The following is a 144179-nucleotide window of genomic DNA, read 5'->3' on the forward strand; positions in this document are numbered from 1 at the left end:
CTCTTTGGATTGCTATGAGATGTCTTTTAAAAATTCTTGCCGTCTTGCTGAGTAATCTGTGCTCTAAAGCTGAAACAAAAAGTGTTTTTAAGAAATATGTTAACATAAAAAAGAAGGTGTGGTTAGGTTATGTTAATTATAGAATTTATAATGATGCAACAAGAATAATTGGCAACACAAGGTATTTATAGAAAGTTTATGTGTATGTGTACATATATATGTATCATGAAGCTTAATATTTTGAAAGAACTGAGAAAAGATAAATATTTTTGGAAGGACTTATGAATAGGACATTTTAAAGCTAGTCTCTTAAGGGGAAATGATACTAGATATATACGTGTGTGTGTGTGTGTGTGTGTGTGTGTGTATCAATATAAAGGGACAGAATGAGAGAGAACATCTAGTTCTTGTTTGACATTTGAAAAAAAATTAGCTAATATGAATAATCTCTTTAAGAATGCCTTCTAAATCACTGTCTTGCAGCAATGTAATTTTTTAGGCATGGAAAAATTTAGAATTGTTTAATAGTAATATTATAATATAGTAAGAACTTGATTTTCTAGAATCCTTAGTACATGTCATTATGTACTAAGTAACTGTTATTCAGTAATTAAATATTTATCCTTTTGTTAGAATAGTATAGTCATAGGCAAGAACACAGAACACATAAACCTAAACTTATTGGTCCAAGTAAGCTGAGTATAACATATATCCTTGTTGCTTTGTAAGTGCTAGCTTTACTAGTTAGCTCTTCCTGAGATGTTCTTCTGAGTACCATTCCTCCTACTTTCTTTCCTGCCCATCAATAATCCCCAATATACATACACACACATTTACACAGTTTAGTTTGAATGTGGAACACATGTTTTTGTAACAAAAAAATGTTGCAATATTTTCCCTGGGTCAGTACTGTAATTTTCCTGGAGAGTTTTTGTGGCTTCTGATCTGTTTTCTGATATTCTCCTTGACTTCCTGTCCACTCTGGCTAATTCTTTTTTTGTCTTTTTTTTGGAATCAGACTTAAGTCTCTTGTCCAAATGCTGTTTTGTGTAATGGTTTTCTTGGTGCTTCACATATCATTTTTGGAGGAGTTCAGTTGGCCTTCCTGGTCTCTTGATCCGGTGACCATTGATATTCTGTCCTGGACATATGGTATGAAGTAAATCTTTTTATTAACTTAGGTTAATAATATAAAACCCCAAGAGACAGAGAGACAAATAGATAGATAGATAGATAGATAGATAGACAGACAGACAGACAGATGGAAAGAGAGATAACAAAGGGAGAAGAAGATTGGGGAGGGAGAAGAAAAGAGGGAAGGACACACAGAGAGAACACTTAAGATTGCACATAGAGAGTCAAAAAGTGAGAGAGTATGCAATTAAAACTGAGTGGCTGAATCCTGAGACACTGGGAAACATATAAAGAATAGTTTGTCCAAAGGAGACAAGTGCAAGATCCCATCTTCCTTCCATTTGATCCTCATCAAGATCACTGCTATGTATTACTATTCAACTAGCATTTACTTTCCACATTCCTAATAACAATGTATCTTTGTACTTATTCACTATGACTCTGTTCCCTAAAACTTTCTCCTTTCTTCCTATGGGAGAAACCACCAGAAAAAAAGGACTTTGTTCATTCCCTTCTAATAGTCACCGCTTAATTCCATCAACCAAGGATTTTTTCCCATCTACTATTCTCAAGTAGATTTTATTTTTTTATACCAGAACTTTAAGAAAATTATCTCTTTTTAGTGAAAATCTTTTAAAATGTATTAAGTATGCCACCTTCTACAAAGTAGACTAAACATAGTTTTTTTTTTTTCCTTGATGATGTAGGGGGGCAGTACCATAAAGCATAATTGTTATGATATACATCACATATGACTATAAACAATCTCTCTTTCTCTCTAATCATATATATGTATAATTTAAATTCAGTTAAGTTTTTAAAAAATTATTAATTTCCATTATTTTTACATCATTGTTATTTCTGAATATGCCTTCCTTCATCACCCTCTTACTTGGTGAAAGACTTTTGTTTTTTAAATTGTAAAACTTACTTAAAAAGAAAATAAAAATAGGTCCGACTTTAAACACTACCCTAATGGTAATATTCTTTTTTTATTCCTATGACATCTCCTATTCAAAAAAGGAAATATAGCCAGTCTGGAAGCACAAGACCATTGCATGTTATGAAGTTGGTTGTTTAAAAACGTTGTTTGTTATTAGTTGGAATGCTGGGTGTAGGCTGGTGTGCTTCATATTTGCATATAGCCTGAAAGTCATGTTTTTTATTCTCAACAAATATCATCTTTGTTGGAATATCTCTAGTCAGTATAGCTACAGTGAGAGCCTTTTTACTTAGCAAAAGACGTATTCTATCTAAGACTGTTTTCTTTCTTCCCCCTTCTTCCTTTTTCAGATAGCTTTAAGTTAAGGTGCCTCAAACTATTATTGGGGATCACCAGTTGACTTATTTTGTATACTCTTGGTGCTCATTAACTACTAAAAATAATAATCATCATTAGACCTAATGATGATGATAGATTAGGAATAACTAATTTACTACATGAAGGCTAATGCTATTAAATTTCAGTTCCAGGAAGAAAACTTGACAAAAGGTAAAGTAATTTTGTATGTAAGTTTTATACACACACACACACACACACACACACACACACACACACACAATTTTTATTGTTTTTTTTTTTTTTATGTTAAGAAAAAAATCATGATAAGCTGCCAGAGTGTGGTATAATGTTGCATAGAATTTAAAAATTTAAGTTCTGTAACATTGAATGCACATTGTATGTTATTGTTTTAGTTTTGTAATGATGTTAACATGCAATTCCTTTTAAGTACTAAGGTTTGGGAAATTATTTACTCAATAGGCAGTTTCATTTTCATCAAATTTCTTTTAAACTATCATCCCAAGTTATTATATTATGTAGTTTTTTAAACTGAGTTGGTCATAGAAATATTGTCTTCTGTGTAGAAAGCAGTATCTGTATTAGCATTTCAAAATGTTTTTCAACATTCACTGAATCAAATGTTAGCTTAAGTTGAATCTTTACATGGTTTTATACTGGATTTATATATTAAAAAAAGATTTTTGGCCAGAGTTCCTTATGAAGTAAGGTGAAAAAGATTACAAAGAAAGAAATGTTTCTTTGTCACTTTTTACTATCTCAGAGCTAATTTTTTATTCTAGTAAAACAACATTTTTTCCCATTTCTATACTTGCAAAGTGCTTTATAAGTGTTTCAGATGTTTGGTGAATATCAGCCATTAATATCATCATTATACCTTTTCCCCTTTTATTGTTTTATTTTTTCTGATTATATATGTATATTAGCTTTTTAAAATACACATTTCTTTATGAATTATGTTGGGAGATCATTAGTATATCTTAACAGTTTAATTGTTTCTCTTTGATCATTATATTATTTTTTAGAACAAACATATCTTTATGCACACATTTCCAAAATAATCTTATTTTTGTAATAGCATTCTTTGAGTGGTTTTAGAATTTTTCAGGGTTCTATGGAGTAATTTTGGTGATATTTTAATCATTACTCCAAATAAAAGTGTCTTATCTTAGTGATCTCTTATCTAGTCATACTATCTTTTTCTTGATAAGTGTTTAGACTAGTTTATAGATAGAGAACAACAATTGATGCTATTTCTTATCAGTAGGTTATTCTAGATCTAATTCTTTAAAATAGAACGTGTAAATAAGCAAATATCTTTCTGAAATGTCAAAGGTGGCAATAATTTACTTCCTCATTATTAAATATAAGCAAATACTATGGGAATTTGACATTATTTTAAGATTTTGATGAAAAACTGGCCATAAGAATGAATTATATATTAAAAATTCATTTTTAAAAGTAGCATATTGATTTCTTAATTATCTAAAAATAATTGCAAGTAAATATATACTATTTCCATAACACTTATGGAGCAGAAATTTCAGGATTCAGTTTTTCTATTTTATTATTTTTATTATTTTTTATTTTTACTTTTTTATTATTTTATTTATTTTTATTATTTATTTTCTACATCATTAGGATATAATTCTCATTAGATTTTTTTATGATGTCATTTTTATGGGATCCTTTTTATTTTGAAAAAATTGTAGCAACACACTGAGGTCTTTAGAAGTGTTTAAGGATCTATTAAATGAGGTTAGACTATATGGCCTCTGGATCCATTACTACTTTAGATTACTTTAGAGCCCCTTTGGGAACATATAATCCATTTTAGCCAAGATAGATTACTAGATGGAACAGGAAAAGATTTATATTGAAGGGAAGTTTGTTTTTTATGGAATAGGAATTCCAGAGGACACAGTGGAATGATTGTGTATAATTAGCTTGAACTTTGAGAGGGGAGGATTGAAAGGAATATAATTGATGAATTTGTTAATGATGGTGTGGGGTTTGGAATGAGGTTTGGATTCCTCTTTAAAAGACAAGTGTAGTAGGAGATAGAAGATCTTCAGTTAAAGGGACGTTGTTCTTCTTTGCCCTGGAGGTTTTCCACAATCTCAGTCTGACCTGGTAGCAGAGTGTGGAAGTTGCCTTCTGCTGGTACAGATGGAAATGGTTGCTTTGGGGCAAATGATAGATGCCTTATCTTGTCCCTTATTAGGGCGACATGTTTCATACAACAAGAGATGGAAGACATTTGGAACTAATGCAGGGCCTGAGGTTTTCTTACCTGAGGAAGACTGGCTCCAAAGCAGCAGCAGGGATGGTGGTGAACTCCCTCTTCAGGGAGAAGTCTTTTGGGGTAGGTGGAGGACGCAAATCTGCTCCCTCACAGCCTTTCCTCAGGGGGCACAGGTTGTACTCAGCAGGAAGGAGATGGAAGGTGGTAGGGCGGCAATATACTGAATGGATAATTAATAATAATTGTTATTATTATTGGTTAAAGATATACCTGTGTAGGTTCCAGGAAAACAGCATTAATTTGTAAATAGTGTTTCATTAAGTTATTTTGGTGCCAACTGAAAATCAGACCTCAAACTGAGAGACTTCTAATGTTGAAACAAAGTTGCTTCCCTTTGTGATCTAAACAACATGATCAAAAATTCAAAATATATTTCTGTTAAGGAATGTACAAGATGCTGTGGATACAAAGATAGAAATGGTAGAGCTCTTGCTTTTCCATAGCCACACACTTTCCGTAACCTATTTCTCTACCCCAACTCAGCTATATACAGAGTGGTCATATCCTTGTCCTTGCCATTACTCCCAAAAAATGTACCACATATGAGAGTTCTGAAATCTCCTAATCTAACCATAATCAATTGGCTTTCCACTTTTTCCTTTTTCTCTCCATATAAACCCTATTCTACATCCATACCATGATCTCTATCCTCTTAGCTCCTCAGTACCCTTCCAGGCCATTTCTTTTTCCAAATTTTAGCTCCTTGTTGAATTTATTCAACTTCACATTGTCCTTTTCTCTTGAAACTTTACTCATCTTATCATTTCTCCAATTGAGTCCTTCTGAACCTTACCCTTGGATCACTTCCATCATTCTCTGTCTCTACTATTGCATGCATACTGATGATTGAAGGTAGAGAAAATCACAAAATCATTCTGACAAGATCCACTACAAATTTATGACCTCTACTGGGCCCTCAACTACTGCCTAGCAATTCTACTATACCTTCTTTCTTAGCTCCTTATTCCATTCTCCACAGTGGGTCTTCCAGATCTTTTCATCCTTTCCAAAACTCCAAATATGGAAGTAGGGAATCTGATTAGAAAGCTGTTCTAATTATAAAAATGAGAAATAATGCATTCCTGAACCATGGTGATAGAAGTGAAAATACAAAGGGAGAAAGGAAAGAAAGACCAGCTGAGGAATTTAAATATGTAGAATTTGGCAAGTGTTTTGAGAGAATAAGTGACTTTAGAGATAAAGTAATTCAATCTCTTCATTTTGCAGATGAGGAAACTGAGACCCAGGGGGTGTGAAAGTTCTTATCCAAGATCACACAGATTGTAAATTACAGAGACTGATTTCAAACTTAGTTCCTCTGACTCTAGATCATATGAGTTTGGTCCTATATATTTTAAATTTGTCTCGTTGCCAGAAGAGCTTTCACAGCTATATATACTTATTTGAGAGGCATCTACTAAAGGGAATGATTGAAGTAATAGGAATAGATGAAAGTTCCAAAAAAGAAATTGGAGGGAAAAAAACTCAATAGAGAAACATTTTCTTTGGAACATTTAATTTTAAGAGATAAAAGGTAAAAGAAAAATCTGGACTGTGGAGAGAGGAGTATATATAGACAGAGAAGTGAATGAGTAGTTGAAAAAAGAAGTAGATAGGAGGATGGACGCCAGAGTAAAAAGTTTAAAACAGTTTAAAAAGTAATAGGAAATTCAAGAAAAATTAAAACCGATAAGGAGAAATTGGATTTTTTTTTTTTTTAAATCTTCTGTGGTTCTAGAGAACAACGTTCAGCTATATTGTTGATCTTTCTAAACAACATGGCTTAGCTAAGAAATTCTTGACTTGTTTTAATGATATTCCTTAACTGGAGAAAATGAGAACTACTATTCTCAATATGATTCTAGTCATTGAGAAGGAATGGAATAAAATTGATGGAACTTTAGAGGGAAGTACTCATATATCTTAAAATATTTAATAGAGGAGGAAAAAAAAGCTGTTTGTAGACTGATAAGTGTGTTCAAGGAATTTATTAACTGATTTAGATTTTCAAGATATATAAAAAGTGGAAACAAGAATAGCTAAAAAAAAGATGACTAAAAAGAAAAGTATAACATGGTCTTCTAATTACAAGGTTCAGAGCATTAAATATCAGAATATATTACTTCTAGAAAGCAATGCTAAGGACAAGAAAAAAGGATATTTTTTTAAAAAGTTATTTTGGGGAAAAGAGTATCAAAGAATTAATAGAACCAATTAGGATAGATTGGACAAAGATAATGGACATTGAAGAGAAAATAGAAATACTTAATTCTAATATTGCTTCTCTTTATTGTGTTAAGTAAAGTGATAATTTTGCACTGGAAAATAACCAAAAGGGAATATATCTAAGATAAGCAAGGAGATAAGATAAATATTTTTTATCCCAAAATATTGAAAGAAATGATGAAGTCTCTTTGAGTTGTACATCTATAATTCTGTGAGTGTTTTTAGTGAACATGGCTTTTATTGCTTAAAAAAAAAGACTTCTTTACATTTCAGCTAAAATCATTTTTTAAAAAACAACTTTTAACTATTTCTCTTGCTTTATTCTTCTGAGATCAGATATATATCCTATATAATATCTTTTCCACATGAAAATTCTTCATAAAAATTTCAAGGTCATATAACTCAACCTATTCTTAAAATCCCCTTTATGATATAACTGAAAGGCTGTATAGTATATTAGATGGGACACAACACTTAAAGCCAAAATGTGGGTTCCATACCTACCTCATTTTACTTTTATACATTAACTTCCTTATCTATAATTGAGGGTACTGAATTCAGTGATCTCTAAAGTTTTTTTCCACCTCTAAGTCTATGATTATCTATTACAAAATCTGTCATAAGTAGTCATTAAGTATTCATTTAAAAAGTTCAAGTGAAGATTAAATCATTATTTCCCCAAACAGCCCCTTAAATTTAAAAGCCTGAATTTCCTGGAAGTTTTTCCTTAACATTAAACCTAAAATCCACCTCTTTTGAATTTTTACCCATTGTTTCTTCCATATAGGATTACTTCAGTTATTACAAGAGAATTGTTATGTCTTTTCCAACTAATATGCCTAATCTTTGCTTCTTTCTGTTTAGCGTTTTCAGTTTATTTTTTCAGCTGATTCTCATATGGCATGATTTTAAGATCCTTTAGCAAAGTCCTAAGAATTCAGTTCAACTTATTAATATCTTTAAGTAGCATTTAGAAGTAAAAACAGCATTCTAGGTAATCTAACAGAGTAAAGCAGAACAAGTATATTCCTACTCCCTCTCAGTGCAACTCCAATATCATATTAGAGATAGATATTGCTTTATTTTTGGCTTTGCTTATATATTACATTATTGACTTTATTGTACGTGTAGTTCATTAAAACCAAAAACCTTTCCCCTCAAACTGTGTAGATATTTCTCGTCCCCATTTTGTACTTAGATTAAAAAAAAATTTCACAAATGTAAGACTTTATATTTCTCCATATTAAATTTAATCATGTTCTAATATTCTAGCTTAAGGTTTTTTTGGAACCAAATTTTGCTATTCAGTCTATTACCCATCTCTTCCAGCTTTATGTTACCTGCAATTTTTATAATCATGTCACTTGTGTTTTTCTCCAAGTATTGATAAATATGTGAAACAACAGAGGGTATGTAGAAATATGTAAGGCATTCTATTAGAGACTTCTTTCTAAGTTGGCATCACAATTATTGATTGCTCAGTATTATCACCTAGAACAAATTTCTTCAACTTGCTACCAAAAATAGCATGAGAAACTTCCATGAAATGATTTGCTAAAATTAAACTGTTCCCCAGTAGACACAGGGTCAAAGAACATGAGAACTTTTCAAAAAAGAGAAAAATGATCAATAATTATTTTAATTCAAAATCATTAATAGCCAGAGAAAGACAAATTAAAATAACTGTATGTTGGCAAAGATGGGAAAATTCATTGTTAGAGGGTCTTTGAGAAGAATATTTTTTTTCCATTCAACCATTCCCCTTCATACCCTAAGTACATTAATTTTCAGTAAGTTTTTTAACCTCAAGAAATGGAGGCAATTACAAAAGATAAAATAGATAACTATCTCTTGTTTAATAATCTATCAACAACTTATGTCTATGAAAGGTATATGATTGATTTCTCTTCTAATTTTCATATAGTATGATTTTTAATGTGGAAATCTTTTAGTATGGTGTAAGCGTCTTCTAGACTGCTTTTTTTTTTTTAATGAAATTAAGAGGTTTTTGCTAGATAATTTATGGTTTCTCCTTTATCAAACACTGGATTATTGAGTTCTATTGTGATTCTTCATTGTCTAGTCTATTTTTTAAACCAAAACCAAATGGTTTTGATGACTGCTGCTTTATGATATAGTTTGAGTTTTGCATATGCTCTTCTCTCCTTGTCTTTTGTTGCTTCTTGGGTTTTGTTTTATATGTAAATGTTTATTTATTTATTTTTTTGGGGGGGAGGCAATTTTATAGCCTTCAACTTTGCTGAAGCTATTGTTTCAATTAGTATTTTTGCTGATTCCTAGAATTTTCCAGTAATCATACAATCAGCAAATGTGGAATAGCTCTTCAATCGGACTTCTTTTGGGGGGTTTCCTCAGAAATATAGATAATTTTATCTCTTCATCTCTCTTTATGCTTTTACTTTCTTTCTCTTGTCTAACTGCTGTCACCAGCATTTCCAAAACTATATTAAATAATAGAATGGGTAAATTTCTTCCCACTGGTATATACTGGGAAAGGTTCAGTCGTGCGCTGGTTGCCATGGCATTTGAGCAGCCAGCTTAGGGCATCATGGGGCCTTTGGTGGTGGGGCGGCCCTAGCTGCGTCCTGGCATCTGGTGAGGGTAAGGGTTGCTCCTTAACAGCAACCACCTGGGGAGGTTGAAAGCACATACTCATCAGCTGAAGTACCGAATGTTGAGGAGGAGGGAACTGCATTATGCCTGCGGGCAGCACTGTAAGCGCAATTGGGGCCGGTACTGTGGGCGTGGTTGGGGCCGGTACTCTGACTGTGGTTGGGGCCGGTACTCTGACCATGGTTGGGGCTGCCTTCGCTGGGCTGCCCCTCTACCGCCTCTACTGCCAGACCGCAGAATCGGGTAGGTTACATGTAGCTGGTCATGCTTTAGGACACATTGAGACTATGGGTTAAGGATTGAATCCTTAAAGTGATCTTCAATGCAGATATGAGTGCAAATCACACTAGAATTTTTTTGCTTCAACAAACAGAAATATTTCTGAGTTTAAGTTGATCAGGAAAAATTGCATTGCTGTCTTACAAAGCTAACATTCCTACCGACAAATCAGTCATTGGTAATTATAGGAACCATTGAAGTATATTAATAAAATCAAGTGCTTCTCTTTTGAAGATTAAAGACCTAATCTTTAAGAAATAGATATGCTAGTATTTTTCTTTATTGATACTGAATTTGCTGAAGATCTAAAAATGGGAAAGATCACTTCCATTTAGACATTTTTAAAAGCAAAAAACATAAATTGCTAGCCCCAATTGAAATATTTCTTCTTTGCCTTTTTAAAATTTTTCTATCACAGTTTTATGACTTTGAAAAATCATGTTCTTAGGTCTATTTGAAAGAATAATATTAGTAGAAAAAATTTGTTTTAAACTGGAATCAAATATATTCTCACAGACTACTTATGTTATCCTTTTAGTTTGTATGAAAACATAAGTATAGAGGTATTGCTGAAGAAAAGTCTTGTAATTTTCAGCTTCAAATCACACTATCAAATTGTAAAATAACTTTCAAATTATACTCTTAGGGGAGTATATCAAAAAAGAAAATCAACTCAGTTCCTTAAGATTGCAAGTATGGAGCTGATGGTGATTTGCTAATATCACAATAAATACCAAAGCTACTTTTAATCTTAAATACTATGCTAAGTTATTTGTGATATTTCTTTTACATGTACCTTTATATAGCATATAAGATTGAATTTATCACAGTGATTTAATGTGGCGGTTCTACAGCTTTGGAGATAGAATGTATTTTATGTAGCTCATTTTATTTAATTCTTCTATTAAAGTTAAAGGTGCTGAAGCCCTAAGACATTGGGTGACTTGTCTAATATACATAGATATGTATACAGTTAATGCCTTGAAAATTGAGAACTTAAATTTTTAACTAGGCTTTTCTTTTCATTCTGCCATCATGGCTATCTTGAAATACACTTTGTTGCTATTTTTAAAAAATCTATAGGTATATATCATTATTCAAGTTGAGTAAAAAAGAAGCCTGGTTAATTAGTTCCAAAAGTGTTGTTCCCAAATATTTTCCTTAAAACTGCTGCAGCTGAGAATTGAGAAATATTTTTGTACTTTATTTGGATTTTTATTTCAGGCTCCAGATCTAATGGTCTATGTTAATTTATAGGCCAAGTTACTGACCCCAAGTTACTGTTGAAATTGGCCACTGGTCATATCTGTGCACAGAAGCAAAAGAGTTCCAAATCTACTATGAGTAAAGAACAAATATGAGATTTGAATGATAAATTTCTTTTTTCTTTCTTTTTTTTTTTTAATTTGCAAGTTATATGCATGGGTAATTTTACAGCATTGACAATTGCCAAACCTTTTGTTCCAGTTTTTCCCCTCCTTACCCCCATCTCTTCCCCCTGATGATAGGTTGACCAATACATGTTAAATATGTTAAAGTATAAATTAAATACAATATAAGTATACATGTCCTAACAGTTATTTTGCCGTACAAAAAGAATCGGACTTTGAAATAGTGTACTATTAGCCTGTGAAGGAAATCAAAAATGCAGGTGGACAAAAATAGAGGGATTGGGAATTCTATATAATGGTTCATAGTCATCTCCCAGAGTTCTTTTGCTCAGTATAGCTGGTTCAATTCATTACTGCTCTATTGGAACTGATTTGGTTCATCTCATTGCTGGAGATGGCCACGTCCATCAGAATTGATCATCATATAGTGTTGTTATTGAAGTATATAATGATTTCCTGGTCCTGCTCATTTCACTCAGCATCAGTTCATGTAAGGTATGATAAATTTCTTTAAATTATTTTTCTATTACTATACAATTGCTATTTTATGTTTGAATACTTGTGTATTTGATTTTGAAGTAATTGGCGTAAAAAATACTCTGTAAATTAAAAATAAAACATATTAGTATTTCTACCAGATTATATTTACAAGTGTTCCAAATGCTTGGATATTAATATTTCACTGTATATATAGTAGTGTGTGCTTTTTCTTGCTCTCAAATATTCTTGTGACAGGAAAGGTTCTAGTATATTTCTCACTGCAAATGATACTTAGCTTTGTTTTTAGATCAATCCTTTTGATGATATTAGAAAAAGGTTTTTCTTTGCCTGCACTTTGTGTGGTTTTTTTTTTTTTTTTTAGCATAAAAGAGTGTTATATATTGTCAAAGATTTTTTCTTTATTAAGATGATCCCATGGGTTTGAATGTTTCTTAGTGATGAATTTCCTTGCAACACTGTTATAGTTTCTGCTTGGTCATAATGAATAATTTCCTAGATAAATTACTGTTAGTTTGTTAGGATATTTTTTAAAAATTGAGTCAATGTTCATTAATGTTCTTAAACAATAGTTTTCTTTCCACATTTTATGTTTCCCTATTTTATTTATTTATTTATTTAGGCCTCATAAAAGGATTCTGGTAACATGTTTTGTTAGTTTTTGAGGATATTTTATTTGGTATGGATATAATCCATTTTCTTACAAGCTTGACAAAGATTAGGACTGGAAATTTTCTTTTTCTTTGGTAGTTCCTTTACAAGCAGATCTGTGTTAATACATTATTATCCTTAATATCTTGTTACTCTGCATTTTTTCTGATTTTACTGTAATTTCACCTTGTCCATTTGATATTTTTATTTTATTTTTTGTTTTTATCTTTTTAATCTTTTCAGGGAAACAGTTTTCAGCTTTATCATTTCTGTATTTTTTGTTCCAATTTATACATATTTTCTAATTTTTAATATCTCCTCTTGTATTTACTTTAGGATTATTGGCTTTCTAATTTTTAATGCCTATTTTGTTCATAATGTATATTTCTTCTATTTGGTTAATGTATATTTGTGAGGAGATGATGTTTCTTGATAATTGCTTTTGCTGAATCCCAGAAATTTTGTCATTCTGTTTTATTATTATCACTTTTTATGTAGTTATGAATAATAATTCATTGTTAAGTGTTCTTTTGTCAACCTTGAACCAATGACTATTTTTTTATTGTGTAAAGAATGGATTTACTCTTTCTGCTTTTACACATTTATTTACACATCTCTGTGCCCTAGTACATGGTTAGTCTTTGTAAAAGTTCCATGTAGTGCTTAGAAATATTTATATATTTTTGTTGTCCCATTTAGAAGACATCATAAGTTTTAACTATACTTTCTCCAGGCATTTGTTTAGTTCCTTATTTCCCCTTTGGTTATCTTGTTGTTAGACATATCCAACACTTCAAGATGATTATGGAAGTCTTCTGTCCTTATTGTATTCCTGGCTGTGTCTTCTTATAACTCACTTGTTTCCTTTATGAATCTTGATACTAAGGCATTTGGGACACAGGCTTGCTTACTTGCTCATTTATTTATTAGCAATTTAAGGTTTTTTTGCAGATAGCAAGTATTTTACATATATCATCTTACTTCTGTTCTTCCCCCCCTTTAATAGTATTTTATTTTTCCAAATACATGCAAAGATAGTTTTCAACATTTGTTTGCAAAACCTTGTGTTCCAACTTTTTCTCCGCTTGATGTCAATTAAACATATGCAATTTTTCTAAGCATATTTCCATATTCATCATGCTATACAAGAAAAATCGATTAAAAAGGGGAAAATGAAAGCAAAAAAACCAAGCAAATAATAGCAACAACAATGACAAAAAGAGTTATACTTTGATCCATATTCAGTTTCCATAGTTCTTTCTAAATGTCGATGGCTCTTTCCAACACAAGTCTATTGGAATTGCCTTATTGTTGAGAAAAGGGGCATATGTTTATTAATGATATCTGTTTATTTATTTTCTATGCTCCATTCAGCATAGTGTAGTTTTCATGTTTGGCTCCCTCCTTCCCCCTTTTAATGTTTGTTTTTCTTTTGTCAAATAGCATGATGGCAACTCCTGTTTTTTTTTATTTTTGGATTTATTAGATTCATAGCAAACTTTTTGGCCTCTTTTGTTTACGACTTTGTTTCTTAGATGTGTTTCATACATATTGTAGGGTTTTGCTTTCTTATCCAACATTTGACTCTTTTTCATTTTGGGGGATTGTTTAATCTATTTAAAGTTATGAGGGTCAAACTATGCATACCCTTTGACCCAGTAGTGTTATATCCCAAAGAGATCTCCAAAGAAGGGAAAGGGACCCAAATGTGCAAAAATGTTTGTGGCAACCCTTTTCGTAGTGGAAACTGGAAAGTGAGTGGCTGCCCATCAATTGGAGAATGGCTGGATAAATTGTGGTACATGAATGTTATGGAATATTATTGTTCTGTAAGAAATGACCAGCAGGATGATTTCAGAGAGGCCTGGAAAGACTTACATGAACTGATGTTGTGAAATGAGCAGAATCAGGAGATCATTATGCATTTTAACAACAATAATATATGCTGATCAATTCTGATGGACATGGCTCTCTTCAACACTGAGATGATTCAAACCAGTTCCAACTGTTCTGTAATGAAGAGAACCAGTTACACCCAGAGAGAGAACTATGGGAAATGAGTGTGGACCACAACATAGCATTTGTACTCTTTCTGTTGTTTGCTTCCATTTTTGTTTTCCCTCTCAGGTTTTTTTTACTTTCTTTCTAGATCCTATTTTTCTTGTGCAGTAAGATAACTATAAATATGTATATATATATATATTGTATCTAACATATACTTTAACATATTTAACGTGTATAGGACTACCTGCCATGGAGGGGGTAGGGGGAAGAAGGAGGAAAGTTGGAACAGAAGGTTTTGCAAGGGTCAATGTTGAAAAATTACCCATGCATATGTTTTTTTTTTAATTTTATTTTATTTAATAATAACTTTATATTGACAGAATCCATGCCAGGGTAATTTTTTACAACATTATCTCTTGCACTCGCTTCTGTTTCGAATTTTCCCCTCCCTCCCTCCCTCCACCCCCTCCCCTAGATGGCAAGCAGTCCTATATATGTTAGATATGTCCATGTATATGTTTTGTAAATAAAAAGCTATAATTTAAAAAAAAAAATAAAGACTGGGAGAGAAATCCAGAAAAAAATAAAGTTATGAGGGTTAGGTTTATAATTTTTTTTTTATTTGTCTCCAATATTTTTTTTTTTAAGATATGATTCTCCCCAAATTTTTGCTATAAACACAGTTCTATGCTTTTTCCTTTGCTTTATTTAATCTTTTAAAAAAAAGTGGCTGTGCTCCAGTTGACTTTCTTCCCCTCAGTTTTCATTCCCTACTCTCATCTACCCTCTTTCCTTTGGGATTTAGTTTATTAGTTCTTTTTTTCTTTCCTGTTTGTTTCTAGTTATATAATTCTTCTCTCTTCTCCTTTAAGTAGATTCACCCTTCTTCTTTCCTTTCAATTTGTTCTGTTCATTAGGGTTTATTTCATTTTTTTTGTACCCCTTTGCAAAAAGTTTTTCTTTTACCCTTCATTATTCATGCTTTCTTTCTGTGTGCTGTAGACCCTCATTATCTGATTCATGACCCCTATAGGGGTCTTTCTTTTCTCTGTATTCTTAGGGCAATCAAAATTTTCTAATCATTCTAAGTTCTTCTGGTTTCTGCCATTGTCTTATAAAGAAATTTACTGAATATTTCTCTTTCATTGTGCTTTAGTCTTTTTTGATAATAGCCTTTTCTTTTCTTTTTGTTGTGGGTGGTGGGTTTTTTTGTTTGTTTTTGTTTTTTGCTGAGGCAATTGGGGTCACAAAGCTAGGAAGTGTTGAGTGTCCACGGCCATATTTGAACCTTAGGTCCTCTTGACTTCAGGGCTGGTGTTCTATCCATTGGACCAATTAGCTGCCCCAGCTTTTTATTTTCAAAATACATTCAAAGGTAATTTTCAAAACTCACTTTTGCAAAACTTTGTGTTCCAAATTTTTTTCCCTCCCTTAACCCACCACCACCTTCCCTAGACAGTAGGTAATCCAAAATAGGTTAAACTTGTGAAGTTCTTCTAAACATATTTCCATATTTATTTCCATGTTTATCATGCTATGCAAGAAAAATCAGATCAAAAAGGAAAAAAAATTGAGAAAGAAACACATAATTTTGGTGCTATGTACAATGTTCTCTTGATATTCTACTCATTTCACTTACCATCAATTAATGTAAGAGTTAAGTGCCTTACTCTTAAGTGCCAATTATTGCAGATATTAGAAAGGATACTGCTCCAAGTTAAGGCCCTTACCCTCTATGTCCTTGATTATATACTCCATCACTGTTTCCTTCCCTTCTATTTGCTTCAAAATTTCCCCTATTTTCTTCTGCTTTCCTAGGTGATAATTGCTTCTAGGAGTTCATTCTGCCTCCCTCTTAAAATTGGATATCTTGATTTTTCAAATACTAAATCATCTCCACTATACTCATTGTAAATTCTCTATCTCCCCTCATAAGCCATTTTTATTTCTCCATAGGAACCTTCATCAATTGAATTCTCTCTTCCATCTCAAAGCTAGACATTTTTACTTTTCCTCTTTTTTCAAACCAACTTCATTCCTCTTCCACCCATCCCCCTCTATGAATGTCTTTCTTTTTATGGGATCCTCCTTTCTTTGTAAGCCCTAGATTTGACATTGGTATATCACATATTTCTTTCTATTTCCCTGCTCTGCTCATTTACCTTTTATATATACTCTTATATAGTAATGTAGTTCCATATGAAGATGTTGATTCATCTCTGGGCAATGTCATTGGGTTCTGTCCATTACACCACAAATATTCCTCTTCCCTTTTATCTCAACAGGACTTAGACTTTCACTACTGTTTCCTTGTGTTTATTTAGAAAGCATTTTCTAATTGGTCTCTTTGCTGTCACTGTCTTGCTTCATTTTTGTTGGGGTGTTTGAGAAGCAAGTCATATCTTCAGCAATAAATTTTTATTGTTGAACATCCATATTTTTTCATTTATAATTAAACTTGCATTTGCAGGGTAGATTACCCTGTGCTATTTACTGAACTCCATTGCTCTTAAGAACACATTCTACTCCCTCCTTATGTTTTCTGATAGGAAAAAATAGTCTTGTATTACTCATATTTCCTTTCCTTTGTATTTTAAAGTTTCTTATAATCTTCCCAGCATTAGAATATATATATTTTAAATGAACTGCTAAGTATAACCACTCTGTGTCTTGTCGTTTTCCCAGTCTTGGTTTTGTGTGTGTGTGTTGTGTGTGTGTGTGTGTGTGTGTTTTTAGGTGACTTGTGAATTTTTTCAATTGGAATTTCATTTTCTCTGTTGAGAAGTTCTGGGGTCATTCTCTTCCATAAATTCCCGCATTATGATATTGAAAGTTTTTTTTTATTTATCCTTTCTTGTTTTTCTGGGAGACCCTTGATCCTTTGTTTTTCCACAGTGATATCATTATATTTTACTTGTGCAAGTGAGTGTGTTATCTTTTAATGTGTGCTTATTTTGTCCTTTGCTTCTCTGTATTTGTATTATCTATTTATTTTTGCCTTTCTGTTTCTTGAATACTCTTACACTCATATATTCCATTGTCTATTTTGCCCATTATTTTTGTTGGGGTCATGACTTTTGCTCTCAATAATTCTCATTTCTCATTTGAACCAGTCAGAAACAGTGTTTCCATTACATATTCTCATATTCCATAGGGTCCTTTATCAGATGATGCATCATTTTGTTTTGTTTTACAGAATTCATTCATAGATTTTAAAACTTGTTAGATTTAGTATTTCCTTCTATTGCCAATATTTTCTCAGTTGATTTATCTAATTATGTTCAATTCTTTCAGTTTTCTCCTTCCTGGGATATTTGGCATTTTTAGTTCCCCTCCTTCCCCCACCCTAATTTTTTTTTTTTTCTCTTGTAGACTCTTTCCCTTCTGTAATGATGGTTTCCTTGGAGGCTATGTTTCAAAACATCTTAACTTTCTCCTGTGTTTAGCAGATTACCGTTGGCTGGTCTAGGTCTCTTCCCCAGATGTCTTTGAGGTGATCAGAACTATCCTTAGCTGGACTATTTTTTTTTCCCAGACTTAGTGAAGTATTATATAATTCCCCTTCCTCTCTCCTTAATCATGTCCTATCCCACTCCCTCTGTTTCTCATTTGTCTTGCCTGGAGCCAGCAATTCAGAGATCTGGCATGCTATTGCTTTGGGGTTGTGCTAATTCTACTGTCTGCCCTGTAACTGACAAGTATGCCATGCTTGTGCTCTAGCTCCGGAAGAACTGCTACATCTGTGATACTGGTAGTTGAGAGTTTTGTAGCACTGGTCATCAGTGCTTGTGGCCTCCAAAAAGTTTTGTTCTTAAAGATCTGCCTCCTGCCATCTGACTCATTGGCACTATCAAAGCAAACTTAGCCTTGAGCCAAGGTCCCTACAACACTAGGAAGGAAGAGCAGGTTTGAAGTCCTTGCGTCTACTAGGTTTTTTTTTTTTTTTTTTTTTTTTTTTGGTTTTGTGTGTTTTCCCCCCAATTAAACTGTTTATTAAATGACTGTCATAGATGAGGCACTGTACCAGGCATTTAGAGATATATAGATTAAAAATGTTACTCCCTACCCTCCAAGAATTTATAATCTAATATAAGAGACATGATATGCATAAACAATTACAATACAAAGTACAATGTGTTGAAGGCAAAATAAATCTAAAATATTAGAAAATAAGGCTAAGACATATTTGTATATGTGTATATATATATATATATATATTTAATAGGAGAAATAAATAACTGATGTTCATATAGTGCTTTTAGGTTTGCAAAGCACTTTATACCCATTTTATTCTATCAAAATTCTATGGTAGATACTGTCAGTCAACCAGTAATGGAATGAAATGGCCAGTGAAATTTCAAACTCCATTTTTCCTTATTCCAAGTTCATCACCTGTTTCTACCATGCTACATTATCCCCTTTACTAAGGATAAGGCTTAAGGAATAAATTGCCCCTGAACTAATAATTTTATTGGGCAGATATTAAGAAAGATTTCATATATATGAGGTAAATGACTGTGAAAATGCCACAGAATAAGATCAGACAACTGGTTATTCAGGTCAGGTGGAATGTAGATCCAATGTTTGGGGGGAAGGTCAAAGATGTGTTATTTGTTCTTTATCTTAGAAACAATAGAGAGCCACCATAGTTTTAGACATGAAAATATCATTAGTCCTGGATATTAGCCCGATTATTTGGGAACTCTGCAAAGGGTATTTTAGAGACCAAGGTACAAAATACATTATTTCCCCCCTTACCCCAATACAAAAAGAAAGATGCTATGCCATTTTTTTTTTTTTTTTGTCTCCAGTTTCAATTCTGTTGATCAAGTGAGAAGGGAACTCCCCTGCTTTTTCCTTTGATTTTTACAGAACACATAGCAGCCCACAAAGGCAAAGAAATCAGCCCTCTTCTTGGGTAGATCTGCCTACAAGCTGAGGCAGGAGTCAGAGGTTGGCATATTCTTGGCAATGGTTTCAGGGAGTAAGTAGCCATTTACTGCACAAGCCATAGTAAATGATAGATCTGTCTGAAGTCTCACTGGATCTTATCATGTTCACTATCTATCCTGACCTTATTCCAAAATAATGTGCTATTAGGTCTCTTGGCAGGATTCTGGGCAGCTGGTTTTCTTGAAGTTAAATTGCTTCAATAGCTCAGTGACTTCTTTTTTTTTGCAATGACAACATACTCTGTATGTTGTACAACCTTGACTGTAGTGTATAGGAGGTAGGTGAGAGGTTCTGAGCGAACTCAGGGTCAATGAATGTCAGTTCATGACTTTTTTTGTGTTTGTTTCTTTTGGATTCTAGATGTTTTAGAGCATAAAGACAGTTGTAATTACTTTCGTTTTGGCAAAAGGATGGAAGATGCATTTTCTAAACTGTTTCTGCAAATTTCTTTTGTTTTCTTTTTGTTTATGTTGTAATTTTTTTGTTTGTTTTCCTTCCTTTTTAAGTAATCTTAGTTTATGTAAGTCTTGTCCTGTTTCTCTGAATTTGTATCTTATGGTACAGTATTATTCCATTATATTCATAGAGCAAATTTTATTTAGACATTCTTCAATTTATGGGCAGCTATTCTTTTTTAGTTCTTTAGTAACAAAAAGTCTTGCTATAAATTTTTGTTGCATAAAAGATCTTTCCATTTTTAAACTCCTTTGGAGTATACGTTTAGCACTGGAAACATTGGGTTAAAGGGAATGGATATTTCAGTTATTAGTCTAGCATAGCTTCTTTTCATTTACTATGATTAAGTTGAAATTTTTATTAAAGACTTTCTCACTCAGCTAGGTATAATGCTGGGCACTGGGGATATAAAGACAAAAATTAAGTTTTTCCTATCATTAGGGAGCTTAATTCTAGCTATCTGGCTGCAGTCAGAATAGAATGGCTGTTTACATAGCACTTTACTTGTAGTATCTCATTTTGAGCCTAATAATCAACCTAAGGAGATAGGAAAGGTATCCTCCTCAAACTACAAATGAAAAAATAGTATCTGAGAGAGGATTCTGATTCTTGCCCCTAACTGTAAGAGATTGGTAACTATTGGAATAGAATTTAGAAACTGAGTCTTCCTGATTATGAGGAACATAGTTTTCATGATTTATTTATCCATTAGAAGTGAATGAAGCAAAATTGGAAACTTAATATGTTATAACGTGTGGTGTTTTCTTCTTTTTGAAAATATAATCGTTCTCTCAGGAGCAGATTTCTTGGGGAGATTTTCTGGAGGCAGCCTTAGTTTCAGTTCAAAGTAATAATCACCTCAAATGCAGCCAGCTGATAAAAGTTCAAATCTTTTATTGTCTCTTCCAAAATAGCCCTGTTAGTTTTCTCAGAGGCCTATCTCCTTCCTTGGTTCCAAGAGAGCTCTTGCAGCTTGTCTGCCAGCTTCAGCCTCCAGTTCTCTCTGAATTTTGGTTCTCTTCTGAACTGACTTCTGCTCTGTCAATCTTCTGAACTGAACTCACTTCACTAACTCAGCTTCTTTTATGCTCTTTTAGAGGTGTAAACTCAAAGGTTGACTGCTCCTCCGAGAGTGGGATTATGGGAGGTGTGAATTTATTCTTGTGAATGTCATATTAAATTCTGACTTGTGAATCTCCCAAACTTGTGAACTAATGTGTGTGAGCTAATGGTTGAACTCTCAAAGGTGCAATACCTAAGCACACAAGCATTGCTTCCATCAATTCCATTGAGTTATCACCTTGTTTCAAGTTCTGGCCCATAACAATAATGGATGTAATTTCCAGCTCTTTTTTATATACATACCAATTGTTAAATTGTTTGTACTTGGCTTTTATGCTGGCTCTATCCTTTTTATTCATAGGATACTCATGGTAAATATATTTATGTACATTCATGTCTTTTTCTTTTCTTACCTATATCAACTAGTCTTTTAAAATCTTATGTCAGTAGTATATGTGCACATAATATGTATGTATGTGTCTATACATATACACCCATTCTTGAAATCTTTATCTTGTTTTTCCATTCTATTTTGTTTGAAATATTCTGGACACACATCATTGCTGGAATATCTGTGCAAAAATTTGGGAAGTTATTAATTAGAAAGCAATTAGAATGGTGAAGGACTTTTGAGGTCCATGACATGAAGATTGATCTGGGATGCAGAAAAAACTTGAGAGGGATTTGATAGTTTTTTTTGTTTGTTTGTTTTTTGTAATGTTGTAGAAGAGAGATTTGCTTTGTTCTTGTTATTCAGTGGTCTGTGGGGCAGTGAATAGCAGTTTAAAAGAAGAGAGTTTAGATTTGACAGACAGTAAAATTTTTTCCTAAAAAAATAGAGCTGAGTAAGAATAAAATGGGCTATTTCTAGAAGTGATCATTTATCCTTTAGTGGAGATCTTCATGCAAGACCAGATGAATACTTTTGTTGAGTGTGTTGTAATGAGGGTTCTTTTTCCAGCATGGTTTGGACTAGACAGTTCCTGAGTATTTTACCAACTCTAAAACTTTTTTTTTTTTTTATGATTGTCTTAATTTGTAAAGATCATTTTGGATTTTATTCTCATCTTCCTCAATTCGATTCAAAAGCAAAGTTGAATTCTATTTTTAATTGCTTAACTTATATGTATTTGCATACATATATTTTACATATATTTTTATAACTGTGTCTGTTTATGTATACTCACATGTTTATGTATACTCACAGAACCTTTGTTTTGTGAGCCTTTAAATAAAGAAACTTCATAGCCCTGGATGAGGGGGATAATTGTCCTCAGCTGCTGCATCTGGCCTATGGGCCGTAGTTTGAGGACCCCTGGTATATATGTTTACATGTGTAACACAGTGAAACTGGACCTCTAATTGACCCTTCTGGATACTGTTTACCATGCTCTGTTTTTTTCCTCTAGTAAATGACTTATATGTCATAAGTAATTTGGAAACCAAAAATATTACATTATCCCTATGGAACTGATTTTAACCACAAGCTGTTTTATACTATTTAGCATTTGTTAGGACATAAACTGCTGATGTTCTCTTTTGTTGTTTAGATTATATTCTTTTCTTTATTATTTTAATATAATATCACTAATTCTTCAAGGGAATATTTGTTTTCTGTGTAATAACTACAACATTTCAACTCTACAGATTCGGAGCAAGATGCAGCACTTAAACTTGCTCAAGAACGGGCTGAAATAGTTGCTAAATATGATCGAGTAAGTATTTATATTTGCTTTTTTGTTTGTTTAATTTTATCAGAAGGTTAAAAATAGAAATACATTGATCTAGAGAGCTTAAGTTACGAGAACAGTTTATTTCTTTCAAGTAAACAATGAGATTATTTATCTTTTTTCTTTATTGTTTCTGTAATTCATTTTTATAGGCATTAAAAAAAAATCTTAATTGGTATGTAGTTCTTCTGTTAAGGAAACTTTCTTCATCAGTGCAGATTGGCACTTATTTTGCAGCTATTTCTGAAAAAGCTGTCTGGTGATACTGAGAGCTAAAGTGAACTTGCTCAGGATAACAGTCAGTAATGTCATAGGCAAAACTTGAATTTAGGTATTGACTCAGGACTCCAGTTTTCTATTTTCTGTGCTATAGTTGTCTTTCATATATTGCATTGTATACATTTTTTAAAAAGAACTTTTAAGTGAAAAATTTTGCCTTTTTAAAAATCAGAATTTTTCCCTAATACATATTCTATTCAACTGTATATAATATGTTATGTATAATTATGTTATCACACATAATTTTATAGGATATATGTATATTTATGATTAATAATTGTGTATACAATAAGATTTTTCACTAATGTATAATTTTCATTAATATTTTATCCTCTTATAATCATTACATATATGCCCTAAAATTCATGATTATTCATATATTCCCTTTTTTCTTTCTGTTTGTTATTCTGTTTGGTCCAAACCTGTGTTTTCATTGCTGTAGCGAAGCTGTTGATTTCACTCTTCAAGTCAGTTCATCAGCAAGCATTTCTTAAAGCCAGGTACTGAGTCACATTACTGTTGAAGATACAGATAGAAAGACTGAAATAGTTCCTACTTAACAAGGAGCTTACCCCCTAATGATACAGCTGTGCACCTTCTCATTTTGGAGACTTACCTCTGGGGCACCAAAACATTAAGTAACTTTATAATATTGGAGAGGAGAACAGTGGTTGCAGGTATGAGTGGTAGTGCTCCAACAACTTGAGAAGCTAGTATTTGTCCTTTGCTAGTAGCAGTTCTCACAACATAAGTGGAGATGATGGTAAAGAAAATGAGGTTTGAGGGCCAACATTAAAATATACTAGTTGACCAAAAATTGGGGGTTTATAAGTTGGAATAGCTCCCTTGGGAAAGAATTCAATATCTTCTTCTTTGAAAGGAGAATTCTCTTACTTGTGGCAGTGTACTACAATGGAAAAAGCACCGGCTTTGAAGTCAGAGGATCTGTGTTTACTTCCTAGATCAGTTGCTTATCATTAACATAGACATGATCCTTGAATCAATGGGAACTGATGAAATCCCCAAGTAAAATAGAATAAACAGAGATTTAAAGAGTTCCCAAGACAGTGCCCTGTGAGATACCCACAGTATAGTGGATATGACTAGGAGAGAGAGAGAAGTAGTAGTCAGGTAGAAGAACCAGTCATGAATTGTCATGAAGCGTACTGTCATGAAAATCTAGAGAAAAGAGAGTATTAGGGAAAAGATGGTCAATATTGTTAAGCCTTTGACAGGGTCAAAGTCTGTCAAAAAGGATAAGGACTGAAAAAAGGCCATTAGATTTAAAAATTATTTTGAAGACATTGTTGAATCTGTTGAATGAGGAGGTTGGAGCCATACTTTAGAAAGTAAGATAAAGGAGAAGTCAAGGTACTTATTGTAGATTGACTTTTCTATGACTTTAGCTACAAATGAGAGGAGAAATATGGATTAATGATTATCGAGGATGGGTGGATCAACTTAAGGATTTTTGAAAGTGGGGAAAAAAAAGGCATGTTTTTTAGAGATAACCAGGGAAATTCAAGCTAAAAGCAAGGTAGTGGAGATGATATAGAAAACAATCTAGACAGTACTGGATGGAATGAAATCACTTGTGCATATAAAGGTTTTTGCCATGGCAAGAAAGGCCACTTTATTATGAGAGATAAGAGGCATCTGGGAAATGTGAGTTGGGGAGGGAAGAAAAGAGGAAGCTCTCTACTGCTACTATTATTTACTAATAAAAGTGGTGTTTGATTAAGTGACAGATGACAAGTTCTTGTTTCCCTTACCCTACATAATTATTTTTTCAAGGAAAAGGAATTTTTATGTTCTTTTTTCTAGTATGTGACATACCTGAAGAATAATGAAAGTCCTTTGTAATTTAACCTATGCTACTGTCTCTAGAGCCATTTGAATTCTTCTTCGTGTCTTACATAGGTTTTTCTTATTTTAATTTAAAGTTAGCTAATTATTATATATTAAATGTTTCGATCTTTAAACCTGGTTAACTATAAACATTCCATTTCTTATTATAGACTAAAACTATTTCTCCTCTCCTTGTTTAGTTTTTTTTCCTACAAGCTCTTCATAGATCCAAAACATGTTTTTCATGTTGCTTAATAGCAATAGCTTAATAATTGTTTAATAGTTGCTTAAATCTTAGAAAAAGTTATTAGGTAAAAGATATTTATAGAGAAGATATAGATATACATACATATATGTGTGCATATGTATGTATTCATATGTACATATGCATATATGATAGAGTACCAGGCCTGGAGTTAGGAAGACTCATCTTGATTTTAAATCTGGCCTTAGACACTAGCTAAATGACCCCAAGAAGTTACCTAATCCTGTATCTCAGTTTCCTTATCTGTAATATGAGCTGGAGAAGAAAATGGCAAACCTCTTTAGTATTTTTGCCAAGAAAACCCCAAATGGGGTCACAGTATGGCATGACTGAAATGACGGAATATCATCAATGATATGAAAAGAATTCATAATAATTCTGGACTTCCTTATATTCTACATATTAGAGACTACAAAAGAACAAGTTTAGACTGTGGCAGATTAAGAATCAGTTTTTCACAGTTATTCTATTAAAATTCACCAGGAGGCATTACAGCAGTAATATTGAGTCATTATAGTAGTAATATTACTAGTTATTGTTGTTTTTTCTTCATTATAGTAGTAATGTCTCATGGTGATGGGGAAGTAATTTTGGAGTGGAGTGCAAATTTTGACAGGCCTACCAAAGTGGAGTAGATTTTAAGAACTGGATCAGAAACTGTACCTGTGTGTTGTTTGAAGACCAGCCTACCTAGCAATGCAAATTCTTGACCTCCTCACCTCTGCCTCTTAGCCTTCCGGAAGACCCAGTTCCAATCCTGCCTTCTACAGGATGTCTTTCTCAGTATACCCAGCTTCTAGTGCCTTCCCTATATAGATTACCTTTCTTCTACTTTCCATATAACTTCTGTGTGCCTACTTATAATGTTTAGAAGCATCCTCAGCAATTAGCCCCGTGCCTAGATTGTAGTAAGTATTTGATAGATGCTTGTTCAATCAATGAAGACTGTCCTCTGAGGCACAGAAGGATTGTTATCTTGGTTGATGGATAGAATGTTCCAATACCTGTGAAATTACAGGTGACTAGTATATTGCAGTAACAGTATTGAAGCACATTGTATTGCATATAGTAGTCAGTTAATGCACAGAAATACTTAAGATAAATTATTAAGATTTTTACATTTTAAATCCATATTCCTCATCTATAATCCTACTTATAAACCATATACCATGTGAAACAGTAGAAAGAGCTCTAAATTTTTTGAGTCAGGTCACATGGGCTACCTGCTCTGATATTTACTCTCTGTAATCTTGAATGAATCCTTTATGCTCTCAGTCTCATTTTCCTCATCTATAAAATAGGGCTAAGCAATATATAAACTCAAAGGTTAAGAGGAAAGTGCTTTATTTACCTTAAAGCATTATATGAAAGTGAATTGTTATGAACAATAGTTTTAACAGTGGCCAAAGAGATCTCATTTTAAGTTTTTCAAGATCCTTTTAACATAAAAATTTTTTCCTCTATATTTTTAAAAATTATTTTTACTTTTTGTTATTCTGAATTTGACAAATATAAACAAACAAGAGCATGTCCATATACCCAACAGCAACAACCCCAATTTGAAATTTAGGTTAAAATTTTTAATTTTAGAAATTAATTTGGATGGCTACATTTTGTCACCAACTTCCATAGTTGTCTAATATAGCAAAACCTTTATAAAAACTACTCTGAATATCTTGTATATTTGACAAAATTTATATTTGAGAAAGTTCTATTATGTTAGATCTCCCAATAATACACTGGATTTTCTTGTTTCTTAATGTACTTCTGAGTAAAGGGTGGATTGGCAAAGTTGTTTACATTTACTGATCCTTGTTATCTTGGTTCAAGAGCCATAGAAATAAAGATTTTTTTTTTAAGTTTAGAAAACCATTTTTATAAAACAAGTTCTTATGAATAAAGCAGGTTATCTTTTTTTTTCTAGCTGTCACTGTTGTCATTAGGAATATCCCCCATCTAAAATAACAAAGGACATAGATTTATAGTTTCTTGAATGAGTATTACTGTATAATGAAAAGACAATTAAAAATGGAGTCAGAAAGACCCAGGCTATAACACTGTAGCCGAGAGTTATTTAATTCTGAGGCATCTTATCTGTAAAGTGAATATCTATTTTACAAAATATTTGGTATTGCATATCTGGGAGGGCTGTTGTAAGGAAGGCATTTATAAAATGAAACATTATGGAAAATATATGCTATTAAAATGTAGTTAATCATCACATAAACATTTACTCTTTTCCCTTTTCTTACCTTAGGGTCGTGAAGGTGCAGAAATTGAACCTTGGGAAGATGCTGATTACCTTGTTTACAAAGTTACTGACAGATTTGGCTTTTTACAGTAAGTTACATAACTATAGATTTAATATAGTTATTTAGTAAGAATATTTTATGCAATTATTGCTAATATTCATTTGGTTTAATTTTTTTAGATAATTTTTAAAGATGACTTGTGAAAATAATAATATACTGAATAACTTCTAAATTGCTCTTTATTGTAATATTGTTCAATCATATAGTTTCTAGGGGGTTTTATCCTTTCTAAATTAACTGCGATTGGGAGTAACAATTTTATGTGGCTTTTTTGTTGGAAAAAAAAACCCTTAAATTCAACTAATGAATATTACTAATATCTCAAAATGAAATAAAATCAGGAACATTATTTTTTAAAGTTGTTAATGAAAATTTACTGTATAAATTGTAAAAATAATTAGCATTTAGAAGTTTTGCTATTAGGCATATGAAAAGTGAGTGATTGAATCTTGTAAAGAACTGCTTTCAGCCATATTACATTTATTATATGTAGTGGTAGTTCTAGTACTTAGTACTTTTATTATTTTTAAGATTTTACCAATTATAGGTAAATGTGTCATTGGAGTCTTTTTGAGAGAAAGTAAGGAGAGACTTTAGTGGAATTCAGATTTGATAGCAACATTTTCCTGTCTTGTTAATTTTAGCTTTTTTTGGTATTTGTTTTGCTTTATTTCTAGTAAATATTTTGAACATTTGAGGAATATGTGCTTTTAAAATTGGACATCTTAAAAGATACTTTTTCTGTATGTATTTTTCTTTTGGTGTACAAAAGAAGCCTATTAGTATTGAATTATATGTGTTTCAGATCATCTTGCTAAATGCTAGAGATTGTTGCTTTGCCTTAGGCACACTTCAGACTAGACTTTGAAACTCTTATTGGAATGAGACAGTTGCTAACCAGCTTTCACTTTCTCCCATTGTAGTCTTTAAATGTATTGAATTTTCATTAACTTCCTAATGTATTCCTTCAGTAGGCAACAAAAATTAAAGCAAAGAAATAGATTTCAGTCTAGAAATGTTAGGTATTTCATTAAATTTCTTTAAATGAAACTATTGATTTTTGTTATAATTGCTAATTTCAACTAAAAAAACTTTCTCTGGAGGTGATCTCATAGGATTATAGCTTATATTTCCCTCCTCCCCCATCACGTGGTACTTAGAGGTGTAGAATTTAGTTACTTTTTCTGAGGAATGTAGATGTTGTGTCTGGTCATTTCTTGGCTATAAAGACTATATATAGTCTCTTGGCTGTGTTGGTTTATTACTCTTCCAGATTCCTAAACTGCTATTTGTTATGGATTAGATTAGAGGGGTAATTAGAGAAGAATGGATATCTCATATGTAGGTATCAATAAAATACCAAGCTTTTTCTAAATTTTGCATTTAGAAATGTTCTTCCCTTCAACCTTAAGTAGTTCTCCCTACATATATACATTTTCTGTTAACTAATCTTGTTCTGTTTGGATTATCGTTATTTGTATACATATATTTGTGTTTTTATATAATATAAATGTACATATGTCTAAATATATATGATATATCCAGCTTCTATTTATATCTGTCATAAATTGTACACTTTGTGAGGTTAGAGATTAAATTTGGTATTTTCTTTGATGCTTAGAGCAGTGTTCCACAGGAAAGAACTATTTAATAAATAAATGGTTGTTGAGTGGAATTAATCAAGGTACTGTAATGTTGCTTATTTAGCAATGCTGAGGAGACATTATTTGTCTGTTATAATGTTGTTTATTTCAGTTTTTGAGTCTTTCTTTCATAGGTACATCCCGAATTTAAATTATTCCATAATATAGACCAGGGTTTCTTAAACTTTTTCTACTTGTGATCCCTTTTCATCTGAGAAATTTTTATGTGACCCTGGATGTATAAGTATCTAAAATAGGCGTGCAAATCAAACATTTACTGATAATAAATCATAATTTCACAACCCCCATATTCAGTTAATATAACCCAGTATGGGGTCACATGTAAGAAGCTTTGGTATAGACCAACATATGACAGTACACAACTAATTTGCTTCTCCAACAAACTACAGAGTGAATATTGAGGAAATAAAGCCAGATTGGCCTATTGTAAAACAGAAGTAACTTTGTATAGTACTCAGGAATGAGGAGGTTTGTTATAGATTTATGCACTGATGAAGGGACTATATACTTAGGGAATGGAGAGATATTGTGTTTAAGTATCTAGAATATTTGTTTGTAGAATATAGTTACTCTGTATTCATTCTGCTGAACAAAAGATGCTTAGTCTTTATTTAATGTTAGATGTGCTTTCAGCTTTAAAACATTATGAGTTAAAAGAGGAGAAAAAAAGAGAAATTTTGCCTAAGTGGCAAAACTTATCATATTAAATTTAAATTTAAAATTTCCAGCAAACAATTTTTTTAAAGCAATTTAGTAGTATATGTTTATATAATTGTGATAGCCAACTTGAATAGATCACCTAGAGTGTGCAATAAACATTTGGCAAATCTGTGAAAAGCTGAGATGAAACTTTATGATTCTAAGTCTTTGGAACCTTTTCTTTTGAAATTATTAGTTTGGATTTCTGCAGAGCATTGTTGATATGCTAAATCTTGTTAATTTTAAGATTCTTAGTTGAATGAATGATCTTGTGTTACCTAAGTTACAGAAATATATCACATGAATTAATTAGAAATTAAAGGTACTAAAATAAAACACTTCTCTTGTTTACTACCCAGTTTAGGAGATTCAGATCATTGAACAATATTTGAACTTTTCAACTCATATAACATTTGTCCTCTCTTAATGTAACCCTTAATTGCTTGACCTGAAGCAGAGGTTCTTAACTTTTTGTGTATCATGAACTCCTTTCATATGGTTGCAAAACCTGTGGCCATTCTTATCAGAATAATATTTTTAAATACAGAATATAAGATATATAATATTACAAAGGAAACAAGTTCTCTAGAACTTGTTATAAAATTTTTTTTTAATTTAAAAATTACTTCACAACCTGTGAAGGAGTAGTCACTTTTTAAATGTGATCTTTACCCCTTAACCTTGCTTTTCAACTTTTTTCCACCTATCTCTGCTAGAGAAGAATAAAAATGAATAAAGCATTTAGGTAGAACCATTATTTTAAAAGTTCATGGGCCCCGATTAAGAGTGAAGAAAAAAGATAATTTCAGTTATGGAGTAAAATTATCATCTCTACTAAATCCGTCAATCAACAAACATTTATTCTGTACCTTTTTTTTTTGTGCCAGGCATATAAAATATAATGGATATGTATATTATTCCAGGTTTTGATGCCTGATAGCCATGAATCACTCGTATATTTATAGTTGTATAATTAAAAGAAATAAAATGATATTCTTTGAACATAAAATTGTGTCTCATTAATGCTTTCCCTCCCACAGTGAGGAGGAGCTTCCTTACCACAATGCAGCAGTAGAAAGGGTAAGTTATATTCTATATTTATTTGTAGCTTTTATTCTTCCCCTTTTGTTAGGAAACCTTTCCTTATAATGCATAAAATAATATAATCCATCCTACAGAATTTAAAGACATCTTTGCTTTTGGAAGTTTCAAAGATCATAATCACCTATGAATTAAATTTGAGGTGAACAGTGATTAAAAACTGTTAAGAATTGGAGTAGGAAAATTCTCATCTTAGCAGAAAACAGTAAAGTTTTTTTTCCCTAAAAGCAGAAGTTTTAATGAGACCTATAGTATACCTAAAGATTTAATTTAAAATTGGAAGTAAAAGTTTTAATGAGATCTATAGTGTACCTTAAAGCTTAGCTTAAAAGTTAATTTTGTACTTATATATGTTGATTCTTACACATGTGTAGATATATTTAAATAGTGTATATGTAGATACATATGCATTATATACCTGTTCATTGTTCATCATATCATGATTTGTTCACTGATTCCAAGAAATGCTTATTAAACTATAATGAGAAGAACATTATGGTTTTCAACTAGTTCTAAATGTAGGAACTCTCCTGAATGATGAGGATACAGAAACAAAAATATAGAGCTTACAGACTAGTGGGGATAAAAACAACAACAACAAAAAAACCCACCACCCTGTAAAATAGAATATTACCTAAGTATATTAGGGTCATATAAAACAAAGTAATATATGAAACCTAAGGCGAAAAGTCAGTAGCAACTGGGATAAATTAAGAAGGCAAAAACAGGATATCTGCCATTTTAGGAGCAGCTTTGAAGACTATATATATATATATATATATATATATGTGTATATATATATATTTTTTTTTTTTTTCATTCATTCAGAGGTGAAGAGATAGAATTAAAAACACATAGCTTTGCATATTTGTGGTTAGTTTAGCAGAACATTGTTTCTGTAATTTTTAACCCTTATAGTTATTTCTGTTGTTTTTTCAGAAAGATTATTTCCTTAGATTGCTTTACATTCGATATTTTAGACAGATGGTATGGATAGTTTAATTTTTCTTTGTCTAAGACAGATCATGAGTCCATAGTGGGATAGTTCTTTTATTTAGTTGAGCATATAAAATTTATTTGTGGGAAATGTGGGAAATCTTCGAGTCTACCCAAATTTGGTCCAGTAACTTCTTGATCTATCTCTTAGAAGAGTAGCTTGAGAAATAGCAACATATTAAAATTCTATGTTCATGAAGCACTTTCAAGATTTAGCTTTCATAGCTAAATGACTTTGATTTCTAAAGACTTTAAATTAAATGCCAATTGGTTCCCCACGCTGGATATTGGTATATTGCATGGAACAATATACTTGAGAGTCACATGCCCTAAATTCCAGGCTTAGCAGTATTACTCATTAGTCATATGACCTTGGTCCTTTTGAGGATTCATTCATAAAATAAGTGGCCTGGAGAAAAAGATTGCTAAATCCTTCTAGCTTCATCACATATTGAATAAAAATATGTTTTTAATTTAAAAAAAAATTATGTTTTTGCTGAGGCAATTAGGGTTAAGTGATATGCCCAGGATCATACAGCTATGAAGTGTTAAGTGTCTAAGACCAGATTGGAACTCAAGTCCTCCTGACTTCAGTGAATAAATATGTCTTAAGCACTTAATTTGTCCAAAACATTATTCAAAATGCTCAGTTACATAGCTCTCACATTCTACTTTGTGTGTATACTTGTGTTTGTGTTACATTTTGTAAATTACTTTTAAGAGTTTCCCATTAAATATTTAATATGAAATTTGCATGAGTTCTCCTGTGTTCTGTTTATCTTTGAGTCTTAAGAAATAGAATGTACTGTACTATTTAAAAAAAAATTCCTGACATTTTATTCAAATAACTGCATTGACATAAATTTTTAAAAGAGAAAACGTGATATGGGAAAGGAGGAAGTTATTCTTTATAGTGATAAACAATATGTGTGTGTGTGTGTGTGTGTGCTTGTGTGTGTGTGTGTAGATACACACTCACACATGCTGCAATGACTTGTAACAATAATACTATTTTTCTCCCATGGATTGGACTAAGCATATTTTTCATATTGTGAATGATTATCAAAAAAGTCTCTATGACTCCTGAAAGTTCCTGAAAAGTTAGCATACAGATTTGAAATATTTTCTCAATTTAATTTGAATGTGGTGAGACTGTTTATTTGGACAGTCTTAAGTACCTTGAACAACTAGAAGTAATTTTGTGATCAGGGGAAGTAATATAAATGCATTATTAAAGGAGTGTAGATTATATTATCAAATGACTTTGATAAGATATGAGGTATAGAAAGATTTCCCTACTCATTCTCTTTTCTCTTATTTGTACCACAGTCTTGCCTCATTTTCTTCTTTTTCTTTATTCTAATTACTGTCTATCACCTATTCTTTCCCTTTGAGAGAGAATTTCTCTTTGTTGCTGAAATGAGTTCTTGTTCATTTAGTTTTTGATGGACAGCTCTTTTGGTGAATGTTTTTAAACTGATTTTCTTTGTTGACTCTGGTGCCCTGAGTAGTGGAAAGTATTTAATTAAGGGTAAGAGCAGAACCTCTACAAATTGACAGATGGAAACTTAATAAGAGTGTGATGATAGAAGAGTGGGCTGTTAAATTTAGTTTTGTTGCTGAGCATCAGCCTGTCATTAGTTTTATACAAAGTTCTACATTTAATAATTAGGTAAAATGAGATTCTCTCCAAGCAGTTAATATGGAGAAAGGGACTTGTCTTAGAGACTGTTATCAGACAGGCTAGCAAATGAAAAAAAATCTATTATTTTCATCTTCTTGACTTTCTCCTGGCTGATCTGGGTTGTTATAGCAGTTAGAGGAGCATCACTGTAATTTGGTTCAAAGATAGTGTCTCATTCCTAGAAAGGGGGAAAAATCAAAATGGTTACTAGAGTTAATCAGTTAAACAAATTTTGCATAATTTATTCATGGAAATCAAGTATTTGAAAATTGCAGATCAGTTTTGAAAAATGGATATTGTGTGTATATTTATATCTCTTTATATATACAAATACACACATGCATAGAAACTCCTCAAATTTGTGTACAAGTTAAACTTGCTTCAACAACAGCTATCCAGAATATTGCTGTGATAGAATGAATGAATGAATGAAAAGCAGGGTGCCAAGTGCCAAAGCACATAAAAGCCTATAATCAGCCAGTATAGCCTTCATAAAGCCAGTATACTAAAAAATCACATGCTTTAATTTTGTGAGAAAATCTTTTTGGACTTCATTAGAAATCTTACTTTGTCTACAATTCTAATGCATTTGATTAGCTGTTTATTTATAAGAGATTGGAAGTAACAAGTCAAAAGAAGAGGAAGTTTAAGTTTGTATGTTTAAAAATAGGCTCAGAAATACAGTGAAGTAGTGATAAAACTACCAGACCTAAAGTATAAGAATAAGTACGTTGAATTTAAGGCAGTGAAGTGAATTATTTTTTTGGGCTTTTCTAACCCCTGTGATTTTAGGCCTATGATTTAATTATTTAGGGAACTTGCTTTCTGATAAATTAATTATATCTCAATGATAAAAATCAATAGAAATTGTAGTCTTTCTATATATTACTAATATGTATTAACTTTCTAAAATGTGTTTGAGGTAGAACATGTTAGAATGGAAGAAGTAGTGTATTTAGAGTCACAAAACCTGCGCTTGAATCCTGGCCTATTTCTTTAGGAAAAGTGTGATCTTATTAAGTCATAGTCTCTCTGAGTCTTAATTTCCTCCTTCATATGAAGGGATATGATTTGCTCTAGACTCATCATATGCCTTTATATACACTGTGCTAAATGCCATGGATAAAAATAAGAAAAGTACAATTCCTACTCTCAAGGAATTTACAATCTAATGGGAAAGATAGCACTTAAAAAGAAATTGGAAAGGAGGGCAGATAAGGTCATTCATTATCTTGTTCTGTACTGTTCAGACAAAGCACAGCTGTAGGTGTAAAGTTGAGTAAGCTGCAAAGTCCAAGTTCTTTCCTCTATAAAGAAAAACTTTGGGTAAAGTTCTGCCTTCCAGCCCTCTAATCAGAAGAGAAAGGGGGATGAAAGTGTTGGAAAGTTCTATATATCCAATATTGAGTTAAACATCATGTTAAGATTTCTGATATCCACTTACCTTGGGAAGAGTATCTTAATCTGTGGAGTTCAGTCTAATCAGATTTTCAAATGGAAATAGAGTAGCATGAATTTAAGGCCCTTCAGTACTTCCTACTTTCCAGTCATTTATCAGCTTCCTTGACACCTAGACTTGAGACCGTACCTCCATACCAGACTTTCCATTTCTGGGATTACAATCAAATCAACTGTACCATTGGTCTTGGAAAGGGTATGTAAATTTCTTCTCTTGTGGCACCACTTTTCTTTTAATCTTCTCTAAGTGTTCTGGTTTGATCCCCACTCCTCTATGCATGTTGTCATCTCCTTTTAGAAGTTAACCTTCAAGTAAATACATATAATAACCTTGGCCTTTATTTTAAGTCCAGGGGCATGGGTTCAAATCTCAGTTTGGCTATACTTTAACTGTTTAAGATTTACAAGTCCAAGGATCTCATTCTCTTTGGGTTTCAGCTTTCTCCTTTCAGAATGTTTTGATTATTGTTATCATTATCATAATTGAGTCGGAAAAGATGATTGTGTCATCTAACTCTAAGGAAGGGAATATAAAGAAATTTGAAATGCCTATGTGAAAAATACTTGAGTGAAATTAAACTTGCAACCTACTACAATCTTTGGAGATATTTAGGAAAAACTGCTGTCTAGCCATGTCTCTGCTGTTATTCTTGTTATTTTTTTCATCTTTGAAATGTGATCATTCAAAATTTAGGATGTGTATTAGGCTTTTCCCAGATTGCCTCTTCTTTTCTTTCACAAGTTCTCACTTTACCCAAAGTCACATTACACAAATTTGACCTTACATAAAGAATAATTAAAGAAATACATATTCTAGAAATATCTATGTTAACTTTGTTGTATAGTACTTATATAAAGGACATATATAGCATTTTATAAAATTCACTTTACATAGAGGTCTGTAGAAGGTTCCACTTAGATGAAGTGAGAACTGTACCTACTATTACATCGGTACTGTACTCATCATCCTCAGCCACCAGTTTCTCTCTATTGGTGATAATCAAATCCAGAAGAGAATTTTTCCTACTGAGTTTCTTGAATTTTTGAAGGATGAAATTAACATAAATGCAAGTCAAGAAATTATTTCTTTTGTCAGGGAAAGATCTGGCCTATATCTGTATGATTAGTATCCTCCATCATTAACATTTTTTCTCTCAAATTTGTTATCTTTTAAATGAACTTCTTTCTCATTGATTTCCTATTTTTGTATCTGTTGTATACTCAGCTGAAACTTTCACTTTCTTCCTCTGTTTTCCTTCTCTGTAATCCTTTGTATCATTTAGTAGTGTGGAAGATGTTTTGGAGAAGGGAGAGACTGGAAGGAAAGTCATCAGTCATAGTAGTTGGTCAGTTGAAAGGTAATAATAATTTGACATAGGTAAGAGGATATGAAAGATATTGTGCAGTTATAATTAAGATCTGGTAGTGGATTGGATGGGTAAAGGAATAGTGTGTAAGAGATACAATATGAAAGTGATTCTGAGGTCATGGGTCTGGATGACTGCAGAGATGGTGCAATAAAAATATTGGAAGACAAAAAGGTTTGTGGGAAAGATGAATTCAGTTTTTGGCATTTTTAGCAGAAGGTGCCTCTTAGACTTGCTGATAAAGACATTAATCAGACTGTTGGTGATGTGGGACTGGAGCTCAAGAGAAAGATAATAACTAGATAAATAGATTTGGAATTCATGTATATAGAAATTAAAATTGTTCCTGTATGAGGTTGAGATAACCAAGAATGAAAATGAAGAGAGGAAAGTGAAGAAGACTCCCCAAGACAGAACCTTAGTGTTCTGGTGGCTATATCACATGATAGTCCTGAACAGAAAACTAAGAAGGAGCTTGTAAAAGCTACTAGATAAAGTAAAAAAAAAAAAAAAAAAAAAAAGAGAACTAGGAGAAAATATTTAGAAGGACATGGAGTAGTTAATATAATCAAAAACTGCTGAAAAATCAAGTAAGAGAATTGGGAAAAGGCCCATGTGATTAAGTGATTGATATCACTGATATTCCCCAGGAGAATAGTAAAATAAAGTGCTTGGGTTATTGCTCCTTGCAGAATGTTGTATGTAATTTTAAACCAAAGAAGGTAGAACTTTGTGTCTATTTCAGTCTTTTTAACTTTGCATCTTCTTTGTATCTACTTTAACATTTGTAACTCTAAACCAATGTCCACAGGGAAGGACAAGAAAAACTTTTGGAAGCTATACTTATGATCTAAAATCATTACAATTGGGAAAAGATGGGAAACTTATTTGAGTTAAAATTTTTTTAATCAAATATCTCCAATAATGGTTATAAATCCATGATATCTTGGTATGTAACTCATATAAATATGTAAGATTAAAAGCCATTCTGCAGTGATGACAAAAGATAAGGAGAGTTCATTTTGGAAATAAGAGAACACTGATACAACGTGGATATTGCTATGCATGAATCAGTCAGTCAGCAAACATATATTAAGAACTTACTGTATTCTGGGCACTGTGGCAAATTCTGGGGATACAAAAAAAGGCAAAAATAAAATATCTGCCTCCAAGAAGCTTATATTTTAATAGGGGAAAGAACATACAAATGTCTGTATACATATAAGATACACACACACACACACACACACACTCTCTCTCTCTCTCTCTCTCTCTCTCTCTCTCTCTCTCTCTCTCTCTCTCTCTCTCTCTCTCTCTCTCTCCCTCCTTCCCTTACTCTATAACTAGGTGATAATACCGAAGGGAAAGCTCTAGTAGGAAAGAGTTAGCATTTATATAGTGCCCTCTATATGCTAGGCACAGTACTAAGTACTATTTACAAATATTGTCTCATTTGATCCTCAGAACAACCCATGTGAGGTAAATGCTATTTATTATACCCCCATTTTATAATTAAGAAAAAAACCCAATCAGACAGAGGTTAAGTGATCTGCCTAGAGTCACTTAGTATCTATGACTAGATTTGAACTTAGATCTTCCTGACTATAGGCCTGGTGCTTTGTTTATTGTACTACCAGCTGCTTCTGGTAGTGGGTAAAGAGAAGATCAGGAAAGTCCTTTTGAGCTGAGTCTTGAATGATGCCAAAAAATAGAGGTGAGGAATGGAGAACATTCTAAGCATAGGGAATAGTCATTAAAAAGACATCATGTCAGGAGTTCGAGGGTCTTATGTAAGGTGGCTTTTTGGGATTGAAAAGGATAGAGAATGTATTATGAATTAAACTGGTATGAAAATTAAATGACATCAATAAAAATAAAATAATGTATAGTTAAGGATCAAGAACTAAAAGAGACTTGTAGCCTACCAAAATCAGATAATTGTATACATCATGCATACTTTCTTCAAAAAGAATATTTAAAAGTTATAGATATGATGAAAATGGAATGACATTTAATTTTTAAAATAGTATTTTATTAGTTCCAATTATATATAAAGACAATTTTTGACTCATCTTTTAAATAAAATTTTGAGTTCCAAATTCCCTCTCCCCCCGATGGTAAGCAATATCAGATAAGTTACATACATGCAATCATCCATATGAGCCATTTTATGGAAGAAGAAACAAAACAAAAGGAAAATTCTACAAAAAAGTTTAAATAGCATGCTTCAATTTGCATTTAGACTCTTATAATTAATCTTTTGTCATTGTCTTAGACCATTGTATTATTGAGAAGAGCTAAATTAATCATAGTTGTTTATTACCCAATGTTGATATTAATGTTCTCCTGATTCTGCTCACTTCGCTTTTTATCAGTTCATGTAAGTTTTTCTGGATTTTCTGAAATCAGCCTATTTATCATTTATTACAGTATGATACTATTCCATTGTATTCATATACCACAATTTGCTCAGCCAGAATAAATTTTTTTAAAAAATGAATTCACTATATTTTAGTCAATAGGAAAAGACTACTTATAGATCTAAGAACCATTTTGTAATCTTATGAGTAATTAAAATAAATTGTCAGTTGAAGTAAACATACACCTGCAAATAAATACTATAGTTAGAGAGTGCTCAGGATGAAAATGTAATACAAGCCATTCCTGGAGCTCTAATTGAACCTGTAAATGAACTATTGTTGTTTTTTTTTTAAATAAATGGGGAAAGGACAAATGTAGATAAGCTTATTCTTACTGTTACCATTTCTTATAGAAGTTTAATTAATAAAATATAATTACCATAATGAAAAGGTAAAAGGAAAGAAGAAAACATCTCAGCCAAAAAATACTTACTTTGCCAAGTCAGAAGATATAGTAGCCTAAGTTACTGTAAAATGCTATAGGGGAGATATGATCAGATGAGTAGTAGTTGTTCTGTTGTTCCAGTTGTATACAACTCTTGATGAACCCATTTGGGATTTTCTTGGCAAGAATATTGAAGTGGTTTGCCATTTCCTTCTCCAGTTCATTTTATAGATGAGGAAACTGAGGCAAACAGGTAAGTGACTTGCTCAGGCTCATGAATCGCATAAGTTTTGAGGTCAGATTTGAAGAAGATAAGCCTTGCTGATTCCATACCTAGGCATTCTATCCACTGTGCCACATAGCTAATTGTAGTAGTACAACTTCATGTGGTAATGAAAAGAAGTTGACCAAAGAGTTAGCTTACAAACTCATATCCAGTTAGCTTTATATAAGATTTGGTAAGCTAGAACTGCATTTTGGAGATGCACTTAAAAGGCAGAGGTTAGACATAAAATACAACAAATCTCTCAGCATTTTTATAAGGCTCTTTTGTTATCAACAGTAATCGTGGAACCATCACATTTGGCTTTGTCATCTCTGTTCAGATGAGGAAGTGCTGATGGCATTTAAAATCATGTTGAGAAAAGTGGTTAGTTAATAAGAATATGACTAGAAGAACTCCATGCTGGATGTTATTCAGCTTCACAGTCTCTTTAGGACTGGTCTTCAGTTATTTCAGAAATAATGAATTGGTAAAAAATGGAAGAGATTGTGGATGATGTTTTTACTAGATTTACTCCTTCCTACCCCTTCAAAAGAAACTGGAAAAGACAGTAGTGAACTTTGTAGTATGTTACTATTCTGTGCTTGTATTTATGTAAACATGAAAAGGAATATTTTAAGTTTTTGCATGATTTTCTGTAGCAGAACATCTTCATAATCACACAGCTGAATAAAATATATTGTAAAATAGAACATTGTTGTGTTTATTCTTCTTTGTTTTTAGGAAAATATTTGCCTTGGTATAACATAATGCAGCCTTAATGCTAGTGTATTACTCTCTGCATATATTAAAGTCATAAAAGATACATACAAGTTTGTTAAATAATCAGCTTAGTATTGTCAAATGAAGTTCAAAAAGAAAAAATTTGCTAACTTAAGATGTGTTTGTAAATGGGAATGTCCAGTATAAATTTCAATGAAATCATGGATTCCCTTTCATTGGAAGGCTCCCCAGATATTCTTTCTGACATTTTGGGGAACCCCAAAGAACAAATGGCCTATGTCAAAATCTACAGTTGACCATGCATATTGGAAAAACCAAGTAAATGAAAAACACATTCTGCCAAGATGATGAAATGAAACTAGATGGGCAGTATAAGAAATGTATTTAGACAATGGGCCAAATTAGAAATTGAATATATTGAGCAGAAATAACTTGGAAATTGTATAGTGTCTTTCATAGTTATCCTAAGCTATAGCAAAAATCCAACTTTAAAACAACAAAGTTCTCTGATTATGTTTTGTGACATGAATAATATCAGAAAAGTTAAAATGACAAAAGGGCAATGATATATATGGTAGAAGTATTTTTATTGTATATCTATAATGAAAGACATAAATGGACAGCTGGAATAATACATTGTTATTTCTAAGAAAACAGAAGCATAAGAGGAAGGCCTTCAGTTCTTTGGTTAGAGCTTTTGAGGACTTTTAAGACTTCCATTAGGCAAAGATTACATCTTACCTAAAATTCTTTGCCCTTAGTGGTTGCTTAATAAATATTTGTTGAACATATGAATGGGGAAACATGATAAAAAATTTATAGAGGATGTAGTAGAAGACCAAAGTGTACTGGTCGAAATTAATACTGCATTGATACACTCAAAGATGAACCAAAACATTTTGTTCAATATATTTTCACTGGAATGCTGTACATTTTCAAGGATTAAACCATTCCAAATTTTATATAGAAATATTTAAATGATTTTGGAATAGTATATGCTATTTGTTCTTTAAAAAAAGAAAACTTCATCTTATAACTAGACTTTTCAGTCAAAAATCGAGTTCCTTTTAGATGATCAAGGAACACAGTTATGGTTCTCTTAATACTTGCTTTTTCTTCCTTGAACTTTGTGTTCTACTGACCTCTACTGGTAAGGTTTAAATTTGTGCAAGCTCTTTAATTTCATCCAGTCATGGTGAGAACTTACATATCTTAATTTTCTAAAAATAATTTTAAATATAAGAGGTTTGAGAATAGGCCATTTTAAACATGAAAGCAGAACATTATTTTAAAACAATAGTGGAATAATGACTTGATAATATAATAATAATTTTAACCTAATATGTCTTAGACAAAACTTCTAGAAGCAGTAGGAACTATACTGGAAAATTAGGTGTGAGACCAGAACCAGAGCACGTTGCTCCCATGACACTACATGGAAAGTGTCTTTGGTAATTCAGTTTCCAACTTCTGTTTCTCCTGTGTTCTCAAACTACCACTGGCCTCTTTTTCCTGTTCTTTTAAACAAACATAGGGACAGTGATCAGCAATATCAACATCTGCAGAGAGGTCAAGGTGGATGTAGATTGAGAAAAAGTCCTTAGATAAGAAATTATGAAGTTGTTAATACTTTTGGAGAGAACATTTTCTGTTGAATGGTGAGATTGGAAGACAAACAGTACAGAGTTTTAAAAGATGGATCAAAATTCACCTTTTGCCAGTTCCAGGCTCCCTCCCTAACCTCCCAGTGAAAATGAAGAGGAAGCCTGTATAGTCAATTTAAATAACTTTCCACATTGGTCAAGCCCAGAAAATAATTGTCTTATTCTATATTCATTTACATTTCTACTAGGGGAAGAATAGTATGTTTCATTTTTAGCCCTCTGTATTCTAGTTGGCTAATTACACTGATGTGAATTCAGCACAAAGATAATTCTACCACATTTCTATGTCATGTTATTTATTCTTCAATTTTTGGATAAGCTCTTTGTGGGAATCTTTGTCATCTCAAAAAAAAAGCTATAAATATTTTTATATATCTTTAAAAGTCCTTTGATCTTTCCTCTTCCAATTTCTCCTTCTCTTTTCTCTTCTGTTTCTATACTCAACTGTGTATATGTGTGTGTATACATACATATATATACATATACACACACATACATACATACACACATCCCTTCTTTAAGCAGTTCAAATCAGAGTGGGATTTTAGTGTTAGTTGTTCACACCCCACCCATAAATTTCTGATTGAGATATTGACATCTGAGTTAATTATCTCTTAACTTTTGTTACTTCCCTCCTCAACCCATATATTCCTTTTCCTCTCTTTTTACATTTTTTTCTTAAGATTATAAAAATGTAACAACCACTCCCAGACTTTATCTGAATGGACTTTTTCTATGACCCCTGAAAATGTTAGAGTCCAGTGGGAACGTGTGTGTCATTTCTCAAATTTTAGTGTAAGCATTTTACTTATTGCTAATTCATAGTTCTCTTTACTTCTATGTTTAAACTTCATTGTTTCTTTGAAGTTCTGGTCTTTTTGTATGGAATGCTTTGAGGTTCTCTATTTCATTAAAAATCTATTTCCCTCATAGTATTATATTTAGTTTTTCTGGGTAAGTTATTCTTGGCCATATCCTTTGTCTTCTAAACTCTCATAATCCAAGTTTTTTTTCTTTGCTATGGTGATTGCTAAATCATATATGATCCTGACAGTGACTCGTTAATACTTGAACTATTTCTGACTGCTTCCAGTATTTTTTCTTTGATTTAGAAATGCTGGACTAAAGTTTTTGGGAGTTTTCACATTAGGGTTTCTTTGAGGAGGTAATTAGGAAATTCTTTCTATTTTTATTTTGCCCTTTTGGTTTAAGAGATCTGAGCAATTTTCTTTTAAAATTTCTTGAATTAGGATATCTGAGCCCCCCCCCCCCATTTTTTTTTTGTTATGACAGGATAGTCTAATGATTCTTAAATTTTTTCTTCTAGATAATATTTTTCAGGTCATTTGTTTTGCCTCTGACATACTTTCTATTTTCTTCTCCTTTTTTTTAAGCCTTTAAAACTTGTCTGCCATCATAATAGTTCTTTATTTATAGTGGGATACTTTTTTTGTTTGCTCACTTTGAACTTGATTTTTCCTGGCTACTTCCTGACTTTGAACTTGATTTTAAAGGCTGGGCTCTGTGGCCCTTCTGGAAGGTTTTCTTGGAATATTGAGTTATTTCAGAATTTCAAGGACAAGTTAGGGACCTTCAAGCTTTCATTGCTTTCAATATGGTCTCATCAAGGACAGATCCTGATTGCTGCCATCCCTGGGATCTGTTTGTTCCTTATCTGAGAAAGAGTAGGTTGCTGCCACATTTATTCTCTATTAACAAGCTGAAAAATTTTGATTTTGAACAGCAGAATTACAGACTGTCATTTTGTCTACCTTAGTTATTCCTCTGCAGATTGGACTAGATATTGGAAGTGAAATTCTGTTCTGACTTGGGATCTGAGCCAAATTGCTACTGTTTTTTTCTTTATCTACTCCTTTTTCAGTGTATCTCTCAGGACTCTCTTCCAGGGACCTCTACTCTGGTGTGTAGGTATCTTTTTAGGTTACTCTGCATCTGTGACCTAAAATGAGTAGTGAAGAAGAAAGTTGCAAATTCACATCTGTGAATGTTCCAAAGCCCCAATATGGATACCCTAATAGGGTTCTGTAACCTCTTTTTGCCCTAGAACGTGGTCTTTCCCTGCATGCTAAAAATGTTCACTTTTTGTGTGGTCCTGTCTTGACACTGTCTAAAATCTGTCTCCCTATGCTGAACTGGGCTGCAAAAGTGACTCACTGACTTTTTTTGGTTTTCTTCATCAGGATTAGATCTGGTACATTTTCTTTATCTGTTTAGAGGAGTTTTGTGGTGGGGAGCTCATAGTACTGATTGCTACCATTCTGCAATCTTGACTGTGCCCTGTAAGAGGAAAAGAAGTAGAAGTAAAATGTAGGCAGCTTTCTCAAGGACTTTAGCCACAAAAGGAAGAGAGATGGAATGATAAGTAGCAGGGATAGATGGATCAAATGAGAGTTTTTGAAAATGGGTGAGAAATAGATATATCGATAGGCAATAGAAAAACAATTAGTAGACCAAGATTGAAGTTAAGCTAGAGAGTAGGATAGTAGAGGAGGCAGTCTTTTAGTAAAGACAGGATAAAATAGGTGCTTATAGAGGATCAATTATTCATTAAGCACTTATGTGCCAGGCATATACTCTAGTTCCTTGAATCATTAATTTTCTCCAGGCTATCTCCTCTGCACTAACTACTCTGTCCTCCCCATCTTGACTCCTTAGTGAACCAATTCAATTCTATACTGCTCTCCTCTCTTGAATCCCTTGCACTTGTATCATCATATCACCAATCATACCCAGTTAAACCTCAACCTTGGATTACTTTCACCATTCATTGCTTTTGAATCTACACAAAAAGTGGGGTGGGATATCACTCTACTTTTCTGATTGGATTCACTACAAATTTATGTTACATAACCTCAATTGGTTCTTTACTGTTGCTGGGTTATCTACTATATTTCCTTTATTAATTCATTATTTCATTCTCCAAAGCAGCTCTTCCAAACCTTTTCATCCCATTTCAAAGCTTTCATCGTTTCCCTTTTTCCTTCCCTTCTCATCAGATAACCTTGTCTCATATTATACAGAAAATAAAGAGCTCTCTTTTCCTTCATCTTTTATTACTCCCTTCTTCATTTTTTACTATTCAGATGCTTTCTGCCACTTTCTCTCTCATGTTTCACAGGATGAAGTGGTTTTACTATTTACCAAAGTTAATTAACTTTTCCACTTTTTCAAGTAATCCTATTCCATTCCCTCTCTTCCAACAGGTTACTTATTTTGTTCTTCCCACTTTCTGACTTATTTTCAATCTCTCCCTGTCTATTGGTTCATTTCTTACTGCCTACAAACATGTCTGTCTCCTTTATCCTGAAAAAACTACCACTTGATCCTTCCATCTTTATGATCATTTTATTTTTTTCCAGAAAGGCCATCTACAATAGATGTCTCCAACTTATCTCCTCTTATTCTCCTCTTAACTTCTTACAGTCTGCCTTCAAACCTCATTATTCCAATTGAAATTTCTCTGTCTAATCTCTGCGTTGCCAAATCCAATGGCTTTCATTCTTTTAACCTCTTTTCAGCCTTTGAGTATTTTCACTGCCTTAATACTCTGTTCTTTATAGTTTTTAAGGTTATACTTTTTCCCCCCTATCCATCTGACTATTCCTTTTCTGCCTCCTGCAGATAATGCTCTCTAACCAAAGGTTTCTTGGGTCTTCTTTTCTTCTCCCTCTGTACTATTAAAGTTGGCAATTTTATCAGCTCCCTGGGATTTAAGTATCATTTTTATGCTGATGATTTTGTGGTGTGATGATTCCCTTATTGTGGAAGGCAACATCTTTCTCCTGGTACCTCACGTGTGAAACCTAGAAGTTCTCCTGGATTCCCCATTATCTCAACCCTTATATCCAAGCTGTTGCCAAGGCTTAATTTCACCTTTGCAACATCTCTTGGATATAACCATTTGAAGAAGTCTGATACTGCCACCCCTGCAATGCAGACCTTTATCGCCGTCTCCTTGTAAATCTGCTTGCTTCAAGTCTCTCCCCACTTCAACCCTTTCTCCATTCATTTACTAAAATAATTTTCTTAAAACTCAAGTCTGATCATGTTCATCTCTTCCTACTCAGTAAATTCCATTACCTTCCTGCTGCCTCCAGGAGCAAATACAAAATCTTGTTTGCATTCAAAGCCCTTCAAAACTTGCCTTTTCCTATTTTTTAGTCTTCTAAGACTTTATTGCCCCCAAATTCTTACTGATTCAGTAACACTGACCTCCAACTATTCCAAGAACAAGCTGCTCCATCTCTGAGCTCCGGATATTCTATCATAGCTGGAATGCTCTCCTTCCTGTACTCTGACTATTGACCTCCTTGGCTTCCTTTAAGTCCAAACTAAGATCTCACTTTCTACAGGAAGCCTTCCCTAACTGTTCTAAAACTTAATCTTCCCACAATAAGGGAGTTGTTTTCACATACTGTATTTAAGACATCTATTGGATATATAGTTTGAGATATCTGAAAGGCAACTGGAGATGGGAGGGCAGCAGAGACATTGGAACAGAAAGGATAGATTTAAGAATCATCAGCATAAAAATGATGTCTTCATTCTGTTAATCATTTTGTATTTTTCCTATCTAGAATTTGCCCTGTATATATTTGTTTGCATATTTTCTCCCCCATTAGATTGTAAGTTCCTTGAGGGCAGAGACTCCTTTTTGCCTCTTTTTGCCAGCATTTAGCACCATGCCTGGCATTTAGAAGACAGGTTTTGGATTTGCTAGGCAGAGGAGAAGTAGAATCTCAGAGCTTATGAATATAGAAAGGAAATCATTTTGATGGCAAAATTAATGGTATGGCTATTTTTGTTTTTAGATGTAGGGGGTAGAGGAATAGGTTATAGAAAATGACAAGTTGGTGAATTATGAGATTAGGGCATTTGAAGAAGTATCAGTATATATCTTTGTTAAAGTCCTTTAGTATCAGATTTAGTTAATAAATATTTGTTAAGCATCTACTATGTTTTAGGCAGTGTGCTAAATGCTAGGATATAAAGAGTAATGAGAGACAGTTATCACCCTTAAGGAACTCACAAACTAATCGGGAAGGTAACGCATAAGAAGAAACTGAAAGAGATGGGGTACCAGCCCCTATATTAAAAAAAAAATTAATAATGGCTTTTTATTTTCAAAATACACACAAAGATAGTTTTCAACATTTACCCTTGCAAAACCTTTCAAATTTTTCTCCCTCTCTTCCTCCAACCCATTACTTGGATAACAAATAATTCAATATGTACAATTTTTTTAAACGTATTTTCATATTTATCATGCTGCACAAGAAAAATCAGATCAAAAAGGAAAAAAAAGGGAAAAGAAAAAAACCCAAGCAAACAACAACCAAAAAAAAGTGAAAATACTATGTTGTGATCCATATTCAATCTCCATAGTCCTCTTTCTGGATGCAGATAGCTTTCTTCATCACAAGTCTATTGAAATTGGCATGAATCACCTTATTGTTGAAAAGAGCCACATCTCTCAAAGTTGATCACCCCATAATCGTTGCTGTGTATAATGTTCTCTTGGTTCTACTCATTTCATTTAACCTCAGTTCATGTAAGTTCTTTGGGCCTTTCAGAAATCAGCCTGCTGATCATTTCTTATAGACCAGTAATATTCCATTACATTTTTATACCATAATTTATTCAGCCATTCCCCAATTGACGGGCACCTACTCAGTTTCTGGTTCTTTGTCACTACAAAAAGGGCTGCTACAAACATTTTTGCCTATGTAGATCCTCTATCCTTTTTTATGATCTCTTTGGGGTACAGACCCAGTACAGAGGCTGCTGGATTAAAGGATATGCAGTTTGATAGTCCTTGGCATGTTTCCAATTGCTCTCCAGAATGGTTGGATCCATTCACAACTTCATCAACAATGTATGTGTCCCAGTTTTCCTATATCTCTTCCAACATTTGTCATTATCCTTTCTTATCATATTAGTCAATCCGAGTGGTGTATGGTGCTACTTCAGAGTTGTCTTAATTTGCATTTCTCTAATTAATAGTGATTTAGAGCATTTTAAAAATATGACTAGAAATGGCTTTAATTTCATCATCTGAAAATTGTGTGATCATATCCTTTGACCATTTATCAGTTGAAAAATGGCTTATATTCTTATAAATTTAAGTCAGTTCGCCATATATTTTAGAAATGAGACCTTTGTCAGAATCCTTGGATGTGATCCCTCCCCCCCCACACCCCAATTTTCTGCTTCCCTTCTAATTTTGACTTCATTTGTCATTTGACAATGTTTGTCCAGAGCAAATTTAATTTAATTTAATTTATAATTTAATAATAATCAAAATTATCCATTTTGCATTTCACAATGTTCTCTAGTTCTTCTTTGACCATAAATTCCTTCCTTTTCCACAGATCTGAGAGACAAACGATCCCTTGTTCTCCTAATTTGCTTATAGTATCACCCTTTACATATAAATCATGAACCCATTTTGACATTATTTAGGCATAGAGTGTTAGGTGTTAATCAATGTTTAGTTTCTGCCTTACTATTTTCCAATTTTCCCAGCAATTTTTGTCAGATAGTTCTTATCCCTGAAGCTGGAGTCTTTAGGTTTGTCAAACACTAGATTACTATAGCCATTGATTATAATCCTCACACTTTAAGCAGGAAATGATCTGAAGGGGCATATTTTATCTTGCAGAATGATGAGTTTCTCCAGATTATAAAATCCAGAAAAGCTGCTGAATGGGAAATGATGAGGTGATTTCCCAGAGTGTTCTTAAACAATGGAGGATGGAATAGGACCTCTCCAATGTCTTCCTTGCATTCCTTCCAATCAAAAGAAAGAAGCAGCCCAATAGACAGGGTACTGGAGATGTGAGTTTCAGAGTTGATGAGACAGGAGTTGAGAAAGAGAAAAACACTATGACCTATTGAAACACCATGACCTAAGTACTGAAACTATTGAAGAAAGGAAGGGGTAGAGTATCCTGGATCATACATACTAGGTAACAGATACTAGAATTTTTATTGGGGGATATATATGGATTGAATGAACCTTAAAAGAGGGGAGGCTACTGAATGATGGTAGAAGAAAGAAAACCTGGAAATGACAGAGTATTCCAATTCCTCTTTCACCTTAACCAGTGTTAGTAGCGGGGAGCATAAGGTGGAGATGTGTGAAAGTGGAGCTAGTACTGGAAAAAGAGACGAGGGAGGCTGTATGATCAGAAGGTAGCCAGGTCTCATTGAAAACCAGAAGGTGGAGTTACAAAAGGGAATGGAAATAAGGGATCTACAGTAGAGGATGAGGTTTTAATCATAGAGGGGAGAGTTTCAGAATCCATGGAATGGAGAAGTTATAATGGAGCTGGAGGTGGGAAGGATGGTTCATCATTTAGAAATGAGTTTAGGTAAGATTTTCATTGTTTTTAAGGCTTTGGTTTTAGGGTATTGGCAGTTCTGGAGAGGGTATTGGCTTATGTTTGGGTCTGAAGAAATGATGCTACTTTCTTTAACCAAAGGCATGAAACAATGTTGGAGACTTAATAGAATGAACTTTTGCCTCTTCCCTGTAAGGGAAAAGTTTTAATATTGGACTGGTTCCTCCCTGTGTAGTAGTTAGCCAGAGAACCAGAAGAATGGATAAAATAAAAAATTTGTCATTTAAAGGTCTTCATAGTATAGCCCTAGCTGTCTCTCTATAAGTTTATTACACATTACTACCCCTCACATATTTTTGTGTTCCAGTCAAACTGCCATATTTGTTGTTCACCCATCCATCTCTTTCATACCTTTTTACAGCCTATCCTCCATAGCTAAAATACTCTCTCTATTCAACTCCATCTTTTAAAATCTCTAGATACCTTCAAAACATAGGTGACACTTTCTTCCTGAAATTTTCACTGATTTCTGTAATTGCTAGTGAACTGCTATCTATAAAAAATTACTTTGTATTTACTTTGCAAATATCATGCAAAATATTTATATAGATTCAATTATAAAGTATTCATTTGAAAAATGAAGAACACTGTGAATAGCTGGAGGATGGGTCAGGCCAATATGATACTAACAAAACTAATTCATAGTATTTGTGAGATATATATGTATACACACACACACACATATATTTAGTAATAGCTTTTTATTTTCAAAATACCTACAAAAATAATTTTCAGCATTCACCCTTGCAAAATGTTATGTTCCAAATTTTTCTCCTTCCTTTCCCTCTGCCCCCTTGTAGATAGCAAGTAATCCCACATATGTTAAATATGTACAATTCTTTTATACATATTTATCGTGCTGTACCAGAAAAATCAGATCAAAAAGGGGAAAAAAATGAGAAAGAAAAAAAAGCAAGCAAACAATATACAGACAGTTTAACTTAAAATACAATCACAAAGCTATTGAAAGTGAATGTTGTATACTTTAACATAGTTAACATGTATTAGTCTACTTGCCATCTGGGGGAGGGGTGGGAGGATGGAAGGGAAAAATCGAAACAAAAGATTTTGCAACTGTCAATGCTGAAAAATTATCTATGCATATATCTTGTAAATAAAAAACTATAATAAAAAAAAGAAAGAAAGTGAATGTTGTAGAATTTAAAATAACTGACATGGGCCCAAGGGAGCGAAAGGGGAAGATATTTTTTTTTTTTCTTTTTAGCAGAGCAAGTAGGTCTGTGAATATGGAACATTGTATAATTTTTAGATTTCCCCCATCCCCCAATATATTATTTGATTTTGCTAATTTGTTTCTTTCCTTTCTCTTAAAAAAAAATCTTGTTTTATGTAGGAGAGGATAGGTCCATGTGAAAAGGAGAGTTAATATAATGAAAATTTTAAGTGTTAGTAAAACAAAAGTTAGGTGCAGAATGCTTTCTTTTTTTTTTGTCTGCCTCTGTGGGTAGAGTATCAGGCTTGCAATCAGACACTTATTAGTTCTGTGACCCTGGGCAAATCATTTAACCTTGTTTGCCTCAGTTCCTCATCTGTAAAATGATCTGGAGAAGGAAATGGCAAACCACTCCACCATTTTTGCCAATAAAATCACAAATAGGATCATCTAGATTTGGATACTACTGAAAAAAATACAGAACCAAAAATTATCAATAAAAATTTATTTAAAAATAATTTAGACCAAAGATTTGTTGGTAAGATAACTTGACTTTCTTTAGTAATACTTTTTAGTAGCAAAAGAATTCTTGAAAAATAATAATAAGTTCTTAAAATTTTATTTCAGCAAAAGCACCTGGAAATTGAAAGAAGTACAAAATGGCTGAAAATGCTGAAAAGCTGGGAAAAATACAAGAATACAGAAAAGGTATTTAAATAACCTTAATAAACATACCTATAAAAGAAGTTAATATTGTTTTCAATCAAATAAAATAACTACTGATTTTTGTGTCAGGTTGTAATTGGGTATAGGAATTGCTGCTTTTCTATCAGACTTATTGCCCAAAATCTGTTCCTAAGCTTTTCAATTCTGGAAACTCCATTTTATCTGTTCCTCATGTCATGATCAGGCCCAGATGAATTGATTTATGATGAGCACTTTTATAGGAGACTGATTTATAAGTAAGCATATCTGTGTGTTGATTTATATTTGTAGTATGTACACACATATGTATGTATATATGTGTATGTGGGAATGGAGAGAGAGCCCATCCTTCTCAGCATTGATATATCAGACATAAAATTAACCTTCTTCATTCTCCTCCAAACAACAAAACAATTAAGTTAAAACCATTTTAACATATGCATAGTCAGTCAAGCACAATAAATTCCAAATTTTGGTGACATCTCCAAATTCTCAAATTTTCTAAAATAATGTATTTTCTCCTGCATTCTGAGCCTATTGATAAGTTTCCGGGAAGTTACAAGTGGCAGTAACATCTATTTCTCTTTGATAGTGGGATCAAGGATAGAGTGTTCAAAGGACCTTAAATATCATCTATTCCTTCCCCACATTCCCCCCCCCACACTTTTTTTTTTAAGATGAACAAAATGAGACTCAAAGAGGTTAAGTGATTTGTCCAAAGGTCACACAGGTAGTAAACATTAGAACTGGGATTGACATCTCTTCCTTTGACATCAGATTTCCTCTATCATACAAGCAATTATCTGAGATCTTGGGGTTTAAATTTAATTAGTAAGATATGGATTTAAATTCTTTGAGACTTACTGGCTATGCAACTCTTATAGTCACTTGTCCTCTTAGAGGTTCCATTTCCTTATCCATAAAATGGGGATAATTATATCTGTTTCCTATCCTGCAGCATTGTTATGAGGTTAAAATGAGGTGACATCTAAAACATATTATAAGGCTTTAAGACTCCATGTACTGTAACTATGTACTAGCTCAATTGAAATGCCTTATTAATATTGTAAATGTCATTTTTATCATTATGAATAATTTATGTACCTTTATAAACCTGAGGGAAATATTACCTCTTAGGTGAGGGAAATCATTTTGTAAAATATAAAGTGCTACACGAATGTGAGCTGTTATGATTATTATGCTACAACTCACAAAATTATTAGGAAGCAACAAAATGAAAGGTATTGATTTTTTTCAGCATTTGAGTGTTTTAAAAATACTTGAAATATTCTAGGGATTTAAAGATCATCTAGAAGGCAGGAGTTGAATAGATCCTCTATGCAGTATATGTGAGAAAATATGAAAATAATCACAAGATAAGAAGACGCGAGGAGGTCATTCTTTTTCTGTTGGTAGAGAGTTTTGTGTCTTCGATCACCAATTGAAATTGTGTCTCTTGAAGTATTTGGGAATTCCAAAGTAGCCAAATGTATAAAGTGTGGTCTCTGTTATTTAGAATGGGGGAAAAAAATCTAGAAAAACAAAACCATATAGCATCTTTGTGTTTTGTGGGTTTTTTTTTTAAAAATATGTATTATTGACTTGGACATATTTCATAAGAATTGTGTGAAAGGGAATAATTTGGTAGGACTCTTTCAGAAGGAGAGAATTGGTAATTTGCACTTTTCCTTGGTGGGAAATTGAAAGTTTTTTTTTTGAAGAACTCAAGTAACAACAGCAAGTGATAACCAATGTACATCTCTGCACGCTTCACTAATTCTAATTGAGGCAATGTAATACAGTGAAAAGATATGATCTCTGAGATTTTTTTTCCCCAAGTCTTAAATATATGATCATTTAAGTCTATAAAATATCACAAGATCCTAGAGCAACTTTGGATATCCTGTTGATGCTTTATAGCATAATAGTGGCAGGAGCTCTATGGGATGAACTGGTGGTTGTTGTCAACCACAGTGTTTATTCTCAAAGAAGATCAAAATGGCATCTTTATGTTAGAGTTAAGCTACAGTACATTTAACTGTGACTGATCAGATCAGTATGAACAAGGAATGTATTTCCACAGGTCAGGCACAAATAGGACATCTGAACATGTGGAATGGCATCTCTAAATTTGTGCATCTTGCATTTCTTTTGACCTACTTCAGTTTTATTTTGCTCATAGTGCATAGCATCTTCTCTCTCCATTTTAGTCTTTGCTTCAAGCCTTTTCAAATTGAAGAATTTGCCATTAGTGTGATAGGTGATCTTAATGCTGTATTTTTCCCTCAATGAAAATGTTTGACAACATGGCTGAAACATGCAGAAAAGCGTGGGGGCAAATTCACAGCTTTGTTTCACTCTATCGGTGATTGGAAAAGCATGAGAGCATCGTTCATTATCCAGAACCTGGGCAAGCATGCCATCATGAAATTGATGTACAAGACCAATGGACTTTAACAACCAAATTTTGACATAATTTTTCATAAGCTCTCTCAACTGATAGTATCAAAGACCTTGGTCAGATTTATAAGTGTTGTGTATAGACCTCTGTTCTGCTGTCATTTCTCCTTGAGTTATGGGGCAACAAACTATATTGACTGTTACTCAGAAACCATATTGACTCTCAGGTAGATGACCATCTTCCAAGTGAAGGATCAGTGTATTAAGAAGGACTCTGGCAGAATCTTGCCAACAATGAATAAGAAGCTTCCTCCTCCTCTCTTCCCCATGATTGTAACAGGACATTCTATTCTCTTTAGCTTTATTGAGATTGATATTGGAAACATCCTTAAATGCTAAAGGGATAACTTCTCGACATATAACCTGGGAAATTTTAGTCAGTTTTTATATGAGCAATGAAATCTCATCCCCCTCTACCCCAACACACCTTTGAAATTTCAGCAGTAGTAGAATCAATACTTGTGTTTTGCCATATGAAAGGAGTCTAATGGCATTCAAAACCTCTTTTTCAGTTGGAATTTTAGCTAAGATGGAACCTGGGGCACACTGTCAGTGGTTTCAGCATCAGTTGATGATGGTCTGTTGAGAATATTATGGAAGTGTTCAGCTTATCTCTCTAGAATCATGTCATTATCACTGATCAGTGTGGCTTCATCAGTACTGAGTAGTTGAGATGCTCTATAGGTCTTTGACCCATAAATAGCCTTCAGGACATTATAAAAGCACTTTCGATTATCATCAGCATAAAACTGAATTTCATATGCTTTCTTATTAAGCTAAGAATCCTGCATTTCTCTAAGCTTTGCTTGAATTTTTTTTTTTTCCCCCAAAGAGTCAAGGAATGTAATTAAGAGATCAAAGCAAGGGTTGGGCAGCTTCCTATGCTTCTTGGTAGGCAGAGAGAAAGCAGGCACAGGAGAGGGGTGAGAGATGGGCTCCCTTCCTCCTCTCTGACCTTTGAACCTTATCTTCACCTATCAGGTGGCCTGGTTCTGGGGAAACTAGGGTAACTACTGCTAGGTCTGGGAACTAGGGAAAGGAAATCTAGGGCAAGTGTTTCATGGTCCCAGGGCTGGCCAGAGTCACTAGGGCCCAAAGAAGTACAGAGCTCCCAGCAAGGAAGAAGGTAGTTCCTCAGTCTGAGACCAATGTAGTGACAGTTCTGATATGCTGTGCTCAATCTTGGTCATTTCTTGCTATAGTAGCTCAATAGTGACCAGCATCATCCAGAGCACAGAGCCTGTGTTCTGTTCTACTTTCTGAGCATCACTTTATCAGGTTTTCACTGTGGCCAGCCCAAAGTCTCCAGTCTTCACTATAAATTCTTTACAGGAAGATATTCTCGGACTTGAAATCTTGGTGAATAATGTTCTTAACATGGAGCTGATCCATGTTCTTAGCTGTCTGCCAAGCTACATCAATGAACTGTACCATGTCAAAGTGAGGAGGTAGTGGTAGGTGGTGGTAGAGGCTGGAACTCTTGACATCACTGAGTGATGATGGCAAAGTCAGATCTTGTCATGAAGCCCTTGAACAAGAGGATATTCATATGGCAAGTCTTGCATATCATTCTTGAAGGCCTTGGTCAGCTATGGGTTTTAATATCTTTATATCCATGTCCCTATAATATCATCTACAGAACATAGTCCCAAATGAGTCTATCCTGATTTGCTTCAGCAGCTACATCTTTCTTGGAACTACCTCATAATAGTAGCTTGAGTCTTGATAGCCCAGGTACTTTTTCTTCTTATCATTAGTTGAAACTGAGAATCTGTGCTCAAAGGGCTCTCATGAGATCTTGGGGATTTCCTTCTGAGCGGTGGGGAGGACATACGGCTGGGGCCAGGACTATATTGGTGGGAGGAATCCTTTCCCCACCTGTTCCTTCAGCAGGGAAAACATGGGATACCTGCTTTATGAGCCTGCATTCAAGGCATTATGGGGCTGATCATGTGTACGCTGGGTATAGATATGGAACAGATCTCCACAAGAGTGGGTCTCCAGGCCCAGGGAAAGCAAAAGTCTCCCCATAGGAGGTGCATATATGCATGCTGGGACTTTTTGAGGTGTGGGGCTCACATAGGACTTAACTTTTAGGCTGGGGCTTATGAGTACCAGGGCCCCCATTCTAGTCTTCGATATTGTGTAGAAACTAAAGCTAGAAAAGAGACTCCAGGAAGGATGGGGAGCCCCCAAGAAGGACCAGTTGCGAGGAGGGAGATCTTTTGTTTTTTTAGGTGAAATGGAACAAATACTAAGAAAAGAGCTTCCTCCACCTGAAAGGAAATATTCAGAATGCATAGTTAGGTTGATACCTTCCCAATCCTCACTTGGAGGAAGGAAAGACTCACTTGGAGTCTGAAGGAAAAAGGTTGGGCTGAAGAAAGTAGAGATTTTGGGGGATATCCCAGGGACATAGGAAAAGATCATAGGCCTTACAGTTGGGGACAGACAGTGGGGACATGGGCACTGCACTGTTGGTAGAACTTATAGCCACATGTCTAGCAGTGGAAGCCATCAAAAAGGAAGCTGTGTCAGAAGTCACAAAAGGTGACTTCTATGCATAGTTGTGGGCAGCTGCAAGTATAACATAAGCCCAGACTTCAACTATCAGTTCTTCCCCATTCAGGGGAGCAATGGCTGTTACTCTCAAGCTGTTACTATCTTCCAACATTGTGTGCTACTGGTTAGGTAGATTGATTTTCACAGTACCCCCTACCTAACTGCTGGTAGAAGGGATAGTATTAGAATCTTCAGGTGGGGTTGGGTCCCTGGAGGGTTCTACTGGGGTGATAATCTCATTTTGTTTCCTCTACTCAAGTGACTTGTCACTGTGTTGCCATAGTGGCTTCCTCCATGGGACTGTCTTTCCTCTTTTTACTTTTCTTTTGATAATTAAATGCTATTTTCTTAGAGATGGATGAACCATCCTTCTGGTATACCCTGGGACTCTTGTTTTTCATTTCCCGCATTGCAAAAGTAAATCCTGAAAAGGTATCTATTACAACATGGATAGACGACCAAAAGATTTATAATGGATCATATCCATTTCCCAAATTTCACTGGGTCTCAAACCATGAGGGTTTTTCCCTGGAGGGAGCATGGGAGCATGGAAAGGAAGGCAAACTGTACAGGTTTTTACTATGTTCCTAGCTTCTTCTTTTGTTAAACCAAATTACAAACGTAAAGCTCGAGCAGCCTTATGATATTTAGAATGAGATTCTTGAGTTGCCTGAAATAAAGGAGTATTGACTAACATGGTTAGAAGAATATCTGCCTTTGAATTTCCATAAAAATAGGACCTGAAAGTCCACTCTGAGAGTGGACATGCAAAATATAAATCTTACCTGGATGTTTTCTCACTTGCTCTTGAAGTTCCTTCAAGAACTTATATATATTAGAGGCTACAAATTTTATTTGGGCTGTGACAATTCTTTGTACCACACCTACTGAATAGGCCGAATCAAATAATATACTTGTATCTCCTGGATAATAAGTAAGAGCTAGAATGATTGCATACAATTCATTCTGCTGAGTGGACCGAAAAGGAGTTCTGACTACTCTCTTTATAGTTAAGTCACGAGAATATACAGCACAGATGTTACGTTTGGATGCATCTATAAAGATAGTAGATGCTTTAAGAGAAATCTTAGAAATCTTTTCTTCAAAAATCTATTACCAATTATGTAATAGCCAGGTTATCTTTAATGAAGACCTGTATGTAAAATTTGGAGCTAGGGCAAACAAATATTTCCACTAAGGATGGTTTCACAGCATACATTAATTTGTGCATTGGTATAAAAGGCATATATCTTGTCAGGTCTTATCCCAGATAATTGTACTACTCGCTTAATGCTCTTTAATAAAATTCTAGCCACAGGCACTGGTAAGGAGTAAGGAGTAAGGCTTTGTTCTTGTACTGAGAGGTTCACCCACTCTGTCCTTGATGAAGAACTATTGGGTGCTTCTTTTGTAGCAAAAACCAATATTTCCAAGGGTTTCTGAGTAATTCTTTCAACTACATTGGATAAAACCAGTTCAACCTCTCTCAAAGCCTCTTGAATTTCTTTTGTAAGCTGGTGTGGTGAGTTTAAAGCAGTGTTTCCCCTTAAAATGTCATATAATGGTTGTAATTGATAGGTAGTTAAGCCTAACACTGGACACATCCATTGGATATCTCCTATCAATTTCTGAAAGTCATTTAAGGTGTTCAGCTTCTCTCTCCTTAAGGAAAGTTTTTGTACTGTAAGCACCTTAGGATATACTTCATATCCTAAATATTGAAAAGGAGCATGTCTTTGAATTTTTTCTGGAGCTATATGCAATTTGTAGTTCCTTAGTGTTTCTATGGTCTTTTGTAGCTGTGCTTCTAACATTTGCTCCTCAGGTATACACCCCACGATAATATTCATTTAATGTAACAACATAACTTTTGGAAATGCTTTTCTTATTGGAGTAAGAGCAGCAGCAACATACATTTGACACATAGTGGGGCTGTTACTGTCCATTCATATCTTTTATAAGGCTCAGCTAAATTAATGCTGGGTATTGAAAAATTAAATCTTTTAATATCCTCCTTATCTAGAGAGATAGAATAGAAACAATCCTTAATGTCTATAACCCAAAGAGGTCACTCCTCAGGCAACTGAGTAGGAGATGGAAGACAGGCTGAAGATTTCCCATAGTTTCCATCTGTTCCTTTACTTTTCTCAAATCAGTCAACATCCTCCATTTTCCAGATTTCTTTTTTACAACAAATATAGGGAATTCCAAGGACTTGTAAGGTTGTAAGTGTCCTTGGTCAAGTTGCTCCTGTACTATATCTAATAAGGCCTGAATTATTTCACTTTGTAAGGGCCATTGTTCTACCCACACCTGTGTATCAGTTTTCCATTGAATGGGAATAGGTGAGATTGCAGGCAGGTCTTCAACAGCAGCTTTGCCTAAAAAGCCAAAATACTCAATTGTAATCCTGTTGTAAGATATCTCCTCTCCATAGATTGATAATTGGGATTTTTTCTACTACAACTTTTGATAATTAAATGCTACCTTGGAGATGGATGAACTATCCTTCTGGTATACCCTGTGAAGTTCTTGTTTTTCATTTCCTGCTTCTGAATTTCCCTATCATTTTTATCAAACAAGTCTGATGTTTGTGAGTGTTATGACCTAGATGAGCAAATGCAGTGCTGTGCACCAGATCTCTGAAAATTGCTCACTCCTTTTCTGCTTCCCTGTTGCTAACTATTGGCTCAGCTTTCCCTCCAAGTTAGCAATAAACAGTTCCCTCTTAGAGAAAAACTCTAATCTGTTGACATTAATTTTTTCTGGTAGTCATTTTGTCTTGTGGCCACCATTTTTGTTGAATGCATTTATTTAGTTTGGAGAGGATAAATCTATGATCAGTGTAGCACTGTTCCATCACATATCATTTTGAATTAGGTGAACACCACATCCTACACTCTACAGGATGAACTACTTGTTTGTTGCAATAAGTTTAACTGGAAGGAGTCTTCAAATTGATAAAATCAGAGCTATATCAGTTTCATGGCTTATTTTTAAGTTGCAGTATTATCCCTAACGGCATTCATGGCATCATGAAATGGGGGTGAGAATGGCATATCCATTGCAGAGTTGTGAGGATCAAATAAAATAGCATTTATATAAAGCACTTAATACATTATGTCGCATCTAGTAGACTCTCTGTGAATGCACATTCCTTTCTGTCTTCACCCTAATTAGAATCTTTTCCTCCCCCACATCTCCATCAAAAGCATATTTGGATTTTAGATATTTCACATGATAACTTTGTTCTGATTAGATTTCAGTTAATTATTACATGTAATAATAGAAATGAAGGTCGAAAGGATTAATACATTTTCCATTTTTTCATGTTATTCTGCTTTGTAGTTATGTATTATTTATCTGTGTGTCAGGAGAAAGGCAGTTCAGGTGATAACTATAAGTTTCATTGTGCAGGTGGACAACTTTGCTTGTGTGCAACAGACTTAAAAAAAAAAAATCTTTTATATCTTAATACTCTTTTATTCCCTAGGTTCATTTGCCTTTGAGAGAAATTGTTGCCTTTTTACAGTCCTCTCTTAGATTTGTGGCTAATGCAAAAATGTTTATGTACTCTGTAAGACTTATCTTTTTTTTTTTTATATTACTGTCCCATAATTTTGTCTATTATTTCCTAGCATTCTGTGCATTTTCTCACATTATATGAAGTTATGTTTCAGAGAAGTTACTCTTTTTTAACTAGTTATATCATAATTTTGAAGCTTTATTTCACTTACCTTACTTTTTGTGTGTGTGTGTGTGTGTGATAATTGAGGTTGACTTGCACAGCATCATACGGCTTGTAAGTGTCAAATATCTGAGGTCGAATTTGAATTCAGATTCTCCTGACTTCAGGGTGGGTGCTCTATCCACTGCTAGTTGCCTCTTACCTATCTTATCCAAGACTTGCCTATAATAACCAAATCTTCAAAACTTTGGATTATATTGTCATTGTAAATGAGTTTATATGATATTAACTAAATGGCATAGTTACAGCCTAAAGATAATCAAATTCAGAATTGAATATAACTTCATATTACATCTGTTGTTATGTTCATAGAATTATGTAACTGTATTCTTCTTTTAATATATACATATATATGAAAATATTTATGTAAGCTATAAAGATGGACTCTATTAGCCTACCCCAATACTCAGATGAATGCATTCTCCATTAAGAAAAATTTTAACAGAATTGTGTTCTTATAATTATAGTAGCTTTATGTGGTGTATAGATTGTGCCTCTTTAGTGTGAAATGTAATGCACTTTCTAAAAGAATTCACTTCTTTTAATTCATTATATAAACTTAAGTTTTAACAATATTTTAAGAAAAAGAAGTTGGCATATATTTCTCTTTTCCTAAAGAAATACATATTTTTTCTCTCTAGTTCCTTACTCACACAATAATATCATGCAGTTCCTAATGTCTTAAATGTAAGCGTGAAAATTTGAATTTTTAAAGTACAAATTTTAATAATATTTTCCCTTTGGAATGTTTGAAAGTAATATATGTGTAACTCGATGCACAATAGCATATCTGTTTCGTGTTATAAAAATATTACTCTTAAAGTCAGAAAATGCATGTTTGAGTTCTGATTTAGATATTTGTCATCTGTATAACTTTGGAGATATTATTTTATCCCTCTAAACTTCATTTCCTCATCTCTAAAATTAGGATAACAATTTTATTACCTACCTAACAGGATTGTTGTATGAAAAGCATTTTATACTTCTTAAAATACATATAAATGTGAGTTCCTTTTTATACATTAAATGAAGGGTTCTGTGGAAATTTCCCTTGTGTTTTCACAACTCACTACTGTGTTGTTGTTTTTACTTTAATATTCAGTCAACAAGTATCAGATATTTCAGCAAAGTTAAGGAGAATAAAGTCTGGAGAGAGACCAGTAAAAATGATAGAAGCAATATAGCCCATCATTCCCCATAACTACTCCAAAAGAGTCCTAGAAAGATGACTACATGATATCATGATTAGGAAATCTAAGGGGAAAAAATCAGAGAGAGTTATTTTTCTAGCTGAGATCGATATAAGGGAGATAGATTGAGGTCTGTGGACATTAGAGAACTGATCTAGCCAGGCCTCTGTATGTACTATACAAGAAGGGATCATGACTAAAGCACAGTGTGACACTATTTAGGAATAAGGTACAGGAAGGAGCCAACTGACAACTCTATCCTAGAGTTAGCTTACCAATCCAACATGGACTCCAAAAGGACCTCTGCACTTAGGGTGTCAGACTTTTGGTTCTATACCAGAGTAAGGAACATGGATGGGCTTGAGGCAAGGAATAAGAACATAGTATGTAACTCTGTGACAGACTCCTTGAGGTACTTGAAAGATCCAGAGCTCAAAACCCCAAGAAAGTTGCAATAGGATACAAAATATACTGACATTCTTCCAGAAATACCTTGGGCCTGATCCTATAAGTAGAGTTCCAATTTAAGAAGTAATTTGGAAAAATGAATGCATAAAAAAAAGACCAATAATAAAGGGGTGCAGTGCAATAATAAAGGGGGATATCCAAGATACAAATCCAGAAGACACTAATAACCACAGTATCTATAAGCAAAGCCTGAAGAAAAATAAGGTTTGATTACAAGGTCAGCTAGAATTTCTGCAAGAAATGAAACAAGAGTTGAAAAAAATTATAAATGAAATGAGATTTCCTGAAGAAAGAATTGGAAAAGAAATGAGAGGACCAAAGGAAAGACTTGGCAAAATCATTAGCAGCATAGTACAAAGATACAAACCTTTAATCAAGTAATAGACTGCATAAAAATTTGAATGGACCAATGGAAGTTTAGGGTCTCTATGACAAAACAAATATTAAAAGAAAGTCAACATCTGAAAAAATAGAAGAAAATATCATAAAAACAGGTCAAAGAGAAAAAAAAATCTAAGTATCATTGGATTACTTGAAAAACTTGAAAATGCTCCTATTCCCCAAATGAACTTAGATATATTATATTTCAGGAAAAGTAATCAAGACGTACTTAAACCGAGGGAAAAGTGGAATGAATCTCCTAGTCAACTCCTGAAAGATATTCCAAAATGACAACTTCCATGAGTGCCATAGCCAAATATCAGTGTCCAGGTGGAAAAAAAAAAAAAAAAAAGACAACCAGAAACAAAGAGTTCAAGACAAGTAACAAGGAGCTACATTCAGGATCACACACAATTTAGCATTTGCCTTTGTAAGGGAGAAGAGAACTTTGGAATATTGATATTTTAAAAAGCAAAAGATGGAAGCCTATAATCAAGAATAACTTTTCTAGCAAACTTGACTAATCCTACTCAAGAAAAAGGAATTTAAAGTGGAATGGAAGACTGAGGCATTCTTGATGAAAAAATCAAAACTGAATAGTACGTCAAAATACAAATGTGAGAATCAAGAGAAATATAAAATGATAAATAAGAGCAAGCAATCACAATGGACTAGAATTAAATGTTTACATTCTAATAAAAGAGATAGTAACAAGTATCCCCTCAGAACTTGACTGCCATCAAGGTTGTGGGAGAAATTAAATAAAACACAGGGCCTGGGAATGGTTTTGTTTTACTTTGATGAACTTGAAGGAAGAAAGGGAAAGAAAAATAAATATATACTAGGGGAAAAAAGAAGGAAGAGGGATGAGGAAACATGTCACATATTTAGGTTAGAGGACTATAAACAAGGAAAATGGAATGGAGTTAGGCAATTCCTGAAGCTCATTTTCATCTAATATGGTCAAAAAGAAGTAAAAAACATGCATGTCAGTTAAATATATTTTAAACATGTATTTAAGAGAGTGGAGAGGGAGGAATGTTTGGGGAAGGATTAGTTACAAGTAAAACAAATTTTAACCTTGAAGAGAACTTTCTGAAGAGGTCTTTAAAAAGAAAGGGAAAAGGTCAGCATTTGGGACTGAACCCTGATCAGTTGAAAAAGAAGAGGAGCATGGGAGAAGAAGCAGATTACATTGAACAAAGGTCACAGGCACAATATGTCCACAAATGTTGCATGTAAATTAAAATTTTTTAAGTTCTTCAGGGCGCTGTTAGCTAGTCATAAAGTAGTATAGCATTGCTTTGTTTAGTATCATTTTGTAATCAAATACTGTTCAGGACTGCAAAGTTCCTTGGTGATGTTAACTTACCCATTTAGAACAGCCTATTACAGTGTTACCATGGAACTAAGTGCTTAGTAGAGTCAAAGGTCTGACAGATTCTTCGAGGGTTTGAATATGGCTGTAGCAACAAATTCAGTCAGGTTTCTTAGTATCATTCTAGTTAAGTACAAAAGGCTAACTTCAGTAGACTGGCCACTTGCAGATGAATTTTCTCCATGACAGCTTAAAAACGAAGAATCCAAAATGCTCTTTTGTACAACATACTTTCAGTTTCTGCTGTGATGTTTATAAAGTTGTGAGAAAGGGACAAGAGGGTCCAGTCATACAACTAATCCTGTTCTTTGTCCTAACTATAATGCCAGTCTTTTTACCTTTTAAGTCTTTCCCAGACTATCACCCTTTCAATGACTACACTCTCCTCCCTTCTCCACATTGATTCTTTGGTGAACCAGTTCAACTCTATACAGTCTTCTCATGTCCTTTGCCCCTTTATTCTATTATCTATTTTTGTGTGTTTGTGTGTGTGTGTGTGATTCCTACAATCAACTGCCTTTGTATCTATTTCTTGAAGTTGTGTTATTCATGTCATATTATAGATAATTTATGCTCACCATTTGCCTTCTGGGCAACCACAGCATTAAGTTTTTTCAGAATCCGTGGTACTCCATATACAGTTTCCAAAAATATGAACTTTTCTTTAACATGCATCTAGTTAACGTTTAACAAATGCTATGGAATTAATAAGTCCTATATAATTAGTTTAACGACTTACAACATTAAAACTTTAATGCATAGTTTTAAGCTTTTTAATTTAAGAAATTTAACAGTCTTGGAATTTTAAAAGCATAAAAAGTTGATGGTAACATGTCAGATTTCATTTCTAAAAGTAAAAGGCTCTTTTCTCCCATCTACTGATATTATAGGAAGAGGACAAATGTGTGCTTTCATTGATATAGGGAACTCCACGTTGAGTCCACTCTTCTTGAACCAATTAGAATTGATGCCTTCTCTGTAACTTATGATTTTGAGTATTGCTTAAGTACCGAGAGGTTCAGTAACTTGCTTGGGTTCCTACCTAGTATGTATCTATCATAGGGGAAATATCAACCCACGTCTTCCTAGCTTCAGATCAGTTTTTTGTCTTCTATGTCATGGCTGTCCTTCTTTTACTTCATATTTATTTATAATTTAGGATCATTTTGGGGGGATACACAAATGGAATGAATAAAGAAAAAAGACATTTTCCTGAATTAATTGGCCAAAAATTAGAAGAAAAGAGAAATTTTAAAAGGGGTTAAAGATATCTATATCTATCTTATCTATCTGAGATTTTTTGAAGTAGAATTAACTGAGTTGTCAGTGATTAAAAAATAGCAGACTAAATAGAGAAATATAGTACATGCATAATATTTGTGATAGGGAAGAAACATAACATAATTGAAAGAAAAATAGAACAGAAGTTAGGAAATACTCTCTGTATTGACTGACTTTGTGTGCTATGTGATATCAGATAATTGAACATCTCTCTGAGACTTAGTTTCTTCATCTATAAAATGGGAGAGTGAAACTCATTAGATATGTGCTATCTAAGATCTCTTCTAACTGTGGAAGTTCATAATTTTGTTTTACAATGACTAGTGGGGCTATGTGAATCTGCCTGCAAGGACAAGTTAGTCTGTTTTTCTCTGGGACTAGATAGAGGAACTGTATAAAAACACATCATTGAGTTAGTTGTTGAAAGCGTAAATAACAATAAAAAGTTTTATATTCTGAATTTAGGGAAAATTCTCGACTTCTGCACTATTTAATTTAATCTCTTTTCTTTTAATTAGTTTCATAGGAGAATTTACAAAGGAATTCCACTTCAGCTAAGAGGTGAAGTCTGGTCTTTACTACTTGAGATTCCTAAAATGAAAGAAGAAACAAGAGACCTTTACAATGTAAGTATATTAAATCAATCTTAATTCAAACTTTAAATTAAAAAGTTAAAAAAAAAAAAAACAACCTCTTTATTTTAGATATCAAAAGTCCTCCTCCAAAGACCAAAGGAAAAAGCTCTACAACATGTATAAGTCTACATTTGTTTTTTTTTTTTTTTTTTTTGGCTCTATTTAATATTTAATTATTTACTAAATTCCAGACAAAAGCTATTAGTAAAAGAAAAAATCTGATTTCAATGAATCAATAGTTGCTTTCATTACAAGTGACTTGCAATAATAAATCAATATTGAAGCATATTTTTTTAAGGGGGAAAATCTCTAAAAATGGTTCTCTGAAATTGTAGTGATAATTTTTTCCAAAATATGGAAAAATAGTTTAACAGAACTCTTTTTGTTTATTTGGTCATTTTCTTTATCAACATAGAAATTGGAGGTTCCCTTTCATCATCCTTTCCAGTTTAATTTCATAACCTCATAATTAAAATATGAATTGATATTTAAAATATTCTCTTCTACATTATCTGACTTTGTGAATAAAATTTCTTTTATCTTTTCAGCAAACCCTTTTTGAAACATGTTATATACTTTATTTTGTTAAACAGTAGACCCATGAAAACATTAGCCAAGTATTATGTAAAAACAATACAGTATCAAAGTATCTCAAAATCACAGCTTTAGAAAGCAATCTTTCTTATAAATTATGTCATATACATTAGTTAGGAATATAAAAGGGAAAAGGGGAGAATATTTGAAACTGAAACTCAAAATCACTTGCAAAAGAGAATTGTAAAATAATATGCCAAAGCAGCATTTTTGGTTTGTTCTACAATATTTAGATAATGATTATCAAGCTTTAAATTAGGAAGTCCTAAAAGATATAATTATTTCAATTTAGAGAACTATTCATTTTTGTATAAAGTTAGGGTAGTTTATTGTTGTTTAGCTATTCAATTGTGTCTACTCTTCATGACCTCATGGACCCTATCCTTGGCAAAGATACTGAAATAATTTGCCATTTCTTCTAGTGAATTAAAGAAAAAAAGCTGGAATTTTAAGTTAGATTTTCTTCCTTTTCCCAAATGTAGCACTCTATCACTGTACCACTCTGCCTCTTTCACTCTTGATTTTCATATTTTTAGTACCTAGCATAATACTCTGCATGTAGTGTATATATCAAAATATTTATTGAATTTTAATTATTTGTGTTACCTCCTCTGACTTTTAAGATGAAATTATCAGCAAGGCTAGTAAAGTATTTATCAAGTGATCTACTTTTTTTATTGGAATGAGATGGGGGGGGCAGATGTCAAGATTTTGGAAATATTTCACCAATACTATATATTACTTTTTGAAATTTTGTCAGTTTATCTTAAGACGGCAATATCCATGTCATTTTTCTGGGCATCCTATCGTGTCTTACAAAAACACACCTATTTTTCCCCTTTCTCAAAAATATTCTCCTCTTCTTACCAACCTTAGACTAAAAATTCCCCTTTCTCAAAAATATTCCCCTTTTCTTCACATCCTTAGACTTAAAAAAAATTAAATACATCTTTCCATCATCAGGTTCATTTTAAGTCCCACTTAATGAATCTTGATAATATCTATCTCTACAATCATATTTATCTTCTTGTACTTAAAATTTCATTTTTACCTTATTCCCAGTACTCTCTGGTTTGCTGTTTATCCTAAGTATGTAGAATATAAATATTGGTCTTAATCTATTTCTTTATTATTTTTGCCTGAGGATTACTCTACATTACCTTCATTATGGTACATTTCCTGGCATATTATCGGATGTCATAGTATATGATTTACATAATATATCATTTTAACAGAACTTTTTTTTCCTCCCTATCAAATTATAGTTTCTCTTTACCAGATTGGTTTAAGAAATGGAACAAACCATTGGTATTTGTGAGTTTATATCATTCTTTGTAAATTTTCACAATAATAACCAAATCTCTTTATCTACATATGATCTAAGTAGTCAACTGTTCAGGAAATTAATAGGGACATTCAGTTGACACTAAATTTTGGATTAAGGCAAAAGTTCATTTTCTTTTTCAGAAACTAAAGCATCGAGCACGAGGATGTTCACCTGATATCAGACAAATTGATCTTGATGTCAACCGTACATATAGGGACCATATTATGTTTAGAGACAGATATGGTGTGAAGTAAGTACATTTGAATATTGTATATAATTTAGAATATGAAAAAGACTTATTAAAGTATGTTTTACTTTGAATCTGCGTTCTCAAAGAGTCCTCTGTAGTCCTTGATATTAATAATGATTTTTAATATTCTACTTTGAGAAGATTTAAAGCCTTGTCATTTGAAACTAAAACATAGTGTCTGATTTAATTTACTACTCTGCTCACTTATTAAGTAATAAGAGATTAGTTAAAAAAATTAATTTTGATCTGAGAATTTACATGAGATAGCTTTTTAGGATGAAATTATTTTTGAAATACCTTTTGAGGGTTGTGCTAATGCCATATATCTCTAAATTATCATGGAACTCTAGAGGCCTTGAAGCTAAAGAAAATTAGACTAAGTATAAAAAGCCCTGAGACAAGAAAATAAGACTGATCATTTTCATAGGTTCAAACTTGGTATTGTATAATATTTGTTATGCTCAGATTTTCTCTATAAGAAGCAGTATAATATTTAAAAAATTGTACAACTTAGGGTCAGAAGAATTAGGTTCAAATTCTTACGTTGTATTACTAATACTCATATATTATTAGCTATGTGACCTTGGACATGTCACTTATCCCAACCCAAACTCATGTTATTTGTTTGTAAGAGGAGAGTAATTATATGTAGATTGTCTATATCCTATGAATTTTTAATGAGTACCAAATAATAATAATGTATATAAGGTGTTTTATAAAGCTTTAAATTTATATAAATACCTGTGGTGCAGTTTGGCAAAGTTATGAAAGTACTCTTTCCAATTTCTCTTGAAAGAATCAGTTGTGTTGAAATAGTTTTAAGTATGATGGGAAAGGAGTTGCCAAAAACTACTGCAGAGATCGCTGTGTGAATTTTTTCATCAGAATATAAGATGCCTAATTTTATACAATCCAGTTTTGTGCTTGAATCCACTTATAACCATATAGTTTTACCTAATAGAGTTACAAAAGAGGAATTCTGTTTCTTAACAATATAACTTTGTTTTAAAAATTAAAGCAAATTCCATAACTAAGCTGTGTTTCATATAACTCTGCTTTTACCTCTAGGCAACAATCCTTATTCCATGTTTTAGCTGCATATTCTATTTATAACACGGTAAGTTGTTCATTTTATAAATAGTACTATGTTTTATTTTTTCCCCCTCATCATATTATTTTTGACAATTATTTAAGATTAAAACTTTTCCAAATAAAACTGGTTCTTAAAAATCAGACCAAATTTCTCTTATGCATCTCTGATTGTTCTATAGATTGGTCATTATTTTAAATCAGACCATACTATTTAGTCATAATATTATTCATTACATTTTGTAATTTGGAAAGTTAGAGTTGATCCCTATTAAGTTTATTTTATTTCCTTCAGGAAAGAAATTTTTGTCGTTTTTTTAAAAGTTGACCTGTGTTTTAAAGAGTGCCATGTTATTAGGTAAAGATTAAGTATAGAGGAATAGATTAAAAGTAAGGTGAGAAATGTAATTTTAAATTATATGTACTTATGTCTTAGTATTGGAGTGAATTTTATATGAAAGACTGTACATTTTACAAGCAGAATTGGATTTGTTTCCAAGCATCATTCTGTCCTAAGTAATCTGATGGGATATTATATTATACATACATATATAAATGCATGCATGTTAATTCTCAATAATACAGAGGTACATGAAATAAAAGTAGGTGCCAAATAGCTTCCAGTCAGCTGGTTTTTGGATTGGAACCTGTAAAAGTACACATTTTCTCTTAAATTGATGTATTTTAGTTTAAAAATTCTTCAGATATTTGTTATTAACTTGTGTTATTCACTTTATTTACATAACTCTCAGGAAGTTGGATACTGTCAAGGAATGAGCCAGATCACTGCTTTGCTCCTTATGTATATGAATGAAGAAGATGCATTCTGGGCCTTAGTGAAGCTACTTTCGGGCCCAAAGTATGCCATGCATGGTAAGAGAAGCTAGTATTTTGCAACAACAACAAAAATAATTTAAAATTTTTGAAGAATTAATTAGCAACACTGAGTGAAAGATTTTTTAAAATGAAACACTGAAAAAATTTCCAGGAGAAAATTTTTAAAAAATGTATTGGGAAGTATGAGAAGATTTTAACCTTTTTTAACTGGATTTTTGAAGATACATTCTCTTTTGTGTTGATATATAAATTTATGCCATAAATGAATTTCTATACCCTTGGTAAAAAGGCATAAAGAAATTCCAATCTTATTTATTTCTGGGTTGTTTGAAATTGTTAAGTAAATATTTTATTTTTTTCAGAGGCATGGGGAAACAAGTTTATGATGAGAAAACAAGCTTTCTAAGTTTTAAGAAAGTATAGTGTTTATTTTAAAATTATTTTTTGATTCATCTGATATTTTATATATATATATATATATGTTATATATAGTTGAAGAACACTTAATAACACATATATATATTATATTTTATTATGGAATGATAATGCTAATAAAATTATGAAATAAAATTTAAATGTTTTAAAATAAGATTAGTGCTTCAGTTAACTATTGTTAGTTACCCTATAGGCTTAATTTTAATTGCTATTTATATATATTTTTTATAAAGTACTAGCAGTATATATACGACTTTTCATTTTTAGTCATTTAATTTGTAAGGAACTTAATCCATTTTTTAAAAATAATATTCGCCTTACATTTCTAAAACCGTATGCATTTGGACAGATTTGGACCCACTTGAGTTGTGATTTATTTTTGAAGTACATATGTGCCATAGTTATTTCTCCACATGATAAAAATGGATCATACCAGTTTTTAAAATTTTATTTCACTGCTAGTTGCTTCCAAATGGATCTTCTTAGCACTTAACACACTTCTTAAAATTAACAATTGAAATTCTGGTGGGATAGTTTCATCCCATAAAGTTTTTAAGGTAGATAAATAAAATATCATTTAAAAGAAGTAATTTGATATTTTGTTATACATTTCCATTTCCTTTACCATAAAATACTGATCCTCTCTTCCAAAGGCTTAGAAGTAAGGTCTTTTTGTTGAAAAGTGAAAATTTTTAGTTGAAGAACACTTAATAAGAAGACAGCCTCTAATAGCAGCTTATACAATTGTTAGAACCATAGTAAAAACACATATCTGGCCTTGAACTAAAAATTGATATTTAAACTTTATACTTTGGGGGGTGTGTGTGTGTATGTAAATGTGCTTATTTAATGCATGCGCGCGCGCGCGCACACACACACACTTGTTATTTAGTTGTTTTGTCGTCTTGTGATTTCATTTGAGGTTTTCTTGGCAAAGATTATAGAGTGGTTTGCTATTTTCTTCTTTAGCTTATTTTACAGAAGAGGAAACTGAGGTTTGCCCAGAGTCACACAGTCTTTCTGAGACTTGATTTAAACTCATGAAAATGAGTCTTATTGCCAGTTCCCTTACTGCCTCTTGCCTTATATTAAGATATAAATATTAAGCTTGACCTCATGGAAAAGATGTGAGAAGCATCCCCCTTCTCTTCTTTAGAGTCAGACTATCAGAGAAGCAATATGTTACATATCAGGTTAGACTTTTTTTGTGTTTTGACAAGTTAGCTTTGTGGGGTTTTTTCCTTCTGTTTTAAAAGCTTTTTTTTTTTTTTTTATGTTTTTCAGAATATAGGAGCTATAGTGAAAAAGATAGGTGTTATAAAATCAAAAGATATTAAAAATATTTTCATTGTAAATCTTATAACATGTGAACAGATGGTACTTCTGATATATTCTGAATTATTATTGATGATGGTGTTGATAGCAAATATTTGTATGGAAAAAATATCCTTTTTCTGAAAAGTGCTTCACTTAAACATACATGGTAGCTTATCTACCAATTAATGCTCTACCAGATTTGTTCTCTTTTTAAAAATAAAGTTAATATTAACTAACTCAGTAATATTTTTCTGAAGTTTCAGTTAAAGATATTTTTGCTGGTGTTTCTATACTTAAAGATGTCTATTTCCAGGTCCACCAATAAAATTTTGAAATACATGTGTTAACTCAGTTTTATATCACATATATAAATATGATTTTCTTATAAGTTTGTAGTGAATATAATAGGTTAAAAATATATTAAAACTACTAATATTGAATTATCAAAGAAAGATAAGTTTCTGTTTTCTCAGCATGTGTAAGCCAGTTTTTTGGTCTCCCTGCTTCAAGTCTCTCCTCACTGCAATCTGTTTTTCAGTCAGCTGTCAAATTGATGTAAACATGGGTCTGATCATATTACCACCACCTTTCCCTCCACTTCAGTACATTTTAGTGCTTCTAGGATATGAAATATAGTATCTTCTCTTAGATTTTTACAGCTTTTCCTAACTTGGTCCCTTCTTGCATTTCCAGTCTTCTTACTCTCCCTCCACATATTCTTTGATCCAGCATTGCCTTCTTGCTGTTCCACACGTCTGTCAAATTGTGTCTGGATTCTGAGCATTTTAGTGACCATGCCTGGAATTTTCTTTCTCTTTGTCTCTACCTCTTAATTTCCCTGACTTCCTTTAGCTAAGTTTGGAATAGTTAAATTGTAGCATCGAATTAAATGAATTTAACATGCTTTCTAATCTTCTGCTAAATTTCATAGATAGTCTGACTAGGACTATTTTTTTTTTTTTAGAAAATAATAAATTTTTCAAATTCTAAAATGTAGAATTTTTAAAAAATCACTAAGCAGTTAAATATATGAAAGTTAAATGTATGTAATAGTTCATAATCCCTACCCTATCAGAGGCCACCTAATTATGCAGTATAATTGATTTTCTTAAGATACAATGGCATTTTTTTTAGTTGATAAAACTTTAATTATAGACTATCAGTCTGGTTCTGATGTTGGGATTAGAGGTCTTAAAAATAATGGAAACTAAACTTGATATAGAATCATTTAATCAGTAGAAACATGATTTTGTAAAGCTAATTCTAATATTAAATTTTCTTTTATATAAACTTACTCAGTTTTCCTATTATAATATATTTACATTAAAATGGCATCAGATTAGTATTGGACTACTCCACCAGGAAAAAACTGAGGGAAATCCTAATATCCAGTCTGGCATTTTCACAAACAAAACTAAATAACTACCTTATCTTTAGGTGGTTCTTTCGGCTCTAAATTCCTTCCTTCCTTCTTCTCTTTCTTTTTCCGTTCTGACATGTAGCATTTTAATTTTAAAATATGTAAGAAGGCATTTCTGCTTTATCTTTTGACAAAGAGATTATTTCCTGACCCTGCCTTAAAAGGCAATTCAAGGATGATTTCACTTACATGCACAACTGTGTACACACACACACACACACACACACACACAAAATATAGACATATCTAATCTTTAATATATAGAAAATGGTGTACTATTAAAATTTCATCACCATCATTTGCATACTTTCTTTTTGGATGGGGAGAAAATCTACTGATTTTCATTTTAGCTATTTATACTGTATTCTGTATTCCAAAACTAATCTTTCCTTTAAATGTAATAAAATGACTTTCTTTTGCTATGTCCTAGGATTTTTTGTCCAAGGTTTTCCTAAGCTTCTCAGATTTCAAGAACACCATGAAAAAATACTGAAGAAATTTCTGTCTAAACTTAAGCAACACTTGGTAGGTAAAAGTGGTCAAAAATTCAGCTAAAGAAATAAAGACCAGCTTTTGATTCTACTGCTTCACTTTTTTTATTCACAAAGTAAGCAATTTAAAAATCACAATTTATTGTAGCATATTGGATTTCAAAATATTAGTTTTGATATGTTGAAATAATCTGACCAATAACATGAGATTTGTGTTTTTTGAAAAGATTTCTTGTTTAAACTAATAAATAAAAATGTTATATTTCCTAAGTATATGTGATCTCTCTTCCTCCTCCCCTTTCTCTTCCCTTCTGCTTCCTCCTCCCTTCCCTTCTCTCTCTGCCTCTCTCTCTGTCTCTGTCTCTATCTATGTCTCTGTCTCTGTTCTCTGTCTGTCTGTCTGTCTGTCTCTCTCTCTCTCTCTCCCTACACACACACACACACAGTGATTGATCTCTGTAGATTTGGAAGCATCTGGAGGGCAGTATATTAATTGTAGACCAGCCTGACTCTCATACCTAAGTATATAATGATTATATGTCCTGGGATCAGTAAAGATAGTGTTAAAATATTGTAGAATTTTAATGAAAGAAGAATTCACTAATTGAAGGACTTGAAGCCGTCTCGCCCATCTCTTTCCTGTGTAGTTCTTGTTTCGACAAATCAGTCACAATGACAGCATTAACTTTCCATGAGGTAATTACTAAATGACAAGGTAAAAATGAGAATAATCATAATATAATATTTACTCAATAGAAGAGGAAATGAAATATCTTTCTTAAAGTTATAAATAAGTAGTAAGTGACAGAGGCAGAATTTGGATTTTTGCCTGCTTTTTCACTGGATAGTTTGGAGATGGGAAAAAGATTAGAAAAGAGAGAAGTAAAATTAAAACATTATAAAAAAGACTAATGCGATTGCAGAAGGTTTAGCATGACTTAAATCTCTTATTCATTTTTTTTCACTATCTCTAACATCTCTAATGTATCTTTTAAGTATTTATTCTATTTGTATTGCTTGGTTTTTACAATCTGATTTGCATATATTATAAATGAGATCAAATGAATTAATTTATATAAAGTACTTTATAAAATTTAAAAACCTTTATAAATGTCATTTATCATTATCCTCTTAAGCCATGTCTATGTGTTGTATTTGGGTTTTTTTTTGTTTGTTTGTTTGTTTTTTAGGATTCTCAAGAAATTTACACAAGCTTTTATACAATGAAGTGGTTCTTTCAGTGTTTCCTTGATCGAGTAAGTATTTTTATTTGCTGAACTTGAACATGAAATTATAAAGTAGAACTGAATTAATGACTTTTTAAAAAACTTTATTGCAGACTCCCTTTACTTTAAACCTCAGAATATGGGATATTTACATTTTAGAAGGAGAACGAGTTCTTACTGCCATGTCTTACACGATCCTGAAGCTACACAGAAGTAAGAAAATGTTTTTACTGCAAATACCCTGCAAAAGATGCTGTTTTCTTTATTTTTTTAATTTAAGGTTTTTATTTTCAAAATATATACATGGATAATTTTTGATAGTCACCCTTACAAAACCTTGCGTTTTAACTTTGTTGCTGTTGTCTTTAAAAATCTTATATTATTTATTCCTGTACATTTATATTTTAATGGTTTTCCAAACTATGAAAAACAAATGAACAAAGTTCTACCATTTCACAGTTTTTTTCCTTGGGGGTTATCTCATGAAGCCATTATACAGAAACTATAAATTTGATGTTAGAGTCAAGGCAGTTTGTGTCCTTTGACCCTTTCCTCAAAATTCCCTTTGACTTGTCCCCACTTAATGACAGGTGAAGTATGTGGATCATAACTGTGTGAGCCTAAGCATGGCACTGATGCCAGCTTTTCTCTCTTCTCGAGCTGTGATATTATTCTACCTGTGATCTACTTCAGCAGCTTGGACAGATTCTGATTGCAGCAACCCCACAGCAACTACTCCCTTTCAGGATTCTATAGGTAGTTGCGATGTGTGTGGTAATAAACAACTCCTACTCATCATTGTAGCTTCTTAACCTACTCCATCGTAGCTCCTGTTTTCACAAATCAGTCATAATAGCATTAACTTTCCGTAAGGTAATTACTAAATGACAAAGTAAAATGAGAATAATCATAATATAACATTTACTCAATAAAAGGCAAGAGTAATTATCAAAACATCACAGTCCCTCCCTCTCCATAAATTTAGGCTGCATCTGTAATATGCTATGAAATGCAATGTGTTTTAATATTAACATTTTTTATTGTCATAATATTCTAGTTAGACATTTTATTTTTCTTCTAGTCTGAGGTTCATTACTATGAACACTAGAAGAGGATAGGACCAGGAAACTAGATCTCAGACATGAAAAAGCCAGAAGAAATTATTTTTCTGCTCCTCTCTCCAGAAAAAGATCATAGGCAACATAAACTGATTGTTAAATTTTCATTGAGCATTACAGTTTGGAATTGGCAGGTATTCTTTTGCTGATGAGTCTGAGTCTAGATTTAAGAAAGTGATGGAGGAAATGTTAATAATGCAAATTAAACTTAAAATATGTGTGCATACATTTTCCCCCTGGAAAGGTCAATAATTATTAGCAGTAGGTCACATTTTAACTCTCTTTCCTTTTAAGTGTTCCTTTAAGCAAAAACCAAGAAGAGAATGCTATTTATGATTATATGCATATGCTAAGGAAGGATTCAAAATCTTTAGCAGAAAGCTTCAGAATATTCCCTAAAATAAGAGATAAATGAAAAAACATTTATTAAACATTTTACCACATATTAAATACTGTGCTAAGTGCTAGAGAGCAATACAAATAGAAAATTCCAGAAACTCCTCCTCAAAGAACTTATACTCTTATTAGGGCAGATAAAGACATAAAACATATAACATTAAAAGAAAATTCAGCTAAAGGGTATATGGAAAGGCATGAGAGCTCTAAGGGTTCAGTAGTTCAGATGCATGGTAAGACAGAGTCGGTGACAGTGACAGGAGACTATCGGCCATGAAAATAGGCCAGCTGACAAGGCCTGGAGGCTTTTAGGAGATGGTGGCAGGACAGTCTGGTGACTCTTCCTCATTTCATAACAAATAATAAAGTTATTCCCTCAATTTATTCAATCCATATAGACAGTCAGGCAGCCTGGGTGAAGGAAGGAGTTAAAAAGGAAGAGCATCCTCCATAACAAGCAGCTCTTCCCATTGCACAGCTGACTGGATTAGTTCTGGAATGGCCTGGTGTCAAAGGAGGGAGCAGCACTGTTCTTTTTTATTTTCATTTTTTCTTGTACAATAGTAATGAGATTAGAATAAAACAGAGTGTCTGTTAAAAATTAAGATTTACATATCAAATATGAAATCAGCTTCCTATTCCTCTAGCTTCCCTTACAGACAGTATTTATAATTTGAATCATATAATTTAACAATGTATTATTTGCTAGTTATTTGGATCTCTGATTTTCAGACTATTGTCAAAAAATGATAGCTAAAGATTGTCTCAAAAATCTTAGTGCAGTTCGAAGTTTTTAGTAGCTTACAAGACATGAAAAATATCACAGACAGGGACTGTATTGGATTCGCTTTCTGCCAAACTGATTACCAATTTTTGAATTATAATTTGTGAGATTAGCAAATGCTACAAATCTTTACAAGCTTTAGTAATTTAAATTGCACTGAGACTTTTGGACCAGATTGTTTATTCTGTTTCATTTTTCTATCTGTTTCTTCTTGTACAGCTATATCTATGTCTTGATCAATATGTATATGTATCTATGTATCTATGTCTAGACATTGATATCTATATCTGTCTGTCTATAAATGCCCTTTTACTTCTTCCACCAAGTTTCTCTTGATTAGCTGGCCAAAACACTAAAGACATTTGATTTAAATTAGTTCTGTATTATAGTCCTTGATCCAATTTAAAAAGTGAATGGAATATTAATGCCTTTCTACCATTGTAAGTTAGAAATGACTGCTAGGGGAGATACCTAGACCCTCATATTACCCTTTGTGACCCTTCTGTATTCATTTACATTTTTCCAAGAATTTTTTTTTTTTTTTTTACTGTTACTGTCACTAATGAGAGAAGTATAGAACTTCTTGAAACAAGGTGAAGAGATATTTGATACCATACCTCCTTTCCCAAAATTCATGTTTTTAAAATCTTTGAGCTTTTTTAGTCTCAGAGGGCATATTATTTTTGTATTATGTGTTTTAATGATAGCTATTATGAAATATTTAAGCTTTCAGTTTATTTTATTCAACCAATATGTAATTGAATGTAACTAAAACCAAGATCCCCATTAACAAATGTATTTTTCTTTTCTCCTGTTCCTTGTTAGAACATCTAATGAAATTGTCTATGGAAGAACTTGTGGAATTTCTTCAGGAAACACTAGCCAAGGACTTTTTCTTTGATGATGACTTTGTAATAGAACAACTTCAGAATTCTATGTTAGAACTGAAACGGGCCAAGTTAGATCTCCCAGAACCTGGTAAGAAACTTATATCAAAAATCCTGATTTATAAAATAATAAAGATTGAAATACATGTTCCAATTAACCCTGACTACTTTTGGAAATGTAATCATATTTTCATTAGTAATGGTATGAATGAATACTTAGTAAATGGTGCTGTTCCTATTTATACTAAAATAACCTAAGAAAGTTGATTCTAAGTAAATAAATATAAATCTGCCTTCACAAATCCTATAATGCTAGTGAATCTTGATTTAGTAAATGTCACTCTATTTTATGCAGTATGGACAATGTATATATGTAACTCAGGACACATATTCTCAGAGGCAGCTAGGTAACCCAATGGTTTGAGAATGAGACCTGAAGTTAAGACCTAATTTCAAATCTTGCTCAGATACTTATTAGTTAGTTGTGTGACCCTGGAAAATTTATTTAACTTCTACCTGCCTCAGTTTCCTCAGCTTTTGAATGGGGATAATGATAGAATTTATTTCCCAGGAGTGTTGTGAGGATTAAATGAGATCATATTTGTATGGTGAATAGTACACTGCCTGGCACATAATCTGCACTTAATAAATGTTTGTGTCCTTATTTTCTCATAAGATCACAGATTATAGCATGGAAGAAACTTAAAAATCATCTAGTCCAGACCCCTGCTTTTATAGATGAGGATACCAAGACCCAGAGAGGTTGTCATTTATTCAAGGGCATGAAGATAGTAAAAAGGAAAGCTGGAATTTTAATCTGGGTTGTCACTGTACCATACTGTCAGGTATCTCTTCTCTGAATAAAAGTCACTTCTCTTACTTTGTAATTTGAGGAAGAGAGGAGAAAAATGGAAAAGAAAAAAAACTAAGATTAATTGGAACTAGGTTTGTAGTTGATTCTATAATGTCTTAATATGATATTTTGGAGTGATATTCAGGGGCTGAAATAGATCAATTGAAAAATGATTGCTTGCAGAGAGAGCAGAATTAGTAAGGGATAAAAAGCAATGGTGGAAATATAGTTAGTATCTGGGCAATACTCCCCCCTTTCATTTGGGCAGATTCATGACTAATTTTTTTTTTTAATGATTAATACTGTTCTAATACTTAATCATTGTAATCAGTTTGCTAGCACAGGAGCAGGAAACTAAGAGCCACAGTTAATAAATGCAAATGTATAGTAAGGATTATCCTCTTGCTCTTGTGTCTTGCTACTAAGAAATTTTTTCCTATGCCCATTTTTTGGTAATTTTTTTCTCTTTTTCTTTCTCTTTACTGGTTCCCTCTTTTCTTCCTCTTTTCTTCTCATGTCTTTCTTATACCAATACAAATCCACAAATGTGCCTAGTCTTAGGGATTTGCTTGTGTTTTTGAGAGGTTAAATGACTGTTCATATTGACAGGGCTTATCAAAAGTGGGACTTGAACTTTGGTCTTACTGAATTTTTAGCCAACTCTCCATCTATCATGTGACATTTTGCCTTTTTTTTCAATTCTCTTTTTTAAAAGAGAAACTTTTTTCTAAAACAGCATAGGATATTTATGTTTCAGTTAAAGTTTGTTTCTCTTATGTTGTCTAATTATTATACATTTTATAACATGATGGTTTAATATCTTACTTTAAATTGAGTTTATGTATACATAATCTGTCACTTATATTAAAGTAGAGAAAAGCTTTCTAATTCCTTTTTGTGTTTGTTTCCATTATTTCAAAAGGATTGGTTTTTCATTACCTATTCCCACCTTCAACAGTTGTTGAAACTGATGTGGCTTTATTCTGCCAGTACACTCATTAGTGTCAGAACAGCAATAAGAACACTATTTCATTTAATGCAAGAATATGGTCCAACTGGGGACAGCCAAGGAAAAAGAGTGATGCGAAATTTAGATGAAGCTTTCACAGAGCAGGTGGGCTTTACAGGAACAATTTGTTGCTAAAGGAAAGTGCTTAATGAAATTTAGTTATAAGAATTATAAGGAGGCTTAAAGAGTGAATATGGGAGAAGGTAAGAGAGTTGGGTTTTTGAAATAGAAAGCTTAAAAGAAAGCCATGACATCATTAGAATGATCCTAGTAATGACATCCTACTTGCCCTTCACATTAAGTAATCCAATAAATAGCTTATATCTATGTTCTCAATTCTAGACCAAACTTTACTATTTAAGTCCTTTTTTTTAATTGATCTAACATTTTTAATTAAACTCTTTTAACTTTTTTAAATTTTAGACTTTGCCTAGTATATTTTTCTTCAAGTTTTTTTAAAGATCCAATTCAATAAACATCCATTCACATAATGAATCACACAATATCACAAAATATTTCAAAGTCAGAATGGGATTTCATTATTCAATTAGATAAAGTCAGCAGCTCATTCTTCTCTCTGCTGTAATACATGCCATTTTCTGTTTTTGGAGTTTACAGATTGTAAACAAGTATTTTTACTTTAATAGTTTGGTGCTAACATTGACCATGGTACTTGCTTTTTTATTGCCTTTTAGTGGCGTTTTTATTTTTATCATTATAGTTAGTGTTGTTTTGATTCTCCTTTCTTCACTTCATATAAGTCTTCTGATATTTCTCTAAATTTATTATATAATTATATAATAATAATAATCATATAATTTGCTTATTATATAATTTTGCAGACGTTCTGCCTAAACACTACTATTTTTCTAGATAGTCCATAAACTAAATACTTATAAATTAGAAATTTATAGTTTCATTATGGCTATAATTGTGTAATATGTTAAGCTCTCTTAAAAGAGAACAGCTATTAACAAATTCATTAAAGTCTTGTTGGTAATTCTATTAAGGACTTTTGCCTTCCTGAGATCTATCTTTTCATAAAATTATTAACAGAAACTAGACCTTACTAAAGGATTGCCACATATACAACACTCATACTTGTAAAATTTAAGTCTCATATCTTACTAAGGACTATGAGAGAGAGAGACAGAGACACAGAAAAACAAAAGTATGAGCACTAGAGAAGGCATTTATTAAATGCTTATTATGTAATATCAATCTCTGGTGTCAATGATGAGCATGCATATCTAAATAAATGACAGGAACATACATACAAATGAGGGAAAACAATACAAAAAGGGGAATTTGAGGGTAAAGTGGGGATATATATACTAGGAAAGGAGGCAATTCAACTCACAAGGAAATGGAGAAATCCAGAAAGTAAGACAGGTTAGGGTAAAGTGAATTTGACTGGGGACCCTCATAAATTATGGTCAGGGTGAGTCATCATTCAAAACATTGGATCTGCAGAAAGATTCCTATAGGGTGGTACAAAATTCCTTTGTGTGTGTGTGTGTGTGTGTGTGTATACATATATATATATATATACATATGAAATATGAAAGTATAATGTATAGATATACATATATACCCTCATGTATATATGTGTTTATATGCATGTAAACTTGTTTTGTAATTATATGGATTATATGGATACACTTTGGCTCTTAAAAAGTTATTATTTAAATCACAGCCAATTGGCAGGAAGTCCAAAGTACCAGTCACTTTAGTTAATTTGTTTTTTAATTGGACCACAAGTTAAACTCAGAAAAATATAGTAATATCTCTACCCTTTACTTCAGCATTGGGTTTTCTCTTTATTATAATTCCTTACTACTTAGTGGGTGATTATAATATTGTGATTGATTCTTTAATAGATTAAAACAGAACTCATTGATTTGTGTTTGCTTTTAGAAATTATTTAAATATTAGAAATTACTCTGTTCAAAGTTATTACACACTTATTTCTGATTTCATTGTTAAATTCTCCCTTTATTGTTAGGATCAAGAGGCTGCCAGTCTCATTTTAATTTATTTAATTGGAATCATGCATAATCCTTTTAAAAATCCTTTTGTAAATTGAAGATTATAGGAAGTACTTAAAATTCATGTTTTGAGCAGTATACTAATTTATCTTAACATCTAAAGAATGCATGTAGTATTAAGTATAGTCTAGCGATAAGTAGACTGAAACAATTATGGCATCATCACTACCTTCTTTTAAATTTAATCTACTGAAGAAAGGAAATTGACATACTCTACATTTTAAAAAATTAAAACAGCTCTTCTTTTTTTACTTTTAAGACTCTGTAGAGTTGGTATAAAAAAGAATGGATCATTTTTCTGGTAGTCTTCATTGTATTACATACTAATAACACTGAGTTATATGTTCTACTGGCACATTATACTTTCATATTTCAAATATTGATTTGAGGTCACAGTGTTATGATTTTTAAAAACTTATTTTAAAAACTTACTTTGACTCAAAAACTATAGTATTCAATCACGAAGTCATTTGTTAAGGAAGCATGAGGCTCCTACCAAGATGCCATTTTTTTTGAATAATTTTTCTGACAACGTGTCCTTTCATTCTTCACTTAAAACTATTAGAACAGTTAGAGTACATACATTCTGGTGCTGAAATTAAAAAGTAGACTGTTGTTCACAAGAGAGCACTTAAAGCACTTTACCCTAATTATATGTCTGTTGTTCAGTGCAAGAAGCTGTTAATGCCTACTGAGGCAATTACTCTGTAAATCTTGCAGTTGAACTGGGATTCCACTGGGTGGTGACAAAGACTTGAAGATCAAGAAATAGACAAACTACATAAGAAATGTTTCTCTGACTCTTTTTCTCTCTCATTCTTCCTCTCCTCTCTTTCTCCTTCCCTCTTTCCCCCTCCGACTCCCTTCTTTTTTCCCCCAGTCCTTCTTTCCCTCCCTCCGTTCTTTCATTCACCCTTTTCTTTCTCTCTTTTCTAAGGATTATGTGGATATTATTTGATATCAGCTGTTTTACTAATATTTTCATAGACTAAAACAATGAAAATTTTCTTTTCTTTGAAATTTGCAAAATTTGTTTTTTTTTAAGTCAGATTATTCTTAACATATGATTCAGATGCCCAGCTTTGATTTAAAAAAAAAAATGTTCAGTAGTTTTGCATGATGGCAAAAAAAAATCCAACGTTGTCAGATTTTTACTAAAAATTTCTTTTCCCAAAATCCTGATTCAAATGGTTTAAGAGTAAGACATCAATTCTTTATTTTAACCCTTGCCTATTGATGATAATGGATACAATTTTTAGATTTGAGATTGTAGTAATGACTCAAACAATAGCTAGATAAATTAATTTTACTATACCCTTGACAAAACCAAAACCAAAAAATGAATGTTTTGGTCTTTAATAGCCATCTGACTTCAACAGTATTTATGCTTGAATTTTCTGATTGTACTTGAGGGATTGTTCTGCTACAAGCATGTTCTAGAGTGAGAGAGCAAGGGATCATGGTGTAAACATAAGTGCCAGATGTGAAGATGCACTGTTCTGCAGTATAAACTTAAGTACATAGAATAGACCTCGGAGGGCTATGGGCTAGAATGTTTTATGCTTTGATTTGCTTTTATGAAAGAGTAGAAAATATTTATTTTCATGCTTTTCATTTATTTCTTTTTCTCTGTACATTAGTTTCTTTTTTCTTCTATTTATCCTTCAACTTCCTAAATGTCTCTCTGTTGTCTTTTCTTTGGTTCACAAAATTCTTGAATGTTCTTGTTAGTTGTATTTCTTTGTGAGTTTGAGTAATACTTACTAATATGCACAGTTACATTTGCAAATTGCTCTTCCTGTTTCATTTAGTGTGCCTAGAGGAAATTTCTTCTTAGGAGTTGCCTAATCTAAGGAAGTTCTTTGTTTCTATATTGCTTCTTAAATTGAATTGAAATAAAAATGTTATTTACCTAGCTAATTTATCTTCTCATCCTTTAAAAAATTATTTTGCTTTAGACTACTGAAGGACTAAGGATAGAGATGTATATAGTACATACATATGTTCTAATATACTGAACATTAGTTACATTATTTGAAAAGGATTTTTATAGGGCTTCTCTGCAGCACTCTAGAAACAAATTTCCTTGAAAAATGAAATCAGAAACATTAAAAAGAAATGTATAGTATTAATCTTCATAATTTGTGCAAAGTAGGTAATTAATGCCCAGAGGGATTTAGGTTACCAAAAGGAGGTTTCTCTCTTACTGATTGATGCTTTCCAATTGTTTCGAAACCAACAGAACTCACCTCCTATTAACCCCCTAAAAGAAATGAAGCCACAAGCTTCCATTGGTCAGGTTATAGGGTCTGACAATTCTGTTTCACTGTGGGGAGTGGGACAGAAATGGTTAACCCTCTCTCTTTCTCTCTCTCTCTCTCTCTCTCTCTCTTCTCTCTCTCTCTCTCTCTCTCTCTCTCTCTCTCTCTCCCTCCCTCCCTCCCTCCCTCCCTCCCTCCCTCTCCCCCCGCCCTCCCTTACTCTCCTTCGTTCTTATTTATTTCTAGTTGGTGTTAATTTTTCTTTTTCCTGTGCTTACTTTTCTTTTCTTCTTACCACTCTCCATCCTATCTCTTAGGATGACTAATAGCTTATTCCTTCCTTAAAGGTATACTGCTTTCCTCCAGAAGATGATTTCCATTTTTTCAGTTTCATGGACCTTTAATGGACATTAGTGTTTGTATAATTGTACATAGATTACAGTCCATGTTTGTCAGGGAATAGAAAGAACCTGAACTGACCAGGACCACCATTGTTGAGATCTATCTGCGCTATTCAATCAATAAATACTTGTACCATATATTAAGTTAGTGAAAGAAAATGGTCTTAATTTTAAAGGTAATATATTGGTCAAATATGTACTTTAGTATTTAATGATATTTTAAATTGTAGCTTTTTTTTTTTCCCTGACATCTGTGCATCCATTATTTCTACTTTAAAATTTTTGTTTTCTCTTTTGGGTGGGCTTTTTTTTTTTAAGCAAAAGAAATCTGCCATTGGAATTTATTTTTCTTGCTAACTAGAAATATTATTGTCTATAATAATGTCTCAGGCCTAAAATTAATAACTCAATCCTGACTTAATAGCTTTCATACTATGAGTTGTTTAGAAACAATGGTTAGGAGATGATCTTTTTACTTTCACAGCAATTCATTCTCATCTATCCTCACTTATTGAAAATCTCATTGGGACAAAGAGGCCACATTCTCAATTTTGTAATTTTAAGGTATTCCCTATCCTTTCATTGCTGGACATGAACAATTTAGTAAATGAAATTAAAACTTTTGGTGGAAATTTTACTTATGAACTTTGAGTTATTATTTTTTATTGTATGTATATATTTTAATCATAGAATTGTTCATTTGGGAGAGCATTGCATGGTGTCTAGTCTAACTCCTATTTGAATTAAGAATGCTTGTGCCTTATAACATCACTGACTAACGATCATTTAATTACCACTTGAAGATAACAAACTCACTTCTTCCTCAAAGTATTATATTTCATATTTGGACAGTTCTGATGATAAAATACAGGCATTTCAAATTGAATATTCTGGAGAAATTTTTTATTCAAAATTTCCACAGTTGAATTTATTATTTTTTCCTTTGAATCATCTCTTCTTTCAAACTTCCTTATTTCTACTAAACATGCCACCATTCTTCCAGGCTTCCATCTTCATAATCACAGCATTATCTTAGTCTTCTCACTCTCACTTCAGTTTCCAAATCTTTTCATATCTACTTTTGGAACATCTTTCCCCCATGCATTCCCTTCAGTTGTAGAGCTACTATCTTAACTATCTACATTATTGTATCAGCCTCTTAAATGGTCTCCTTACCTCGTCTCTCAATTGTGTCTCTCTGACCATTCTATATACTGCTGCTAAAATAATTTTTCTTGTCTTTTCATCTTCCATTCCTAGAATGTATACCTTCCTTTTCTCTTCTATATAAATTCTTTCTCTTTATTTAAAAGTGAACCTCAGCCATCATTTTCTGCATAATGCCTTTCCTAATGCAACTGCTGATGTCTCTCTTTCAAACTGCTTTGTTTGTAATCTTTATATACATTTGTATTTGTTAACTTCATAGGCTGTGTGTATGTATGTATGTACATATACCTTTTGTCTTCCACATTCAAATGTAAGTACATTTAGAATAGGGATTATTTCATTCTTCATAGTGAATCATGGATATTGATCTTGCAAATAAGCCTAAGAAAGCCATAGTTGCCAAGTATCATTAATACTAGGTGATGTGAGATATGTAATTGGAAAATAGTTCTGTAATAACCTTATTCAAAAGGGAACAGGATAGATAAAAGGCAAGGAGGAAGCAAGGAAAGTTATATATTAAAAGAAGATCTAGTCAAAATGAGAAAATCAGGAATTGGAATAGGGAAGCATGGTAGGGAGATCATTTGAGACATATTTTAGCCCACCTAAGCAGAAAGAGGAAATAGATGAGGAGTTTGGGAAACATATCATAAACATAGCAAGCAATTGAAGTGATAGGATACTTTAGGTACACTGACATATCTAGAATGGACTCCTCTGCCAAATCTTGACTTTTCTTTATGATAGCTTTATTCTTCAAAAAAACAGCGAAAAAGAAGCATATATTCAAGATCTTATTCTTACCACTAAGTAAATAATGGTGTCTAGACTAAAGATAATGGCAGAAAAGTAATGATTCCATCTTTAGAATTTGTGATGAAGAAACAAAAAAACAATAGTCTTATTTGTACAGTAAATTTGGGGAAAGCAGATTCCAAAGAGAAGGGATAGTTATGACCTCATATACTAAATTTCTACAGGGGAAGTCAAAGAAAATAAGGAATGCTTTTAAGAATAACATTCTGAAGACAGAAAAGAGATAATTAAGAGGAGGAAATACAGGATTCTAAAGAAATCACTATGGATATAAAGAGAATTTATGTATTACCAACTTAGATTTTTAAATACACCATAGAAGATGGAACCAAAGGCACTTAATAGAAAATAAATACCAAAATATGACAGAGATATATAAGAGAAGTATTAGGACTGCTAAAGCTCAGAATCAGTTCACTCTGATGGTGAAAATTAAAAGATGATAAAAAAAATGTTGATTTATTTTTAACCTTAATTGGAGAAAAGAGGAGAATAAAAAAAGGTATTGGGCCAATGCTTAGCAAGGATAGAGCAATGATAACAATTGGCTGGGAGTAGAACTGGTAACCTTTTATATTTTTCTTGCTTCTGTTTTCTCTGTTAAGAAAAGTGATCTTTGTTCTAGAAATGACAGAACAAAAATGGCTAGTAGGTAATTTATACTCAAGAAAAGTAGGGACATAGTAAGAAAATATACAACTTCCCTTTCTGATTTCCAGTCTTTTCTCCTAGTTTAAATACATCTAAATACTGACAGAACTGGTTATATGATTTCTTAGCCATTTTCATTCAGTAAGACTTGAAAAATCATGGAAAATGGAAGAGGTATCATAATTTTGGAAAAAGGAATGCATTGTTTCAATTCTTCAAAAACAAACAAACAATAAAAACAAATACACAAAAAACACATCACCAAACTTGGCCAGAAAGATTGATTTTGATATTAAAAAGACATGGTTGGAGGCATAGCAAAGATGATGGAATGAAGGTAGGAACTTATTCAAGTTCTCCTCTAAACCTTTTCAAATACCTTTAAATAATAACTCTAAACAAGTTTTAGAGCTCCAAAACCTACAAAAAAGATGGAATAGAACAATTTTCTAGCCAAAGGTAGCTTGGAAGGTCAAGAAAAGGTCTCTGTTGCCCAGGAAATGGAAACAGATCCTGAAGCCTCTAAATTGGTGGTAGTGGCAGCAGTCTCCAATTTCTCATCCAATAGAGGCCAAGGACACTTCACTTGGAAAGGTCTGACATACTAGGGTGTGATGGGAGCCCCAGCCCAGGATTAGACTTTGGGAGCCATTGAATCAACAGCAGCAGAGATCTTAGCACATAGGTGTGTGTATGTGTGTGTCTGTGTGTCTGTGTCTGTGTGTGTCTGTGTGTGCCTGGAATAACTGGTTAGAGGGAATTTGCAGGTTATCTCTTTGCTAACACTGTGGCGGGACTCTGTTGCTTTGGCCATACTCAGATCTGAGTAACAGTGCTGGTTCACAGTACAGATCTCTAGAAGGATCTCTGAAAACAGCTGCATAAAACCCTTGAAGCTTGGGACATTACACCCTCCACCCTGGAAACAGAGCCTTAATTTAACAAAAGAGTTAAAAGCCAATTAATAAGACTGCAAACAACAGAAAAAAATTCTGATCATAGAAAGTTATTATAGTGACAAGGAAGACCAAAACATACACTCAGAAGAAAATCGCAAAGTCAAAGCTCCTACCTCCAACTCCTCCAAATAAAAAAAACAAGAACTGGGGTTAGGCTATGGAAGAACTCAAAAAGGATTTTGAAAATCAGGTAAGAAAGATAGAAGAAAAATTGGAAAGAGAATTGAAAGTGGTTCAAAAGGAAATACAAAAAGTTAATAAGGAGGAGAAGAATGACTTTTTTTTTTTTTTTTGCTTTGCTTTTTACTGAGGCAGTTGGGGTTAAGTGACTTGCCCAAGGTCACACAGCTAGGAGGTGTTAAGTGTCTGAGGCCAGATTTGAACTCTGGTCCTACTGACTTCAGGGCTGGTTCTCTATCCACTGTACCATCTACTTGCCCCAGAAGAATGCCTTAAAAAGCAAAATTGGACAATTGGGAAAGGAGGTATAAAGTCTCTGAGGAAAATAATTGCTTAAAAATCAGAAATGAGCAAATGGAAGCTAATGACTTTATGAGAAATCAAGATACAATCAAATAAAATCAAAAGAATGAAAAAATTTAAAAATGTGAAATATCTCATTGGAAAAACAACTGAGCTGGAAAAATAGATCTAGGAGAGATAATTTAAAAATTATTGTTCTGCCTGAAATACATGATCAAAAATTTTCAAAAAATTATCAAAGAAAACTGTCCTGATACTCTGGACACATAGGGTAAAATGGAAATGGAAAGATTATCTTCTGAAAGAGATCCAAAGATAAAACTCTTAGGAATATTATTGCTAAATTTCAGAACTCCCAGGTCAAGGAGAAAATATTGCAACATCCAGAAAGAAACAATTCAAATATAGTGGAGCCATTAAAAAATTAGAAGGTTTAGAATATGATATTCTGGAGGACAGTGGAATTGGGATTACAACCAAAAATCACCTACCCAGCAAAAATGACTATAATCCTTTAGAGGAAAAGGTGAATATTCAAGGAAATAGAAGACTTTCAAACATTTGTGATGAAAAGATCAGAGCTGAATAGAAAATTTGATTTTCAGATACAGGTCTCAGGAGAAGCATTAAGGAAGTATTCAGGAAAGTGAAATAACAAGAGACTTAATAAGGTTTATCTTTCTTCATGGGAAGATGATACTTATAAGAACTTTTTCATTATCACAGTTATTAGAAGGAGTAAATATAGACAGAGGGAACAGGTGTGAGTTGAATATGAGGGGATAATATTTTAAAAAGTAAAATTAAGTTGTGAGAGAGGAATGAACTGGGAGAATGGGAAAGGGAAATGTGAAATGGTATAATTATCTGCCATACAAGAGATAAGAAAAAGCTTTTACACTGGAAAGGAAGAGAGGAAGAAATAGAGGAAAATGAATCAATGTTACTCTTAGCAAAATTAACTGAAAAGAGGAAATAACATACATATTCAATATGGGTACGGAAATCTATCTTACCTTGTAGGAAAGTTATAGGAGCAAGGAATAAGAAAAGGTGATAGAAGAAAGGTTGCTTTAGGGGAGGAGCTGGTTAGAAGCAAAACACCTTTTTGGAGGGTCCGAGTGAAAGAAAGAATAGAATAAGTGGGGGAAAGTATTGTTAGCAGTAGTAGTTTTGAAAAGGATTTTGAAGTCAGTTTCTCTTATGAAGGTCTCATTTCTCAAGCATGGAACTGAGTCAGATTTATTTAAAAACAAAAAAGAGCCATTCTTCAATTGACAAATGATCAAAAGATATGATCTATGCCTAAAAGGTCATTATAAAATCATGCATATATTTTGACCTAGTAATACCACTTCTAAGCATGGATCCCCAAAAAAGTTTTTTTTTTAAAAGGAAAAGAATCTCTGTGTATAAAATATTGATTGCAGTTCTTCTCAGGGCAAAGGAAATTGAGGAAATGCCCATGAGTTGAGGAATGGCTGAATAAATTGTGATCATGAAGGAGTAGTTTTATTCTATAAGAAATGATGAGAAAGATGCTATCAGAAAAACCTGAAAAGTCCTCCATGAGCGCAAGCAAAGTGAAATAGTGATCAGCTGTGAATGACTTTGCTATTCTCAGCAATAAAATGATCCAAAAACTACTCTGAAGGACTTAGGATGAAAAATGCTATTCATACCCAGTGAAATAATTGATCGTGTCTTGTATTCAAGATAAGCCAAAGCATACTTTTTAAAAACTTTTTTTTTCCTTGAGATTTTTTTTTGGGGGGGGGGTATCTTTTTTTTTTTTAACAACATGACTTTTATGGAAATATTTTGTACCATTTCACATGACTTCTCAAAGTGGGGCTGAGGAAAAGAAAGGGAAGAATCTGGAACTCAAAATTTTAAAAGCAAATGTAAAAAATTATTTTACATGTAAAAAGGAGGAAATAAAATATGAAAACATGGCTTTAAAAAAGAATGATTGGTGAATGTATGGAAGAGGAAGTTGTTCACAAATGTCTAACAAAATTTAATTAAGAATAGGTTGTGACACCAAGTAGTATAGCATCCAGATTTTTAGAAGAGAAGTTAAATGCATTGCAAAAAGAAATATACAGCAAAATTATATTAGTGAAGGATCTCAGTCTTCCTCTATGAAAACTAAGTAAGTTTAACCACAAAATAAACAAGAAAGAAGTTAAGGAGGTAAATAAATTTTTAGAAAAGTTAGGTATGATAGACCTTTGGACAAAATTGAATGGGAATTGAAAGGAGTATACCTTTTTCTCAGTGATACATGGCACCTACACAAAACTTGACCATGTATTAGGCCATAAAAACCTTATAGTCAAATGCAGAAAGGCAGAAATAACAAATGCATCCTTTTTAGATCACGATACAGTAAAAATATGTGTAATAAAGGGTCATGGACAAATAGACCAAAAATTAATTAGAAACTAAATAATCTAATTACTTAAAGAATGAATGGGTCAAACAATAAATTTTAAAAACAATCGATAATTTCATCCAAGGGAATGACAAAATAATGAAACAAAATACCAAAAGTTATGGGATGGATCCAAAGCAGTTCTTAGGGGAAATTTTATGTCTCTAGATATTTACATGAATAAAGTAGACAACAAGTAGAATAATGAATTGGGCACACAACTAAAAAAGCTAGATAAAGAATGAATTAACAATAGGTTGTGCCAGATTAAACATATTTCCTTTTGTGAAAAAGTTACTAAACTGAAAGGTTAGATGAATACTTTAGATATAGTTTATCTTAAGTATAGAAAACTATATGGTAAAATTTTTTTGTTATACTAATTAGCTGAATTAGAAATGGGTTGAATGACTTGGCCATTCATTAGAGTATTCCTTAATGTTTTGATATCAATTTAGAAAGAAATTTCCAGTAAAGTACTCTAGACATCTTTGCTTTATTTGGCTAAAGTTGTAGATAGCATATATTGCTGAGCTGATTGTGTTAGCTAATACAGTGGAAAAAAGTCAGAATTCAAAAAGATTTTTACTATCTAGAACTATCTCTGACTGACTCAAAGATGTTGAAATTCAATTCAGATAAGAGAAAAAACACAAAAATAGCTAATAATTACATAGCACTTTTTATTTTTAAAAAGTTATTTTTGTATTTTTTTATATCATGGTAGATTTCCTCAGTAGATCTTCTTCTAACTTCCAGACAGCCATCTCATGACAAATAGTATTTTTAAAAACTAAATAAAATAAAAAAATTCAACATAATACATTGATTGATATATTGAAAAAGTCTGAAAATAGGTATAATATACACAATATATGTAGATTTCCTACATATGTAAAAAGAAAGAGACTTTCCTTTCATATCTCTGTTCAGGTTTTTCTTTTTCTTTATTATAATTTTACATCATTTATTTTTGATTTTATTGCTTTTGTTCTTTCATTTTCTATTGTTGTAATCTTTGTGTATATTATTTTCTTGACTTTGCTTACTTCACTTTGCATCATTCATATAGATCTTTTCATGCTTTTCTATATATCATAGTCATCATTTCTTACAGCTCAGTAATAATCCATTATATTCATGGACCACAGTTTGTTTAGCCAGTTCTCAATTGATAACCGTATAGCACATTGAGGTTTGCCAAATGCTTTACATCTGTTATCTCTTTTGATCTTTGAAAGAGTCCTAAGGGAAAGAAGGGGATATATGGCTAAATATTTTTTGTCAAAAAAAAAAAAAAAAAGGTGTAAAAATAATACAACTTGACTATGAGGCAACAATAGGAAATGGCACATTAGAAGCCTATTGCTAACTTAGACTACATTAACAGAGATATAAGTTCATAAATAAGTTGGTGATAGTTATGCTATAATATTTTGAATTAAATTACATTTAGAAATATTGTGTTCAGTTCTGGTCATCATTTTTTTCTGAAGAATTTTAATGTATCTAGAGGAAGGCCATCATTCTAGTAAAGGGCCTTATGCTATTAAAGATCTATTCTGGAGAATATTTAACGTGGTGATGAAAAGATTTAAAGTAAGACATGATCCTCTGAGCATTTGAATAGTTATCGTATGAAAGAGATTTCAGATTTCTGCTTGGCCCCCAGGAAAGAGGACTAAGAATAATAGGAAGAAGTTACAATGAGACAAATTTCAGCTTAAAAATATATAAAAACTTCCTAATCATTGAAGCTATACTGAAATGACTCCTTGAGAATAATGGGCTTTTTTCTCACTTGAGGTCATTCAGGAATGCTGGCATTCCTAGACAATGCTAATATTCATATAGTGATTTCAGATTCCAGGTTTGAGCCTTTGGAAAGGAAGACCAGGTCGCAGTGCAGACGTAAAAGTTAATGCAAGACTGTAAACAAAGCCACAAGATCCTACTGTTTGATTTTGATTTGGAGCCATGGTGGATTTATTGTTAAGTGTATTTGTCACAGAATTCTAGTAGTTGAGAAGGACTTCGGCAGCTATCTATTCCAACTTATACATGAAAAAAATTCTTATTATAATATAATACATTACAAATAATCATGCAGTCTTTATTTAAAGACTTCGAAAGAAGGAGAATCTGCTACTTATTGAGGTAGATATTTCTGCACCTGGTCAGCCTTAATTACTAAGTTTTTCTAACATTAAACCCAAATTATCCCGTTTTAGTTTTTACCCTTCGTTCCTGGTTGGGCTTTCCAAGACTAATCTAAACATGACTGATTCCTCCATCATGTTTTACTCCCTCATATATTTGAAGGCAGTTATAATGCCCCCATTTAATTTTTATTTCATGAGGTTAAATATGTTCAATTCATTCACTCAATTTTCACATGGCATTTACTCGAGGTTCTTCACTATCCTACTTGCTCTCCTCTGAACACTTTATTTTGTCACTGCCCTTTTTAAACCATGATACCCATCAATGATGGACAGAAGCAGCTACACCCAAGGAAATGAATGTACTATTTGCATTTTTGTTTTTCTTCCAGGGTTATTTTTACCTTCTGAATCCAATTCTTCCTGTGCAACAAGAGAACTGTTCGGTTCTGCACACATATATTGTATCTAGGATATACTGTGCCATATTTAACATGTATAGGACTGCTCTCCATCTGGGAGAGGGAGTGGAGGGAAGGAGGGGAAAAGTCGGAACAGAAGTGAGTGCAAGGAATAATGTAAAAAAATTACCCAGGCATGGGTTCTGTCAATAAAAAGTTACAATTATGAAAAAAAAATAAACCATGATACCCATAACTGAGCACAGTATTCCAGACGAGGTCTGAGGACAGATCATAGTGGAATACAAAGTACAAATACCACCTTCCTGCCTATTACTGGAAACTGTTCCACAGTGGAAGATCATATTAGTTTTTGAATGCCACATCAATCAGAATGATTCAGTGAAGCTGTCCACTAAAACCCCAAGATCTTTTTCAGAGCACCTGTTATTTAACCATGTTTCTACAATGTTATATTTATGGAGGTTTTTTTTAGTACCGAAATATGTCTTTATACTTAGCAAATTTCAACTTAATAGATTCAGCCTAATGTTTAGAATTCTGTGTTATCAAGTATGTTAGCAGTTCTTTCCAGGTTTCTGTTATCTAAAGATTAAACAAGCCATCTATGGTTTTATCCAAGTCATTGATGTTAAACAGTACCAGTTCAGGAAAAGAACTCTGGGGTCCTCCATTGGGTATCTCCTGCCAATTTGACATTGGCTTTGACCTTTACTTTGACATTAAACTATTATTGACTAACTTTTGAATATGAATCCATCTGATTGTATTAGCTGATCCATATTTTTCCATTTCTTCCACAAAAATAATTTAAGACACTTTTATCAAAAATATGGCAAATTCTGTCCACAGCATTGTCTTCATCTGTTAGCTTAATAATCTTGTCTGTTGTGAGTTCAAATGTTGGAGTTCTTGTTCTTCTCAAAACACAGGGCTTAGAGGCTTAGAGCCCTCTAAATATCTCCAAATCCAAAGGTTCTGTCCTTCAGCCTCTGCCTCTGCTTTCTTCAGCCTCCAACCAACACAGAGATGGAATGTCTCTCTTGTCTCCTTCTGGGGAGCCCAGCCACCAACTACAGTGGTGTGAGATGAAGATGAATCTGGTTGTCCACTGAACTCTCACTCGTAGCTTTATCCTCTGAAAGCTCTTCTCTGCCACCAGCCAGCCAAGTGGAAAAAATGTATTTTGTCTTAGATCCCTCATCGCTGGCCTTTTATCTGACTCTTCTGAGAGAATGGGATTATGGGTTTTCTCCCATAGTGCTCTCTGGCCCAAAGAGCTTTAAGGGAGGTGTGGACTCCCTTGAAGTTAGAAAGTTTACTTTGTGAAGCTGGCATACTTGTAACTCCAACGAGTAAAGGTGTGAACACAAGCCTTGTATTAATTAGTTCTACTTAGTACCTTGTTTCAGGTTCTGGCCAAAATCTTCTTGTAAGATTAGATCAACTCTAATTAGTTAGCAGTTAGTAAGGATTCCAACACTTGTCCAAAAAGAAATTAACTTAGTCTTGAATGACCTATTCCTGATGAACTGATGCTGCTTTTATAATTATCACTTCATTTTTTAATATGACAAACAACCATTTTTTAGTGATCCATTTTCTTTCTTGTCCATTTGGTCAATAGAACATGTTAAACATTTAGTGGTTTTTGTTATTGTTGTTGAAATAATAAAATATATGGACAGTTCATCTCCCTGGAGAAATATTGACTCAAGTAACATTGAAACCAAGATGAATACTCTATCTACTAATCTTCATGTTAGAAAAATACACTTAAGAATATGAGAACGTATCTTTGCCATTTATATTCTTCTACTTTCAATTATCCACATCTTTAAGTATTTTTCAGTTTTGTCTTGTTTGTTTGTTTTAGTTATTTCAAAATAATCTATGCCTTGAATAAAATGCATACTTTCATATTTCACTAGTGAATCTGGGAATTTTCTCTATTTTGTGATTACCTTTCACATGTGAATCATAGGTTTTTTAAGAGTTGAAAGAGACCTTCAATTCATGTTAGGTTATGGTCTGTGGTCTCATTAATAAAAATCTGTATAGACATACTAGGAATTCTTAAATTTCTTTTGTGTCTTAGACCCTTTTGCCAGTCTGATGAAACTTAGGTATCTCTTCTCAGGCTAATCTTTTAAAATCTTTTAAACTTTTATGCATAGGATGGCAAAGGAAACTAATTATATTGAAATAAAGTGATTTCTTTCCCATCCAAATTCATAAATTCCCTGAAATTTCTTCTTGAGTTCTTGGACCCTAGCTAAGAATTCCTGTAACTATGGTGATATGATATGTAGACAGAGGAATATACAATAGTAATTTCTTGAGGAAGAGAAATAATTCAGAGGGAGGGTCAAAGAAAGGATTTACATAGGTTTCAAAAAGTTGAGACTTGTAGAAAGATAGAAGAAGAGGAGATGAAATGTCAATTTCAGGGATCAGGAGTAGTCTTGTTTATCTGGAATGGAGAGTGTGTGAAGGGGGAATACTATGAAATAGTTCTGGAAAGGTAGTTAGAAATCAGATTATGGAAGATTTTAAATGCCAGACTATAGGGTTGTAGTGTTTTTTTTCTTTAAATATATTTTATATATAAGAACATGAGAGGATTCAGAATATGAAACAATAAATTTCCATTTCAAGAAAGCATATATAATAAATAATACTACACATTGTATTCAGACCTGTCTCTTTTCTTTACTTCCTTATAGGTTTTCTTTTGTTCTCTGTTGTGCACTTTTTTACTTTATTATTTTTTCCTTTTCTTTTCTCTCCTTCCTCAAATTGGCTATAGTGTCTGTCTGTCTGTCTCTCTCTCTCTCTCTCTCTCTCTCTCTCTCTCTCCCTCTCTCTCCCACAGAATCTACATATATAAACATGGGTATTTATAATCATCTATATTTATATATATATTTTCTTAAAGATTGATAGTTCCCCTTTTGTTCTACTTTCTTATTCATACTACTCTTTCTACCTTCTTTCACCTTCTTTAGTTTTGTAGTACTTTGAGTTTCTGTGTTCCTTCTCTAAAATCTAGCTATAAAACTTTTTGTTTTGTCCTTTGTAGACACTAGAAACTCATTGGACAAATTCTGTGTTAAAGCTATTATTGGCTTAATATGTTCTATCACATTTTCATTTTAATAGGGACTTTTAACATCATAAGCTACAGTCATGATTTTTTAATGTGTACACACACACACACACACACACACACACACACACACACACAGCCACGGTTACATTTTGGGTTCCACATTGTTTCTCTCCCATCCCCATATTACACAAGGCCAACATTTGATATAGATATACATGTGGAACATATATCAGTACTTTCTTTGGAGGTGGATAGCATTTTCCTTCGTAAAGTCCTTCATAATTGCATAAAATTTGTAAGAATTAAATTTAAGATAGGAAAATTTCCTTTGGATTTTGCAGAGTGAAGAGTATAAAGCTGAAATGTCAAGGTTTGGCAACCAGTTGGATATGTAGTGCAACAGTGAAAAATCAAGGAAAATGCCAAGGTTATGATTTTGGGAAAGTAGAAGGATGATTGTGTTTTCAACAGAAGTAGTAAAGTTTAGAGGAGGGATGGGATTAAGAAAAAGAAAATAGATTCAGTTTTGGAAAGGTTGAGTTTAAAATGGCCCTGTGCCATAATTTGAAATCTTCATTGGGAAATAGGTAACATGGAACTGAATTTTAGACAGGAGACTAAATTTATAAACCTGGAGTTATATGCATAGAGATAATAATAAAGCCCATGGAAACATAAAAAATAAATCATCCCTACATGCTTTAAGACCCTGATGACATTACAGTATAATAATTGTTCATACTAGTGAACCTGTCATCAATATTGGTTAAATTTTAAAATGTTTACTTGATTAATTTGGTAAAGATTTTCATCCCAAAGGGTAAAAATTATTTAAAAAAAGAAACCTTTAATATTTAAAGGGTGTAAACTTCAATGTCTGGAAAGTTCATTTGTGTATAACAATTTGTTTTCTTGCTAGTTCCAGAAAAGTAAGGTGTGCCAATTGTATCTAATAATGCCTTTAAATCTATGCATGGTATTGTAGCAACTGCAATAAAATAGATAGAAATTTCTCAAGAAACTAATAATATTCTAATAGTTTGAACATTCATTCATTTAAATGTTTCTTGAGTACCTACTGTGTTCAAAGCACTATGATAGAATGCTTCCATGATAGGTTCCATGATAGATTATGGTTTTCTATATCTTAAGTTTTTTTTTTAAAGCATTCTTCACTTCAAGCTTTGGTAAACCTGTTGGAAATGTTTAACATTGGGGAAAATGATGTGCTTTTTTTTGCTTTAATAATTATATTTCATTGCTTTTGTGAGGGAGGAAATGGTTTTGAAATTTTAAGTATGTTAAATTGGAGTTATTTATCCTATTATTTCCACAGCTATTAAGGTGATTTCCAGGTGTCAAATTCTTTAAATTCTAAGAAAATAAAAATCTTTTCAAATACCTCATTGTTATAATCAGGAATGAGTTGAAATTTTCTGAAAATAGGTTGCTGCTCTGATTTTACAGTTAGATAGTAGCACAGATTTCATCTCCACCCTCTATGCCTTGTCATTTCAATTTGTTTCAACTTATTTAGAATAGCTGGAAGCATGTTCTCTAACTGGTCAGTTGTGTGACATGGATAAAAAGAAGCAACAGCTTGGGTACTTGGGAATGAGCATAGAACATGGTTTTATATGATAGTCCCAAAATAGACTCCACTGAAAACAAATTGAAAATTCCAAGTTCTGGCCTTAAGAATTTGACATTTTTTATTCAGTGCATATACAATAATGTTATTCCACGTGTGTGTGTGTGTGTGTGTGTGTGTGTGTGTGTATGTTTTCTGTTTAAACACACACTTACAATTATAGTTATTATATTTCTGTGTGCCCTTTCAGTTTGGCTATTTGTAAAATTATTATAATGAAAGTATATTGGTTTGAATGATGTAAATAAAAATTAAAGCAGGAACAGCAGGCATCAAGTTCTTGTACAGATCTATCAGCAGTAAATTGACATATGAAATATAGAAAACTTGGTTGTTTTGTTAATATTTTAATTTGTATAAAACTCGTTTTGAGGCCATATTGAAAAACTTTTAAACTTTTTTTTTCTGAAGTAAAAAATTTTATTGTTTCACTCGTTGAAAACATTTGTACCCTAAGATCCTCTTGCCAATGTTTGTAAGATTTTCCCTCTAAAGTATATAAGAAAATAATTTCTAATTGCTGTTGTTGGTTTCATTTCAATGCTGATATTGAAAATGCAGTGAGTCTGTACAAACAGATCATTCCAATATTTAAAGTAAAAGGTCCTAAAATTCAGTCAGCAAAAGTTGTTTTAAGGAAAGAGAGCTAATTTCCTTCTTAAAGAGAACTATTTAACCTTTTAAATACTTTTTTTTCCCTCTATTGAGAGTCCTCAATGAATACATTCACAGGGGAACAGATAACTACAGATAACTCAGTCTTTTGGCTGTTTCAGTTTTTTCTACTGCAGTCACAGAATGTTAAGAGTTACCAGGCATTTCAGAAGCTATCTAGAGCAACTCAATAGCAATTCCCTTTATAACATACAAATGGTCATCCAGCCTTTTGAAGATTTCTAGGAGGGAGTGGGATACCAATATCTGCAGAAAGAACCTATTCTAATTCTTGATAGTTTTGTTAGGAAATTTGGGGACTTAGATCTTTTTTAACCATTGAACCTAAATCTGCATTTCTGTAACTGCAGTCTCTTGATTTCTATTTTATGATGGCTCTAAATAAATGTATTGTCCCCACCTTAATGCTATTTTATTGCCATGTTGCATCAATGCATTGTTTGATTAGAGAATAATCAGGAAAGAGATATAAGATTGAGAAATAATAACTTTTTATTTAAGTACTTTAGAAATCCTCCATAATTTTATTTGTGTGGATGTAATTTTCACTAACACAAATCTGTGCCTTGCCAGCATAGTAATTAGTTTTTCATAAGTGATTGTGGCTTAAAAATAAATAAATAAAAATCCTCATTTGATGTCCATCTTTTTAGTAATGGCTCTATTTGTACACACATGGTTCTTGGACAAGAGCTGTATGTCAGTAAGAATCCTTGGTAGGATCCAGATATGAGAATTTTATTTTATTTTATTTTTTGCTGAGGCAATTGGGGTTAAGTGACTTACCCAGGGTCACACAACCAGGAAGCGTTAAGTATCTGAGGCCAGATTTGAACTCGAATCTTCCTGACTTCAAGGATGGTGCTCTATCTACTGTGCTAGCTGCCCCCAGATATGAGAATTTTTTTTAAATCTCTTTTTACAGGGACTATAGAACTGATAGGTCACTACAAGCAGCCAAATAGTTGCTATGTGGTATTGGAGAACTACTCACAAAACTCAGAATGAAAAAACCAATGGCTAATCCATTTCCATCACTATTATACCAAGTTACCTAAATAATATCTAACTATTCTTATGTTCTTGCTTTTGTTTTTTAATGGTAACATCATTTCCCCATATACTCTGAAAATTAGCTAACAGTTTGAGAATTGTATAGATCCAACCAATCACGTAAATTAGAATATCCCTAAACAGTAGGACAGTTGAGCAGTGAAGTTCTAGAAGAAATTCCAAAAGGCTTTCTTTTCCTTTCTCTCATTCCTTAGGAAAACTTAAAAAAAAAAAAAAAACAAAAAAAACAACAACTGTTGGAGAACAGTGAGAATGTTTGGAGAATAGAGGAAGGAGTGATAGTTGGGAAATGCTCACAGAGCTGATCACTGTTTCTTAGATGAGAGGAAATCTAATTGATTTTATTTATGAATATATGAAAATATTTTTTACTTTATCTTGACCTGAGCTACATTCTGATCTCACTATTCTGTGCATTCCTATATATGGAGTATCTACAAATGCTAAATTTAGATTAATTTTTCACAAATTGTTGAACCATTGCATTTTCCATATTTTTTAATTACTTATATAATAAACAGACTAGGGGGTTTTTCAACCTGCTAGCCTTAAACCATGTGTATTATTATTGATGTTTTTCTGAGGTTTAAAAAATTTGTGCAAAAAAACAATTTATAGAAAAATTCTCACAAGTTTAACTCAGCAAAATTGTTTAAAATTTATTTTTAATTTTATGAAACATGTAAATACATTCTCCCTTACTCTCAAACTGTTTTTTATATATTTCTTTTTTTCAAAGTTTCTTTTTCCCCCCACATTTTTTTATTGGCATTTACATGCCATAGAGACTACTCTATGCTATCTGTGTAAATGATAAAATTATCTTGGATATTTTAAGAAAACTTAACATTCATTTTTAAATGAGTATGTAATTATTGATTTTTTCATAGATAAGAGACATTTCAAGCTAAGATATTACTTGCAGATGACAAGATGACATTTATTGGATATAGAATATTATGTCAGATAATTTTAAAACCACATTTATTGAAAGTTTAATTTATGATACCATTCTGTACTTCCTTGAAAATTATCTGAAATCATAAATTAATAGTAATATATACAATTAAATTCAGCTACCAAATGCAATTGTCATGTTTGATTTTTTTATTCAGAGTATAAACATTTTTAAAAAGATCACAGACAGCAAGAACTATGTCTTTTTATCTTATTTCATAGAATGTTTCACTATGTGCTGATTAGATGATGATAAGAAAATTCTAGTGAAATACCCATGTAAACATGGAAATTACTAAGCGAAAGATTTTCTCTGCTTAACTTTTTAATCAGTTTATTAGTGGAATAAAAGAATAAAAAGTGAAATTAGTCATTTTAAGTAGGCCCTATTTTGTTCAAGAGAGGATTATCTACCTTCCCATGTCCTCCAAATGATCCATTATAGATTTTCTTTTTTAACCTTTTAAAAAATTGTTTTGTTTAATATTTTTCATTACTTCCATCAAGATGAATTATTGAGCATTAGGTTAACACTTTTATTATATTGAGCCACTTCATTATTCGTCTAAGAAGGCTGAATTTAGATACCACCTTTCCCTTACATACTGGAACTTATTTATCCCTTTTCTGAATTCCTAGGGAACTTTGTACTATTTCTGTGCTGTTTATCATACATTAGCCTGAAGTTTAGTTTTATGTGTTCTACTTGATTTTACATTTATTGAGATCAATAACTTCTGTTTTGTACTTTCTTTCCACATATGATATGCTAATTGTCATAAATTTGAACTTAATTAGTTTCTATGTATAGAAACAAGGTCAATCTTTCAACTGAAGGATATTGTGATTTTTTTTTTTTAGAACTATGGTGCTTTATAGATTGTAAACATGTAATAATTTAAACATTAAGTTTACTTATAATTTAAGCATTTGCATATTGAGTTCATAATTTTTATTGTGCATGAATTTTTTTTAATTTGGAAGATACTTAAAGTTGATATTAAGGTACTAGATATAGGCAGAAATTTGTGGAATTTGTAAGACAGTTTAGGTTTTGTAACTATTTTAAGTCATACCTACAAATCTTCCCTTGAATACATGGCAGTTTACATTTAACCAAAATTCCCCTTTCAGTAACCAAAGGTTCCCTATCAAAAGATACCTGCTTTTAGTAGCTAGCAGGAACCCATCATCAAATATAGAAATGATACCTAACATTTCTCTCTCCTGTGACAACCAGCTATTCAAATTGAAATAACTTTGAAATCTTAATAAGTTGTCATTTGCTTTCTCAATTTGGCCATCTTGGCTTGGAACTGAGAAGGGGAATAGTTTTCTCCAACATTTCACAACTATCTAAACTGCGAAGTTGGTTCAAGTGTTAGAAATATTATGAAGATGAATTGGATAGATGACTCAGGATATTTATTTTAGGAAAAGAAATAAGCTGATAAGTTTGTGTTGCTGAGAAAAAGCTTAGTATTTTTTAAAAGCAGAAGAGAAAGATTCTTATATGTTACATAACTTTTTATTGAATTGTATAATTCATATAGTATTGATTGCAAATTACCTAATTTTGTTTCTGGTTTTATCCTTTTAGGCAAAGAGGATGAATATCCAAAGAAACCTTTGGGGCAACTTCCACCTGAACCTCAGTTGGTTGTTAATCAGCTAAGCAATGGACAGAAAAATGTTGGGTTAGCAAACTGCCAACCATCCAAAAAACCAGATAGTACGACTCCCAAAAGACAAGAAGTGTCACCCCATCATCAGAGTATAGTCAATGCAGGAGAAAAGATTCCTTCTATAAAGAAAGTTGACTCAAAAGAAAAAAATAGTGGAAAGATTAGGAGTGAAGTAGAGACTCGAAGAAAACAATCAAATATACAAGACAATTCTAAGCAATATAATAACGCAACAGCTAACCAAAATTCTAATGCTACTTCAAATATTCGGAGGGATTTTGTACCAAAGTGGAATAAACCTTCAGAAATGTCAACCATTGAAAAAACAGCAAAATACTCAACTGAAGGCTTAAGTAGAACAACAAATCCAAGTCCCGGTGAGACACAGGCATTCAATGTAAGGCAGAAGGTTAAGATTTTAGATGAGGATGAAAGTAAGCGTGGGTCCAATGCCTCCCAGTATGACAATGTACCGGGAACTGAAAGTGAAAATGGGACTTCTGTTGAGGAAGTATTAGAAAGAGCTCACTCTCAAAGTCCAAATAAAGTCATTTATCCAAGTAGTCCCAGAAAGTATTCTGAGAGATGTTCTAGTCCATCAAAAATATCAAATAATTTTACCTTGAATGCACAGCCATCAAATTCCCCAAGATATTCATCCCAGGTGGATGGCATAGGTCATATGAAAATGCCACCACCATCCTATAGCCATCCCCCTGTTTACCATGGAAGTTCTCCCAAACATGCCTGTACTGTTAACACTAATTCCATACCTCTGCATGCTAACCACGGGACTCAGATCAGCCCTTCTAGAAGACTTTATGGCTCCAATCATTCCGTAGACTTTTCTCCAGAGAAATCTTATAGCCGCCCTAACCCTCTTGTGCTACCATCTAATCGAATAGAAGTCCTACCTGTTGATGTCAGTGCTGCAGGATCATATTCAGGCAATTCAAGGTCTCCTAGGGGTGGTGACTTCATAATTCCTCCAGTGGATTATTTGCCAGATAACAGAAAATGGCCAGAAGTTACTTACACATACAGGCCGGAGGCATATGGACAGTCATGGAGCCGAGATGCTAACAGAAGTCACTTCAGCAACTTACCAAAGCATACCATTTTTCAGCATGTAGCTATTCAGGAATACAACCTTCCAGCTGTTTCAATAGATAGTCCAATACGGTATAGAACTTCACCATCTTTGGAAGATGTCGGTTCACCCCGGTATCAATATTCAAGTGCACCACCTCCACCACACTACAGAAACCGTGATGGACTCTCTATACATGAATCAGTGTTGCTATGAGAATCTACTTATGTTTACTTACCAGGAGAGAATAGAAACCATTTAAGATCTACATTGCTATGTTTGTAATTGCCAAAGCAGTATTTTATACAGTTATGGACAACTTGTGCAATTCTATGTATGTCGATAATAAGAATATATCAAAACATTTGGGACCCCAGATAGATGCTACTGAAGTTGAACATTTTAAGTTGTGTTATCATTGAACTTTTAAAATAATAGCATATATAAACATAGCAATAGTTGAAAACATGTACGCACAATATTAATTCATTAGTACTTTACACTTTTCATTTGCATAATCTTTTATCTTTCAGAATAGAGAATTCCACATGCCAGCTTTATTTAAAAAAAAAAAAACAGCACTGAAAAAACATGTAGAATGGGTATTTTTCTGACTATATATAGTGTACGTATCATCTTTAAATAGACATTTGTAGACATATGCATACACATTCAGGTGTGTTCAGGAAATTGAAAAGCAATTATCAATAACTGATATTAAATTGTATGCTTACTTCTCTAACTTGTCTTTTAAGCAAAGGCTTCCTTGGATTTTGCTTGCTTTAACCCATTTCTCTTAGTCCTAAACTAAAACTAGAATTCTCCCAGAATACTAATTTTTTCCCCTCTTTTGGGTTTTGTCATCTATCATTCTGTCTGAAAAATAGTTAAGCAAAGAAATTGGAAGAAAAAGAAGTACAGCTTTCTAAACTGATTCCTGAGTGGTGCTTAAAAGCAAGGTAGATCACAGAGATATGTGCCACATAGGCAGCATATGATGAGGTCTCTTATAACAACAAAATAAATTAAAATAAAACCATTGTTTTATTCTAATTTGATCCTTCCAAGCCCAGAGTGAAATGGTCCTGGCTATATACAAAAGATATGCTAAAACATAACCAACCTATGTAAAAAGTTACAGCAATGGAGCCATGGTTGTGCTATTGTCAGGCCATTAAATAATTATTATTAAACTGAATGTAAACGTTATCCCACATGTCAATAGGAATCTAAAATGACTAGTCTTTTTAAAAAAATTAATGTGATTTTCATGCTTTTTGAAAATATTTTGCTTTTTTCCACTTTGGGAAAAAATTTCAAGTCAAATTATGTACTTTTAAATTGGCCTTTAGAGGACATTTCTTTAGACAAGCTACATTACAGTATACATATATGGTCAATTCTTGAGCAATTCAAGAAAATACACATGTTGTTTATATGTAATTGAACTATTTGGTATTAGAATTACTTTTCATAATATTTGAGGAATAGAAAATTTTACTGAATCAAAGAATAGGCATTGCAGACTATTCTTGCTGCAGGCTGATTCTTTAAAGTTTTAAGGTACAGAAATATAATGCCTTTGAAAATGGAAGTAACATTTATTTAATTAGCTAGTGAATGTTTATGTATATAATGTATCTGGTGTAATTTTAATGAACTTGATAATATTTTAAATGATAGAACATGGCATATTAATAGCTAAACACTACACTGAATCACAAAGAAATTATGATTATTAGTGTCACTGGGCTATTGACTTAGATTGGTAATAGCTGCTTGGAATATATGTATATAATGTAGCCAAGGATGTTAACCTTAAAATTTAAACCTTGATTCTGTGATTTATAATAAAGTACACTGTAAAATTTATTCTAGTTAGCACCTATGCTGCCTCCCCCAAATATATATATGTGTGTGTGTGTGTGTTTGTGAGTGTGTATGTATATTATTATTCTATGTATATAATAATATACATACACATACATATATATGTATGTGTATATGTGTATACATACACACACACATATCAACAATAAATAATGTAGATTTTATATATATATGTATGAAATATATACACACTATTTTCTTATGTCACCTATAACAGTTTTTAACTGCGTACTTTTTTGTGTCATTGTTTTTAACATGCTAAAAGTAATAAGTATATCTTATTCTGTGTCTATGAGCTTTTTTCCTAGGATCAAATGTCATATTTCGGTCTCTTTTAAGAGTTGATCCCTTCTAATTGAATAGTGATTTATTAATTTTACTTTGTTATTTTCCATTGTATATATAATGGTTTTTAATTTATATTTCATCAAAAAGAAATCACATAATTAGAACTCTGACCCATTTCACTTTTTTCCTCATTAATAACAATATGTGTTGTACTACTAGATAGACAGCTTGCCTCATAGTCACACGATGACTTTGTGACGCTGGACAAATTACTTAATCTTTCAGTGTCCCAGACAACTTTTAACACTCTTAAGTCATAGAGAAATTATTGATTTGCATTGGTGGAGGGAATTACCTCATTGGGAGTTTCCAACATTAATGAAATCACAGGTCTGACTCCCATTTCCGCACTCCACACCCTGAAATATGCTATTGTTTACATAAAATTTTTAACTTATCATCATAACCGTAGGAAAATATAGCACTAGTCTTCCAAATTATTTTCATTTGAGGAATATAATCATTTAAGTTAAATGAATCCAAAAAGGAACCATCAACAGGAAATATCACTTAGTATGAGTTTCAACAGTGGGATGAGCTGTTCTTGTTAAATAGAAAGCTTATAACTGTTAGAGAGTAAAGGGCAATCTGATGGTAGTTGTAACTGCCTGCATGAAGTAAAACTTAGCATTATCAAAGCTTTTCATGCTAATGGTGTTTCCTACCCCAAGAGATAAATATTTTGGCACATAAAAAGGATTTTCTGGGACCAATCTGAAAAGCTAAACAAACTAGATAAGATTTGCTACTCAAGGATTTAGATAAATCCTTCTGTTTCAGGTGCTGATATTATCGATAGAAAACATTTTTAAGCAGCAAACTTCATTTTCTTAATATTTCATAAAAAATAAATGAAAACTGATACAAAAAAATCTGGCATGTTTTTCGAACTGAAATTAAATCTCATATGATTTTGGGAGGCACATAGCCTTTCCTGGAGGTGATAGATTTTTATTTTTGTTTTTGTTTTTAGCTGAAGCATGACAATGAAATTGACTTGAATAATCCCTGATTATTCTTTTGAGGCCCATTATTATGCAGTCATTGGAAGAGGGACCCTGGTTACAATGATCATCCAAAATCAACTTTTCAGGGATCTCTTTTCTCATTTTCCTCATGTGGGAAACAAAGTGAGAGTTATATATTTGCCACGCTACACAAATATGGATTTGTATGCAAAGAGAATCTATAACATAATATCTAAGAAATATTTTAATCTCAGCTACAGTTCAGATTCATAACTCTGTTAGTATGCATTTGATTGTGGCATAATTAGACTGGGGATTTTCTAGGAAATTGTCTGTCTAATGGCTTTTAAATGTCTGTATCCAATATGGAAATGAATAACTTTTGACACAATAATTTTAACAAGTTGAACTCTGCTTCTAAGATAACACAAGGTCATTGAGCATAGGGGGAAAGAATTCTACTTAGCATTCTATAAAATGAATTATGCTTTCAAAAGGATTTTCAGCTATCCATTCATCTTTATAAATATCCTCTATATCTAACCGTCTCCATTTTATAGATGAGAAAACTGAGAAACAAAGAAACTAATTAAGACTATATGACAGTTCTATGCTGATGAAAGAATTAGAATTAATTTTTGTAGTTCAACTTATGCTCACAGTCATTAGAATGTTCCTAGAAAAAAATTTCCCTGAAATTGACTCAATCCATTCCCTCTATGGTTGACATCAGCAACTCTTAAAGGATCAAAGCTTCATAATTCAGAAATATTTATACTGGAATAGTTTACCCTTTATGGAACACAGAAAAGAAACAAAATTAAGTTTGCCTTTGGAGGAGATATGTTACTTGCCACATGCGAGAGGCAATTTCAGAACATGTTGCTTATCTTTGCTTCCTCCTGTAATTTTTCCCAGCCCTTGAGTTAGAATTGTAGATGTCTCCTGGAACATTTCAATCTTAAAAATAAAATAAATCCCCACTGAAGACAATAATGAAGAATGATAAAAACCATCAAATCTGAAGATTTGCCTTTTATTTTTATATTATAAGTAGACCTTAATGTCATTTGATTCCTTTGAATCAAATTTCATTGATTCTTTCTTCGAAATTAATCTGAGGTTTTAGATTATTCCAGTTTTACAGACTTAGAAAAGTCACGAAGGTAGTGACTGCTCAAGGTTACATAGTTACTTAGTGTCAGAGCCAAGCTAAAACTCCCTAATTTCTAGTCCAGCATTCTAACATTTTCAGATAGCAGCAGTAGGTAATTTCTTAGAATTTTTCTCAATGTATGTAATATAGAAGAACCTTCTGCCACCATCATATTTTAAGAGGAAAGATAGAGAAGTGGACAACAATCAAATCAATTTTTTTATAGTTATCAGCCAAGGGTTTAGTCATGATTTCTCTGGACAAATTCCTGTACAAATGAGTCAAATTTGAAGTCTTCAGAATTTGTGATCTTGTTTGGGTATAAGTTATAGCATGAAAAAGTGGACTTTGTAACTATCTCACAGGGTTATCCAGGCAAAACAAACAAACAAAAAAAAAAGAACAGTAGACAACAAAACTACAAAGAGCCTCTTTGTTTGTCATCAAACTAATTAGTATTTTATACCTTCAGCAGATGGAGCATCTGGCCCCTTTGAAGAGGTTTGGCTGTGGGGAGAAGTTCATAGACACCCTAGTTTTTCCATCATGACCCAGCCAGGTATGGTTGAGTAAGAGAATGATGAAGATGCAAGTAACTAGAGAGCATCCAGTTGAGGCCTTTCAGCTCGTAGGTAGGATTAGTGATTAGTGAGTAACTGAGCTAGTGTTTGAATCAAGTCTTCTGTCTTAGCCCATATCCTTTCCATTAGAATCAGCAATGTTCTTGTTGCCAGTATTTAAGTATCATTCTATCATTACATCTTTTTCCATTAGCCACTCGAAGAAATAAAAAAATTTGTTGTGGCTAATAACCAAAGTACCCAAGATGGTCAGAGACTTCTAAACTATGGTTTCTCTGTGCTAAAAGACAAGTAGGTTCAAATGTAACAATTGATTTGAAGAGTATTCTAGAATTAAGAATGGATTATAGAATAAAATACAGGTTCAAGTTGGAAAGGGCCTTAGATGTTGTCTAATCCAACCCTCATACTTTACCGACTGAAACAACAAAACAGATCTTGATGACCCCAGAGAGCTTGTGACTATTCAGAATCACATAGTTCTAAGAGTAAGGACAGAACTATCCCACATCTCTTGACTTCCAGTTAATACTCTTTCCATTTTTCTCCAGATAGTTTGGGCTTAATTTTGCATTTCTAATAATGTAACCAACATTCTAAGAAGAATGTTTATATGACTCTTCTGTCAAAGATTCTGTCCTGGTAATAATGGTGTAATAAAGAGTGTGAATATGGAGCTTGATGACTTGAACTCAAATTCTAGCTCTTCTACTTCATTCCTATAAAACTTTGGGAAAGCCATTTAATCCTCTGTACCTCAATTTAGGGTGTAAAAGGGTGGGGTGGGGTAGAGTGGTTAACTATATGACCTCTAAGTCTCTTCCATTTTTGTGATCCTGTGATCTAAAAAGCTAAAAAGCCCAGGTTTAATTTGAGGACTACTTTCTCTGATTTATTTACTCTCTGCTAGGTAGAGCCCAGGGATGGCAGTTTTGGCACTCCAACAGGTCTCCTTGAAAGCATTGCACACCAGACGTAGAATAGGTTTATTTTCATAATAAAAGACAAATGACTCACCTGAGCCCAGAGTTAAGACTATCTCTTTCAGTTCCATTAAGTTGACACTTCTCCCTAGGGATCTTTGCAGTTCAAGTAACTTATAGTGCTACCCTGAGTAGGACCCACTTCAAGGAAAAAGGGTTGGTATCTGAGTCCATAGAAAGTCAAGAAACCATTTCTAATGGGGAAGCTACCTTCTTCCCTGGACCTTATTGGCAGTCATTTTGACTTAAAATATTCTCCTGGTTGGATACCCACAGCAAAGTGAAAGACTTTGGAACTCTTAGCCAGGTCTTTCATTGGGCTCTAATGGTTTCTCTTTCATCAGCCTTTGCTGAGTGATTGTGAGATGGCACAGCAGAAAGACCACAGGGTTTAGCATCAGATGACTGGGATTCATATCATTTGTTACTACTTGTAGTGACAAATTGGGCAAATTAAGCTTTCTGGACCTTCATTTCCTTCCGTTTAAAATGCAGAAGGTAAACCAGATGACCTCTGTGATCCTCTAAGTCCTATAAATAACTTCAGCATTCCAGCTCCCCTGCTGTTCTCTCACTGCTTTCCAACACTCCTCTGTTCCCAGATGGTGCCAGCTTTTGAGGAGTTGGAAGGTAGGGATGTTAAAAGGGAAATTATACCAGAAGAGTATTAAGGATCTGTCGCAAATCTTTCAAACCTATGAGCTTTAAAAAATATTGTATTATCTTACACTGTGGATCCTACAATCTTGTCTTCCATGCAAAGAGACTTCTTTCCTTTTGATTGTAACAAACTAAGGAGTCTACATTTTCCAGTCTTGGTCAGCCCATGAATAGTGCATTCATCTCCCTTCCCGTCACCTATATATAGCCAATGCATCTCCTCACCTTCTGTTCTCTCCTGGGAAACTAGGGAGATTATATAAATTATCCAAGGTTTTTTTCTGCAGAATTCCAAAAGGGGTGAGGAGAAAGTCTGAAGTTACTCCACGAATGCATAACAGCAGGAAACTTTTCAAGCATGCTTAAGAATTGTAGAAGAAGGGCAGCTAGGTGGCACAGTGGATAGAGCACCAGCCCTGAAGTTAGGAGAAGCAGAGTTCAAATCTGGCCTTAGACACTTAAAATGTCCTAGCTGTGTGACCCTGGGCAAGAGACTTAACTCCAGATTGCTTCACAGGGGGAAAAAACTGCAGAAGAAACCCTTTATATGAAAGTAATTTATATGCGAATTATTAATGTCTATTACCTTTACTTTTTAGGTGGATAAAGTACTGAGTCTGGATCAGGAAGACCTGAGTTCAGAGCTAGCCTCAGACTCTTTGCTAGTCTGTGAACCCAGGAAAATCACCTAACCTATGCTTGCCTCAGTTTCCTTATCTGTAAAATGAGGATAATAATAGTGCTTCTCAGGTTTGTTGTGAAAACAATAATTGTAAAATTCTCAGCAGAGTGCATGGTACACAGTGCTTTGTAAATATCAGAAATTAATTTTCCATGAAACAACACTGTTGGTCTAACCAGAATCTTACATTATTTGCTTTTACAATAAATAAAAACAAAGATAACACCTTTCCCCTATATTATTTGTCATTGGCCTAGGAAAGCTAGTAATAGCAATAAAATGAAAAACAAAAATATTCATACAGACAAAAAAGGAGATTTAAGATTATCCTTATTTCCAAATGACATTAATTTACTTTAAAAACCCAGAGAATATCCATTTTCTTTACAATTATAGCAAATCCAGGATGAAGTAATAGAAATGAAAATCCCATTATAAACAGTCTGTTGTTCAGTCATTTCTGTCATCTGACTCTTTCTGACCCCAATTTAGGGTTTTCTTGGCAAAGATATTAGAGTGGTTTGTCATTTCCTTTACCTCATTTTACAGATGAACAAATTACATAACTTGCTCAGGGACACAGAATAAATATCTGAGGTCAAATTTGAATTCAGTTCTTCTGACTTCAGAGCTGCTGGTAATCTATTCACTGTGTCACCTAGATTGCCTCTCTCTCTATATATGTGGCATTAAATATTTGAGTCAATCCTCCAGTACACATTGAAGCTGTGTAAATACCATTGTGAAATTTTAAGAAAATAAAGAATGAATTTAAAAATTGTAAGATTATCCATTTTTCATTTTTTGGCTATATCAATAAAACCGCATAATTTTTTTTTTTTTTAGATTTAGGTTAATACCAATTAAACAACCAAAGAGTTGCTTTCTAGATTCAGATAAGATTTTATTTAAAGTCTAGAACCTCAAGAAGAATAATGGGGAAAAAGCAAGAGTGAAGGAGAAATAATAATGCCAAGATCAAGTTACAAAACAGTAATCTCTAAAATTATCTGATAATGGTTAAATTTTTTTTTAAAAAATGGATTGATGGATTGGATTTAGATAAACAAGAATTTAAAAAATTATTAAAAAAAAAAAACAACATAAACTATTTAGAGAAGGCCCTTTTGACAAGAATTGCTTAGTGTTGGATGTTCTGGAGAAATTGAAAAGTAATTACACAAAAAATGGGTTCAGATCGCATCCTCTCACATAATTGATGTGTAACATATTTACATAAGTAGCAAATAAATATGGAAGATTGTATCATTTCTTAATAACATGGGTGAATACTTTTTTTTAGCTTTAATGAAGAGATAATTCATAACCAAACAAGGGATAAAAGAAATCATAATAGGTCATTTTTATTATAGTACATGAAATTTAAAAGTCTTTGCATGGACAAAATCAGTTCAGTGAAGCTATAAAGGGAAACTATTGATGAGAAAAAAAAAATCAACTATTTTCTGATAAGGGACTGATATATTTTAAGGTGACCAGCACAAATATATAAAAACAAGAGTCAATGGACAAATAGTCAAAGAATCTGAATAAACCATTCTCAACAGAAGAATTTCAAACTAGTACCAAACATAAAAAAATATATATGCCAAGTTGCTATTAATGAAAAAAATTCAGATTAAAACTCATTTTATGTTTCACTTCCCGGCAAATTAATAAATACGAAGAAAAATTTTGGAAAGACATTATAGGCTGAACTATAAACCACAAGTCATTCAGGAAAATAATGAGGAATTAAACTTGCAAGGAGATTAAAATGTCCATACCTTTTGATTTAGAAATCTTTGTTCAGTCCTTTTTCATTCATGTACAATTCTTCACGATCCTGTTTAGGGTTTTCTTGGCAAAGTTTTGTCTTTTCCTTCTCCACCTCATTTTATAGATGAAAAAAATGAAGCCAAGGGAATGAAGTGACTTGCTCAGGGTCACACTGCTAGTGCCTGAGGTCACATATGAACTTGGGAAAGTCTTTCTGACCAGTTCTAGCTCTTTATGAACTAAGGAAAGAAAAATGCCATATACCTAAAAATAGTAATTGTAGCACCCTTTTTAACCAAGAACTGGAAATAAGGTAGTCCATCCACTTGGGGAAGGTGGGGGTAAAAGTATGGCCCATGCATGTTATAGGTTATTTTTGTGACTTTTAAAAAATATAGAGACACATAGGACCTAAAGGAAATAATGCAAAGCATAAAGAGAACCAGGAGAACAATATGCTTTTGGCTATAACAATGTAAATGGAAAGGACAATAACAAAACAATTGAAATTGAATTCTGGGTGATTATAATGTCCAAATTTGGTTTTAAAGAAAAGATCTTCCTTCTTGGTAGAAATGGAACAGCACGTAGGTCAGATTTTTCAATATGTTGACTAGTTTTGTGGAGTTATTTTCCCTTCCCCTTTTTTATTCCTTGTTATTAGAGGGTAGGAGGGGGTAGTGAGGTAGTATGAAAACAAAATGATAACAATTAAATTTATTTTTTAAATCTGAAAAATGAAAACCTCTGGAAGACTTATATACATAGTGAAGAAGATGGACTCATTAGCTTTCTCTCCAAATCTAACCTCCTTTTGAAATTTTCTATTTCTCTTGAGAGCATTGTTCTGTTTTCAGTCACAGAGATTCCTTATCTTGGCACTGTCCCTAACTCCTCATTCTAACCTGCTCTGCACCCAGTCCCAGTTGCCAAGTTTCATTATTTCTCTCTCCACATCATTTCTCAAATTCCTAACCTCACAGAACTGCCACTCTAGTGAAGACTCTCATCACTTCTTAACTGAACTATTGCATAGAATATTAATTGCTCTTTATAGTAATCGAAAGCATATATTAAGCATTTACTACATACCAGACATTATGCTAAATGCTAAGGATACAAACAAAGAAGGACAAAAATAATGGTCATAGTTGTCAAGGAGCTCCCATTCTAATGGGAAGATAAAATATAATTATGTACATAACAAGATCTAAAGTGTAACTAGGAGGTAATCTGAGAAAAGGCACTAGCAATGGTGGGAGTATCAAAAATGGTTAGATATAGCAGATATAGCAGAATTTGAGATGATTGTTGAAATCAGTGAAACAGAGAAGCAGAGGGAAGGGCAGCATTCCAGGAATGGGGAACAGATATTGCAAAGGCATGAAGTCGAGAGATAAAATGTCTACTGTGAGGAAGAACACGAAAGTCATTGTCATTGGATTGTAGACTGAGTGAAGGGGTGTCAGACTGAAAAGTAAAGGGTCAGGTTGTAAAAGTATTTTAAAGGACAGATTCTTTATAGTTGATCCTGGCAGCCTTCGGGAATTTATATGGCATAGTTAGGACCGCTTTAGGAAGCTCACTTTGAGTATAGAGTAGAGTGAGCAGACCAACTAGAGGCTACCAGCAATAGTCTAAGCATGAAGTAATGAGGGTTTGCATCAGGGTGGTGACTGGAAAAGAGATTTAATATGAGAGATATTGTCAGAGTAGAAATGACGAGACATGGCAAGAGATTGGTTATGGAGGAGAGAGAAGTGAGAAGTCAAAGATGAAACCAGAATGACAAATATGACTAGGAAAATGGTAGTTCCCTCAATGAAAATAAGGAAACTCAGAAGAGAGTAGAGTTTAGGAGAAGGTAATGAATTCTGTTTGGGATGTGCTGAATTTCACTTATCTAATAGGTGGTAGTGCTATAAGACTGGAGATTAGAAGAGATGTAGGGACTGGACAAATCTGAGAATCATCTGCTTATAAAAAATAATTTTCCATGAGAGCACTTGAGATCAAGTGAATTAGTACAGAAGGAGAAGAGAAGCAGCCTATGACAGAATCTTTGGGAGACACCAGAGTTTGGATAATGTGGAATAAAAAAGCAAAGGAGATTTAGGAATGGTCAGATAAGGTAGGAGGACAACCAGGAGAAAGCAGAATCTTGGGCTCAAATCTTTGCCCTCTCCAATCCATTCTCTACAAAAAGCCAAGATGATATTCCTAAGGCATAAGTCTGACTATATTACTTCACTTCTCTGAGTCTAATAGTTTCTTTTTATTTAAACTTATGGTTGACTTCTAAAGTTTCATAGCTTGATCCCAAATATACTTTTCTAGGCATGCTCTTCAAGTTTATTTTTCTTTTTACACTCTGTATTCTAGTCAGCTTTCTTTTGGGGGAGGGGAGGGCGTTGTTTTGTTTTACTATTCCTCACATTTTCACCTTCTATTTCTATACTTAAATGGTTACCCAAGTCTGGAATAGACTCCCTTCTCCTCTCTATTTCTTAGAATCTCTTATTCCCTTCAAAATTTGGATCATATTTGACCTTCTACATCAAGGCTTTCTTGATTCCTCCTCCCACTCTTCTCATTCTCAAATTTTCTCTTTTATTTATTTTTTTATTTCCTCTATTTTATTCCTCCTTTATAATTATTATTTTTCTCTTTTTTTATTCCTATTTTTATTCTGTGTGTTTGCATGTAGTAGAGTGTCTCCCCAATATAATTTAAACTCTTTGAGATTTCATTTTCATCTTTGTCATCTTAGTGCTTAACATATCATAGTCGATAAATGCTTATTAAACAATTGATTAAACCAGGAAAATAGTATATGCAACTGATACCAATATGGAAATGGAAATTTTTTTCTCTAAAATAAGTGCTATGAAATTATATTATTCAAATTTGACTCTGGAAAAGAGTTGACCCTGCCCCTTTCATTGCAATTTCAAATTTACTAGCAATGTAAACTCTCTCAGCCTCAGTTTCCTACTATGTAGAATAGGGATAATACTAGCACTTACCCCACAGGGCTGCTGTGAGAATCAAATAAATTGCATTTAAAACTTTGCAAATCTTAAAGAGCTATACAAATGTTCATACATTGAATTGTGTTCAGCTATTTGTGACCCCATGGACCACAATACACCAGACTTCTGTTCTCCATTTTCAAAGTCTATCCAGGTTCATATTCAATGTTTCTATGGCATTATTAATCCATCTCATCCTCTGCTGTTCCCATCTTTTGCCTTCAATTTTTCCTAAATCAAAGTCTTTTCCGATGAGTCCTGTCTTCTTATTATGTGGCCAAAGTATTTAAGCTTTAGCTTCAGTATTTGACTTTTCAATTAATATCCTGAATTTATTTCTTTATGGATTTTGCTTTGCTTTGCTGTATAAGGAACTTTTGAAAGTCTTCTTTCTTCTCCCCCACCTCAGAAAAGGGGAAAGTCTTTTCCAGCACTACAATTTGAAAACATTAATTCTGTAGTCATCAGCTTTCCTCATAGTTCTCTTGTAACAGTACATTGCTACTGGAAAAACCATAGCTTTGACCATAAAGATCTTTGTTAGCGAGGTGATAGTTCTGCCTTTTAATATGCTGTCCAGATTTGTTGTAGCATTCCTTTGAAGGAGCAAGCATCGTTTAATTTCATGACTTCAGTCACACTCTGCAGTGGTCTTTAAGGCCTTGAATGTGAAATCTGATATTGCTTCCATTTCTTTCTCACTCTGTTTTCCAAGAAGTGATGGGACCAGTTGTCAAAATGTTGGCTTTTTTTATGTTAAGCTTCAAGCCAGCTTTTATACTTTTCTCTTTCACCCTCAAGAAGCTTCGCCTTTACTTTCTGTTATCAGAGTATTATCAACTGTATAACTGAGATTGTTGATATTTCTCCTGGTAGCCTTAATTCTAGCTTTTGATTCATTCACCCTTGCATTTTCACATGATGTACTTTGCATATAAGCTAAAGAAGGTGAAAGGGTACAGTCTTGTCTTCCTTTCCAATCATCAATCAATCAGTAATTCCATGTTCAGTTCTAACTGTTGTTTCTTAACCCACACACAGTTTCCTTAGGAGAGAAGATGATTTGGCACTTCACATTTTGTTGTGATCTATACACATTCTAAGGTGATCAGTGAAGCACAGGCAGATGTTTTTTCTGAACCACTCTTGCTTTCTCCATAATCCAGTGAATGTTGCCAATTTGGTCTCTAATTCCTCTGCCTCTTTGAAAACCAGTTTGCTATTCTGGTAGTTCTCAGTTCACAGATCATTAAAGCTTAGCATGCAGAATGTTACACATAATATTGCTGGCATGTGAAATGAGCATAATTGTAAGTAATTCTTGGGCATTTACCCTCTTTATGACTAGAAACATAAATGGACCTTTTCTAATTCTGTGGTCATAAGTGAACTTTCCAAATTTCCTGGAATATTGAGTGCAGTATTTTAACAGTTGTAGTTCTCCCCTCTTCTCCAGTAGGATGCTAGATACATTGTGACTTGAGGGGCTTCATCTTCTGAGGTCCTCTCCATTGTCATTTTAATACTTTCAGGTTTTCTTGGCAAAGATACTGGAGTAATTTGCCATTATCTTCTTTAAAGAATTACCTTTTGTCAGAATTCTCTTGGATAATGCTGCACAGTATAGCTCATAGTTTCATTGAGTTGTGCGAGCCTTTCCACAACAAGGCAGTGATCCAGGAGGGGATTTATGTAAGTGCTAGGTATTATTGTTACAGAGATAGGAGTGGTGGATGTCAGACATGATTATATACTGTATATCCTGTTAGATATGGCTAATGTATTGGTTTGGTTTTGCTAAAACCTTATTATTAATTTTTTGCTTTTGTTTTAAAAATCTTTGCTAAAAGGGAAATCTTAATGAGAGGAAAATTTTAGTCAGAATCTCTTGTGAGATATTCAATAATTCACACACACAATTCTTTATATGTGTTAAATATAAAGAATTAAACTGTCTATTGAACATTTTGAAATTTTAGCTCATGTATCCAAATGATTCCTGATAAATTAACTCATCACATAATCACTTTACATAAAGAATGTGACATTTAACTTCTAACCTATTAAATAGTATTAAGGTATGGTGGATAGCTAGCTGGCCTTGGAGCCAGAAACACCTGGGCTGAAATCTGACCTCTGTCACATCCTGGTTATGTATTCCTTAACCTTTGAGTGCTGCTGGCACAATTCTATAGCCATGAATTACAAGAAAAAAGAGATGGATGGTTCTCATGAGTTGTTAAAGTGAAGAAAGACACAGCTCAATTTCAGAAAGTAAGGTAGAAGAGAAGGCTGCAATTTTCAAAATAACTTCAAGTTTTAAAAAATGCTTAAATTTTTTGTCATTTGATTTCAGCCATTTTTAGGTCTCAGATTCAGAGTTGGAGGGCAGACCTGAGACCCAGAATAGAAAGCGATTTGCTGAAAAACACACAGAGAAGATACACTAGCTGAGATAGGGTTTGAACCCACAACCTCAGATTTCACATCCTCCAGCATGCTGTGAATTTTACAGTGCTATTATCCCATTGATTTGCTTTAGTTAACATCTCCATGTCCTGTTGAGAATGAAATAAAATAACTCCTTTAAAAATTATTAAACAAAATAACTCCAAGAACAAAGGACCTACTAGTAAAGGAAACTTTCCTGGGATCTAATAGAGCCATTCTTATGGAATGCATTGAAACTCCTCTTTATGGCAAGAAATCATATAAAAAGTAAGAGATGGAAATCTTAGTCTTCTGAGACAAGTCACTTCTGAGCACAGCCCTAGTCAACCTTTAAGGAAAGAGACAGATGTCAAGGCAAGTGGTGCTTCCTTAACTGCCCAGAAAGTACAAAAGTTCTGCCTTTGCTCTTCAGTTTAAATTTTCTCTAACCTGTCCCTATTTTACTAATGCGGGAATATATGAACTACTTTTTGTTTTAATATTCAAATTATTCTGCTCCTGTCTTGCTTTTTAGACTTGTAAATGTTTTGTCTCTTGTCCTGAAGTTCTTTATTCACAATTTAATTACAACCGACTATTTTAACAAATCTCAAAATTTATCCAATTTAAAAGATCATATTAGGATACTGGAATATTTTTGGGACACTAAGTGCGATAAATATTGAAGAAGCTTCAGTAGTTCCCTCTTGTCTCCATAGTAAAATATAAACTTCTTATTTGGCAGTGAAAGTCTCTCACAATCTGACTCCAGCTTAGATATTTAGAGTTATTTTACATAATTCCTCATTACAAATGCTTCATTACAGAAAATCTGCTTCATTTCCAGCTTCTGGGTTTTGGCCCAGGATGTTCCCAAGCCTCCACATCTCTATACGTTGGAATTCCTAGTGCCATTAACCTTCATCTCAAATGCTACCCTTTATATGAGGCTTTTTCTGATCCTTTCAGTTGTTACTGCTTACCCCAAACCAATTCTTTTGTATATGTTTTATGCTGACTTGTACATGTTTTCCCCTAAGTAGATGGTAGGCTTTTTTTAAAAATAATATTTCATTTTTTCCAGCTACACAAAAAGAGAATTTTCAACATTCATTTTTTGAGAGATTTTTGAGTTGCAAATTTTTCTTCCTCCCTCTTTAGCCCCTTCCCCAAGATGGTGATGGGTCAAAACCCAGGTTCCAGGAGGACCTCTTTACCCACTAAACTAAGGAACATAGAACAATAAAAATCCCTTATCTATTGCCTGGACTTTGCTAAAATCCTATCCTATCTTCTTACTTATTTCTGAAAACCACATCCTGGCTCCTTATCTGTCTTCTGCACTTTATAACCTTGCTCCCATACATTGGCCCCTGTTCTTCATCTGGGAATATGTGTTAGCCTGCTGACTGAAACCCCAAGTTTCACTATATAAGCTTTTTCAGTCTTCTCATACCTCACTAGACTCTCTCAAAGTCTGATCCACTTTACTTTGCATTAATAAAGTCTTTTTTTTTTTGACTAGAAGAGAATCTCTTTGAATTCTTTCAAACTGACCATGAACCATGACTCCTGGATACAACAAGTATAAGCAATCTGATAGGTTATAAAAGTAAAATAATGCAAAACATGCTTCAACATTAGTCATGTTGTGAAAGAAGAAACTGAACAGAACAAAAGAAAAAAAAAAACACTAACTACTTCTCCCCACCCCCACCCCCCGCAAAAAAAAAAAAAAAAAACACACACACACACACACAACAGAACAGTTAAAATAGTATGCCTCAATCTGCATCCAAATTTCATCAATTCTCTGGATATTGGTGGCAAATGGAAAGTAACAATCAATGAAGGCTATTATGTATAATAACTATACAACTCAGTTTTCTGGGGGTCCCCATTTATGTTTGTGCTCCACCCCTCCTACCCACAAGACCATAAACTCTCCAAAAGCAGAGACTATGCTTTATCTATATTATATATCTTCACTAGCACTTAGTGCAGTATTAAACTAATTAATTTCCAAAAAAAATTAGCAAAATTTTGAAAATATTTATTGTCAGGCTATGTTTCCCAATTTTTGGTTCACAAAAATATGGTTACTATAGTGGTCAGTGAAATAAGATAGGAGAGAGAAAAATTCTAATTGTAGAATTTACATGTTTTTCATTAACTTTTTTCAATAACCAGAGAGAACAATTCATTTCCGAATGATTTACAGAAAAAGAAATTAGGCAAGCAAACCTGATGTGCAGGATCTGCTCAGAATTGACACATGATTAGATGTGTTAGGAATTGTCGACAGTGTTTAGCAAATGACCTTGGATTAAGAATCCAAGTCTCTCCCAACCCCTCTCCCCATTAAAAAAAACACAAAACAAAACACCAGAAGAGGTGTATAAGTTTAATCATAGTTGTGTTAAGACAAAACATGGCATACAAAGCATTTAAAATATTTAGTTTTAAGAGAATAATGTATCCTGGAATAGAAAAATGGGGCTAATACAAAAGAAACTAGAAATTTAGGTATGGTAAGCTATCATCTTGAGTTCTGCTAGATTTGAAAACCTAGACCAGTGATGCTAAATTTTAATTAGTGGTTAAGGGTTTTTAGATCAGTTTTATTTAGGCCAATGGAGTGTTTGAGATGGGGAGAGCTAAAGGGAAATGAAAGGTAATTTCAGCCTCTGACTCTTATTAGTCACTGTATTTGTTGTCTTCCCTCATTCTGCACAGAAGTAGGACTTGGAGCCAAGGGCTGATAAGGATAATAATAATGAAGGTGTGGAATCAGGAGTGAATTTGTTCTCTTCTTGGTAATTTTCAATTTATAAATGATTGGATTAAATGTTTTTCTAATGATGAAAGTTTCAGAAAATCAATAGTACAGTGCCTGAGGCAGTGATCAGTGGTGGAGAAGTTGAGCAATACCTACTAATTGGCTTAAATCCCATGAGATTATTCCTACTAATTAATAATTCTGTTAATTCCTATCTATCCTACTAATGTGAATAGGCCTGCTCTGATGCTGCTTCCCTCCCCTGAAGCCTTCCTGAAGGTGCTTCTCCCACACTGCCAACCCCACCATCTGCTCAAGGTCTTCAGTAACTGTCATGCATAATTTTAGCTCAAAGCCATATTCCTTATTGGAAGAAGAACTGCCAATGGTGAGATTAGCAAATGAAACCATGAAAAAGTAGATTGGCCATTCTTCTTGGCAAGTAAGCCCACACTAAGGTGATAAGAGGAAAGACTAGGAAGTTTGGAAGGGGTCTTGAGCTATAGACCCCAACTGTTTCCTATATGTACATATATCCTTCATGTTCAATCCATGCATTATTCTGAATAATGGTTTTCAAATTTACACACCAGACATTTCCAGGTATTTCTGATTCTGTGCAAACATTCACTTCTATACTTTGATATGTATAATTACATAATCTTATTGCATAGTCACAATTTTCCTGAATTGGTCATTTTAAGATTATCTTTTGGAGACCAGAAAAGATGGCAGAGAAGGAAGGAATAATCCCAACTTCTTTCCTATCACTACTACAGCAAAGATCAAGGAAGAGAACCAAACTGAATTGTAATGGGAAAATACAAGGAGAAAACACAGAGCTTCCTGAGGGTCCAGCCAGGAAGGCCTATCTTCACGGGTCTTCCAGTACAAGAACTGATCTGGGACTTGCAGGGCTCTATGTATGAGAACAAGAATAGCAAGAGTCAGCCATTAATTGTCCCTCAGTCCCAGGAGCTGGGTCAGGGAAGGATCTGCAGACATGTTCAAAGGCAAGGAACAGTTATGATTGAGATATCAAAGCTGAAACTGCGCATTGGGCAAGGAGCAAGAATAGAAGCCACCCACAAGAAGGTAAGGGCCTCTGAACCTGTGGATTCAGTTGATTAAGAGAGGCAAAGAATTTAAATCAAAAGTAGGGATGGAGTTTTGTCCCTCAGAACCTACAGAGCACTTGAGATTACTGAAGTAACCAACAGCAGTCTACTGGAGCTCCAAATAAAGGAAAGTTTGCAATCGTGTTGCCCAGTCTCAGACTATAGTTGGTAGTTTATAGAGCTCAGACTAAGAAATCAATAATCATAAAAAAGAGGAAAGGATCTACATGTGCAAAAATATTTGTAACAGCCCTTTTTGTAGTGATAACTAAAAACTGGATGCCCATCAGTTTAGGAATATGGTATATGAATGTTATGGATTATTTTTGTTCTATAAGAAATGATTGGAAGGTTAATTTCAGAAAAGCCTGGAGAGAGTTATATGAACTGATGCTAAGGGAAGTGGGTAGAACCAAGAGAACATTGTACATAGCAAAACCAAGATTGTATAATGATCAACTTTGATGGATGTGACTCTTTTCAACAATGAGGTGACTTGGGGCAATTGTAGTAGACTTGTGATGATGAAAACCATATGCATCCCAAAAAAGAACTGTGGGGATTGACTGTGGATCACAACATAGTATTTTCACCTTTTTCTTTTCTGTTGCTGTTGGCTTGCTTTTGACGGGTTTTTTCCTCAATTTTTTCCCTTTTTGATCTGATTTTTTTGTGTTCAGCAAGATAAATGTGGAAATATGATAGAAGAACTGCACATGTTTAACATATATTGGATTACTTGTTATCTTGGAGAGGAGTAGGGGAAAGGGAAGGAGAAAATTTTGGATCACAAGATTTTGCAAGGGTGAATGTTGCAAACTATCTTTGCATTTATTTTGAAAATAAAAAGCTATTATTAAAAAACACAAAAAAGAAATTAATGGTCAGATTTTAATCTATATCAGACAGAGACTGAAAGTATTGATATCCTTTAGTTTGAACTTATTTTAATACCCAAAGAAATCAGCATCAGGACCCTAGAGAAAGGAAAAAGGGGTAATAGGGAGTTGAGACAGATTTGATCATCCTAGAGAACTAAGTTCTTTGCACACTCCTTACCACCTTCTTTTAATAGATCATGTATATAAATGGAAAAAACTCACACATAAAATAGAAGAGTCAGCAGCAAGCAAGATGCTGCTTGCTTCTGAACTTGCTCCTTGGTACACAACCTAAGGCACATAATCACTCTTCACTCTGAAATACAACCCCCAAACAATTGTCCCCTCTTTAGTTCAACTGGATCTGTGACCTGGAAATAGGTATTAAGCAATAGAGCTGCCATTTGCCATCTTTTCCTAAACCCTACAAGTTTAGGTGCTTCTATGTTGGATTTGGGGCTCTTTCTTGACCTGGTACATAGCCTTTCCCTTTATTCTCCACATGACTGTACCTGGCTATACATCATTCTTAGTGTCCACAGATTTTTTTTTTCCACCTGAACTGATCTGGGTTGGAAAAATGACTCTGATTTTTTTTCTTGGATTTCTCTAATTAGGATTTGATCTGAGGTCTTTTCTAGATGTTTGGAATATTCAATGAGGTAGAGCTCAATTGTTCTTGTTATTCCACTATTTTGATTTGACTAATTTGATTTTTTTCAAGAAGAAGAAAACCAAATTACTAGTATCTAGAATGAAAAAAGAGAATTCATACCAAATGAACATATTAATAAATACTCTTTAGTTCAATCACATGCCAATAAAACCAACAATTCAAATGAAATTGATGAAAATTTACAAAAATATAAAATATCTGATTAACAACAACAAAAAAACCCAGAAAATTTAATTAGGGCAGTTTCTATTCCTACTGACAGAGGTTGTTGTTTATCCTTTGTTCTTGAAGAGAACCATGATATCAGGGAGCTGCCTTACTGAGGATTCTTCTGGAAGTGACCAGTTGAAGAACACAGCTCCTTTCCTTTCCCTTCCTTTTCCTTCCCTTTTCTTTTCCTTCCCCTTCCCTTTCCTTTCCTTTCCCTTCCTTTTCCTTCCCCTTCCCTTTCCTTTCCTTTCCTTTTTCCTTTTCTTTCCTTTCCCTTTTTTCCTTTTCTTTCCTTTCCTTTCCCTTTTTTCCTTTTCTTTCCTTTCCCTTCCTTTTCCTTCCCCTTCCCTTTCCTTCCCTTTTCTTTTCCTTCCCCTTCCCCTTCCCCTTCCTTTTCTTTCCTTTCCCTTTTTTCCTTTTCTTTCCTTTCCCTTCCTTTCCTTTCCTTTCCTTTTTCCTTTTCTTTCCTTTCCCTTTTTTCCTTTTCTGTTTTCTTTTTTGCCTTCTCAGTCTTTCCTTTCTTTTTTCACTTCCCTTCTCTCTGTTCACATAGGATATCATATTGTTACCTATAGAGCTATCTACCCAAAAGAATGTAAATTTTGATCACTTTGAGAATGAAGGGTAAGACCAAGATGGCGAAGTGAAGTGAGGAACTCACTTGAGCTCTCCCAGTTTCCCTTGAAAATCACATAAAACCAAGCCTCTGAACAGAGTCTGATGGAACAAAACCATTCTCCAGCTCAAGATAGTTTGGAAGGACTTCAAGAAAGGTCAATTTCATTGGGGTGAAAGGGGTATTCAGCCCAGCTCAGATGGAGTCCGGGAAAGCCAATGATAGAGTCATAAACACAGCATATCAGCAACTGAGATTCTTGGTCCTAGCTCAGTTGAAAAGCAGACCAGTGGGGCAGTCCCCAGTCCAAATGTAGAAGGCAAATTCTGGAAAACCAGGCTGTTTTCTGAAAAAAGTAGATAAATTTATCTCCTACTATGAGTAAAGAGACCCCTTTGCTCAAAGCCAAGGCTCAGAGCTGCACAGGAAGCTTAGGACAGTGTCCCCTTTATCCTAGGAGCAGGGCTCAACCATAAAAGTCACAAAAGAAGAAATACAAAAAGAGAAAGGAAAGAAAATGAGCAAGAAACAAAAAAGAACCTTAATCATAGAAAGCTACACCAAAGGAAGAAAGACCAAAACTTCAACTCAGATGAGAACAAAATGTCTTTTGAGGAAATCTCAAAGAGTGATATGTATTGGTTCAAGCCCAAAGAGGCTTCTTGGAAGTGCTCATAAAAGCTTTTAAAAGGTAATTAAGAGAGGTAGAAGGAAAAAATAAGAAAAGAAACAAGAGGTATACAAGTGAGAATCCACAACTTGGAAAAGAAAGGGAAAAAATTAAATCAATTTCTTAAAAATCACAATAGGCCAAATGCAAAAAAAAAAAAAAAAATTCCACTGAAGAAATGAACACCTTAAAAAGTAGAATTAATCAAATGGAAAAATAATACAAAAATTAATTGAAGAAAACTACACATTAAAACCAGAACAGGGCAAATAGAAGCTAATGACTCTAGGAGACATCAAGAATCAGTCAAAGAAAACTAAAAAGAAAGAAAAAAATGGAAGAAAATGTAAAGTTCCTCATTGGAAAAACAGCTGACCTGGAAAATAGATCTAGAAGAGACAATTTAAAAATTATTGGTCTATGTGAAGGCCATGACTAAAAATGAGCCTAGATAGCATTCTTTAAGAGATCACCAAGGAAAATTGCCCTGATATGTGAAACCAGAGAGGGAAAATAGTCATTGAAAGAATCCATTGATCACCCCTTGAAAGAGATCCCACAAGGAAAACCCCAAAAAAATTGTTATAAAACTCCAGCACTATAATCTCAAGGTAAAAATACTGCAAAATGCTATGCAAAAGCAATTCAAATATGAAGGAATAACAGGACTATCCAAGATCTGGCAACATCTACAATAAAAGGATTGGAAGACCTGGAATACCATATTCTGAAAGGCAAAGGATGTGGGATTACAACCCATGAATTAACTACTCAGACTGAGCATCACCTTTCAGGGGAGGAGAGGGATCTTCAGTGAAGTAAGAGACTTTCAATCATTTCTATTGAATAATATCAGAACTAAACAGAAAATTTGATCTTCCAGCAGAGGTTTCAAGCATAAAAAGGTAAACGGGGAAAATATATATTATGTAAAGGCTAAACTGTTTACATCCCTAGATGGGGAAATATCTGTAACTCTTGAGAACTGTATCTGTTACTGAAGCAGAGGGGTCATACATGAATGGAGGGTGTGGTTGCAAATGAACCCTGATGTGAAGATATCAAAAAGTCATTCATTAAGGAGTGAAAAAAGAATTGTACTGGGAGAAAAGGAAAGGGGAGATATAATGGGATAAATTAGATCACATGAAGAGATACAAAAGATCTATTACAATGACGGGAAAGAAGGGAAGAGGTGAGCATTGTCTGAAGCTTAATCTCATTGGTTTGGGTTCAAAGAGGGAATAAATTACTCAGTTTGGTATAGAAATTTATCTTACTCTATAAAGAAATAGCAGGAGAAAGCAGAAAAAAAGGGAAGGATTGGATAGAAGGGAGGACAGAAACTAGGAGAAAAGGGTAAGAGAAGAGAGGAGAGGTGACAGAAACAGGGTCAGGGTGGGTTAGAAACAAAGCACCACTAAGGGATGGCGTGAAAAGAGAACAAAAGTATATACAGGGGAGAAAATAGGATGGAGGGAAATACAGACCTGGTATTCATAACTATGTGAATGGAATGAACTTTCCCATAAAACAGAAGCAAATAGCAAAGTACATTAAAAAAAACAGCATCCTACAGTATGTTGTTTATAAGAAACATATTTGAAACAGAGATACATGCAGAGTAAGGGTAAAAGGCTTTAGCACAATTTATTATGCTTTAGCCAAAGCAAAAAAACCAAGAGTAGCAATTCTGATCTTAGATAAAGCAAAAGTAATAATCTAATTAAAAGAGATAAGGAAAGAAACTATATTTTGTTACACAGTACCATAGAAAATGAATAGCATTGAAACTAGATATATATGCATCAAGTTGTACAGCATCCAAATTCTAAGAGAAGACGTTAAACTAGTTATAGGAAGAAATAGGCAGCAAAACTATACTAGCAGGGAACCTCAAACTCTCCTCCTCAGAATTATATAAATCTAACCACAAATAAAGAAGAAAAAAATTAAGGAGGTTAATAGAATCCTAGAAAACTTAGCTATGATAGATATTTGGAGAAAATTGGACAGAAAGGAATACACCATTTCAGTACATAGCACCTAAACAAAAATTGACTATAAGGGCATAAAAACTTCACAATCAAATGCAGAAAGGCAGAAATAATAAATGCTTCCTTTTCAGACCACAATACAATAATTATATTCAATAAAGGGGCAAGGAAAGATAGACTAAAAACCAATTGGAAATTGGATAATTTAATTCTAAATGATGAATGAGACAACAAAACAAAGAAACAATAATTTTATCTAAGAGAATGACAGTAATGAGACAACCTACCAAAATTTATTAAGACTTAGCCAAAGCAGTTCTTAGGGAAAGTTGTATATCTCTAAATAGTCACATGAAAAAAATAAAGAAAAAAGAAATCAATAAATTGGGCATGCAACTAATACTAGAAAAGGAACAAATTATAACCCCCCAATTAAATACCAAATTAGGAATTCTGAAACTCAAAAAAGAAATTGGAAAAAACAGAAATTAAGAAAACTATTGAACTAATAAAACTAAGAGTTGAGTTTATGAAAAAACCAACAAAATAGATAAATCTTTGGTTAATTTAATTTAAAAAAGAAGGGAAAAACCAAATCACCAACATCAAACATGAAAAGAGTGAAGTTACTACCAACAAAAAGAAATTAAAACAATTAGGAGCTAATTTGCCCAACTGTATTGCCAGCAAGACTGACAATCTAATTGAAATGAATAAATATTTACAAAAGTATAAATTCCCAGATTATCAGAAGAGGAAATAAATTACTTAAATAGCTGCGTTTTAGAAAAAGAAAATGAACTTCCTAAGAAAAGATCTCCAAGGTCAGATAGATTTATAAGTGAATTTTATTAAACATTTAAGGAACAATTAATTGCCATACTATGTAAACTATTTGGAAAAATAGGTCAAGGACTCCTGCCAAATTCTTTCTATGGCACAAATATGATATTGATACCTAAATCAGGAAGAACCAAAACAGAAAGAAAATTATAGACCAGTCTTTGTCATAACCATCTCAAGACAATCTCTTGCATGACGATGCAAAAAATTTTAAATAAAAATTAGCAAAAAGATTACAACTTATTAGCAGGATAATATACTATGACCATGACCAAGTGGGATTTATGTCAGGAAAGCTGGTATAATATCAGGAAATCTATTGCCATAACTGATGATATCAATTACAAAACTAACAAATCACGTGATAATCTCAATAGATGCAGGAAAAGTTTTTGGCAAAAAACAGAACCCATTCCTATTAAAAAATACTAGAGAGCATAGAGATAAAGGGAGTTTTCTTTAAAATAATAAGCAGCATTTATCTAAAACCATCAGCAAGCATTGTTTATAATGGAGAGAAGCTAGAAACATTCTTAAGATCAGGGGTGAAACAAAGATGTCCATTATCACCACCATTACTCACTATTGTATTAGAAATGTTGGTTTTAGTAATAAGAAAAAAGAAGTTAAAGGAATTAGAATAGGCAATGAGGAGATAAAATTCACTCTTTGCAGACCAGATGATGATGTATTTAGAGAATACTAGGAAATCATTCAAAAACCTACTTGAAAATGACGTACAATCACAAGTAATAGCTATGTAAAACATAGAACCAGCATTATGTGAATAAGTATCTTTCCAATAAAATCAGGAGTAAAGCAAAGATGTCCATGATTGTAACTATTATTTTATGTAGGGATAAAAATGTCATCTATAGCAAAATATCAGAAATAGAAATTGAGGGAATAAGTATAGCTAAAAAGGAAGCAATTGTTATTGTTAAACGTGATATAACAGGTTACTTAAAGAATTGTAGAGAGAATCAACTAAAATAAAAAACCACTAAAGTTTTAAGGTATAAAATATCAACTTATGTCATTAGTATTTTTGTAAATTAACTAACAAGTTAAGTGACTTACTCTGGGTCACATAGTTAGGAAATGTTTTACTCAGATCCACCTTTCTCCAGGCTGGTGCTCTATCTACCACACCATCTAGCTATCCCTTGATGCTTATTCTTATAAAATTTTATGTGGGTGAGAAAATAGATATATAGGTTGCTACTTTTTGATGTTTTATCACTTGTAATTTTGCAGAATTGATAAAGTTCAAGATCTCTCACATGCCCTTGGTGTCTTCTCCTTAAAGAGTTATATCAGTGCTAGCTGTTAGCATTAATTCATCATCATCATCATCATCATCATCATCATCATCATCATATCTCCTGAACAGATACTTCACTCCAACACTTTCTCTAGCACATACCTCCTCTATTTGTGTGTACTTGGTTTAATCCAGCTCTTTCACTATCTTTGTTCTTTTTCATTTCCATTTCTACATCCTTGGTGAGTACACTTAGCACTATGATGTTTAAGTCCATGTGTGGTTGCTCCCTGTTCTTGAGAATAAAAAAAAAAAACAGCATACATTTATTTAATGGAAATAAACTGGAAATGTGCAGATATTATGACTCCAAAAGGTTTTGCTATTCTAGAAAAGCACTTTTTAAATGTGTCCTCAGGAAATTCACTCAGATGAATGAAGAGTACCTTTGAGCAAGTGAAGAAAATGAACATACTGTATTGAAGAAAAAAGAAAAATAAACACCTCTGCTTAAAATATTTAAATATGAAAAACCAAAAAGCCTATATGTATAGATGTATATACATATATATATATGCCCATACATATATATATATACATATTTATACACACATCTATATATCATGTTGTCCCCACTGTTCAAATGGAATCTCCTTGAGGCAGACACTGTTTTAATTGCTTGTTGATTGAAAGGTGTGTGTATAATTCCCTTGATATTCTTGATTTTTTTTTCTTCCAGATGAACTTTGTTATTATTTTTTTTAGTTCTATAAAATAATTTTGGGCAGTTTGATTGTTATTGCACCAAGTAAGTATATTGATTTAAGCAGAATTGTCATTTTTATTATATTAGCTTATTTAGAGTTGACTTTGTGTGAAAGATATTTTGTAATAGTGTTCATATAGTTCCTGGGTTTGTCTTGACAGGTAGACTCCCAAATATTTTATATTGTCTGTAGTCCTTTTAAATCAGATTTCTCTTTCTATTTCTTGCTGGCGGGTTTTGTTGGTAATATATAGAAATGCTGATGATTTATGTAATTATATGTACATATATATATTACAATTAATACATAATAGTTAGGGAGGGACAGAACTAGAATTTGCTAGATTGGGAAAGACCTTATGTAGTAAGTGGCGCTTGAGCTTAACTTTAACCAGGGATTTCCAGAGGCAGAGATGAGGAAAGACGCATTCCAGGCATTGGGAAAAATCAGTGCAAAGACACAGAAATAGGTTTGTGTAACTCTTATAGTTGGCATAAGAAACAAAAAAATTTTCCCAACTCATTTCATCAATGAAAATTTAAGCTAATGACATGCCTCATTTGTTCTACATGTATTTACTTTTCTAACGGAAAGGCAGAGAATGCTATTTAACTTAAGGGAGTTATAGGTTGGAAGTCATAACCTACCTAATACCTCAATTAAGCCATCAATTAAGGCTTTGTCTGAGCCACCTGCTATGCCTGGGCCTTGTGCCATATGACAAGTGCCAACTCTGGCAAACTCATCCCTATAACACCCAAATCTGCAGACAAGTTAGTTTCCAGTAAATCTGTAGTCACCGCTCCCCTACCTTTCCTTTCCTCTGGTTTCTCTCAAAGTATTTTTAAAAGCAAACCTTAAGATAGACTCTTCTTACTTACTTGTAGGCTGTCCCTCAGGCTATTCTTGACTTCAGACACCAGCAGCTACAGCTGGTGAAACATGACCTATCAACATCAAAGAAAGTGTTATGAAATTGCACTGAGTGATGTAAAGTTTAGCACGGTCAGACTACCTCCCCCTCCCCAAAAAGCCTTCTGGCACTACTGTCAGTTCTTAGGTATAATCAGGAGAGAAGTAAAAAGGAGGAGAAAGATTTTAGAACACAGAGGGCCATCAACAGTTGTTTTAATGGTATAATTTGTTATCTTTTATGTTTTAACAAATTCAACAAATATTTAGTAAGCATTGAAGCTGTATAAGGCACTTTACTTGAATATCTATTTGTGGGTACCATATTATTTTATTTTATTTTATTATTATAGCTTTTTATTTACAAGACATATACATAGGTAATTTTTCAGCATTGACAATTGCAAATCCTTTTGTTCCAACTTTTTCCCTCCTTTCCCCCACCCCTTCTCCCAGATGGCAGGTTGACCAATACATGTTAAATATGTTAAAATATAAGTTAAATACAATATATGTATACATGTCCAAACAGTTATTTTGCTGTATAAAAAGAGTCGGACTTTGAAATAGTGTACAATTAACCTGTGAAGGAAATCAAAAGTGCAGGCGGACAAAAATAGAGGGATTGGGAATTCTGTGTAGTGGTTCAGTCATCTCCCAGCGTTCCTTCCCTGGGTGTAGCTGGTGCAGTTCATTACTGCTCTATTGGAGCTGATTTGGTTCATCTCATTGTTGAAGAGGTGGATGCCATATTATTGCTGAGAGATAAACTGTTCCTTCCTTCTTAACTGAGGTAATATAGCCAATAGAGTGCATGTTGCTTGCTTCATCTCTGCCCAGAGGAACAGAATGAGGAAAAGAGTGTTTTGACATCTGATTGTGCGAGTACTACTGCAGATAATGGAATTATCTTCCTGGGCATTCAAACTAGTGCTTATCTTATGCAAAGTAACAGTTGAGGTATTAGTTGGTAGGATAGGGGAGAAAGCAGAAGAGGGAAATGGAGAACTAGAGGGTACAATCTGGAAGAGTATCTAGGAAAAAGCCGGAGGGCAGGAACCGGCTGAAAAGAATTTATCAGGGAATTCCTATCAGTCGAGGAGCAGAGCTATCTACTTGAAGCAGAATTGGATCAATCCATCCACTTCCTCTCAGGCAGAGGGGCCTTTGTCTTAAAATAGTAGAGGCCCAGAGGAAAAGACGCTGTCTTCAGGTCGCCACTGGCAAGAATTCTTTTCATCCAAGCAGGAATCCCCAGAACCTCAAAGACCCATTAGTTTCCCTCCTAGCCTAGCATTCCTTCTTGTGTGTCAAGTCTGAGAGGCACCCGGGGTGAAAATAATGTGTGGTTCTGCATCCCCTGAAACTTCAACTGAGAAGCTGGTGTCCCGGGTATTTACTCTTAATAGTGAGGCCGGGAAGAAATGCTGTGATTGTTCAGTCACTCCAGTTATGTTTGACCCTGACTCCGATTTTCTTGGCAAAGATAGTGGAATGGCGTCCCATTCATCTCCTTCTCCTGCTCATTTGATAAATGAGGAAAATAAGGCAAATGAGGTTAAAGGATTTGCCCAGAATGACACAACTAGTAAATGTTGGAGACTAATCTTCCTGACTTCTGCCACTTTATCTGCTGTATTACCTAACTGTCCTTTGGATGAAATGACTTATGAAGAAAAGCAGAAAAGCAAAAAAAAAATATATATATATATATCCTCCAGAACTCTAAGGCACATTCTCCCACAATATGTGAAGCATTCATGGGGAGAAAACACAAATACATGGGAAAAGTACACATGTCGGGGGGGACATTGGGGAGAGAGACAACTGCCATCACCGCTGATGTCTCCTGGCTGATGTCTCGCTGCTTCCAGGGCTGCTGGTTTTGCAACATTTGCTGAGTAGCCTGCTCCGCATCCGTCTCATTGTTTCTTCACCAGATGCTGCTCCCATGGATGGCTGCCAGATGCTGCTGAGCCTGGACAAGCAGTCTCCGCTGCACGTTGCTCCACCAACTTGAGCGCCTGACTCAGATAAACTTCTCTGCTCCCTTTATTTTAGCTTCCAATCTATGGATAGATTCCTCTCCCCCCCCCCCCCAGCTCTTTTAATAAAGAGAGAAATGCCTTGTGCTAGAATAGCAGAAGGGCTGCTCCTTTCTTCAAGGGAACACAGCAGATAGCTAAGTGGCTACAGAGACCTCTGATGGCCCCAGATGCCAGGCTCTTTAGAAGGAAGGATAGAAAGGCATCAAAAACTAATGGTGAGCATCATATAATTGTCGCAACTGTCATCTTGGGAGGCTAATCTATAAATCAAGTGATGGTTGTTTGCCTCCATTTTGCCAAACAATTATGGATTCCAGCGTTCCTTATTTAATCTAATCTTCTAATTCTCCTAAATCTCCTAATCTTTTATTTTCCCTTTAGAGGAATGGGCAGAAAACAGTTGGAGACTAAGCTTAAGCAGGTGGTAAAGGGTTGAGGGAACAGTCTTGGCAGGATAAGACCTTTGTCTATGTCACCTGATGCCTTCATATTCAGATAGTAGCCAACATCTGAAAGGGTCTTTGTCCCATGCTCCTTGTGGTCAATTATGTGGTCTCAAGCCATTCAGACACCTGCTTTGTGCTCAGTTGCAGCTGCTGGAACCCCATCCACATAATGGTCCCTGGGACCAGGCGTACGACTATATCCATCAGTTACTTATTGCCTTTTATCTTCTGGTCTTGCCAAAATTAATCCCAGATCTTTCTCAACTCCAACAGAATGGCATGAATTACTGTCTTTGGAATCAGAGAATCTGAGCTCAACTTAGAGCTTTCCTAGCCATGGGATCTTTGGCAGCTCATGTAACTTCCCTGAGCTTACCATCTGCAAAATGAGGAGCCTGACACTCACCTGACTTCTTCATGATCTAAATATCAAAAGCCAGGACATAAAGAATTAGAAGCTCCTCTATGAAGAGTCAGAGAAACTGCACCTATTAAGTCAGTCCAGTGTCCTTGTCAAATACCTTTCCTTGCTATTGTCAAGTTAACCTTTTGTTAACTGCTTAAAAATGAGGTTGTACAACTTGGTCCCTCCAGTTCTAAACCTATGATCCTATAGAAAGAGGGCCAGAGGGCAGGGAGAGAGCGCATGTGGCTCTTTTGATTCTTCCTTTGATTTTTTATACATAGAATTTAACTCCATATGCCTAGAGCATGACCGTCTCTTACCCTAGGAAGTCTCTCTTATATCTGCTCCCATCTTGATGGCTACTGAATCTTCTAAAGATCCAAAATTATCTCAGGACTCCTGACAAGCAACACAGGCATATGCTTTGGTTCCTAAACTTGGAGGTCTCCACTAGCCAGTGGCTGTTCTTCAAAGTGGATTCCCCCTAGGAAGGTCCTGGCAAGCAGCAGTACCCAGAGAACTGGGTCCAGTTGTGACATCCACAAGAAGGGGGTAGGTGAGCCAGAATCTGAATATACTACAGTTTTCTACACTAGAGAAACTGTCTTGTTTGTACACCTTGGGTAAGCCTTTGCAGCACCCCATGCTTTATCCTTTCTGTAACATTGTCTTATGTGCTGCATCTGTGGGACATGAGACAAATCACCTTGCCTCTTGATGGGACTAAATGTCTCTAAGATCTCCGAGGTCCTCTCCAGATCTGTGATACTATGAATGTCAAATTGACAGCAGGAATAAGGAGAAGCAGAGAAGGAAGGGGTTCTCTGGCTAGACCCATTTCAACCTTCAGCAAGTTCTGGTGGTATAGATGTGTCCTAGAGATGGGCCTCCAATGTCCCAGAGATGGGCCTCCAGTGTCCTAGAGATGGGCCTCCAGTGTCCTAGAGATGGGCCTCCAGACCATAGGAAAATAATGAGAGAAAAGGTACTGGGGAATGAAAAGAGTTATATAAAATGTTTTCTACAATGTTTTCTCTACTACATAGGTGGGGAATCACATCATAGTGTGGCTTCAGTGCTGAAGCCATCCAGGAACAATCTTGTTGAGTCTTTGGTCAACAGCATGACTGATAAGAGGAATACTCACAGAGAAAATGCTATTTACAAAATGAAAGTGAATCTAACTCCTGCAGGAGTGTGAAGATGATTAATGGGCAAATATGGATCATACCATATAGAGTGAGTCAATTTCCTCTGTAATGTATGTTAAGTATTTTTGTAAATGCAAGGTTGAGATTTCTGGAACCATGAATTTAAAGTATAACTCTTAAGTTGCAAAGTAGGAGGAAATTTTCTTAAGTACTAAATCTCTGGGGGAGTTTGGGAGTGGTAGAAATGGTGTAATTCCCCATCAGTTTGTGTGTGTGTATATATATATCACACACTGGGGAAAAAGGGAAATAGGAAAGAATCCCACTTTTTCTCCACTCTAAAAAACTTGAGGCAAAATCTGGAGATGGCCCCAAAACATGTGGCAAGGGGAAATTTTTATCCTACAGCAAAAAGAAAATTATTAGACCTATGGGTCTGTAATGAGAATGAGAAGATGTTTATTGTGCAATATGTCCCAGAACTGAATGCTGAAGCTTCTATAGGCTGGGTTCAACATTATAGGTTTCTCACTAATTATCTCAAGGGATCAACCTTATAGGCTTTTCACTGAATGTCTCAGTGGCTTATGCCTGCACCCAGGTCAACCCTGGGAAAATATGAACTTGTCTAGTTTCTAGATATTTTTAATTTTCTTGCATGTGCCAAGATAGGATAGGACACATAAAACAAGTTTATTACACAAAACCAAGAATGAAGAAATAATTCATGGGGTAGCCCGTAGAAAGTTGTTGCTGTTTTTTTTTTTTAAGAAAATTCCTCTTGGCCAGACTTAATTTCTTCAGACACCTAAATAGTTGCTCTATTACTGTCATGGGATAGAGGTGAGGGGCAGGTTATGGATCCTTTCCTGCTTCACATCAGGTAGGAAAAGAACTTGGGGTTATTAGGGCATAAAAATAACCCGCCCTTCTGATGAGTTCCATCTTCCCTAGGGATCTATAGAGACACTCCAGACTTACAGCACCACCCTGGAGTTGAGCTCCACCCCAAAGATGGAAAGAATTTGTCTTTGCTGAGGGTCCACCCTTTCCTCTTATTCCTAACAGGCCACGTATGTCACACAACTGGGAAAGACCGTGATCCAAGTTTGCAGCCTCCGCTGATGCTGGCCCTGGGTATCATGGCTGACTCTGGCCCGTGGTCCAGGATGCACTGCCGGTGATCTCTTGGTAGCCAGCATCGCACTCTTTCTAGCCCCTGCACGGCACAGTGACACCTGTTGTTCTGCTGTTCTATAACTACAACTGCCACAGCTGCTAGCTGTTGTCATGGCTACTGCTGCTATGGCTCTTGCTTGTCTTACTGCCTTAGTGAAGAGTTAAAGCTCTTTGGAGACCTTAGTGAGGTCCAGAGATCAGAATTGGCCCAAAGAGGCCCCCTTAGGCAGCTGTGCTCCAAACTTTACTTTAGCTGGGTTAAAAAAATGAATTTCGTTCACTCTTTCCCCACCTGAGAGGATTGACGACGTGCCCCCACTTGGGCAATGCTTTCTGTTGAGTTGTTGTAGGGTTTTTGGGAGACTGGGAGAAGCATCCCAATTCTCGAGCAAGAAAACCTGTGTTCAAATCTTGCCTCTGATGTTTATTCTCTGTGTGACCTCAAACAAGTCAATCTCCTTAGAGCTCAATTTTCTCATATGTGAAATCAGAATTTAGATTAGACGAGCTCTGGAGTCCTTTCTAGATTTATATTTATCTAGAGAGATATTTTATATCTATACATTTTTATCTTTATCTATATCTATCTATAATCATGTGAACTCACATCCCTCTACGTTTAGATTTCCTTCTTTTCCAACCAGCACCTATCCCTTGGCTAGGAACAAGCTATACAAACTAACTCCAAGGCTTTGAGAAACCTCAAGAAAGATCTAGAAAGTCTATACACAAAAGTAGCAAAGCTGGCAGCTGCAGCCACTGGCATCCTGCCTCAAAAGCTCATGTCCCCATTACGATTAAATTGAATTCTGGGAAAGGTTCCCTGTTTGGAGTCCACCATTGCCTACTTCTACTATAGCCACCTCATTCCAGAACATCAGAGGTCTAAAACAAGGTATCTGCTTGATCGCTAAGTCAACAAATGTGTATTAAACCTTTATGTCCCTGCTACTAAGGAAATCCCAGTAGTCAGTTATCCACAGTTCAAGTCACTTAGATTCTCCTGGGATAAAATACGATGTGCACAAAGAAGTCGATATAAAATCCAGAGAGAATTATTAGTAGCAGTCCCTGCTTGAACCTAAGTGATGAGGTGTTGGGATTTTTGTGAATGAGCAGCCACGCTAGCTGAACTCAGAAACAGCATCGTATCATGGAAAAATACTGGTTCTGAAGTTAGACAAACTGAGTTTAAATGCCATTTTTTGCAAGTTGCTTCACCCTTCTGCATCCATTTTTGTATTTGCAAAAAAACCCAAAAATTTTGTTATTTGTATACTTTATGGCCTCAGAGGTCCTTTCCTGCTCTAAATCTGTGATCTATAGTCTGCAAGTCTTTTGGTTATCTCTTAAAGAAGATTATAGGGTAGTAGAAGCAAATGGAAAAGAAACAGAAAGATAAGGAAGCAGGTAAGGGCAAGGACAGCAATATCTTGAAGACCTATGATAGTTTGATTAGTTTGGCTTTTTTTTTTTCTTTACAAATTGATCTCATTTTTACAAAGATCTAGGTGCAATATATGTACTAGCCTTTCAGTGTTTTCTATGTCAGTCACAATTATGTGGCAAAGAATTAAGTCTAGTTCTGGGTAAAAAAATCAACTCCCCAATCAACTTCAACACTCACTAAGAGGTGGGGGAAATATAGATAAATCGGTGCTCCTAAAAATTTTGAAGTTTTAGTGGGACTGCAGGTTCAAGATGAGTCAAGTCAGCACAGCGATGTTGCAGCTAAAAAGTATTGAGGGGCATAACTACCAGGAATAGGGAGGTGATATTCAATGAACCATGTGGAATTGGATTCAATTCTGGACATCACAGTTTAAGAAGCACATTGACAAAATAAAGTGACCATAGGAGGGCAACAAGGTGGTGAAAAGCCATAAGTCCATGACATATTAAGGTAGGTTAGGGACCTGGGTATGTTTAATCTAGAGATAACTAGACTAAATGAGAATGGTTAGTTAGCTGTCTCTAAATTTTTGAAGGGCTCTCATCGGAGAAAAGATTAATTTTGTACTATCTGCCCCAGAGGGCCAAACCAGGAGCAATGGATAGAAGTTGCAAAGAGAAAAATTTGGGATTGATGTAAAGAAAAACATTGTCATTCTGATGACTAAGGCTAACCAAAAGTGGGATGACTTGTCTCCTGAGATGATAAATTTCCCTTAGCTGGAGGTTGTCAAGCTTTCAGGTGTGTTATAGTACTTAAATGGCTTAAACTGGACAACCACAGAGTTATCTTTCTACTCTCAAATTCTATGATTCAGATGTGTTATTCAGTCATTTCAGTTGTGTCCAACTCTTTATGATCCCATTTGTGGTTTTGTTGATAAAATATACTGGAATCATTTGCCATTTCCTGCTCTGGCTCTTTTTACATATGAAGGAACTGGGGCAAGCAGGGTAAGTGACTCACCCAGGGCCAAATAGCTTGTAATTGTCTGAGGCAAAATTTGAACTTAGGAAGATGAGTCTGATTCTAATGTAGTTCCCCCTTTAAGGTAGTGACAGCTCATTTGTATAGAGCATGTCTGCTGAGGAAAAAAAAAATGAGAAATAGTTCCTAGTTTCTTTTCTCTGACAATTCATCTGGAGCAAAGATCTGCTTAAGAGTTCCAAGAGAAACAGTGAACTCTGTCTTACTTATGAGATAGTTGTTACTCATTTTGAACATGACAAACTGTAAACTGGAGCAATATGGAAACTAAAGCTGTTCTATGGCTGAGATAAGTGAAATTTATCTGATTATATGAAGATAAGAATATAGTTGCTAACTATATGCTAAGATGGATTTGTTCACAGAGATGACTCAAAGTATGAACCCATTCAGATAAAGGAAAGAGCTAAAAGGACAGATTTCAAAACTTCAGCTAGATTTGAAATTTGAAATGATGGATATTATAATTGCTATTGAGGAGTCTGTCTGACAGAGTAATCGTTTAGGAATAGAAAATCATAGAAGCCATCTGACAGATTTACTAGTCCTGAGTTAGTTCATAAGAGTAGATCATCTCAGCTTAATAGTGAAAGCATTTGTCCAATATAGAAGTTATGTTTCTGAAGAAACTTCATGTATATATCTTGAGACAGAAAGAAAATAACAAAAGCTTATAGTTCCCAAGTCGTAAATTAATCTAAGCATATAAAGTTTCTTCTCTTATGTGCTTTCTTAGTGACATTCTGAGTGTACCCATTCTCCCTAAGTGCATTAGTGGGAAAGTATGACACAGCCATGTATGGATTGTGATGTATTTAGTACTATTGAATTTGCTTTAATGTATGCATATCTGTGATATTATTGTTTATTATTTTACCATTAAGTAAATGCTTAATACTTATGAAATAAATATGATATTATTGTTGGCATCTGGTTTTATATAAATAAAAGCCTAACAGAGCTAAAGAGTTAAAAAGACTAAGAGAATTTGAATATAGCAATGTAGGGATAATTCTTCCCTGGGGACTTAAATTGCCAGTGGAGAGTGTATTGGAATAAACAGGTTATCTCAAAGAATCAGTAGATATTCATATGTTCTAAGTGAGAATTATGAAGCTCTACAGGATGGGTATCTATACCACTGACCTCAGTGTGAGTCACATTTGGCGTTTGCAGAGATAGAAATAGGTCATATATAATTGTTTTAAAGAATCGTAAAGGAAGAATAGACAATATAGTTTTTCTATGGAAAGAAAATTTGTACTAAGTTGACATCACCTTTCAAATGTTAATAGTCTCTGTTCTTAGAGCTTCTTCAGCACCCTATCCTATAAGGGGCTCTGAGTTGCAAATTCTCCGAATCTTGTTTCTCAAAATCCTCTATGAATACTTTAATTCTTATTAATGCTCCACAGGAAGGTGATTAAATAGCCATGCCTTGTAGGAAAAAAGTCTAAGTCTCAAGAAAATATGACATCCATCTTGTCTCATAACCTTGAGCATCCTGTCTCTTCACACACAGGCACACGTGAAGCCTAACACACGTGGAAGGGCTTTGGTTTAGCACCGACAATTCCTTTAAAACTTGAAAAGTGTGACAGTTCCCAAAATGGTGACTGTATGCACAAAGAGTGGGAACAGGGGAGGACTTAAGTAGATCAGTTTAAACAATACACTGCTCTCGTTATCATTAATAATGCTGGGCATGTGGCATTTTTTTCCTCCCCTCTGAATCTGTTCTCCAATAGAGGACTTCAGTCTCTTAAAAACAGTAATTTTTGTCACAATGGTAATTACTTTAATTGGGCTTCTTTAAAGGTAGATCCTTCTCACCCACCTCCTCTTAAGAAGTGAATCATGTTCTGATATACTGAGTTACTCTGAATCAAAGTGGTATTATTTCTCCTTTATGTCTATTAATGGGCTTTGTAGGAGGGGAGTCAAAAACTTTCAAAACTTGCTATTTTACTTCAACTTCAGATAATTGCAAGTAATTTTCCTTTGTTTCCAGGTAATGGCTGATAATCAGCTTTATATAGAGAAAGAAATACCTGTTGTATATTGTGTAGTTTTCTATTTGTTATATAGTTTACCTAAGTCTTTTTTAATACCCCAAGAAAATAAGATTGACACACGTTTTCTGTCTCTCTCTGTCACTGTCTCTTTGTCTCTGTCTCTCTTCCTCCTCCTCTCCTCCTCCTTTTTCTCTCTTTTTAAGAGGAGCGGTGGTTATTGAGAGGACTGAGCTATCTGGGGAGAAGCAGAGAATTCCTAGACAATGCCAGTTTCTTAGAGGAAAATTTCTGGAGATGAGACGGATTCTTGGACCAAGCAGAAGCCACAACTGAAGAGCTTCAGGAGAGCGGGATATAGTCCAAAGCAACATTTGCCAAACCTATTTGATATGACATACTATGGCCTTTAAATAGGTTTAAGCAGGATAAGTAGGTTAATTGGGTTTGTGGCAGGGTTGGAACCCCAATAGTGACTTTGTTGGCACTGGAAACTGCAGATAAGATAACTCCCTCTACCAATGCAGTTCTACAACTTAGTCTTACCCGGAGTTGCCTGGGGTTATATTAAGAGGATGTGTGACTCATTCAGAGTAGCATGGCAGACACAGGACTTAAACCCTGGGCTTCCCAGTGCTGATGCATGCTCTTTGCAGCTGAGGACATTTTCTTCCTTTTATTTGTATTCCTAGTATATGGGACATAGGAAGAGTTTAATAAATACCTGTTGATTGATTTGCCATACTGATTTGACAAGTATATTGATATAACCATAAATTATAGTAGAGGGAGTCTGGGGATGGAGAAAAGGAGCTGGAGAAAGACTATTTCAGTCTCTGGGTAAGTAGGCTCAAACTTAACTCAATTCTTACATAGCATTGGTCCTTCCGGGTCCAGTCCTGATGCACAACAATTGCCAAATTTGAATCATTCTGCTGGTCTAGGGTCCTGAAGGTCACTCTTAAAAATTGCTTTTTGCTCCTGGAAACACTGATATTGCGCTGCCTAAAACATCTGGCCTGGATTCCTATGCCAAACAGCTAGGTGACACAGTAGAAAAAGCATTGTGCTGAGAGTCAAAATTTCAGACACTTATTGGAGACCCTGGGCAAATCACTTAACCTGTGTCTGCCTCGGTTTCCTCAACTGTAAAATGGAGATAATAACACCTACCTCAAAGGGCTGTAGTGAAAATGAAATGTGATAATATGTAAAGTGCTTAGCATAAGTAAGTAAGTGCTTGATAAAAGCAGTTTTCCTTCCTTTCTCTCGGTTTTCTCTAGTTTGCCCTCCCATGGGCAGAGACTCTGATCCCTGTACCCAGAATGGAAAAAAAAAATGAAAAGGTCAAGGAGGCCCTATTTCTTGGGGACCAAAAAGCCTCGGAGGGAGGGAGGTTTTATTTCAGCTTGGCCTTCTTCTGAATCCTATCACCACCAGTACACAGATGAAGACAATGAGGTGAAACTAATTCAGTCTTTTAGAGAAATTTATAATTTCTACTCTGTAGCCAATTGAAAAAGGCTCCTCCCAATCACTAACCAGTGCTTAGTCAACCAGAACCACTTACAGTCGTTTGATCCATGTTCCACACCGTCTTCCCAATGCACTTCCCATAGAGAAATGCTATTGACTCCTTAATAGGCTCCATGCAGAGAATCAATCTGAAGCAATCTACACCTGCCTCAGATCCCTGCCACCTTTGTAAACAGGATTCTTTTAAATATTTTGTCTGTATGCGCGTATTCAAATCTACATGGCTATTTTACTCTGTGCTCATTTAATTTTGCTTGCTTGAATGCCAGTGGTGAGATTCATAATGGAGAGGACAAATGTGGAAGGGAAGCAGATTTAAGTATTAACACATGTGCAAATATGGTCAGTTTGCTAAAGTAGCATCTTCCACCTAGAAGACAGGAGGGAGCTGCATCCAGGAGACTGGGGGGCTGGAACATTTGTGGACATTCAAACTTGTTCTGCCACATGGTTGGGAGTTTTTCTATTGATTATGTAGTCAGAAATGTCATTGTCTTTAAAATCTAATGAAACATTCATAGTGGTTTTCTGCATCTGAGGAAAAAAGTGATTCCTTTCCACATGCCATGAGGTAAAAGGAAAGTAAAGGCCTAGAATTTCTTTTGCCTCCTGAAGCCATGGGACCATGAGGAATAGATCTGGATCTTCATCCCATACATTCTTCCCTCCCCCCCCCTCCCGTGTTAGGTGCAGAGATACCACTAGTCTGCCTGGAGATGTAGGAGTCTCGGGATCTAGGGTGTGACAATCAGCCTAGAAAGGGGCCCAAGATTCCAGCTTCATAACTGGAAGTGATAGCTTTGAGCATGGACTGGGTAGGACCAATGTTACACAGAGACTGAGCTGAGAGGTAAGCCCTATCCTTTCCCCTCCCCAGAGACCTGAGGTTTACAATGCACCCCTAGGTTGGGGGAAAGTGTTCTTGCTATATCTTTGAAACAAATATTGTAAGAATTAGTTCCATGTTCAGTGATCATATGGAACTAGCTTTCTAGTCATTGGGCCCCTAAAATAGGGGTAACACAACTGGTGGCAGATTGAACTGATGACAGAGAAGAAGGGAGGCAGGAGGGAAATGCCTTAGGCCTGGCCTGAGAAAGTGGGGCCAGAGCAATCACGATGCTGAGGTATCAAGATTCTATCAACCAATTTGGCTTTGCCAAGGCAAACTATTCAAGCTGTATATTTAATTAAGGAACATTAGAGAGAAAAAGAGAAGAGTAGTTGGGGTCAGATTCCTCCTGAGACTTGAGCTGATAAGAATCCCGAGGATACTAATAGATAAAGTTCAATTAAACTTCTGCTATCAAATTGTAGCTTCCATTTTGGGTGGAGTGAGTTAGTTCTACTCACGGGTCATCAGTTGTTTATTTAAAAAAAAATAAACTTTATAATAATAAATTTTATTAATAATAATTATAATTATAATAAATTATATTTGTTATTATTATTATATAATTATATAAATAAATATAAAATAATTTATAAATAAAATAAAAATATATAAATAATAATAATAAAAATTTTAAAAAAATAATAAAAAATTGCTGTCATTCCTAATCCCCTGTGGCTTACTAGTGCCTCCCCCAGTAAAATTACTTGACCTGGACCCATGTTCCTTTTCTGACACTAAGTGATCAACCCCTTTCCCCATCTCCCCATGTGTATAAGATGATCAACTGAAATCTTATCCGTGAAAAGTGACCTAGGTCTGCATACCTTTCTAACTCATCCCTCAGTTGCCTCTTTGATTGAAGGCTCTGAGGGTGAACTAAACTCCCAAAGCCTTCCTCTATAAAGAACTTACAACCTTCCTAGTAACTCCTTTTTCCATCCCTAGGTCTCCAAATCTTCTTAGAACAACATTCTCCTCCTCTCTTCCCACTGAACCAGTTCCGGAAGGAACTTTGCTTCCTTTGACACATTGTCTTTTCCCATTAGATTACCAAGTCCTTAAGGGCAGAGACTTTCTCTTTTCCTTATTTGTATTCCTAGCATTTATCTAGTAATATAAATATATCCATATCTGGCCACTGAGCTCTGATGGCTCTGGAGGGGGAAAGTGAGGTAGGTGACCTTGCACAGAACTCCCTCACTGAAATCCAGTTCACTTGCTTGTCATGGCATTATCTCCCTGATGTCATGGTCCTCTTTGAGAATGAAAGACAAATAACCAGCATTTAGCACAGCTCCTAGTACATAGTAGGTGCTTAATATATGCTTATTGAATTAAATTGACCCTGGACCAGTCACTTACCCTTTCTAGAGCAATTCTTGCAATCAATAAATTGCAGAGCAGAAACTAAATGACATTGGGGAAGGGAGTCCTCTCTATATAATAAATCATAGGTCCAGTCCCTATCCTTAATCTTTACTTTTGTGAATGTCCTCCCTTAAAGAATATAAATTCCAGATGGCACAGATAGAGCACCAGCCCTGAAGTCAGGAGGAC

At 33.7% G+C, this 144179-nt stretch overlaps 1 protein-coding gene across 1 annotated transcript; it reads left to right on the forward strand.

Moving 5' to 3' along the window:
- The first annotated feature begins 9682 nt into the window (after nucleotides 1–9682).
- On the forward strand, nucleotides 9683–111319 carry USP6NL (USP6 N-terminal like). Its single transcript, XM_051962420.1, has 14 exons — nucleotides 9683–9842; nucleotides 22541–22608; nucleotides 27273–27355; nucleotides 30731–30770; nucleotides 50997–51077; nucleotides 65061–65168; nucleotides 67239–67348; nucleotides 68417–68465; nucleotides 69190–69310; nucleotides 72877–72971; nucleotides 74128–74193; nucleotides 74277–74376; nucleotides 77287–77439; nucleotides 102093–111319. The coding sequence occupies exons 1-14, from the start codon at nucleotides 9683–9685 to the stop codon at nucleotides 103481–103483; spliced, it is 2625 nt and encodes an 874-aa protein (XP_051818380.1). The 3' UTR covers nucleotides 103484–111319.
- The last annotated feature ends 32860 nt before the right edge of the window (nucleotides 111320–144179 follow it).

This window comes from Antechinus flavipes, chromosome 5 (genome assembly GCF_016432865.1).
Source record: "Antechinus flavipes isolate AdamAnt ecotype Samford, QLD, Australia chromosome 5, AdamAnt_v2, whole genome shotgun sequence".
NCBI classification, from domain to species: Eukaryota; Metazoa; Chordata; class Mammalia; order Dasyuromorphia; family Dasyuridae; genus Antechinus; species Antechinus flavipes.

Coding starts and splice junctions, on each gene's coding strand:
- USP6NL (XM_051962420.1), top strand. CDS start 9,683: ATGCCTGCGGGCAGCACTGTAAGCGCAATTGGGGCCGGTACTGTGGGC. Junction 68,466..69,189: donor CATATTCTATTTATAACACG/GTAAGTTGTTCA, acceptor CATAACTCTCAG/GAAGTTGGATACTGTCAAGG. Junction 69,311..72,876: donor CCCAAAGTATGCCATGCATG/GTAAGAGAAGCT, acceptor GCTATGTCCTAG/GATTTTTTGTCCAAGGTTTT.